General features: G+C 35.6%; 7 protein-coding genes and 1 long non-coding RNA gene across 38 annotated transcripts; 5 read left to right on the plus strand and 3 right to left on the minus strand.

Moving 5' to 3' along the window:
* Positions 1-31,755: 31,755 nt before the first annotated feature.
* On the minus strand, positions 31,756-34,755 carry LOC130955992 (uncharacterized). The gene is made up of 3 exons (XR_009076958.1): positions 34,617-34,755; positions 33,800-34,001; positions 31,756-31,907 (listed from the first exon to the last, which is right to left on the minus strand). It is a non-coding gene; the product is annotated as an uncharacterized LOC130955992 (long non-coding RNA).
* Positions 34,756-35,158: 403 nt separating this feature from the next.
* Positions 35,159-36,096, plus strand: LOC130956721 (uncharacterized GPI-anchored protein At4g28100-like). Its single transcript, XM_057883724.1, has 2 exons — positions 35,159-35,785; positions 35,968-36,096. Exons 1-2 carry the CDS (start codon positions 35,159-35,161, stop codon positions 36,094-36,096), a joined length of 756 nt encoding a protein of 251 aa, XP_057739707.1.
* Positions 36,097-42,943: 6,847 nt separating this feature from the next.
* On the plus strand, positions 42,944-50,200 carry LOC130955739 (mediator of RNA polymerase II transcription subunit 18). Of its 6 annotated transcripts, none has more exons than XM_057882687.1 (8): positions 42,944-43,267; positions 43,604-43,697; positions 43,787-43,919; positions 46,986-47,037; positions 47,801-47,900; positions 48,638-48,695; positions 48,785-49,141; positions 49,834-50,200. In XM_057882687.1, the coding sequence occupies exons 4-8, from the start codon at positions 47,002-47,004 to the stop codon at positions 49,934-49,936; spliced, it is 654 nt and encodes a 217-aa protein (XP_057738670.1). In that variant the 5' UTR covers positions 42,944-43,267; positions 43,604-43,697; positions 43,787-43,919; positions 46,986-47,001; the 3' UTR covers positions 49,937-50,200. The 6 variants fall into 6 exon arrangements, with proteins under 6 accessions (XP_057738670.1, XP_057738673.1, XP_057738672.1 ...); XM_057882690.1 differs by having other exon boundaries at positions 43,604-43,626; XM_057882689.1 differs by lacking the exon at positions 43,787-43,919 and having other exon boundaries at positions 43,604-43,626.
* A 12,014-nt stretch (positions 50,201-62,214) lies between these two features.
* On the plus strand, positions 62,215-62,685 carry LOC130956722 (uncharacterized). The gene has a single exon (XM_057883725.1). It carries the CDS (start codon positions 62,215-62,217, stop codon positions 62,683-62,685), a length of 471 nt encoding a protein of 156 aa, XP_057739708.1.
* Positions 62,686-73,626: 10,941 nt separating this feature from the next.
* Positions 73,627-76,988, plus strand: LOC130955599 (3-oxoacyl-[acyl-carrier-protein] reductase 4-like). The gene is made up of 11 exons (XM_057882491.1): positions 73,627-74,085; positions 74,158-74,300; positions 74,700-74,753; positions 75,237-75,317; positions 75,392-75,437; positions 75,512-75,606; positions 75,688-75,720; positions 75,894-76,028; positions 76,119-76,212; positions 76,289-76,371; positions 76,570-76,988. The coding sequence occupies exons 1-11, from the start codon at positions 73,911-73,913 to the stop codon at positions 76,600-76,602; spliced, it is 972 nt and encodes a 323-aa protein (XP_057738474.1). The 5' UTR covers positions 73,627-73,910; the 3' UTR covers positions 76,603-76,988.
* An 88-nt stretch (positions 76,989-77,076) lies between these two features.
* Positions 77,077-82,500, minus strand: LOC130955598 (uncharacterized). Of its 2 annotated transcripts, XM_057882490.1 has the most exons (17): positions 82,336-82,500; positions 82,118-82,193; positions 81,657-81,788; positions 80,840-81,197; positions 80,669-80,764; positions 80,366-80,445; positions 80,067-80,142; positions 79,795-79,971; positions 79,343-79,447; positions 79,151-79,246; positions 78,973-79,065; positions 78,821-78,859; positions 78,663-78,704; positions 78,254-78,384; positions 78,052-78,178; positions 77,748-77,928; positions 77,077-77,342 (listed from the first exon to the last, which is right to left on the minus strand). In XM_057882490.1, exons 1-16 carry the CDS (start codon positions 82,409-82,411, stop codon positions 77,776-77,778), a joined length of 1,857 nt encoding a protein of 618 aa, XP_057738473.1. In that variant the 5' UTR covers positions 82,412-82,500; the 3' UTR covers positions 77,077-77,342; positions 77,748-77,775. The 2 variants fall into 2 exon arrangements, with proteins under 2 accessions (XP_057738473.1, XP_057738472.1); XM_057882489.1 differs by having other exon boundaries at positions 77,077-77,928.
* Positions 82,501-83,112: 612 nt separating this feature from the next.
* Positions 83,113-91,847, minus strand: LOC130958200 (lysine histidine transporter 2-like). Of its 2 annotated transcripts, none has more exons than XM_057885174.1 (9): positions 91,556-91,847; positions 86,677-86,967; positions 85,804-86,190; positions 85,339-85,732; positions 85,153-85,258; positions 84,978-85,069; positions 84,484-84,552; positions 83,605-84,382; positions 83,113-83,405 (listed from the first exon to the last, which is right to left on the minus strand). In XM_057885174.1, the coding sequence occupies exons 2-8, from the start codon at positions 86,886-86,888 to the stop codon at positions 84,284-84,286; spliced, it is 1,359 nt and encodes a 452-aa protein (XP_057741157.1). In that variant the 5' UTR covers positions 86,889-86,967; positions 91,556-91,847; the 3' UTR covers positions 83,113-83,405; positions 83,605-84,283. The 2 variants fall into 2 exon arrangements, with proteins under 2 accessions (XP_057741157.1, XP_057741156.1); XM_057885173.1 differs by having other exon boundaries at positions 83,114-83,387.
* Positions 91,848-100,747: 8,900 nt separating this feature from the next.
* LOC130956429 (nodulation receptor kinase-like) lies at positions 100,748-104,242 on the plus strand. 24 transcript variants are annotated; one of them, XM_057883471.1, is made up of 9 exons: positions 100,748-101,149; positions 101,239-101,348; positions 101,498-101,549; positions 101,736-101,780; positions 102,023-102,212; positions 102,488-102,620; positions 102,845-102,957; positions 103,211-103,354; positions 103,669-104,242. In XM_057883471.1, exons 2-7 carry the CDS (start codon positions 101,346-101,348, stop codon positions 102,884-102,886), a joined length of 465 nt encoding a protein of 154 aa, XP_057739454.1. In that variant the 5' UTR covers positions 100,748-101,149; positions 101,239-101,345; the 3' UTR covers positions 102,887-102,957; positions 103,211-103,354; positions 103,669-104,242. The 24 variants fall into 24 exon arrangements, 7 of the variants coding, with proteins under 7 accessions (XP_057739454.1, XP_057739453.1, XP_057739455.1 ...); XM_057883469.1 differs by having other exon boundaries at positions 100,749-101,149; positions 102,845-102,975; XR_009077111.1 differs by adding an exon at positions 101,933-102,022 and having other exon boundaries at positions 101,239-101,549; positions 102,105-102,212; positions 102,845-102,975; positions 103,211-104,242.
* Positions 104,243-144,179: the final 39,937 nt, after the last annotated feature.

A 144,179-nucleotide genomic window follows, 5' to 3' on the forward strand; every position in this document is an offset into this window, starting at 1 on the left:
CTTGGTGTTGTTGGCATCCATAACCCATGTGGCATCTGGTATCCCAATAACAGTCTTGAGTGCCTCATAATCAAAAGTCATGCTGTGTATGGCTAACTCAGCCTGCTGATGGGCACACAGCTCATCGGGGACATGGCGGCACTGTAGCGCCTCCTCAATCGCAGTCTCAGTAATCATAATCTCCCTACCCCTCACCTGAACCGAATCCAAAGTTGGGCGGAAGAAGTTGCAGTAGAATTCCTTCACCCAAGATATGTTGATATCACCCAATTCCCGGTCAACAAAGTCAATGCCCAAATCAAGGATCCGACTGGTAATGGATCGTCTCACATCATTAGGTAGAAGTAACTTCTTCTCAATGTTTAGCTTTGTGGTTCGATATCTAGAAAACCGGAGCTCACAGTATAGGTTGGGGAATTTGTCCGGGTTGGTGGAAGGCAATAACTGGTTTTCCTTTTCCTCATCATTCAATGGGTTCTTAGCATAATGCTTGTAGATGGAAGGAATGGAGGGGGTAGAGTGTTTTCTCTTCTTAGAGGCAGTGGCTATGTCTTTGCCTTTATCCGACATCCTGAAAAAAATATGATAGAATATATAAGACATTTAGCATGTAACAAAGAAGGCATGTTCAGGATACAATTATCAAAGGACAATCATGATGTTGCAATGAATATGCAAAAGTGAACAAGTAAACCATAGGTGAACAAATGAACCAAAAAACTGTAATCCTCATTAGGACAACATTACTTATTTAAAAGGCAATAATGTCATCAAAGTGTAAAAGAATGGTTAAAGAATGTTAAAGAGGGGTGGAAGATAATTGGTGAAAGAAGTTAGTGTGTTAGAAAAGTAGGTTAGGAAGATGATGACATGTTTGCGCAATTTAAAAAAAAGAAAAGATTGTGGTTCATGTTCACAAAGGTTGTGCAAATCCGGGAGGTCGAAAGGAAATAGAAAGTTGCCCAAATTTGAAATAAAGATAAAAATGAAACTAATTTCCTTGAAAATCGGGCAGCATTCCGGCTTAAAATTGGACGTTCCCGGATAGAAAATTATCACAATTAGCATAGAAAACAACATCAAGTAAGTACAGCAACAGAGGTATAGTGTTCAGGCAACAAGAAGTGCATAAAAACAGTCCAAAATCAGCATACAACATCCAAATAGAAGACAGCAAATTAAGCACAAACGGAGCACTTATCAGGCCTAGAATCCTCTATCCAGCCCTAGCTACCTAACAGCAAGTATATCTATCTAACCTAACATACAAAATCTGCATTCAAACTAAGTAACATGCAATTATAGTAATTAATCAAAACGAACAGTAAAAAAAGAAAAAAACAGAAAAATAACAGACTGGAATAGGAACCTGGGAGCAGAGAGGAACGAAAAAAGAAAAGGAAACTGGGGGGGTAGTGCCAGGAACTGCACCGCCGTGGACGGTGGCGGGGAGTGGCAGAAAAGAGTGGCGGTGGGGGCTGCTGCGGTGGCTGCGGCGGACAGACAGAGATAGGGAATGACTTCAAGAGAAAGAATGGTGAGTGGGTTGGTTGAGAGTCGCCGGCGGTAATGGTGGAACGGCGGCGGTAAAGGTCGCGGACCACGGTGAGGCTGAGAGACGGAAGGGAGAGAGAAAGAGAGTGAGTGGAGGAGAGAGAGAGAACGAGGATGAGTGGGGGAAGTGAATGATGGTGGTGATCGGCGGCCGCTAGTGGTGGTCGCCGGAGTAGCAGGGGCGGTTATGAGGGAAAGAAGAGGGAGAAGAAAATGAAATGAGGGGAAGAAGAAAGAAGTGTGCTGCGGCGCAACGTTCTTCGCGTCTTAGGGTTCCCATTTTTTTGAATCGGCGCGAGCGCGCACCTTGCGCGTCCGCGTCCATTGAGGATACTTGGGATCTACGCGTGCGCGTATAGCACGCCTGAGCGTGGATGAGCAAAATGGGAAAGGACGCGTGCGCGTACAGTGCGCGCACGCGTGCATGGGGCTGGGCTAGGGGCTTAGAGTTGGCCCAACTCAGGCCTAACTCTCTGGAGAATGGCCTAAAAGTCTCGCCACCAGATCTGCGCGCACGCGGCATGTACGCGTCCGCGCGCATCGAGAGGAATGGAGATCCACGCGTGAGCGTGCAGTGCGCTCTAGCGTGGGATGGCAGAAGAGGTAAGGGCGCGTGCGCGTACAGCGCGCGCACGCGTACAATAGATTGGGCCTGAGGCTTAGAGTGGGCTTGAGGCACGCCCAACTCTCGGGTCCGTGGCCTAGATTGGTGGCAGCACGCAAGGGACGCGCGCGCGGCAAGTGCGCGTACGCGTAAGTTGATGATTTATGACAAGATGGCGCGCACGCAACAAGTGCGCGTCCGCGCGAAGCAAGTTGGGCCAGGGGCTTAAGGTTGGCCCAGAACTGGCTCAACTCTCTGTGGATTGGCTCAATCGTTGCAGCAGCGAATCGGCGCGGGCGCGGCAAGTACGCGTCCGCGCGAACGTCCATGTTCCTAAATTCGGCGCGCACGCACGTTGTGCGCGTCCGCGTGGATCATGTTGGGCCCAAGGCATAATGTTTGCTCAAGGGAGGCCCAACTCTCGGGTGTGTGGCTCATGGTGCGTCCACGCAGGGACGCGTTCGCGTACTTGGTGCGCGCGCGTCCACCCCTTTTTTTTTCCTTCTCTTTTTTTTTTTTCAGAAAACAAATTGCTGGGTGCTCCCTTTAGTGTTCACAACTCTTATTCACTCAACCATCATACAATTCACAAAAATACAATTTTTTTGATATTATTCATCTACTACTAAACACAACATGCATGTGACTAAGCTGACAATTAAGTTGTACAAACAAATTTATATGAAACATCTACCTACAATGGCAACTCAAATCACTTATTAAGTAAATTCAGAAGATTGGAAAGAGTTTACCATGGTGGGGTGTCTCCCACCTAGCACTTTTGGTTTAAGTCCTTAAGTTGGACATTTTGAGAAGCTCCTTGTCATGGTGGCTTATGCTTGTACTCATCCTTGAATCTCCAAGGATCTTTGCTTCTCAATTGGTTGACAGAATTTCCAACCATTTTTATTAAATTTGGGCAGAGTTCTAACCAAGATATGAGTTCCTCTAGTTGGTCTTCACATAGTGAGCCAGGATCCCATATCTTATTTTCGCATCCATCCGTTAGTTGAGTTTCATGATTTTGTCGGATGAGCGGTTGACATAAAGGTGATTGACACAAAGAATTCTCTTTATTCCACCAATGCTTCCTTCTAGATCCATACAAGGTGATCCTTGTCCCAACATCATCCCTATACCTTGAGGCCTTGACCTTGATGAGCTTAACACCTACTTTCCAACCACTACACAACTCATTCTTACTTTTAATTCCACAAAGAGTTCTAAGTTGACCATCATTTTCAATCAAACCATATTCAAGTGAGAAATTAAAGCTTAGGGATAGAGATTTTACCCACTTAAATGTTGTATTGGATGGCAACTTGGGAAGGGAGGCTTCCCCACACTTAGACAATGCAAGGTCCACTTCCTTGTGCTCTTCTTTAGTTGTTTCCACCTCTTCATAATTTTCTTCAATTTCAACCTCATCGTCTTTGTTACGTAGCTTGGTGTTATCTTCAAGAACTTCATCTTGTCTAATGAGGGGCGATTCAATTTTGGATAGAAATTCATTGATAAATGAGTTCATCTCTTGATCATCCTCTTCATATTCTTTAATTTCAATATACACCATGCCATTTCCGTCTTCCTTGGGAGGTTGTGCACACTCTTCTACAATTTGAGCTTCATGTCCAATGGGTGAGGATTCCATTGTAGAGAGAAATTCATCCATGATTGAATCCATCTCTTGATAAACCTCTTCTAAGTCTTCAATAATGGTATGCCTTGGAGGTCGCGCACCCTCCTCAACATCAATATCAAGCTTCTTGGAAGAGTGCTCCATGATGCTACATTCCCATGGACTTTCAATATCTCCTAAATCTTCAACCACTTCTTCCCTTTCTTCAATGATCATAGGCTTCTCCAATTGTTCCAACACAAAACTTGATTCTCCCTTCTTTTCCACCGAATTTTCCAATTTCTCCCTCATGCTTTGCTCTTCTTTTGACTTTTCACATGTGGTCACGGAAGTACCTTGAGTATTCAAGCATTGGTGGGCTAAAGTGTGCACCACCTTGGTCAAATTGGTCACAAACTCAAGTGTATCCCGCTTCATAGCTTCTTGTCCTTGGAGTAACAAAGTGAGAGGATCGTCTATTGGGGCTTGGGGTGGGTAGGAAGGTTCATCATTTTGGAGAGAGAGTTCATAATAGGAAGGTGGTTCTTCTTGGTAAGGTTGTGGAGATTGTGTGTATTGAGGTGGTTTTTGGTAGTAGTAATCTTGGAATTGTGGTGGTTCTAAAGGTTCTTGCTCATAATGGTCATAAGAGTATGGTATGGGGGTTTGGTCATATGATGGATATGGATCATAGGGCGGTGTTTGGTAATGAAAGGCTTGTGAGAATGGTTGAGGTTCATGTTGAGGATAGGATTCATAGGCATATGATGGTGGTTGTTGAGTGTCACAAAAAGAATCATCATAGCCGTTAAATTGGCATGCATTAGGATGGGAATTATACCTATAAGTATCCGGAGGTTGTTGCCAATAGGAGTGATCAATTCCTTGAGGCTCCTCCCATCTTTGATGGTTCCATCCTTGGTACATGTTGCCATTAAAGTTCACATTTCCTACAACACAATTAGAACCAAACTCAAAACCAAAGTGAGAATTCATAGTGAGAGAACAAAATAAAACTAACGAGAAATTAAGAAACAAACAAAAGATAAACCTATTCACAATATTCACATATGTACAATAACCAATAACACAACACCATTGCAAATCCCCAGCAACGGCGCCATTTTTGACGATTGGATTTTTGACGGTTTAGAATTTTACAAATGAAATCTCGTTGCAAATATAGTCTCTAAACCAACAATAATCCTCTCATACAAAAATTTGTTTGTCACAAGTACAAACCCCTAAAATCTATAAACCGAAGTATTTAAACCTCGGGTCGTTCTCCCTAGGATTTACAATAAAGTGTTTTGTTATTGGTTGTGAGTTATATTTGGGGTTTTAGAGGAGAAACATGAATAGTAAATGGTAAGAAAACTTTATTAACAAAATGGTCTTGGCAAGATTTGGTTGTCAAGGGTCTTCATCATTATCACTAGCCACAAGTATGGTAGTTGCAAGGATTAATCCCACTTAGTCATCCTTAAATCAATTAACAAAGGAAAGTCAAGTGAGTTATATCAATCCTAGTCCATAAGTCCTAGCTTTCCACTAATTGGATTAATGAAGGCTAGAGTTAATGGCTATCAACTAGCAATCAATTGGACACTAGTGACTCAAGAAATCCTAAGTTACCTTCTCAAGCCAAGAACATAAAATCCTACTCTAACATCCTCTCAAGCATTTCATCAAACACTTGGAGGGTAATGAAAGAAAGCATTTTTATTTGTAAGAATAAAAGGAATCAACAACCAACAATTACAAGGAATTAACAAAACAACAGTCAACAACATCACAATCACATGAATTATCTCAAATTGCGTTATTAAAAGAAAACAAAAGAACAAGAATATCTCAATTACAAAACCTAGAAACAAAATAAGAGAAATTACAACAAGAGGATAGGGATAGAAAGAAGAACCAAAGTGTAGCAATCACCACTTGAAGGTAGAAGTAGAAGGAGACTTGAATTAAACCTAGAATTATGAGATCCTAATCTAACCCTAATTCCTAATCCTAGAGAGAAGTGAGAGCTTCTCTCTCTAAAACTCTAAAACTAAAACTATCTAACTAATGATCTAGAATTAGTCTATGATGTGAATGTGTGAATGTCATGTCAATCCCCTTCAATCCTTGGCTCTTATATGCATTTTGGCGCCAAAGTTGGTTGCTGAAACCTCCCCAAAATCGCCAGGCACGTGTAGCATTAGTGAGGTCATGTGCCATCATCGGCAAAATGAAATCCCCGGCAACAGTGCCATTTTGACGAATGGATTTTTGATGGTTTAGAATTTCACAAATGAATTCTCGTTGCAAGTATAGTTTCTAAACCAATCACTAATCCTTTCATACAAAAAGTTGTTTGTCACTAAAACAAACCCCTAAATTTATAAACCGAAGTATTGAACCTCGGGTCGTTCTCCCTAGGAATTACAATAAAGTGTATTGTTATTGGTTTGAGTTGTTTTGGGGTTTTGGATAAGAGATATGAAAGTAAATGGCAATGAAAATAAACTAACAACTATAAAAGGCTCTTGGCAAGGTATGAGAACTAGAAGTTCTATCCTAGTTATCCTTCTCAATTGTGATGAGAATTGTTCATTGCTACCACTTAGTTAACCCTTACTAAATAAAGGAAAGTCAAGTGGATGAATTGACTTGAGCCACAAGTTCTAGCCAACTCCCAAGGAAAGACTAGCTTTAGTGCACTCCAAACCAATTAGCAATCTCTCCAATTATCAATCAACAAAGGAATTAGACAACTCAAGTGTCACTAATTACTCTACCTAGGCCAAGAGGAACAAAATCTAACTAATAGCTATAAGAGACATTTCATCAAACACATGGAGTGCGATAGAAGTAATCATTATTAAATGCAAGAATTAAAGAGAGATCTAACTACAAAGACAAGAGATCAACAATGGAAAAGCAAAGAAGAACAATTATTATGAATTACCTCTTATTGAATTGAAAGAATGTAGAAGGAACAATACTAGATCTACAACAAAATGTAAGAACAACATAAAAGAAATTACAACAAAAGAGTAGAAGAAGAATGAATCTAACAACAAAGAATTGAAAGGTAGAAGTAGAAGAAAGCAAAGATTAAAACCTAGATCTAAGAACTAACCCTAATCCTAATCCTAATTCTAGAGAGAAGTGAGAGCTTCTCTCTCTAGAAACTAACTTCTAGAACTAAACTAAACTAATTGGTAACTAACATGTAAAGTATGAAAAGTATGTTGATTCCCCTTCAATCCTTGGCTTAAATAGCATCAGAAATGAGTTGGATTGGGCCCACAAGGCTTCTAAAATCGCTGGCCATATGTTGCTTTAAGTGAACTAGGTGGCAGCAACGGCGCGTGCGCGTACTTTGCGCGTGCGCGCCACCATACGTGTAGCAACTATGGCAAATCTTATATCGTTTCGAAGCCCCGGATGTTAGCTTTCTAACCCAACTGAAACCGCATCATTTGGACCTCTGTAGCTCAAGTTATGGTCATTTAAGTGCGAAGAGATTGGCTTGACAGCTTTCCGGTTCTTTCATTTCTTCATGAGTTCTCCAACTTTTCATGCTTCTTTCCTCATTCCCTTGATCCAATCTTTGCCTTCTAAATCTGAAATCACTTAGCAAACATATCAAGACATCTAATGGAATCAAGGAGAATTGAATTTAGCTATTTTAAGACCTAAAAAGCATGTTTTCACTCTTAAGCACAATTAAAGGAGAATATATCATTAGTTAGATAGTTTTAGTTTTAGAGTTTTAGAGAGAGAAGCTCTCACTTCTCTCTAGAATTAGGATTAGGATTAGGTTTAGTTCTTAGATTTAGATTTAGATTCATCTTCTTCTACTTCCACATCTCAATTTCCTTGTAGTTACATTGATGATGATATTCGCTTGCTATGTCCTACCCACCACACACTTTTCTGAGATCCCTATGGAGATGCTCCTGCTGATTGGGTGTGTTATGGAGGGGAAGGAGGTCTCTTTCCCTAGGCTTATCCGACAGTGTATGTGGCGGGCGCATATTCGTGGCCTACTTCCATTTCCTACATTGGTCACGAGTATGGCGGCCCTAGCTGAGGTCCCGTGGTTGGACGATGATGTGCGACCACCACCCCCTGATGCTGATGACAGGGAGGTTACTATCCCCTGTGGTGGTTGGGTGCACGAGCGACCACCTGCGAGACGCCGCTCTCAGGCTAGAGCTGTCATGGGGACATCTTCACCATCAGCCCCTACAGCTGCCCCATCATCCTCTACAGCTGCAGCTCCTTCATCATCTACTGATCCACCAGCAGCCCCTGAGCCTACTTATCTCCTGGTCCAGCGTCTTTTCCGATTCTTAGAGCGTGAGAGACGCCATGTCAGACGCCGTTTGGATCGGATGGACCAGGCACTGATTTCCTTGGGTGCTGAGCTACCTCCACTTCCCGACTCTCCGGCCTCCGATGAGCAGGATCATCAGGAGGAGGATGCGGAGGCACCGGTTCAGCAGGATGCCCCTGACACTACAGAGCAGCCACAGACTCAGGAGGAGCCGGTCCCACAGCCACAGTCAGAGCCGGCACCTATCGTTGTACCTCCCACTGATCCTCCGGTTTAGCATCGAGGACGATGCTTGGTTTTAAGTGTGGGGAGAACACCGGTAGTATTATTTGGGAACCGGTGAATTTTTTAGCCTAGTTATCTTATTTTGCACATTTTGTATATATTTTGATGCATTTCTAGTTTGCTTTGGATACTTTTATTGCTTATTTTGGATTTTAGATATTTTGATGATGATTTTGGATGATAGATTCCATACTTTTAGTTAGATTTTTCTTTATACATTTTGTTTATCTTTATTTTTAGTTGTAGTTGTGATTAGAAATCATACTTTGAATTGCAAATACTTAGTCACCCTTTTTGCATAAGAAATTGATTTTGAGTGAAAAAGGGAAGGGTGAACTAATAAAATTTTTTGAACTTTTCAATCACAACAATGCTTAGTCAAACATTGAGATTTTTTTCAAGAAAAAGTTTAAATATAGAGCATTGACCCAATTGATTGAAAGAGAATTTTTGAAAACTTGCTTGAATTTCATACCTTGTGAAGCATGTATTGAATTGAGAACACAAGCTTGTGAGACTTGAGCCAATTGATGTGGTTACATTTTATAACCACTTATTTTCCATTCTTGTGTGAAAATTACTCTCTTTCTATGATTATAATCCTTAATTTGCTTGATTCTATATATCCATTTGTTTCTTGTGTTTGCGCATTTATATGATTGAGGCCATCACTTCATTAGCCACTTACCCAAATAGCCAACCCTTTTATATTCCTTTGATTAGCCAATTTTGAGCCTATGCTTAGCCAACTTATTCTCAATTTAGCTCATTGCAAGCCCAAGGCGGAAAACCAATGAAAAGTCCTTGTTTGGATCTTTGATTAGCCTAGGCTAGTGAGAGTGTTTATTATTCAAGTTGGTGAGGCTTGGGAACATTGGATGGGATAAAAGGGGTAGTACACCTTTATGTTTAGGAATTGGGCACATATTCATGTATAAATTGAATATAGAGACCTTATGCATTGATGTTCTTGTATTTAGTTTGAAAAAAAAAAGAAAAGAAAATATAAAGAAAAAAAATGATGCAAAAGAAAAAAAATGGAAAAATGATGATGGAAAAGAAAAAAAAAATAACACAATAAAGAAGGGACAAAATGCCCTAAGGTGAATTCAATAAAAAGGAATCAATGCATAAGTGTTATGAACCAAATAAGAATGCATGAGTATGTAAGAAAAGTGAAGAATGGGTAGTTAGATTAGTGCTTGATTGTATAGGTCATTAAATAGGTTAGGTGGGAAAGTCTATGTTAATCAAAGATTCAATCCTAGTCCACTTAACCATAAATGATCCTACCTTGACCCTAACCCCATTACAACCTAAATGAAAGACCTCATGATGAATGTATGCATGCATCGAATAAGTGTTGATTGTTAGAAGAAAATCAAATTTTGGAAAACATGATTAGAAGAGAATTGAGTGAATTAACCCTTAAACACCGAGTGACTAGAGCGGATACACATCCGGTGAGGGTTCAAAAGTTCAATCACATGTGTTCACCCGTATTATCTATATTCTTGCAAGTTTGAACTCTTTTTGATAATTCAATACAATTGTGGTTTGGACTTAATTCCTATTGCCTAGCTCTTGTGCTTACACATGCTCTCTTGAAAAATTGATTTGTTTGAACTAAACATTTCCAATTGCTTTAGATAATTGCACTTAGATAGGATTCATGTAGTTTAGTTGCATTCAATGTCATGACCCTTAGTTCCTTCTTATTTTAGCATGAGGACATGCTAAGGCTTAAGTGTGGGGAGGTTGACAAACCCCAATTTGACGGTTTGTTTTGTATTGAATTTAGAGCATCTTGATAGCCTTTTGTCACATTTAGCCTAGGAATTAGCATGATTTCGTTATCTCTCCCGTATTTGTGCTTAAGTGTAAAAACATGCTTTTTAAGCCTTATTTTGATGAATTCTATTTCCTCTTTGATTCCATAAGATGCCTTGATATGTTTGTTAGTAATCTCAGGATGAAATAGGCTAGACATGGATCAAAGGAAGCAAGGAAGGAAGCATACAAGTGGAGAGAAGCATAAAAAGTCAAAGAAGCAAAGTCAGCCATGCACGGGCACGCGCACAAGGCGCTCGCGCGCACATTGCGAGACAGGCCAAGGACGCGCACGCGTACCATGCGCGCACGCGCCGATGATGGCACATGACCTCACTAATGCTACACGTGCCTGGCGATTTTGGGAAGGTTTCAGCAACCAACTTTGGCGCCAAAATGCATATAAGAGCCAAGGATTGAAGGGGATTGACATGACATTCACACATTCACATCATAGACTAATTCTAGATCATTAGTTAGATAGTTTTAGAGTTTTAGAGTTTTAGAGAGAGAAGCTCTCACTTCTCTCTAGAATTAGGATTAGGATTAGGTTTAGTTCTTAGATTTAGATTTAGATTCATCTTCTTCTACTTCCACATCTCAATTTCCTTGTAGTTACATTGATTCTTCTTCCATTCTTTTGTTATAATCTCTCTTATGTTGTTCTTGTATTTTGTTATAGATCTAGTATTGTTTCTTTTTACTCTCTTCCAATTCAATAAAGGTAATTCATAATAAAAGTGTTCCTTTTGATTGTTGTTGTTAATTTCTTTCAATAATTGTTAGACTTCATTCTTGTTGTTGATTTACTATGTTTCCCTTTTATGCCTACCAAGTGTTTGATAAAATGCTTGTTTGGATTTTAGTGTAGGTTTTGTTTCTCTTGGCCTAGGTAGAGTAATTAGTGACTCTTGAGTTATCTAATTCCTTTGTTGATTGATAATTAGAAGTTGCTAATTGATTTGAATGCCTCTAAAGCTAGTCATTCCTTTGGGAGTTGATTAGGACTTGAGAAATCAAATTGATTCATCCACTTGACTTTCCTCCATGGTTAGAGGTTGACTAAGTGGTAGCAATGAACAATTCTCATCACAATTGAGAAGGATAACTAGGATAGGACCTCTAATTTTCATACCTTGCCAAGAGCCTTTTATAGTTAGTTTACTTTCATTGCCATTTACTCTCATGCTTCTAATCCAAAACCCCAAAATAACTCACAACCAATAACAAAACACTTTATTGTAAATCCTAGGGAGAACAACCCGAGGTTTGAATACTTCGGTTTATAAATTTAGGGGTTTGTTACTTGTGACAAACAATCTTTTGTATGAAAGGATTATTGTTGGTTTAGAAACTATACTTGCAACGAGAATTCATTTGTGAAATTCTATACCATCAAAAATTCATTCGTCAAAATGGCGCCATTGCCGGGGATTTGCAATGGTGTTATGTTATTGGTTATTGTACATATGTGAATATTGTGAATATGTTTGTCTTTTGCTTGTTTGTTAGTTTTTGTAAGGTTTAGGACTTCGTTGCTTATCTTTGTTAATTTTTGTTTTCTTTGCTATTATGAATTCTCATCCTCACTTTGGCTATGAGTTTGGCTCAAATTATGTTGTAAGAAATGGGAACTACAATGGTAATATGCATCAAGGATTTGGGCACAACCAAAGATGGGAAGAGCCTCAAGGGATTGATCAACCTTCTTGGCAACAACCTCCAACTCCTTATGGGTATAACTCTTATCCTAATGCATATCAATCTAATGGATGTGGTAACCCTTATTGTGATTGTCAACAACCACTACCACATGCCTATGAACTACCCACTCAACATGATTTTGAACCACCTTGCTCACAAGCCCCATATCACCAAAACCCTCCATATGACCCCAATCCTTATCCACCATACCCACCACCTTATGAGCCATATGAACCATACATGGAACCACCACCATTCCAACACAATTACTCTCAAGAACCACCTCAATGCACACCATCTCCATACCCTTACCAAGAAGAACCACCTTCCTACTATAAACCCTCTCTCCAAAATAATGAACCCTCTTATCCACCCCAAGTCCCAATAGATGACTCTCTCACATTGCTACTTCAAGGACAAGCGGATATGCAAAGGAACACCCTAGAGTTCGTGACTAACTTGACCAAGGTAATGTCTACCTTAGCCTACAAATTTTTGAACACTCAAGGTGCTTCCGTGGCCACATGTGAAGAATCCATTGAAGATCATAGCATGAAGGAGAGATTGGAAAACCCGGTGGAAAATGAGGGAGGCTATTTTGTATTAGAGCAATTGGAGGAGCCTATGATTATTGAAGAAAAGGAAGAAGTGGTTGAAGATTTAGGAGACACTGAGAGTCCATGGGAATGTACCATCATGGAAAACTCTTCCAAGAAGCTTGACATTGATGTTGAGGAGGGTGCGCAACCTCCAAAGCACATCATGGTTGAAGACTTTGAAGAGGTTGATCAAGAGATGGATTCAATTATTGATGAGTTCCTATCCACAATTGAATCCTCTCCCATTGAGCTTGACACAAAGGGTAAGGAAGAAGATACCTCACCTCCCATACCCTTGGTAAGCCACGAAGAAAATATTAAATTGGAAGGAAGCTACCAAGAGGGAGAGGTTGAAGTTGATATAAGTTGTCAAGAGGTGGAAGTTACAAGGGAAGAGTACAAGAGCGTAGACATCGCAATAGCTAAGTGTGGGGAGGTCCCCCTTCCCAAGCCACCATCACCTAACATAACATTCAAGTGGGTAAAATTTCTATCCCTAAGCTTCACTTTCTCACTTGAATATGGGTTGATTGAAAATGATGGTCAACTTAGAGCTCTTTGTGGAGTGAAGAGTAAGAGGGAGTGGTGTAATGGTTGGAAAGAGAATGTTAGGCTCATTAAGGTTAAACCCTCAAGGCATAAATACTATGGTTGGAGGAATGCTAAATTGTATGGGTCTAGAAGGAGAATTTGGTGCATAAAGGAGAATTCTATATGCCTACCACCCAAGTTGAATCATGATGATCAACTAGAAGATGGGTGTGAAAATAAGATATGGGATCCCGGATCACAACATGAAGACCAATTTTGGGAGCTCATATCTTGGGGAGAACCTCACCCAGGTTTGGTGAAGATGGTTGGAAATTTTGTCAACCAATTGAGAAGCAAAGATCCTTGGAGATTCAAGGATGAGTACAAACATAAGCCACCATGACAATAAGCTCCTCAAATGTCCAACTTAAGGACTTAAACTAAAAGTGCTAGGTGGGAGACACCCCACCATGGTAACATCTTTTCATTTTCTTTCTTTGTACATATTGGTAGAATTAGTTTAATTTCATGTTTTTATTGGTTTGTTAAGTTTAGTTAGAAGTATAATATGATAAATAAGGTTTTAGGGTGTTTTGGTAGCTGTTTGGAGGATTGCAAGGCTTGGATTGGTGCAAAAACATAGCAAAAAAATTTTTTGAAAAACAGAACACCATCTACGCGTGCGCGCACCTAACGCGTACGCGCACCTGAGCATTTTTTACCATCCACGCGGACGCGCACTGTACGCGTACGCGTGGATGCAAAATTTCACCTCCAGCCAAAAACCCGAGAGTTAGGCCTGCACTGTGCGAACATTGGGCCTAAGGCACAAGTCTATGCACGCGTGCGCGCACCTGGCGCGTACGCGCACATGATCTTAAATTGGCATGCACGCGCACGCGCACTGTGCGCGCGCGTCGATTGCACAATCTGCACTCTCGGTACTTTTACCCGAGAGTTGTACCAGACTTGGGCCGACATTATGCCTCCGGCCTAACTCGATGCACGCATGCGCGCACCTGGCGCGTACGCGTCCTTCAACCAATATGCACATCGACGCGTAAGCACCCATGACGCGCACGCGTCGGTAAAAAAAAAAAAAGAGTTTTTTTTCTCCCCTTCCATTTTCTTTTGCTTATCACATTCGTATACTTCTACTCTTCCCATTTTCATTTAGTTTTTGTAGCATGTTTTCGTTTTTTTTTAGTCATTTTAATACTGGTGTTGCATCTTCCTACTCAATTGTTGAGGATTCATTGCATTACTTTGGTGCTTCTTGACTTGTTTCATATTGTTGGGTGATATTTCTCTTCAAATCAATGCTCAATCTTTTATGCACTTGTGTTCTTTATGCATTGATATGACCTTATATTGTCTTTCACGGCCCACTCTCTCTTGTTCGAACTTGATGCTCATCATGCTCTTCATGCTTTGACCTTACTCTTGCATCAAGTATCATTGATATGCCATTTTCTCTTACTGTTTCCTCCTCTACATGTTGTAGCTACCATGTAGTGTGAGAACCATACCTTTATTTGGCATTAGCCCCCGCCTATATTCTATTTGCTTTAATATCTTTGTTATAGGCTTAACTTTCTTTCTTTTACTCTCCTTTTAGGTTGGCCACCAAGGAGGGAGAAAGGAAAAGCTTTCAAAGGGGGCAACAAACAAGTCATCCGCACAACCTTTTGAAGGAGCTCATCAATTGTAGCAACCCGTCCACCTTGCTCTTCCTTGCATGCACCGAGGACGGTGCAATCTTCAAGTGTGGGGAGGTCGTTCGACCGATCTCCATGGGTAACAATTTCCTTTTCTACACCAATTCTTAGTTTTCTTTGTTAGATTAGTTATTGCATTGCATGATAGGTTGCATGTTAGTTAGAATTTGTACATATTTTTACCACTTCTTTTTATTAGGACTACTTGGTTAGAGTGATGATTTCTTTTCCAAGAAACCATTTTAGGGCAACTTACCAATTTGAAAAATTTTTGTTGAACTTGCTTGAAAGAATGTATTTTGGAACATGGTTTTTGAGCTAAGAACACAAGCAAGTGAGATTTGAGCCTAATGATGTGGTTACATCTTATAACCACTTATTTTTCCTTCTTGTGTGCATTATTCTCTTCCTATGATTGTAATCTTCGATTTGTTTGATTCTTTATGTCCATTATTTTGTGTATTCATGCATTTATATGATTGAGGCCATCATTTCATTAGCTCACTTACCCAAATGGCCTTACCTTTTATCTTCCTTGTTAGCCAAATTTGAGCCTATGCTTAACCCACTTTGTTCTTAATTTAGCACATTACAAGCCTTAAAGTGGAAAACAATGAATGTCCTTTATTTGGATCTTTGATTGGCTTAGGCTAGTGAGTGTGAGTATCATCCAAGAGTGGGAAGACTTTGGGACATTGGTTGGGATAAAAGGGTGTTTGTGTTTTGTATTTTTATATTGGGAAATTGGGTACATGCTCATGTATTGATTAAATGTATAGACCTTATGCATTGATGTTCTTGTATATAGTTTGAAAAAAAAAGAAATAAAAGTTAAAAAGAAAAAAAAAAGAAAAAGAAAAGAAAAGAAAATGTATAAAGAAAAAAAAAGAAGAAAAAGAAAGAAATAAAAAAAAGGGGACAAAATGCCCCAAAGTAATGCTCAAATAAAAGTCAATGCATAAGTATTGTGAAATGAAAAGAGAATGCATGAGTATGTGAAAAAGTGAGGAATGGGTCGTTAGATTAGTACTTAATTGTATTAGGTCATTATATAGGTTATGTGGGAAGGTCTAGGTTAATCAAAGATTCAAATCCTAAGTCTACTAGCCATATATGATCCTACCTTGATCCTAGCCCCATTACAACCTAAAGAAAAGACCTCATGATAATTGTATGCATGCATGAAATAATTGTTGATTGTTAGATGAAAAAACAAATCTTGGAAAGCATGATTAGGGGAGAATTGAGAGAATCAACCCCAAACACCGAGTGACTAGAGTGCAAACACTCCCGGTGAGGGTTCGATGCTCAAATCCTTGATTCCCGGCTTTCATGAGCGTTCTTCTCGCAAGTCTATTTGAACTTCATTTCCACACTTGAATTGGTAGGATTCATGAATCGTCATATGACCTTAGCCCTACCCGTTTATACATGCACTTGGAGGATTGATTTATTTTTAACCAAGTAGGTAAAACCATTTTGCATTTAGTTGCATATAGTTTAGGTTGCATATAGCTCATTTACATAGAATAAATGTTGATGCCCTTTGCTTTCTCTTGGCTTAAGCATGAGGACATGCTTGGTTTAAGTGTGGGGAGGTTGACAAACCCCAATTTGACGGTTTATCTTGTATTGAATTTAGGGGATTTTATCACCTTTTACCCACATTTATTCAATGAAATAACATGGTTTTGTATATTCTCCTTTAATTGTGCTTAAGAGTGAAAACATGCTTTTTAGGTCTTAAAATAGATAAATATAATTTACCTTGATTCCATTAGATGCCTTGATGTGTTTGTTAAGTGATTTCAGATTTAGGAGGCAAAGATTGGATTAAAGAAATGAAGAAAAAGCATGTAAAGTTGGAGAACTCATGAAGAAATGAAAGAACCGGAAAGCTGTCAAGCCGACCTCTTTGCACTTAAATGACCATAACTTGAGCTACAGAGGTCCAAATGATGCGGTTCCAGTTGGGTTGGAAAGCTAACATCCAGGGCTTCGAAATGATATAAATTTTGCCATATGTTGCTTCGCGTTCAGGGGCGCGCACGCGCCGATTCTGTCCGTGGCCCACTTTAATGAAATCGTCCCCAGCGGTTTTAGGAGCCTTGTGGGCCCAATTCAACTCATTTCTGATGCTATTTAAGTCAAGTATTGAAGGAAAATCAAGATACTTTAGATACTTTTGATCATTAGCTTAGTTTTTAGGAGTTAGAGTTAGTTTAGAGAGAGAAGCTCTCACTTCTCTCTAAGATTAGGAATTAGGGTTAGATTAGGATCTCATAATTCTAGGTTTAATTCAAGTCTCCTTCTACTTCTACCTTCAAGTGGTGATTGCTACACTTTGGTTCTTCTTTCTATCCCTATCCTCTTGTTGTAATTTTTCTTATTTTGTTTCTAGGTTTTGTAATTGAGATATTCTTGTTCTTTTGTTTTCTTTTAATAATGCAATTTGAGATAATTCATGTGATTGTGATGTTGTTGACTGTTGTTTTGTTAATTCTTTGTAATTGTTGGTTGTTGATTCCTTTTATTCTTACAAATAAAAATGCTTTCTTTCATTACCCTCCAAGTGTTTGATGAAATGCTTGAGAGGATGTTAGAGTAGGATTTTATGTTCTTGGCTTGAGAAGGTAACTTAGGATTTCTTGAGTCACTAGTGTCCAATTGATTGCTAGTTGATAGCCATTAACTCTAGCCTTCATTAATCCAATTAGTGGAAAGCTAGGACTTATGGACTAGGATTGATATAACTCACTTGACTTTCCTTTGTTAATTGATTTAAGGATGACTAAGTGGGATTAATCCTTGCAACTACCATACTTGTGGCTAGTGATAATGATGAAGACCCTTGATAACCAAATCTTGCCAAGACCATTTTGTTAATAAAGTTTTCTTACCATTTACTATTCATGTTTCTCCTCTAAAACCCCAAATATAACTCACAACCAATAACAAAACACTTCATTGTAAATCCTAGGGAGAACGACCCGAGGTTTAAATACTTCGGTTTATAGATTTTAGGGGTTTGTACTTGTGACAAACAAATTTTTGTATGAGAGGATTATTGTTGGTTTAGAGACTATACTTGCAACGAGATTTCATTTGTAAAATTCTAAACCGTCAAAAATCCAATCATCAAAATTTTTCAAGAGAGCATGTGTAAGCACAAGAGCTAGGCAATAGGAATTAAGTCCAAACCACAATTGTATTGAATTATCAAAAAGAGTTCAAACTTGCAAGAATATAGATAATACGGGTGAACACATGTGATTGAACTTTTGAACCCTCACCGGATGTGTATCTGCTCTAGTCACTCGGTGTTTAAGGGTTAATTCACTCAATTCTCTTCTAATCATGTTTTCCAAAATTTGATTTTCTTCTAACAATTAACACTTATTCGATGCATGCATACATTCATCATGAGGTCTTTCATTTAGGTTGTAATGGGGTTAGGGTCAAGGTAGGATCATTTATGGTTAAGTGGACTAGGATTGAATCTTTGATTAACATAGACTTTCCCACCTAACCTATTTAATGACCTATACAATCAAGCACTAATCTAACCACCCATTCTTCACTTTTCTTATATACTCATGCATTCTTATTTGGTTCATAACACTTATGCATTGATTCCTTTTTATTGAATTCACCTTAGGGCATTTTGTCCCTTCTTTATTGTGTTATATTTTTTTTTTCTTTTCCATCATCATTTTTCCATTTTTTTTTCTTTTACATCATTTTTTTTTCTTTATATATTTTCCTCTCTTTTTTTTTTCAAACTAAATACAAGAACATCAATGCATAAGGTCTCTATATTCAATTTATACATGAATATGTGCCCAATTCCTAAACATAAAGGTGTACTACCCCTTTTTATCCCATCCAATGTTCCCAAGCCTCACCAACTTGAATAATAAACACTCTCACTAGCCTAGGCTAATCAAAGATCCAAACAAGGACTTTTCATTGGTTTTCCGCCTTGGGCTTGCAATGAGCTAAATTGAGAATAAGTTGGCTAAGCATAGGCTCAAAATTGGCTAATCAAAGGAATATAAAAGGGTTGGCTATTTGGGTAAGTGGCTAATGAAGTGATGGCCTCAATCATATAAATGCGCAAACACAAGAAACAAATGGATATATAGAATCAAGCAAATTAAGGATTATAATCATAGAAAGAGAGTAATTTTCACACAAGAATGGAAAATAAGTGGTTATAAAATGTAACCACATCAATTGGCTCAAGTCTCACAAGCTTGTGTTCTCAATTCAATACATGCTTCACAAGGTATGAAATTCAAGCAAGTTTTCAAAAATTCTCTTTCAATCAATTGGGTCAATGCTCTATATTTAAACTTTTTCTTGAAAAAAAAAATCAATGTTTGACTAAGCATTGTTGTGATTGAAAAGTTCAAAAATTTTTCTTAGTTCACCCTTCCCTTTTTCACTCAAAATCAATTTCTTATGCAAAAAGGGTGACTAAGTATTTGCAATTCAAAGTATGATTTCTAATCACAACTACAACTAAAAATAAAGATAAACAAAATGTATAAAGAAAAATCCAACTAAAAGTACGGAATCTATCATCCAAAACATCTAAAAATATCCAAAAGCATCAAAATATCTAAAATCCAAAATAAGCAATAAAAGTATCCAAAGCAAACTAGAAATGCATCAAAATATATACAAAATGTGCAAAATAATCTGGAGAATGGCCTAAAAGTCTCGCCACCAAATCTGCGCGCACGCGGCATGTACGCGTCCGCGCGCATCGAGAGGAATGGAGATCCACGCGTGAGCGTGCAGTGCGCTCTAGCGTGGGATGGCAGAAGAGGTAAGGGCGCGTGCGCGTACAGCGCGCGCACGCGTACAATAGATTGGGCCTGAGGCTTAGAGTGGGCTTGAGGCACGCCCAACTCTCAGGTCTGTGGCCTAGATTGGTGGCAGCACGCAAGGGACGCGCGCGCGGCAAGTGCGCGTACGCGTAAGTTGATGATTTATGACAAGATGGCGCGCACGCGGCAAGTGCGCGTCCGCGCGAAGCAAGTTGGGCCAGGGGCTTAAGGTTGGCCCAGAACTGGCTCAACTCTCTGTGGATTGGCTCAATCGTTGCAGCAGCGAATCGGCGCGGGCGCGGCAAGTACGCGTCCGCGTGAACGTCCATGTTCCTAAACTCTTGGATTTTTTTTTTTCAGAAAACAAATTGCTGGGTGCTCCCCTTAGTGTTCACAACTCTTATTCACTCAACCATCATACAATTCACAAAAATACAATTTTTTTGATATTATTCATCTACTACTAAACACAACATGCATGTGACTAAGCTGACAATTAAGTTGTACAAACAAATTTATATGAAACATCTACCTACAATGGCAACTCAAATCACTTATTAAGTAAATTCAGAAGATTGGAAAGAGTTTACCATGGTGGGGTGTCTCCCACCTAGCACTTTTGGTTTAAGTCCTTAAGTTGGACATTTTGAGAAGCTCCTTGTCATGGTGGCTTATGCTTGTACTCATCCTTGAATCTCCAAGGATCTTTGCTTCTCAATTGATTGACAGAATTTCCAACCATTTTTATTAAATTTGGGCAGAGTTCTAACCAAGATATGAGTTCCTCTAGTTGGTCTTCACATAGTGAGCCGGGATCCCATATCTTATTTTCGCATCCATCCGTTAGTTGAGTTTCATGATTTTGTCGGATGAGCGGTTGACATAAAGGTGATTGACACAAAGAATTCTCTTTATTCCACCAATGCTTCCTTCTAGATCCATACAAGGTGATCCTTGTCCCAACATCATCCCTATACCTTGAGGCCTTGACCTTGATGAGCTTAACACCTACTTTCCAACCACTACACAACTCATTCTTACTTTTAATTCCACAAAGAGTTCTAAGTTGACCATCATTTTCAATCAAACCATATTCAAGTGAGAAATTAAAGCTTAGGGATAGAGATTTTACCCACTTAAATGTTGTATTGGATGGCAACTTGGGAAGGGAGGCTTCCCCACACTTAGACAATGCAAGGTCCACTTCCTTGTGCTCTTCTTTAGTTGTTTCCACCTCTTCATAATTTTCTTCAATTTCAACCTCATCGTCTTTGTTACGTAGCTTGGTGTTATCTTCAAGAACTTCATCTTGTCTAATGAGGGGCGATTCAATTTTGGATAGAAATTCATTGATAAATGAGTTCATCTCTTGATCATCCTCTTCATATTCTTTAATTTCAATATACACCATGCCATTTCCGTCTTCCTTGGGAGGTTGTGCACACTCTTCTACAATTTGAGCTTCATGTCCAATGGGTGAGGATTCCATTGTAGAGAGAAATTCATCCATGATTGAATCCATCTCTTGATAAACCTCTTCTAAGTCTTCAATAATGGTATGCCTTGGAGGTCGCGCACCCTCCTCAACATCAATATCAAGCTTCTTGGAAGAGTGCTCCATGATGCTACATTCCCATGGACTTTCAATATCTCCTAAATCTTCAACCACTTCTTCCCTTTCTTCAATGATCATAGGCTTCTCCAATTGTTCCAACACAAAACTTGATTCTCCCTTCTTTTCCACCGAATTTTCCAATTTCTCCCTCATGCTTTGCTCTTCTTTTGACTTTTCACATGTGGTCACGGAAGTACCTTGAGTATTCAAGCATTGGTGGGCTAAAGTGTGCACCACCTTGGTCAAATTGGTCACAAACTCAAGTGTATCCCGCTTCATAGCTTCTTGTCCTTGGAGTAACAAAGTGAGAGGATCGTCTATTGGGGCTTGGGGTGGGTAGGAAGGTTCATCATTTTGGAGAGAGAGTTCATAATAGGAAGGTGGTTCTTCTTGGTAAGGTTGTGGAGATTGTGTGTATTGAGGTGGTTTTTGGTAGTAGTAATCTTGGAATTGTGGTGGTTCTAAAGGTTCTTGCTCATAATGGTCATAAGAGTATGGTATGGGGGTTTGGTCATATGATGGATATGGATCATAGGGCGGTGTTTGGTAATGAAAGGCTTGTGAGAATGGTTGAGGTTCATGTTGAGGATAGGATTCATAGGCATATGATGGTGGTTGTTGAGTGTCACAAAAAGAATCATCATAGCCGTTAAATTGGCATGCATTAGGATGGAAATTATACCTATAAGTATCCGGAGGTTGTTGCCAATAGGAGTGATCAATTCCTTGAGGCTTCTCCCATCTTTGTTGGTTCCATCCATGGTACATGTTGCCATTAAAGTTCACATTTCCTACAACACAATTAGAACCAAACTCAAAACCAAAGTGAGAATTCATAGTGAGAGAACAAAATAAAACTAACGAGAAATTAAGAAACAAACAAAAGATACACCTATTCACAATATTCACATATGTACAATAACCAATAACACAACACCATTGCAAATCCCCGGCAACGGCGCCATTTTGACGATTTGGATTTTTGACGGTTTAGAATTTCTCAAATAAAATCTCGTCGAAGTATAGTTTCTAAACCAAGCAATAATCCTTTCATACAAAAATTTGTTTGTCACAAGTACAAACCCCTAAAATCTATAAACCGAAGTATTTAAACCTCGGGTCGTTCTCCCTAGGATTTACAATAAAGTGTCTTGTTATTGGTTGTGAGTTATTTTGGGGTTTTGGATTAGAAGCATGAGAGTAAATGGCAATGAAAGTAAACTAACTATAAAAGACTCTTGGCAAGGTATGAAAATTAGAGGTCCTATCCTAGTTATCCTTTGCATTTCATTCTAGGATTTTAGGATTTTTACTTGCATTATCTTAATTTTTGCATATATATACACAATAAGCTTAGTCAAAATAATGAAATTTTTCAAGAATTCTATCTATAGGGCACCAATTGATTTGAGTGAAAACTTTTCATAGAACTTGCTTGAATTATATATCTTGTGGATCATGTTTTTGAGCTAAGAACACAAGCAAGTGAGACTTGAGCCTAATGGTGTGGTTACATTTTATAATCACTTATTTTCCATTCTTGTGTGAAATTGTTCTCTTTCTATGATTGTAATCTTTGATTTGTTTGATTCTTTATGTCCATTATTTTGTGTATACATGCATTTATATGATTGAGGCCATCATTTCATTAGCTCACTTATCCAAATAGCCAACCCTTTTATATTCCTTTGTTAGCCAATTTGAGCCTACGATTAACCCACTTGTTCTTTAATTTAGCACATTACAAGCCTTAAAGCGAAAAACAATAAATGTCCTTATTTGGATCTTTGATTAGCTTAGGCTAGTGTGTGTGAGTATCATTCAAGTGTGGAAACCTTGGGACATTGGGCGAATAAAAGGGTAGTTTTGTATTATTAGTATAAATATTGGGAATTTGGTACATACTCATGTATTGATCAAATGTAAAACCTTATGCATTAAGGTTCTTGTATATAGAAAGAAAAAAAAATGAGAAAAACAAAAGAAAGAAAGAAAAAAAATAGAAAAAGAAAGAAAAAGAAGAAAAGAAAGAAATAAAAAGGGACAAAATGCCCCAAAGCAACGTGAAGCTCAATAAAGATCAATGCATAAGTGTTGTGAAATGAAAAGGAAATGCATGAGTATGTGAAAAAGTGAGAAATGGGTAGTTAGGTTAGCTTTGAATTTGTATAGGATGTCATAGGTTAGGTGGGAAGTTTAAGCTTATCAAAGATTCAAATTCCAAGCTCACTTAACCAAATATGCATCCTACCTTGACCCTAACCCCATTACAACCTAAGGAAAAGACCTCATGATAGATGTATGCATGCATGAAATATTTGTTGATTGTGAGAAGAAAAACAAATCTTAGAAAGCATGAAATAGAGGAGAATTGAGAGAGTCAACCCTAAACACATGAGCGAATAGAGTGCAAACACATCCGGTGAGGGTTTGATGCTCAATTACATGTTTCCACCTACAATCATCACTTTTCATGCAAGTTTGTAAAAATATTTAATGACTCAATTCAATTGCGGATTAGACTTGCCAGTCCTTAGCCCTTGTGCATATATGCTTCTTGGGAATTGATTTATTTTGACCAAGCAATTGCATTCATTTAGATAATTGCATATAGGTAGATTGCATTTAGTTAGTTCCATTGAATAAATGCCATACCCTTACTTCATTCTTGGTTTAAGCATGAGGACATGCTTGGTTTAAGTGTGGGGAGGTTGACAAACCCCGTTTTGACGGTTTATCTTGTATTGATTTTAGGGGATTTTATAACCTTTTACCCACATTTATCCATTGAAATAGCATTGTTTTATAACTTCTCCTTTAATTGTGCTTAAGAGTGAAAACATGCTTTTTAGGTCTTAAAATAGCTAAATCTAATTCTCCTTGATTCCATTAGATGCCTTGATATGTTTGTTAAGTGATTCAAGGTTTAGGAGGCAAAGATTGGATCAAGGGAATGAAGAAAGAAGCATGAAAAGTTGGAGAACTCATGAAGAAATGAAAGAACCGGAAAGCTGTCAAGCCGACCTCTTCGCACTTAAACGACCATAACTTGAGCTACAGAGGTCCAAATGATGCGGTTCCAGTTGGGTTAGAAAGCTAACATCCGGGGCTTCGAAACGATATAAGATTTGCCATAGTTGCCACACGAATGGTGGCGCTCACGCGCATAGTACGTGCACGCGCCGTTGCTGCCACCTAGTCCACTTAAAGCAAAACGTGGCCAGCGATTTTAGAAGCCTTATGGGCCCAATCCAACTCATTTCTGATGCTATTTAAGCCAAGGATTGAAGGGGAATCAACATACTTTTCATACTTTAGGAACTTTTAACCATTAGTCATAGTTTAGTTTTAGAAGTAGTTAGAACTAGTTTCTAGAGAGAGAAGCTCTCACTTCTCTCTAGGATTAGGATTAGGATTATGTTTAGTTCTTAGATCTAGATTTTAATTCATCTTCTTCTACTTCTATCTTCTCAATTCCTTGTAGTTACATTCATTCTTCTTCTATTCTTTTGGTGTAATCTCTTTTATGTTGTTCTTATGTTTTGTTGTAGATCTACTATTGTTTCTTCCATTTTCTTTCAATTCAATAAGAGGTAATTCATGTAGATCTTGTTTCCTTTAATTGTTGTTGCTAATTCTTTACATTTGATTGTTGTTAGAATTAATTCTTGTTGTCAATTTACTATGCTTTTCTTTTGTGCCTTCCAAGTGTTTGATGAAATGCTTGGTTGGATTTTAGAGTAGAATTTTATACTCTTGGCTTGGAAAGGTAACTTAGGACCTCTTGAGTTACTAATGTCCAAGTGATTGATGATTGGGAGCCATTGACTCTAGTTCTCACTAATTGGATTAGTGGAGAGTTAGGACTTATGGACTAGGATTGATATAGCTCATTTGACTTTCCTTTACTACTAGTTAGAGGATGATTTAATGAGATTAATCCTTGCCAATTCTCATATTGTGGTTAGTGATTAGGATAGAGCTCCTTGACCACCAACCCTTGCCAAGACCTTTTTAGCCATTAGTTTACTTTCTAGCATTTATCTTTCATGTTTCTTATCAAAACCCCAAAAATAACTCATAACCAATAACAAGACACTTTATTGTAATTCCTAGGGAGAACGACCCGAGGTTTGAATACTTCGGTTTATAAATTTAGGGGTTTGTTTTAGTGACAAACAACTTTTTGTATGAAAGGATTATTGCTTGTTTTAGAAACTATACTTCGACGAGATTTTATTTGAGAAATTCTAAACCGTCAAAAATCCAATCGTCAGTGATATCCTCCGAGAGAGTTTTTGACTGCATCACCTGCACAAAGGAATTAGTTGAAAAAATACATTCCTTGTCAAACTTCTAAACAACTCTGTCTTACTTATCATATGCTAGCTTTACAAGTCTTAAAGTCTCATGCAATTGATCCACTAATTCCAACTCCCATTGGTATAAATCTCACCTCCACCGGAAGTTCCAAATCCACTCTAACCTATCCCAAAACCCACAATCCCCTATGACAAATTTTTTTTGGTTTGAAACAGAGAAAGCCTCAAAAAACTCATCTTTAACAAACCACTTTGTAGCCAGACATCTTCCCAGAATCAAGTCCTTCCGTCACCTACCTTCATAGACAACCCCATAATCATCTTATTTCTCACATTACTATTCTTGAACTGCAGCTGACAGATATCCTTCCATGGACACCCTCTAGTAGGTAATGTCTGAGCTGACAAGATCACATTGGGGTCCAAGTCATAGCAAGAGCATACAACCTTCTTACATAATGGACACTCCTCTTTTGAAAAACGCCACCACCACTTGAAAAGAAGTGTAGTGTTTCTAACCACTGCATCACCTACCCCCAACTCACCCACCTTTTTAGGGGCGTGAACCACTTTCCACTTAACTAGTGCCAAACCATTTCTACCTTTATCCTTGCTCCATAGGAATTTAGCCAATTTTATCTTACATCTATCCCTCTTATATACAAATTGATTCCAATGACTTCTGTTTCCACCATTCGATTGCCAACTACGCTTGATAACCTCTTTGCATTCCTCATGATCCACCCAAAATACCTCAAACTTGAATTCTTTTTTTATCCTAGTAGCGACTTTGTTTCCAAGATTAAAGCGCGGTGATATGAACTTCCTGCCTTTGAGGCTCTCAAAATTGCATTCTAAAATATTTGCATCCATTTCTAATTTACGAGTATTCTATTCAGTTTTTCTCTAATACTAAAGTTATTTTTTGGATTATTAAACTATGTAAGTTTGTTGTCTTTAAGACCAACATCGATAAGTCTATTATCATCTACGAACTTTCTGAAAGTATCTAAATAAAGCTTTAACTATGGATGCATGCTTACCTCTTCATCCTAGTTTAAAATATCATTAAAATCACCTAAATAAATCTGAGGCTCTTCCTGATTTATGTTACTTACGATAAGCTCCTGCCAAAATTTTCTCCTCTTTTATAAAATTAGATTTTCATACATAATAATTGCCTTTTAAACTTGTCCATTAGTAATGTTAATACTAGTTTTAATATAATTATCACCCCACGAATAAATATTAACATTTGCATTAAATTTTCACATCAAACATAGCCCACAGGACATACTCCGGAGTTCTACTAAAAACATATTATCAAAACAAAGTCTTCTTTTAATTCTAAACACCTTTTCTTATCTAGCCCTAGTTTCCATGAGGAACACTATGAACGACTTTACTTGTTTACATAATTTATATAATTCAAAAATTGTCGGAGCAATTGTTATTTTTCAATAATTCCAACTAATAATACTCATAACTAAGGATTGGGTATGTTAAGGCCCGCCTTCTCAGTTATTTGCATTCCTCTAAACTGATCATAATTATATTGAGATAAGTCACACTTCCTTGTGACCATTTCATTGTTGTTGTTTTTTTATTTTCTTAGCGACGGTGCCTTCAAAGTCTTCTTGTTCCTCCTTCCATTCCTCATTAGCCAACATCAGTTCCTCCTTATTCTCTCTTTTCCTCTTGAGATTCAGCTCCATTTCCATTTTCTTGGCTAATTGCTCTTCCCATTCAAAAGTTTCCCTTCTTTTGTCATCTTCATCTTCGTCGCTAGCAAGTTCAATATAATAAGCATTCTCTTCCATCATTTTCCCGCCTGTACTTGCTTGGACAGCTCAATTATTCCTTTTCTCTTCTTTGAATCTTTTTCTATCAACAATTTCTTGTTTATCCTTGTTCTTCACCGTCATCTATCTTTTGAGCTCTTGTGCTATAGTTTCCTTTTCTGCTCCTATATCTTGGGCAAACTTCCACACCTCTTCTTTGTAACTATTTACTTCCACCTCTTCCAAAGAATACAAGTTCGAGAAAATTTAGGGGACCAGCACTTTTATTAAAATCTGGCCAGTACTTAACCAGCAAAAGAAAAGTGAGTAATCCCACATCATTAGATGAAATCTCACACCATTAAAAATACCAATGATAACTAATTAAAGGCTACAAATCACAAAATTTGCTGTCTCCCTAACACTCCTCTACAAGTTCAGCCCACCTCCATTTAAGTGTTTAGTGTTTTTTTCGGCCCTCCTATCCATTATGGGTCTACCTTCATTTACTTTGTTAACTTGGGCTGCATTTGGTTGAAGTATGAATTGAGACAGAGACACAAGAACATAGACACTAAAGACATAGACACAGTGACACACAATTTTTTCAATTTGTTTGGCAACAACATACAAGACAGAGCAATAAATTATAATGCCAATATGAAGTACTATCCTTATCCCAGAAAAACCATCACTATCACCACTACTTTTTCTCTACCACCACCGCCACCATTTCTCTATCACTATTTATAACTCTTAACTAATCAATAAATTCTATATTGTCCATGTTGCAGTTGCTAATCCTTTGTTTTATGTTGATTTCAGATTGTACAATGGCTTTTGATGGTATGAGCGGTGTGAGCCATATGGGTTGTGAGATTTGCATTTTGCAAGACAAAAAATTCCATATTTGGAGAAGAACCAAGTGTTCTAGTGCACTCTCCTGATGAAAGAAAATGGGAGTGGATCCTCTCCAGTGAGAAAAAAACTGGATGGTATCCAGTGTTCAATCTAACCATTCATTGCGCTCTCTCTTTTATTTATTTCTGGTCCCACTCATAGAATCAAAGGTGATAGATCACACTGGATTCTATCAATTGTTAAAAAAACTGGAGAGGATCTTTTTCCAAAGAAAATAGCTCCCTAAGTGGAGTATTGTTATCATTTTTGTTAGTTGACCAGCTACTACAAAAAAAGCCATGCATCTGTCCTGTGAGCTTTTTTTTCCCGAAAGTTAGGAGTAAAATTTGAACCCGCAATCTCTAAGTGGGTATGGAGAGATTATGTCATTTGAACCATAATTTATTTTTTTTGTGTCTGTAACAAAAACTAAAACAAACAGGAACACAAACCCAAAAAGCTACACAGCAGAATCCTTCAACAAAATCTGCTTGAGGTCATCACTTGGCTGAATCCACACCGAATGAGAATAAACACTCTTAACCCCTATCTTAGCTAGACAATCCGCAGCAACATTAGCTTCTCTTCTAACCCAAGTGAAGAACACCTCCCAGTTTTTACTTAACAACTCCATGATCTTCTCTATAATATCCATATTATCACCTACAGCATAGTTGGTAATATTGTTCAGCAAAAGATACACTTCCATAGAATCAGTTTCACAAATAAGAGAATCACAACCAACTTTCCATGAAATCATAAGACCATTTCAGACTGCCAATAACTCATTTCTAAAAACTGAATCAAAGGGCAGACGCCTGGAGCTACCTAGAACCCAAGTTCCATAAGGATTACGAATAACGCACCCAAAGCCTGCAACAAGAGAGTCCAGAAGAACTCTAGCATCACAATTGACCTTAAGAACATTCTGGGGGGTGGCTGCCACAAAAAATTCTAGACTGCATAATCCCAAAAGTTTCTATCCTTCTTCACCCTTTTCAACTCATTCACCAAAGCTCTCGCAAGGCAAGAGATTTTTCTCCTAGGCCAAGGTTCATTTGGGTTGAATAAATCATTACATCTATTTCGCCAAATCCACCAAATTCCAGCAGTCACTATTTCCTCTTTACCATTAATAATGCTAGTAATCCAAGATCGAAAATCAGAAGCATTAGCATGTTCAACAATAGAAGAATCTAAAAAATTCCATACATGACGAGCAGTGGAACAATCCCAAAGACAATATAACACATATTCAGGCTCGTGACCACATTTATTACAAAGGTCACTTACCGCTAAACCCCTTTTATGACGGAAGACATTAGTGGGAATGGCATAATGCAATGCAAGCTAAAAGAGAAATCTGACCTTTTCCGGAATGGAAAGTTTCCATAGACACTTCCAATTCCCGTCACCTCTCCATTGAAATTTCATATGCGCAAGCCAAATGTACCCGCTTTTGGTAGTATAACCCTTCGAAGAAACTAGTTTTCAAATCCAACCTGATTTATTCACACTCCTTTCAAGAGGAAGAATAACCCCCAAAAAGGATTTAATATCCTCGGAAATTAGGGTGAACAAGTTTTCAAAATTCCAAGTCCCATCATAGTAAACCTCATCCAACTTAAGCAATAAATCAGAGACATGAACAAACGGAAGAAAATCTGCAAGAACACCTAAAGTATTCCAAGGATCATACCACAAGGACTGAAAAAAACTCCTTGTCTGCCACCCAAGGCCCTCTTTGATGGTCATATAGACTTTGGAGATGCTTTTCCACACAAAGGACCCATGTTTAGTCGATCCCCAATCTTTATTTTGCTTCAAATATTTATGAGAAAGAAGTTTCACCCACAACCTTTATCCTTCAACATTTGCCAAACCAATTTACCAATAAGCGCCACATTAACACATTGCGAGTCTCTAACTGCAAGTCCTTCTAGATTTTTGGGAGCCACAACTTTCTCCCACTTAACTAAAGGAAGGCCTCTGTCGTTCGCATTACCTTTCTACAAGAATTAGCACATCATGGAGTCAATCTTATCATGAGCATAGGAGGGGAAAAAGGAAGTTTACATTTGATAGACTAGAATTGAAGATAGAACTGATTTTACCAAACACAATCTCCCCGCCTTGTTTAGCATACGCTCTTTCCAACTGGCCAATCTAACACGAATTTTCGTGTATGGATCCTCTTCATTTTTTTAAACACTTGAGAGAATAAAGTGTGATCTCTCACCTTTAATTATACAAGTGGGGCCAAAATTAAATAGGAGAGAGAGTCATGAATGGTGAGATTGAACACTGGACACCATCCAATTTTTTTCTCACTGGAGATGATCCATTCCCCGAATTTTCTCAATCACCTCTTGAACCATCTTTCACGCAGCTCTATTATGATCAATATTCACTCCCAAATATCTTCCAAATGTTGAACTATAAGTTATTGGCCATAATATTATAATATTGAAACTATAAATAAAAAAATAAAATAAAATAGGAACTTATTATTAGATTTGCATCTCACATATTTAATTATTTGACGTAGCCTCTAGTCCTCTAACTTAACACTCACTCACCTATCACTATTAAATTGTGTTAGAAGTGTTCCAAAAAAAAAAAAACTAAACTAAAATTCCAACTCAATTTCAGTATTATTCTCTTAGGTCAATCATTCTTGGGTTTTATTTTTATTTTTCTTTTGGACGGAGTCAATTTTGATTGTTTATAGAGATGCTCAATTTTAATTCTCCTTTCGGGTAATTGCCCATGTATACGGCATTAGATTCAGATTTGTTTTCCAATTGTTTGATATCAACATCATCGAAGTTATTATGACCAAAATGTAACTAACATTTAATTTTCACACACTAACCGTGTTAAAATTTTTTACACAAATATCTAATTGGTCAAATCATAAAAATTAACTAATCGATCTTATTATTCAAAAAGTCATCTAAAAATATAAATTTATATTAATAATATAAAACTCTTTACATTATTAATGTGTCAAAATTAAACTTAGACTATCAAAGTTACGGGGGAAAAAAATCAAAACAATCAAAAAAAACAAATGGCTCTTTTTGAAATTTAAGAATAATTTGACTTTCTTTTGGTGGTTAAACTCGCGGTATATTTCTTAACAAAAATATTGTGTATACACCAAAATCAACTCTCATGTATTTATGTATAAATACATATATTACTTAACTTATTTTTAATGTTACATTTAATATTTCAACTCATATTTTATACTAATAATAAATTATAATGACTAATTTTGATGTACACCTAATATGGTTTATATGGTTTATTCTTTAATCGTTATCTCAACTCCATATTTGGAGGAGGTTCAATTTGGTTTGGTGCTTCCAAAACCCTAATCTCATGAGATATATATCGTAAACCATAAACCCTAAACGATAACGATTTATAAAAAAAAAAAAAAAAGATATCAACGATAATAAATGGGGCTACACCTACATGCGTTGCAGCTAAGCTTCAAGCATGCTCAAGAAACAACGGATTTAGCTGCACAAGATCCATAGATCAAACGAAACTAAATTGTCTCACCAAAAGTTACGTTGCAAAAAATTCTAAACCATTTTGCATCCGTTTTATTACAAAACATTGTTCACTGAAGGACTCACATTTGATAGGACAAGCAACCCAAACACCCTGTTTCAGCCGAAAAATTCAAAATGTTAGTACATTAAAGAGTGATTATATAAGATCTAGTTAGATAAGCCAGACTTCAGTGTACAATCATATATACATGTTTGATTATATGCACACTAATTTTGGAATGAAATTTGAAGTTAGTTGTTGTTAATAAATGAATGCAGGATATTACATGGATTTGTTCATAAAAGTTACCATCACAAGACTTCAAGCTTAGTCTTTTTATTTTCTTCACTTTTTGAAAATAAATATTGAAGGGATCATCATTTACTGTTAGGACTTCGGTCCTATAATCTAAGACCAAAATAACCATACAAATCTCAATTGACAGAAAAGACTTTCAGATATTCAAGTAGATGTTGACCAACATCTAAATGGCCATTTTTCTTAAATTAACTATCTCTATTTCATAAAATGATATACCTTTGCTTGTCAGTCAACAACCCACGGCAAAACATAAGAGGGGGAGAGGATTGGGGGGAGGAAGGATATTTTAATATGATGTGATGTACATGAAAATATCAGAGGATGTACTAATTTAACACTTAAGAATTTGCAATCGTACTTATTGACACGAATTCACATGACAAGCAAGATCAAAAAGGACCCAGTAAGAAATGTTGAGAAAAGTTTAATAAAAAGGACCCATAAGAATCATCTGCATGGTTTAGAAATATAAACGTGTCGGTTTGAATCATCTGACCCATGTAGCTGAACCAAGTAAACCTAGATTTCATTGTAATTGCTCTATTGACACCTGTATCATGAGGAACCCTAATGATTTTTCCTAGTCTTTCTTTGCATAGATAACCCAAAACATTATTTATAGGCCCTTGTTGCACAATGTCTTTGATGAACTGTGACTAGCTCAGCTTCAAAATGCTATTATTTTCTTTCCTTGGTCAAGAATTCCCAACATTTTCCCATGTACAATCACATGCTTCATTGTTGACAACTTTAATATCCCTTAAAGATATTGAATGAGACAACAAAACAGACACAAATGATAGAAACACCTAAAAATATGTCACTCCCAAAATTTTCCAAAACTATGAAACACTAAACCTAAGTACCCAACAATGAAATGCAACTTGCAAGAAATGGGTTCGGCAAGAGGGTGAGTCAGTGAATGAAAAAGTAAATAACAACAAACAACCACAGCTCACTGATTAAGAGTTGACTGGTCGGGTAAACAACCATACCAGTCCACTACTCAACCATGGAAACTTAATTAACAGATGATAGACAATAAATCTAATTTAGAACAAATGCAACATCCATTGCAAATCAAGATTAAACTTTACAGCAATTCAGTACTGCAGTTTCACATTTTAAACATAGACATGATTTGTGTAACCAATCTCAAGTAACAAGACAAGGATTGTCGTTGCTATTCAGTAAAGCAGTTTAAATTCACTTATCAAGATATAAACAAGTATAAATAGATAAAGGGTAAACCACCAATTTAGTCCCTGAAAGATCATGACATTGACAATTTAGCCCCCAAACGAAATAAGCATGCCTGTGGCCCTTCAAGGATAATTAATGCTTGACGAAGTATCACAAAACATAAGGAAAAGGCGTATTTTGGAGCATTTTGTCAAAAGTTCATATTTGGAGGACCATGCATGCATTTCTTTCTTTTGGGCTAAATTTTCAACGCCATAATCTTTTGGGACTAAAATTGGTGGCTCACTCATAAAAAAAGAAATAAAACTAACAATAAACCAGAGACAAACTACGTAAAATCACTAACATAACAACAAATTGCACATATGCCAGTCAACCAAGTAACATTTCTTAAAGTTAAAAACAAATCTAGCATCTAGCATGCATGCATCATAATAATAATAATAATTGAAAAACAACAGTAAAAGAAGGTAATGTACCTTTAATTGGAAGAGGTAGGTGGTTTGTTTTGGGAAGAGTTAGGAGGAGAGTAGACGAGTGCGAAAACCATTACTCCTGGGAGCAACCCATACTTTGCCAACGCTGCCACTTTCGTAACGACTGGCTTACCCTTCAAAAAGGCCATTTTTACCAACTTCCCCTTCTCAACAACCTGTTCTTCTTTCTCTGTGTTTTTCTTAACTACATAAACAACAAAATCAAAATCATTAAACAAAATAAATAACTGATTAGAATAACTACGTAGAGAAATAGCCTATAAATATGCAGCAAACCCTTTCACACAGAGCACATATTACAAGTTGTTAGGCATTTGAAATGTCGTATGTCCAAGATCCAAAAAGGATTCAAAGATAAATCAAGAACATTACATTGTGTTTAATGAAGATGGATCAGTGAACCTAAAAGGCATGAGAAAACAGAAGCAAACTGAGGCCTTCTTCCTTCCATCTGTCTTTTAATTACACTCAAATGTCGAGCAAAGCGGAAACAAATTAACGCACCAGAATGTTAATTAGTTCATTCTTAGCAACAAGGTTTAATCACATACGAGCAAATTAAGGTTCTATTTGGGAAGAACAGAGCACAAAGATTAAGGAATTACCGTTGAATTTAATCAATTTAATCACCTACTGTACTTTCATCTCATAAAGAGGAAAAACCAGAACTAATCTAATAAAATAGATCGGCGAACAAAGAAATTTAAAAAATTGAACTAATCCATATTGATAATAGATCAAGTCATGAATGTTCAATAATCAATTAATCAGAAATTAAGATGAAGAGAGAGGTAGCTACCGAGACTGGGTGAATAGAGAGAGATTCGAATGAGTAGAGGGAGGGAGTGGTGGTGGGAGAACACTGAGCAGCACGAAGACGAATACGAGGAGGAATTGGGGAAATAGGGAAATGTTGTCCGAATGCGCTAATTCCACTACCTGTGATTTTTGGCATGGGTTTTTTTGTGTGTAATATTTAAATAATATTATGAAGGTACTTAAATTTTGAGTAAAAGACAAATACGTCCTGACCTTTTAATACGCGGATATTTTTGTCCCTCAAGATTGAAAAATACATTTCGATCCCCCATGTTTTAAAAAGGCCGACAATTATACCCTTCTGTCCGTTTTGGGCCAAAAACGACAACAGAGCTAGCTGACATAGAGGGGCAGTAAATGACGTGGCGGTTACAGTTGTTGAGGTGGATTAGAACAAAATTTTAGTGGACAACTATACCCTTTCTTTCTTTTTCTCTCATAAACATTTCATCAAACACCATGTCAGCTCCACTACCACTAACCCTTTTCCTCTTCTGCATTATCATCTTCTTCCATTATTGCATGTGCAATGACGCATCATCAACAACAACCCTTCAAACCCTTAAACCCATCCTCCCAAACACAAGCCCAGGCCCAGGCCCATCTCATCCATCAACAGCAACAATCCCTGCATTCCCTGAACAATCTGATGTCAAAGGTTGCCCCTTGACACTCTCAGATGAACTCTTTGACGGTATAAAGAATGCTTGTGGAGGCGGTGGTGGTGGTAGTTCTGACATGGAGCTCCCTCGCACACGGTGCTGCCCTGTTCTTGCATCATGGTTATACTCTGCATATTCTTCCACTGCATTAACCCATAGCCATACCCACACATCATCATCATCATATGAGATGCCATTGTTACCAGATGACTCAGAAATATGTGTGAATGACTTAGAGAATGCACTGAAAGTGAGAGGGATTCAGCTGAAAAGACCCAATGAGACATGTGATGTTGTGTTCTGCTTCTGTGGGATAAAGCTTCACCCTCTGAGTTGTCCAGATGCATTTTCAGTTAATGAAAATGGTGAACTTGTTGGGGATAAAACTGTGAGAAGGTTAGAGAATAATTGCATCAGTAGAACCAACAATGTTAATGGCTTCCCTGGTCTTGGTGGCTGCTCCAAGTGCTTGAACACACTCTACAGGGTCAGTTTTCTATTAATCTTTTTCCAAAATAGATAAAAAAAAAAAAGAAGTTTTTGTTTTGATTTGGGGTTGTTTGATTCGTTATTTTGACTTAGAATTTGATGGATCTTTGTTGAATATGATGAATTTGAGTTCATTTTATTGATGTTGATCTTCTTCATGGTTTGTTGATGTTGACTTAGAACCCCCCTCAGTCGTCATGGATGATCGCACAAGCACCGACCATGACTTTCACCTTGCGTTTGGATGAAATAGGGTTCACTGGTGGAAACGGCATCGTTTGGCACTTTAGGGACGAATTTGTCCACTAAAATTTTGTCCCAATCCACCTCAACAACTGTAACGGCTACGTCATTCACTGTCCTTCCATGTCAGCTGGCTCCGTTGCTGTTTTTGGCCCAAAACGGACGGAATAGTATAATTGTCGACCGTTTTAAAACGTGGGGAATCAAAATGTATTTTTCAATCTTAAAGGACGAAAATGTCCGCGTTTTAAAAGGTCAAGGACCTATTTATCTTTTACTCTTAAATTTTTGACAAAAAAAAAATATGAGCTAATTATCAGATGTCAAAATTTGATTTTTCTGTTGCGGTAACAAGTGTCTCCGTTATAATATTTTTTAATTTTGATATGTATAGCAAGATAATTGGGATGCAGGGTAATTTACGTTGCCGGTAACGCAAGTGTCAAACAAATCCAACGGTCCAATAGGAAAAAAAAAATAAAAAATAATCACACGATTCAATTACACAAATGAAAGCGTCCGATTTATATACAGACGACAGGTGGCTTGCATGAGTACTCTCCAACTTTGGCTCATTTCTTAACCTTTGTTAATCTCTAGAGGACTGATTTGATACTCTAAAATTGTTTGGAGTTTTAGTGTTCTTTAATTAAGAAGAGAGAAAAAAATTATTATTTAATTATTAAAAAAAGAAAAGAATCGACATTAAATTTTATTTGGGTTTAATTTTTATTTTAATTTAAATTTATTTTATTTTTAAATTGATATTAAATTATTATAAAATTATGATAAAAATAAAAATTTAAAAGAATTAAAAGGACATAATACTCTTATTATTCTAAAATTTTTTTATTTAAACAAACATATTTGTATTATTTTAAATTAATATGAATCAATTTATTTAAAATTTTTAAATTTTAAATAAATATATTCATCTTATTTTAAATAAACATTATTGTATTATTTTTTTCAAGCGGTTAAACATGGTTTTTAAATATCTCAACAAAAGAAATAGATATATGTAATCTTTTAAATTAATAATATTAGAGTGTATATATAAGTACATAATATCTGTAAAGATTAATAAATCTTATCTAAAAAATATAGTTAGAGATATTTTTTGCTTGAGATAATAAAAATAATAAGAATAGAAAATGACAAATAGAAAATAATTAGTGTGTTGGCAACGTTTTTATTAAATTATTAATTTATAAAAATAATTTTAAAGCAATGTTTTTTTTAATTGGTGTTTTATTAAGAAACGTATCCTATTAATATTTTATGGTTTTTATTTAAAAGTATAATTTTATGTTAGTGTTAATTTTTTAAATATTAATTTTAAAAAAAAAATATAATTTGTTGGCATTAATTGTTTGATGATGTTATCAATATAATAAAAGTTCTATTAATAGAATACCTGTTAGAAAATTGTACCAACACACATTACAATATTGATAATGTAAAGGAGTTTCAAAACTCCAAACGTACTCCCCTAATATTTGGAGTTTTGAAACTTATTTAGATTATTAACATTGTAATGTACGTTGGTGCAATATTTTAAGGAATTTCATTAATGAAGTTTTTAATGTATATTGATAAAATTGTTATAAAATAACTAAATAAATAAATTAGGAAGAGATAACAAATATAAAATATGGAAATATAATTAGATAACTCTCGTAGTAATTTTTACTAGAATTACTATAATAGATATAATCATGTATTTAATAATAAAGTATATAAGAGAGAGAATAGTGCAAAAGAGAGAGAGTGAAGAATGTTATATTCTTATTGTTGTTATCATATGCTTCGTATCATACTTCTATTTATGGGCACATAAAAGCTGTGCTTTCAAAAGTAATTAAAAAGGTCTTCTCTTGATAAAATCAAATTCTATAATGAAAAGGTTGGTCGCCCAGGATTGTGAAGGAAGTCACAATTCATTAAATGGGCATTCACCATGCTTATCACAACACTTCCCCTTGGATGACCATTTAAAATTATTGCCTCGTTAAAACCTTACTAAAGGAAAATCATGTGGAAAAAACCTTAGTGAAGGAAAAAGAGTACAATATCCTTTATGATGGGGACTGTCTCATTAAAAACATTGTCAAGAAAAACTCAATAGAAAAAAACCTGACCAAGAGAAAAAAAGTACAGTCTCTCCCTCTTACCGACATAATTTTATGTCTCGAAATCAGCACATCCCAATTTGATGTACCAATTTTTCAAAAGAGGATTTTGGGAGTGACTTTGTGAATAAATCTGCTAGATTGTCACTTGAGCGGATCTGTTGGATATCAATTGTCCCTTGATTTTGAAGATCATGAGTGAAGAAAAATTTGGGAGAAATATGCTTTGTTCTATCACCTTTGATGTATCCACCCTTAAGTTAAGCAATGCATGCTGTATTATCTTCAAACAGGACAGTTGGAGTTATCTTATGATCAATCAGTACACATGATGATAGAATATATTCAATCAGACTCCTCAGCCAAAAACACTCGCGACTAGCTTCATGTATCGCTAGTATTTCGGCATGATTAGAGGATGTTGCCGCAATCGTCTGTTTCGTGGACCTCCATGATATAGCTGTACCACCATATGTGAATAGGTATCCTGTTTGAGATCTCCCTTTATGTGGATCAGACAAGTATCCAGCATTTGCGTAGCCAACTAATTGTGACTTGGATTCATATGGATAAAATAATCCCATATCAACCGTTCCATGAAAATATCAAAATATTTGTTTGATTCCACTCCAATGTCTCCTGGTTGGAGAGAAACTATACCTTACTAGTAAATTTATCGTGAATGAAATGTCAGGTCGCGTATTATTAGCAAGATACATTAGCGCTCCAATGGCACTAAGATATGGTACTTCAAAACTAAGGATATCTTTGTTCTCTTCTTTAAGACAGAATTGATCCTTTTCCACATCCAAAGACTTTACAATCATTGGGGTACTCAAGGGATGTGACTTATCCATATAAAATCTCTTCAAGATCTTTTTGTGTATGTTGTTTGATGAATAAATATCTCATTTTTTGTATGCTCGATCTGCAAGCTGAGACAAAATTTAGTCTCTCCAAGATCTTTCATCTCAAACTCTTTTTTAGAGCTTTTATAATTGTTGGAATCTCTTCAGGAGTCCCAATGATATTTAAATCATCAACGTACACAGCAATGAATCCAGATGCAAATTTCTTTATGAAAACACACGGGAAGATATCATCATTCTTGAATCAATTTTTGGCCAGATACTCAGTAAGACGATTATACCACATTCGTTCAGATTGCTTCAGACCATATAAAGATCTTTGCAATTTGACTGAGTATAACCCTTGCGAATATTCATTGGATGGTTTAAATATCTTTAGTCCTTCAGGGACTTTCATATAGATATCCCGATCTAATGAGCCATATAAATAGACTATTACCACATCCATTAAATTCATACGCAGTTTATGATATGCAGACAAACTGACCAAATAACGCAATGTTATCGCATCCACTACAAGGGAATACATTTCTTCATAATCTATACCGGGCCTTTGTGAAAAACCTTGTGCCACAAGTCGGGCTTTGTAGAGCACAACTTCATTTTTCTCATTTCGTTTTCTCACAAAAACCCATCGGTATCCAACAGGTTTTACATCTTCAGGTATACGGACTACAATTCTAAAGACTTCACGTTTTGCAAGTGAGTCTAATTCATCCTTCATGGCTTCTTTCCATTTTGGCCAATCATTCCTTTGTCGATATTTTTTGACTAATCTTGGCTCAAGATCCTTACTTTCATGCATGATATTCAATGCCACATTATATGCAAATATTTCATTGACAATTGTCTTATTTCGGTTCCATTTCTCTCTTGTAAAGACATAATTTATCGAGATCTCGTCATTTTCACAATTTTCATGTACCTGAACGTCTTCTGGCGTTAACACTATATTAGAATTTTGGACAACTGCAGGTGTCTCTACTATGTCTTTTTCAACAGGAATAGTATTTACCTCTTTTCTCTTCCGAGGATTTTTGTCTTTATAACCGACAGGCCTGCCACGCTTCTGGCGTGAATTTGCTTCAGTGGCTACTTATCCTACTGGGACATCAATTTGAATTGGGCATTTTCTGCTGGTATATACGACTTGGTTATCCTCTTTGTATCAGAAAATGCATCAGACAATTCATTTGCTATTCTTTGCAAATGTATAATCTTTTGAACTTCTAGTTTGCATTGCCTTGAGCGAGGATCTAAATGCATCAAGGATGATGCATTCCAATTAAGTTCCTTTTCAGGAAGCTTATTCTCTCCTCCTAATATTGAAAATTTTGATTAATCAAAATGACAATCTGCAAATCGAGTTTTAAATACATCTCCAGTTTGTATCTCAAGATACCTCACTATAAAGGAAGAATCATTTCCAACATATATCCCCAATTTTTTTTTGGGGTTCCATTTTGGTGCGATTAGGTGGTGCAATGGGAACATATATCGCACACCCAAATATTCTTAAATGGGAAACATTTGGCTGCTGGCCAAAAGCTAATTGCATAGGAGAGAATTGATGGTAACTCGTTAGCCTCAAACGAATAAGTGCTGCGGCATGTAAAATAGCATGCCCCCAAACCGAGGTTGGGAGATTTGTTCTCATAAGCAAGGGTCTAGCAATTAATTTGAGGCGTTTAATAAGTGATTCTGCTAACTCATTTTTTTGTGAACATAAGCTACTGGATGTTCAACACTTATTCCATTAGCCATACAATAAGCATCAAATGCTTGGGAAGTAAATTCACCAGTATTATCAAGACGAATTGCTTTGATTATATTTTCTGGAAATTGTGCTTTTAATCGAATAATTTGAGTCAGTAATCTCGCAAACGTTAGGTTGCGAGAAGATAATAAGCACACATGTGACCATCTCGAAGATGCGTCTATTAGGACCATAAAATATCTAAAAAATCCACATGGTGGATGAATAGGTCCACATATATCACCTTGAATCCTTTCTAGGAATTCAGGGGACTCAAATCCAATCTTTACTGGTGATGACCTTAAAATTAACTTTTCTTGAGAACATGCAGAACAACAAAATTCACTAGATTTAAGAATCTTCTGGTTCTTTAGTGAATGTCTATGGGAGTTTTCAATAATTCTCCTCATTATGGTTGTTCCCGGATGACCCAATCTATCATGCCAAGTTATGAATTCATTTGGGCTATTAAACTTCTGATTTACAATGGCATGTGATTCAATTGCACTAATCTTGGTATAATACAACCCAGATGAAAGTGAAGGTAATTTTTCTAATATAACTTTCTTATTTAAATCATGAGTTGTGATACATAAATACTCATGATTTTCCTCATTCATTGTCTCAACATGATATCCATTTCGGCGAATATCTTTAAAACTCAACAAGTTTCTCAGGGACTTGGTAGATAATAGTGTATTATTTATTATAAATTTTGTTCCTCCAGGAAACAAAATTATAGTTCTTCCGGAGTCTTCTATCACATTGTCTGAACCAATAATAATATTAACATATTTCTCTTTTGGCACAAGATGGGTAAAATATATATCACTTTTGAAAATGATGTGCGAACTTGCACTATCCGCAAGGCATATATCTTCACTATATGTCCTTGCCATTCTCTTCAAAGACAAATAATAATAATAATAAAATGAGTAGAAGTACATGCACACTAAAATTAATATTCATTTCAAGAGGTCTCTTTTAAAAATATTTTTTTGGATTTAAATTTTGTAATTTTTATAATGAATTTTATTTACTAATATTAGAAATTCAAAATTTAAATTTAATTATAAAAGGCTAATATATGAAAAAATTATTTAAATGAATTAAAATAATTTTTTAATTTTCAAAACAAATAAAAAATCTTTAATTACATGAATCTATTTTTCTTTTGTGAGGAGACAGATCATTCAAAATTTTGGTGATTTGTTAGACTTTTTTTTTAATTTTTTTATTTTACACTATATTTATTTTTACTCTTTTCTTATACCATATTTAAATGTTACTATAAAAAATATTAATGAGTATAATAAAATAATTACTCAATAATATTTTTTTATAGTACTTACTAATATATTTTATTGTATTTATTAATAACTTTTATAGTATAATAAAAATATGATATAAAATAGAAGAATAAAATATTATATATGTTAAAATTATAATAAAAGTATTAACAAATTCTATAAAAGAATATTAATAAGTAATTATTTTATTATACTGTTTAATATTTGTTATAGTATAATAAATATTTAAATATAAATTTGTAATTAAGTATTTATAGTTTAAATATAAATATTTTGTTTGTAGTTTTACAAGAATAATACATTAATTGTTTAATGATTTTATCAATATGCATTAAAAGTTTCATTAATGTAATGTCTTCTAAGATACCGTGTTAATACATATTATAATATTAATAAGGTAAAGGAGTTTCAAAACTCCAAATAATACGTCCCCTACTATGGAGTGCAAGTTCGAGAACGAAATTGGACCACGAACAAAATTGGACCACTTTTAAAGTTCGAGTGCAACTTTAGGATTACTTTGAGGCTTAACTTTCTAAAGTCTAAACTGCTTTGTTTTTATAATTTTAAGAGAGAAAAAAAAGGTGAATGCTATAGTGCCTAAAAAGCAATGTTCTAAAAACCGGACTGGATCGGTCGATCAAACCGGTTCAACCGAGAACCTGTGTAGAAAATGGTTTGATTCTCTTATTAAAACCGCTAATGACAAAACCAGGAAGAAACCGTTGAACCGGATGGTAACCGGCCGGTTGGATCGGACCGGGAACCGACCGGTTCGTATGAAACGCTGTCGTTTTAATTGTTAAGGGAAAAAAAAAAAAACAAAAAAACCCACCCACCCCCAGTCCCCACGCGAGTTCAGTCCCTCACCCCACCAAACACCCAGCTCATTCCAGCTTCCTGGACGAAACACACAGCAAGCCCTAGCTCCTTCCCAACCCAAAAATCCAGCTTCCTGGACGGAACTGCCGCCGCTGTTCGTCTGTGTTAGTGTCTCCGCGGCCTCTTCCTTCTCCTTCTCCGTGGCGTCTCCCCTTTCTAGCTCGGCACGTCTTCCATTCCCAGGTGAAATCGCTGCTCGAGGCCTCCAGCTGGTGCGTCGTGGTGTCGCCGTCGTCTGGCCGTCGTGTCTTCGTCGTCCCGCCGTCGTCTTCCTGCTGCCAGTGGAAGGTAAGTGAAACTGTGATTTACTGATTTGAGGTTAGTGGAAAGTTGAGTCTGTTATTCTGTTTCAGGGATTTGAGGTTGAATTTGTAATTTGTGATTTCTTGGGTCTTTTGTAATGCTGCTGATTTGAGTTTGGAATTTGTGATTACTAATTTACTGATTTGAGGTTAGTGGAAAGTTGAGTCTGTGTTACTCTATTTCAGGGATTTGAGGTTGAATTTGTGATTTGTGATTTCTTGGATCTTTTGTAATGCTGCTGATTTGAATTTGGAATTTGTGATTACTGATTTACTGATTTGAGGTTAGTGGAAAGTTGAGTCTGTGTTTCTCTGTTTTCAGGCATTTGAGGTTGAATTTTTGAGGTTAGTGAAAATGGAAGCTCTGACATTTTTGTCAAGCTGAATATGCAACCCTCTGCCTCTAGTTTAACAATGTATGGTTTGGGATAATAATATATTCTGTGTATATATATATATATATAAGTGGGAGACATTAATGGGCAAGTGGGGTTGCGGCTTTCAGTTAAGGGGGCTATGCCATTGGATGAAGGGTTGGCAATTGGATTCAATACATCTAATGTGATCAAGTGGAAGGAAGCAAAACTGCAAAACAAAACAAGGGGTTGCAAAATACAAAAATAAATTGAAGTTAGCTGGTATAAATTTAGTTTGCTCAATGCTGCTGATTTGAGTTTGGAATTTGTGATTACTGATTTACTGATTTGAGGTTAGTGGAAAGTTGAGTCTGTGTTACTCTGTTTCAGGGATTTGAGGTTGAATTTGTGATTTGTGATTTCTTGGGTCTTTTGTAATGCTGTTGATTTGAGTTTGGAATTTGTGATTACTGATTAGTGACTTGTTAAGCTGATGTTGTTAACTTGTTGTGCAATTATGCTGCTGTTTTGTTATGGATTTATGACACTGAGTGTTTTGAATTTTGAATTTGTGATAAGTGATTTGTGATTAGTGATTTTGTTATGCTGCTGTTTTGAATTAATTTAGGGGTGATTATTTGTTATGCTACTGTTTTGAATTAATTTAGGAGTGATTAATGATTATTTCTAGTTGTACTGTTGCTGTTTGCACCATTGCTCTTTTCATTATTTAACTTTGTATTTTGAGAAGATCATATGGATTTGGTTGATATTTCATATAATGTTTTAAATTTGGAAGATATTTAAGATTTATATTAGACTATAATATTTTATGATGTTTATTTATAATTTATTTATTATTTTATTCTGAAACGGTTCTTCCGGTTGAACCGGTTAGACCAGTAAACCAGTGAACCAGTAAGTAGAGAGGTTTGATGACCGGTCCGGTTTTCCGAACCTTGCTAAAAAGTGGTGCCTACTTATTAAAAAAGGTTAAAAATTAATATTTAATTTAAAAAATATAAAAATAAATAATTTTTAAAAAATCAAAACTTATTACAAAAAGTAAGTTAGGCAAAATTTAGACACCAACTTATAAGCTACGTAGAATTGGCAAAAAAAAATAAAAATAGTTGAGCTCGAGGCACTAACCGAATCCAGTGAGTCTCACGCATAGGCATAGCCCCCATACATCAGAGAAGAGAGACATTGCCCCTAGGCCCTAGCAGCCTCTCATCCCACACCTTCTCCATCGCCGAACAGCTCTCCATCGCCCAGAGGGTGCCATCGCCGCCGGCGTTGCCACAACCCTCAAGTCGCCGCTGGACTAGCCTCCCACTTCTCCCGTCGACGTCGCTCACCTTCACAAAACCCTGCTCACGTTCGTTCTCTTCTCTCCGGCGCGCCTTAGCTCTGTCGCGGTCCTCTTCTTGGTGTTGCTTTCGTTCTCTCCTCGGCGTCTCTCTCTCTCTGTGTTCAAGCTAGCTCTCTCTCTCTCCGATTTCACTGTATCTCACCGTGGGTAAGCCTCCACTGCTTCTTCAGTTTCATTTAGGTGTAAATATAGGATTACTGGCCCTAAGTTTCATTTTGGTTTTGATAAATCCAATTTTATTCTTCAATCTCACTTAACACCTTATTCTATTTTCTAGATTCAAACTTCAGTTCGTAGCATTTAGAGAAACACATCACATAAATTTTTTCGGTCATAATTAATGTCTATGTCACTTGCACTCTACCCTATAATTTCTAGACTTGTATGATTCATAGATTCAATTTTGAAGAATTCAAATTCATTTCATTATAGACATTCAATATTATTTAACGACTGAACTATGTTGCAAATTGGATAAGCAAGAAATTTCTGTACTAAAGTTTTCACCAACTAAAAATTTAATTGCTTGGAGAGATTTTGAAGTTGTGATCAGAAGGAACCACAAACTAAGTGAGCGATTCATTAACAACATCGTCATTAGTTTTTTTTCTCTTTGGACATCTGAGTATATTTGTACTAATCTCCATTTGTCTGTTCTCTGTTTTGGTATTTTTGGCTTTTTCCTTTTTGATAGATGAGACTTGCATCATCTTCTTTTATCATCTGAGTATATGACTTGATCGGTTCACTAGCCAGTTCGGCGCTCCCAATCTTGTATTTTATAGTGATACAAGCATGTGATGCAGTTGTATTAACTAACTGTGCCAGCTAACTAGCTAAGGCTCATTGTGCCAGCTCAGCCTAACTCCTTAACGGAAAGTTTTCAAGTATATTAAGATCAACGGTTAAAATTTATTGAAACACCAGTACACTTGAAAATTTTCCCTCCTTAACTGGTATTAACTAATTGTTAAGGCTAGCTAGTGAAGTGACTCATGCAATCTACGTATCTATTCTCTTTCAACAGATTTCATAGAGAAACTTGTTCGTACTAGGTTTGTAGAGAAAACAATTTCACCTGCTATTTTAATTTCTTACAGTTTGAATGTTAGTTTAGAATCAAGCTTCGTAGGAAGGCTAATAAAACGAGAAAATAAGTGTTTAATTACTTTTAAATTAAGACAGCAGATTTTCATATGATAATACTTACAAATTCAATAAAAACTAATATCTCACTAGCTCACTTTATCCTTTTTTCAATCTTCTCATTTTAGAGAATTAATCCCTAATTTTACAATTCGAACTCAATTCTTAACTTATCCAATAAAAAAATGGATAAGATTGTGTTAACATATTATGTTGAAAATTATATATACCAAATTAATAAAATGTTAAACTTAAATATTAAAGTATATAAATATCATATTATGTTTATATCAAAATAAATGATTATGAAATAAAAATAACATTAATAATATAAAAATATTACTAAAGTATAAAATATAACATTTCTTTATTAATTTTATTAGAAATATATTTTTAGTTATCAAATATAATCGGACCTCATCAAATCTACTCAAATCTAACCAAAAATAATATTAAATCAAAAGATAAATCCAAACCGTTAAAATATGATTAACCGAATTTAGGATTGGATCGATCATGTGCATCTGTAGTTCACAACACTACTTGAGAGAATAGAATTTAAGGACCACAGTGCACCTTAAATAGTGTAGGTCCTGCTAAGCCCCTCTTTCTTTTTCTTCTTTCGTGATTCGTCTTCCAGAGTTCGCACACTCTGTACTTCTTGTTAGAGCATCTCAACCACCGTCCGCCACCACCGTGCACTCTCTCTCTGCTGTGACTCTCTTTCCTCTTCTACCTTCTTCTTTCACATTTTTTGTATTGCATGAAATAGGGAAATATTTGACGAGTTGCATAAACAGCTTTGTAACACTTGGTGTCTAATGCAGTGGAACAAAGGTGAATATGGAATGCGTGGTTCAGGGTATTATAGAGACACAGGTGATTTTATGCATTTTCTTTTGATTTTTAAATTTATTTGCTTTTCCCTAGAGTTTGAGATGTTTCAGTTGCTTCAAATTATAGCTATCTAGGGTGTGAATTGTTCCCTTGAAAGGTAGCATAGGATTTCGGTACTCGTATAATTTCAAAAACATAGTACCTTATTGAATGTATCATATTCTTAATTCTTAATTTCCTGTAGTGTGGGTTTTGCATTGAGAAGCTTTCATAAAGAAGCAAAACTTTGACTACCACAATTATCTAAATATATGCTATTGTAATATTCAAACATTACACGCTGATATTTGAACAGAACCTTCTAATATTATAAAAATACTGAATTTTCCTCACAAAGGACTTCAAGATTGTCACCCATATTGGCCGTTATCACTTCCGCAATACTTTTCAAGTAAATTGCTTTAAACCTCTTTGAATATTTATGTTGACACTGTTCTCATTATCTTTCTTGTTGGACTGAGGTATTCTACTATTTTGAATGAGTATACAGGGTGGTTTATCATAGTGGAGTTTATTTTGTTCAGAATCTCTATGTGCAAGAAAAGTAGAAAACAAGTTTATTTCCGAATCTAACGCCCATCAATGCGTGCATTTCTCTGGTTCCACCTTCTAAATAAGAATTAAGTGAACATTTCTTTTAGCTCGATAATTCTATCTTATTGTATTATTTTAAATTTTTATAAGGAAAGGAAAGCATTGTGTTCAAGTTGACCTTGGCATCTGATATTTTGTAATCTTTTTGCAGCATGTTGAGGCCCTTGAGATTCTTCTTCAAGGGCTATGTGGCGTCCAAAGAGAACGATTAAGGATTCATGAAATTTGCCTCAAGAGTGGTCCAAATCTTGGTTAGTGTTTTCTTGTGATAATATGTGATGTTGTAGCCAGCAAGGCAAATGCATTATCTGTCAGTGTTCCTTTATTCCAAGGTGAAAGAAGTTTTATTGCTAAAGAATAAGGAAATAGTATTATTTATCATTTTGTAAACAAACAGTGAATAACTCACCTTAGGAATGAGGGAAACATACTTCAATCCAACAAAGCCTCCAATCCCACTGCATGTCTATCAAAGCATACTTACTAACTTTTCATGTTATAAACACCATAGGAAAGAGTGATAAACTATTCCATTTCATAACAATGGCAAAGATAAATGCTTGTTTTTAAGCATTCAAGCACCATTTCTGTCTAACTTGGTGGAAGCAAATCAGCAAAACAGAATTACATCTCTAAACCAAGCCTCTGTAGGCTGAAGTGTCATGTACTCTTTTTTTTTCTCTGAAGTTCAGCTTGCCATGATTTGTTGATTTATCATTTCTATGCTGTTACTTGGTAGCTATTGTGCTCTTCTATTGATTTTTCAATTAATGCATGAATCACCAAAGAATTATACTTATCCCAGTATATGATGTGTTTACTGTTCTGGATTTTTCCTACATTGATGTGAGATGTTTCCACACCTTTAGTGATTCTCTTAACATTATTATTCTAGTGTTACTTAATCACTTGAAAACAACATCGAGTATATGACATAAGAATTTGGAGTTTTTCAAGTTGGACATGATTTTATTGGCTTTCTTTCCAGGCCCTGTAGCATCTGAGGTTCGACTTTTATGTGATCTTGAGCAGGCTGAACCATCATGGTAAACCATGCAGTATTGTCGCCATTCACTTATTAGAACTTTTCTCATGTCCATATAAAAATCTGTTAAATGCTTGGTGACTTGTTCAGGACTGTAAGACATATTGGGGGTGCAATGAGGGGTGCCGGTGCTGAACAAATTTCAGTTCTGGTTAGGACAATGGTTGAAAGCAAAGCAAGCAAGAATGTGCTTCGTATGTTTTATTTACTTGGGTACAAGTTAGACCATGAACTGCTTAGAGTGGGATTTTCTTTCCATTTTAACAGGGGTGCACAAATCACTGTAACGGTGTCATCAATCAATAAAATGCTAAAGGTGCATGCAACGGACGAGGCTGTACCGGTAACGCCTGGTATACAGTTGGTGGAAGTAACTGCACCTGCAACTGGTGAAACCTATGCTGAAGTTGCTTCTGCAGTTTCATCCTTTTGTGAATATCTTGCACCGTAAGAAACTTCTATTGTCTTCCTTCTGCAAATTTTCTATATTGTATGTTTTCAACTTTTCCGGGGCTGAAGTGGTAGCTTTTGTATACCTGGTGGCGGCTAATTGTCGGATATAGTCTGTTGCCAACTTACAGGTTGAATTGGTGCAATGGAAAAGTTGTTGCCTTGCTACTTGGGGCTTACAAATTTAAATTCTGGAAACAATCTTTCTATTTGTACAAGGCTGCATACACCTACTCTTTTTATACTGTATGAGGCTAAATTTTGAACAAATTACACTAACCCCCGAAGATTTGGCGATATTACATATAAGATTTCACCATTTGTAAAAAATATATGCTAATCTCCCATGAGAATAATACATACTCTCTATCCCATCATTTTATAAAATGTGACGGAGAATTCAGTGTAGGTATGACAAATCAAGGGGATTTTGTGTGATATAATCTAAGTTGGGAGGTTAAAATAATATCCCCTAGAATTTTAATCTGGAATGTTTTGTCACATTGCCATGCATGCTCTTGTAAAGTCTAACTATCCTATTCGAATAAGTCACGAGGTAGATTATCATTTTTGAACCCTTCTGTCATATCATATTACTAACATATCCTTCTGTCATGAAGATTATCATACTTTGTATTGTTCATTCATATTTCTAACACGTACAACTGTTTGACTTCAATTTTTATCAGGCTTTTGCATCTGTCAAAACCAGGCATTTCAACTGGAGTTGTTCCTACGGCTGCTGCAGCTGCAGCATCCCTTATGTCTGACGGTGGTGGTACAACTTTGTAGTGTGCTTGTAATGTATAGATACAAAATTCTTGTACACTATTAAACTTTCATGTTACACATGATTAGTTGTTAATTGAAACAAGGAATGGAACTCCATTGACACAAGTTGCTTTGGAGTGGCATAAGTTTTATAACGGAAAAGAAGAGAAATGCGTGAAAACTGTTATTGCTCATCAACTTCCAAACTTACAGTGCATTTTTTAATATTTGTTTGGGTAAAGTATATTTCGAAAAATATTAATAATACCGGTAGCTTTTAATTAATTTTATTTTATTCTTAACACTTGAAATAAAATTTAATTGTCTTTAATTTTAATATTTTGACGATGAACATATGGTTTATTTGTTTTTCCCTTTATATTATCGTTCCACACTTTTGTTGGAAATAGATCTTCTCAATTGTTAAAAAAAATTGAGGGAGTAAAGTGTGATCTATAATCCTTCAATGCTATCTCTTTCTCATTTTTTTTGTCTTATTTATAAAAATTAATAGTGAGAGATTACATTTTACTCTCTTAATTGTTAAAAAAAATTGAGAAGATTTATTTTCTTTTTGTCTCCTGCCATTATCTCATTGTCATTTTATCCTTATTGTAATTATTCTTTTTTTTTTGTTACTTTATTTTTGTTGACAAATTATCATTTTCAACATGTGAGAAGATCTGAATCCAATTATAGCTATACACACAATTGGAATGTAAAATCATGCATAGTAGAGAAACCTACGTATCAGAAAAATGGAACCGATTTCTATTGATATACTTCCATTATTCTAAGGAATGGTGAGTTTCTTGGTCAAGAGAGAGAACTAGAAATGTAAGCTGAATACATCATATCAAATCATAGGGGAAACTGAAGACATACAAATAGGGGTATTGTTAAAAATGCAACCCCAGAGATTGAACTAGGAACCCACTTCAAATATTTGTAATTTGTTATGAAGAAGGTACTACTAAATGCTAAGATCATGCTTATGATTGAGATAAATAATGCCACTAGGCCAGATATCAACTTGAGCGGTAGTGACTTGAGAAAGTCCTCTTCAGAAAAACGTGAGAGGCTAGTCTCTTGGAATCGTTTTGACTTCCTTTATTGTCATCATTATTGTTACCAGTTAACCAGCTGTAGCAAGCAGAGAAAATTAGGGTCGAAACAATAATGCAAGCCTTTGCGGTTTTGTTCATCCAAGATACTCCTTTCTTGAGGAATGGTTCATGCTCCATGGTAAATAGTTGGCGTGGAGTAAGACCTGCATTGCTAGCTTACTCATAACTAGCAGCAGGTACATCAAGATTTGGCATAGAACCACCAAATACATTGGAATTCTCATCTATCTCAAGAAATCAACACCATACACTGCATTGCCTCCTGCTAGTGTTATCAAATTCCTTGACAATGGTAGTAAAGTGTCCAACATCTTCTTCTTCAATTGCAGAAGAAATATCCGTCAAAAATCTATATTCACGTGTTCCTGAAAATGTTGGATCCAGCTCCTGATATCTCTCTACTGCATTGTTTATAGCAATGAGATCCCCTTTACAGTGTTCGCAAATGCCAGCATTAAGTAGATGTCCTTTAACTCCATACTTCATCAAGTTATTGTTGAGAGACTGGCGAGCTATGGCTTCATAAATGTCACTTGATTTTTGATATTGTTCTAGCTGGGCCCATTGCTGAGTCTGATTTCTATAAGTCACTGCCCTTGAAGCTCATATTTGGATTACTGGCGTTGTTATGTATTAAACCACTTTTCCACCTTAACCCATGACAACAATAATAAAGACATCTCACGGTCCACAAATTCAGTTCAACAGAATACACAAATTCAACACAAATTCAATTATTGAATTTGTGTATTCTGTTGGGCTGAATTTGTGGGCCGTGAAATGTCTTTATTGTTGTCATGGGCTAAGGTAGAAGAGTGGTTTAATATTATAATTGAATTTGTGTATTCTGTTGGGCTGAATTTGTGGGCGGTGAGATGTCTTTATTGTTATCATGGGTTAAGGTGGAAGAATGATTTAATATTCTGCTCGATAACAAGCATGATGGTAGCAGAAGTGCCTTCTTCATTACTTACTATTATGACTCAAATTGGGTTCCTGGTTTTATTTCTGCGTTTGCGTGTCTACTAATACTTCTTTTCATATTTTTGCAGTTTAAATTATGGTATGTGATAATGTATTCAACGTTTTATTGTAAGAATCTTTTTAAGCCAGACAAAAAAATGCTTTATGTATTGAAAGATTAGAGATGTAAATTGAGGTGTATTCTATTTCGTCAAATCTATGGTATTCTAATTTATTTTTTTTAAAAGTCATTTAGCAAGAATTTAAAAGTTCGAGTAATTGTGAGGATTTTTTATTTTTATAAATTAAATAAATATAATAATTACTAAAATAAATAATTTTAAAAATATTTACTGAAATAAATACTCATCTCTTATCTCGTTTATATTGTAAAAGGGTCATTTTAATTAAAAATTTAAAAATTCTAAAAGAGTCATTTTTAATTAAAAGTTTAAAAATTTTAAAACAATCATTTTAATTAAAATAATCAAATTGAAGAAAGAATGTATTGTCTTTGTGTATTTTAAAACTTAAAATATTAAAATGTTTAATATTAAAAACTTCGAAAAAGTTTTTGAATAATTATACATATCCCGATTCAAGATAAATTCATGAGGAAGTGAAATCTCTTTTGGATCCACTCCAGCATTTAAAAATTGGTTAATTGGTAAAGATACATGTACTTGATGTCCGGCCCAAGAAAGAGATCCAAATCCTAGTAATCCTGCCAAATGGTGATTCAACATAGATTCTACATCTTGGAACCAAGCCAATTTTGGAGCAGCTTTGTGATAATGAAACCAACCAGCAAAAAGCATTAAGGCTGCAAATACTAATGCACCAATTGCGGTGCAATAAAGTTGTAATTCACTAGTTATTCCAAATGCTCGCCAAAAACAGGGAATGGCCGGTTATGGAAGGAAAACCCCTTTACCCCCAGCTTCCAGGGCCATCAGGGCGGGAAGGAATGCCAGAAGCAAACGATTCCGCCGCACTGTGTAAGCAAGCAGACAGGCAGGGCAAGAAAGCTAGATCCACAAAGGGCCAGTTCTCCCAAGATGCGGTCAAGCACCCTCTTTCAGTTACATGCCATTTTTCATGTAAAAAAGGCCAAGAACAGAGGAGAAGATACCCTCGCTGGACCAGGACGAGGCTGCTACTCTATCGACGCCTGTATGCGGACACAACTAAAAGGGGGTGAGCCTTTCCCGTAATCCGACATTGACCTAGAACTCGCCCTTTCGGTACCTGTCTAGCAAGCTTTTTCTCTGCCGGTAGCTGGTCAAGAGTAAAGGCGAAGCTTGGATCCGCCTTAGAAGAAAGGTTCGCACTGAACACTTTCCCAATCCCAAAAAAAAAACACACGAAACAAGACACACATGGGCAGGCCCAGCAAACACTTCTCTCTCTTATGTAAAGACAGAAATAAGCAAATATCATAAGAGAAGTGAGGATCATGTCAATCACTGTCAAATCGAATGGAGAATGACACAAAGGCTTCTGTGCATATCCCGGAAAAGAAGTGAAAAGCCCCTAGTCCCCAGGCATTTTCGGTCAACTGGGGGACAAAAAATTCCTCTACAACATCGAATTCCGCGGCAGGAGCGATATCAGATACTGAGTAGGTGGCATAAATAAGTGGTATCATATCAGCAATCCAGTTAAGCAGCATTATACTAGACTCTAACAGAATAAAAGTAAGCGATAGAGAACTTTTAAAATTTTAAAATCCAAAATTTTTTTATACTTTTGAGTTAATGTTATACTATTTAAATTAAACGTCTATAATTTATAAAAAATGTTACTGTTTATGAATACTAATAGAGATAATAGAGTTTTGTATAAAAAAAAAAACAAAACATTAGAGTGAGGAAAGAGTTTCAGATAGGGAAGAATTGTCATGGAGAGTGTTTTTCCCTTTTTTTTATACTTTTCCTCTTCTTCCTTGTAAATTAAATTTTTTTTTTAAATCATGTATTGTAAATTTGATTATCTACAATCTTTGTCCAAAAAAAAAAAAATTCAGAAATCACACAAGACCATTTTTCCTAGTTTTTTTTTTTACCAATTTTTGTTCGTATTAGTGTGATATTATTTTTTCATGTTTTTGTTGGCTTAGTTCACAGTCCATACCTTTAGACTCAATTTTTGATATCGAATTTTTCATTTTTTCATTTTGTTAACATTTTATGAGTTACAGTACCTTTATCATTTTCAGTCTCAGCTAAAATTCTAAAAATTAGACCGGTTATTAAATTATTTTAGTCATTAATTTATTAATTTATTGGTCTAACCGATTCAATCGAAATTCAACTGAAAAAATCGTTTGATAATAAAAATAAATAAAAAGTTATAAATAAATACACCATACAATATAAATATAATCTAATATAAACTTTAATCTATAATATAAACTTTAAACTATCTTCTAAATGTAAAATATTACATGTAAAAATAATAATCAAATTATTATTCACATATGCATTATTATAACCAAGTTGATTATTTTAAATTATAAAATGTATTAAAAATTTTTAAGCTCATCAATTTAAATAGAAACTCATTAAATTAAAAGATTGATGAATTTAATTGAGCAAATTCAATTCATATATTTTTTCATTGAACTAAAAGGCTGGTCATGATCAATTTCACTTCTTTCTTAACAAAAGTTGATTATAATTTTAATAAAATTTTAACATAATTTACTTCTTTCCTAACAAACTTTTAACAAAATTTCAGCATAATTTTAATAAAAATTAACAAAATTTTAGCACAATTTTAACTAATATTGACCAAGTAAACTAAAATCAACTAATCATTCAAATCAATGATTCAATCCAAAGTAGAGAACAATATAGCACAGGAGCATAGTTAATCATTCCATGAGACAAATTTTAAGTTGAGTAGCACATTAGCACTAGTAATCCCTGAAAGGATAATGACAGCAATACTAAAGAAAAAAGTTATGTGACAGAAAAATAGAAGAGATGAGTATTGTACAGAGGAATAATATCATGGCTCTTGAAAATAAACCCTAAATTGTTATTAGAAAATTACTCCTTTAAACCACACTTGGCTAAAACCTTATATATTCTCCTTAATTTAAGAATCTAACCGAAAACACTAAATAAGCTAAAGATTACACAAGACCAACTAATATAACTAATTACATTTCTTTTAATCTTGTTCTTAATCATCTTGATTCTTTAAAACAAAAGAGTTATTCTCCTTTACAATCCAAAAAAAAATGTTCTAAAAAAATGAAGAACAGAGAGCGAAAAAAAAATATAAAGCCATTAACAAAATTTTTAGTACAATTTTAACAAACATTCACCAGAAAACTAAAATCTCCTAATCATTCAGATCAATGATTCAATTCAAAGTAAAGAACAATACAGCATTTGGTAAGAGGGAGCAGGGTTTGGAGAACAAAAATTGTTTTGAGCAAAAAAATTGTTCTGATCAACAAAAAAATAAAGAATAGAGAATGAAAATTTAAAAAATTAAGACATTGCCTTCGAGAAAAAAGCTGCGCGCCTGCGATTGGTGAGAGGGAACAGGGTTTGGAGACATGGAGAACGCCAAAAGGACGAAGAGAGAAGCCTGAGTGCGATGGGCAGCGGCTGTGGCCCACTTCTTGCGGCGGTGGTGGAGGCTAGTGTTGAGGGCAGTTTTGCTTTCTGAAGGAAGGAGATTGGCGAAGGGGCTGGGAGGCACAAGGCACAACGGAGGAAGAAACGGTGGCCTCTGAGTGCGACGGACAGCGGCGATAAGGTTCTCCTTGCAGCGGTAGGCGAGACTGTAACCTAGGGTAGAGAGTTGAGAGAGGAGAGAGTTTAAGGAATGGGGCTAGAGGGAGAGTGGGTGACTGAACAGGAAAATAGAGGAATTAAAGGACGACTTCTCTTCAAAACCGACCAGGTCCCAGTTCGGTCCAACTGATAAGTTTTTGGCCGGTTCAACAGTTTAAATGCAGTTTTTAATTTAAGCGGTTTTTATCGTTAATCGAATCGTATTAGTTTTCAGTTCGCAGTTAGACTGGTCCAATCGATCGGTCCGGTTTAATTTTCAAAACATTGATCTCAACACTAATTAACCAAGCTTCTCTTCATAATTCTTTCACTGTGTCACAGATCTACTGGTAAATCAACAATTAACCACCATTTTTTGTGCCACTATAAAACTTCCCGATATTAACTATAGATCCTCTAAGTATATACTCCCCAAAGCCTAAGATGGATACACTTGGTGGCATGGTGCACACGAAAAATATCTCTCCATCCACATTTTGATAAACTAAGAGTCTATCAATTTGTACTATATATCTAGTTCTTGGAAAATCTATATATTTGCATGGAAAATTCTTCAGTAATTTGAATGTCTCTGTATTTTCACCTCTCACTAGATTCTATGATCTGTCTCTGCAGCTGCTACCTCAATTAATGCATGCATGCTCGGGGATTCTTCTTCTTCTTTCTTCCTTAGTATTTCAGAACAACCACTGATGTCAAGGACGTTGGATCTGTAGAGGTGGTTCGGCAAGTTCAAAATGTGTTGTTTACTTCCATTCGGTAAAGAAGTTGATAAAGTACAAAATAAATCCTCTTAAATTACAGCAATGAAATTAACACAAGTTTAAAACGGTAATTAAATTTTTATTTTATTATAGTAATATTATAGAATTAATTTTTTTCGGTCAATTTTATTAAAATTATTTTATTTATTTTAAATTATAAATACTAAAACATAAGCCATTAATCATAAATATAAATAATTATAAAATTTAATTTTAAATTGACTAACTAAAAATTAATTTCACATTATTTTTCTTCTATTATTTTACCTTTTTTGTATTTTAAAAGATCTTTTTCAATTTCTTCTATTTAAACATATAATTTGTTGGTAAATTATTGGCTGGTAAATTTTTTAATTCTGAATTTTGGACTTTTAATTTTTAGCAATTTAGATAAGTAATGTTAAGTAATCAATTTTTTTTAGTCAATATCAATTAATTTTTTAAAATTATTTTAGTTATCTTAAATTATAGATCCTAAATTCTAAATCTTTAATATTAAATTTTAAATTATAAACATAAACCATAAATTTAGTTAACTAAAAGTTGGTTCTTTATACTTTATTACATGGGATATAGAATTTTTTGAATTTTTTAAGAATACATTTGTTGTATGTGAAAAAATAAAAATGGTTAGCTCTTTAATCCACTAAATAACATATTCAGTTATAGAATCCTATTCTCTTTAAAATAATATATAAGTTATTTTTTTTGATGTGTTATATTTTAATGAGTGTTTATTTATTTTAATTTTTTAATAGAATTTGTTAGATGACTAATTTATCTAATAAAATAAAAAATAAAAAATTGATTTCGGATCATTAAAATTTGTTAAAAATTTAACAAAATATTTGAAAAAAATATTATATATTACTCTTTTATTTTTCACACAAAATCTCTTATTTCTAACAAAAATTAAATAAAAATTTAGACCTTAATAAAAAATAATTGCAAATTAGTTACATTAATTTTTAAAAAATAAGATATAAAGTGTTTCAATTTTTTTTCGTATAATTCAAAATCAAATTGTATAGAATAAATTTTTAAATTTAAAGATCTACTTGACACGATAAACTTTTCAAATTAAAAATTTTAAAGATCTATTTTTAATTTGTCACATCAATATTTTAGTTTAGAATTAAGTTTATATAAGAAAAATTTTAAATTAATATTTTAATAAATATATAACAAATATATTAAAATAAATATCGAATTAGAATGTGACATATGAGAGAGGAAGTAACTTAGATGTTACTTTAAAAAGGGTAGGATACATTCACCTTCACAATTACGGATTTTTTATTTTTATAAATTAAATAAATATAATAATTACCAAAATAAATAATTTTGAAAATGTTTACCAAAATAAATATCATTCTCTTATCTCTTTTACATTGTAAACTAGATAAGAGAGGGGTATGCGACACGTATTTATCTCGTTTATACTGTAAACGAGATATATGTATTTTTTTCAAAAAATACTTGAAAATAATAAAAAATATTAATAATATCAATAATCCAAACTTTTGGCATGCAATTTGTATATAAAAAAGTTGATAGAAGAGATTAAAATGGATATGTTTGATTAATTTTAGTCCATTTTAAATTAATAGGGATTAACACGTTTACTTGAAAACCATTTGTAACTACCTATTATTATTTATTTAATGGGGAGTAATTACTCATTACTAGTTACCATTTACACGTGATTTATTTAATGAGCAGTAACTACCGTTACTAGTTATCCGTTACTATTTACACGTGATTTATTTAATTCACCTACTTTTTTTGTTTGTTGTACAAGAGTACATATAAATTTTATTTGTTGTATGGAAATACATAAAAATTTAAAATATAATTTAAGTAAAAAAATTCATATTATATATCAATAGAGTAGTAACATGCATTAATTGGGTCATTAAATAAATTACTTGTATTTAAATTATATTTTAAATTTTTAAAATACGTAATGGGTAATGGGTAGTTACTGTCCATTAAATAATGGGTAGTTACTTTTTTAAAATTATTATAATAAAAGGCTGAATATTGTATCATTTTTAAAGCATACCTAGTTAAATCATAACAAAAGTATATTAATATATTTTATGCTTAAATTTTTTTCGAAATAAGATGAATTAGATATCAATGAGGGAGTATAATAGTCAGAGACGGATCCAAGGGAGCCTAAGGGAGCCTAAGGTAGCCATGGTCCCCCATTTTTTTTTTTAAAGAAAGTAGTATTATTAGTTTATTAATATTATATAATTAATATATATATATATTAATTATAGATTAAATATATTTTAATATATTACACACTAAAAAAATTACATGTTAGTAACTTAATATGTATAAATTATAATGTGTATTATAATATATTAGTAGCAAATAAAAAAAAGTTTAAAAAATAATAAAAGTTTATAAATATATAAATAATTGAAAAGTTATTGAAAGATATAGGTTTGGATTAATGTAAAAAATCAATAACTATAAAAAAAAATTATTTTGACCTTTTTTATGACAACAATAACAATTGAATAGATTTTTTAAATAATAAAAATTATTAAAACAAGATAAAAAATAATTTTTTAGCAGATTATATGATTGTATATTATGAAAAAGAAAATGTTTCAAAATTTATTTCAGATAGTAAATGGATAATTTTAGCTATATGAAATATTGCAGAACAAATTTAAAAATACCAAAACTTAGTATATAGTTGAATGTTGATTTTTATATAATATAATTATTAATTTTGACCTATATACTATAAATTATATTTTGTTGACTTTTTATTATATTATATTTTAATTTATTTTATTTTTAATTTGGTCTCCCTCTTATAAAATTTTTTAATCGGCCACTGATAATAATGAAAAAAGTTTTCTCCTTAGATATATGTATTAACACTAATATTGATCTTTGTTGTCAATTCTTTGACTAATAAACTTAACTGTAAAACTTCTTGCAACTCTTTGTATGTGAAGGTAAAGAAAAAATTATTATGTTTTTTTTATCATAGACATACATATATAAGTATGAGATTGGTAATAATTTTAAATTTGAATCTCATTTTAAATTTAAATTTTATTTTTTTAAAGTAAGATCTTATGAGTTAAATTACAATTCAATTTAAAACATAATCAATTAGGATCTTATCCATATTTAAAATTTATCATAGAATAAATAATTAATTATTTAATATTTTCAATTATCATATTATATTATATTTGTGGTGCTAGCAAAAAAATCATAATATTCTATTTGAATTAACATAATTATTTATGTGATCAAATAACAACAATAAATAAATAATTTTTTACCAAGGATTAGAACACTCATAGTGTATGATTTATAGGTTCAATACTAAGCGAGTAGTGAATTAATCATACTAAATTTACTAATCAAGGTTGGCATCTAACAACGCTCCTCGACTACCCAATAATATGAAGTAATAATATTTTTACTAAGAACTCAAAAAGAACAAAAATATAATTTTTTCCATCTTTTTAACTCTTAGGCTACATTTATTTACAGACACGGGAACACTGAGACATGGGCATTGAGATACAAAATCGTGTTTGGCGGATAAGACATGAACATAGACATTGTGTCTAGAGACACTGAATTAATGTATTTGGTGTCTATTCTGACAGGAAGGACACAGAAATACTAACAAGAGACACAACTTATTTTATATTTTTTTATTATTCTTGATAATTTTTCATAATTATAATTTTTTATTATTATATTTTTCTTCCCAATTTTTTTTAATAAAAAAAAGAGAATAAATTGGATTTTCATAATTTGTTCTAGTTTATTACTAAATAAAAATACAAAAATACTAATTTTTGTGTCTTTGATAGTATCTTATCTTATCCTATTCTCAGAACCAAATGTTACTTTAGTTAATCTTTAGAGTACGGTTTGATTGTCAAATTTTAATTTATTATCATTATTATAATAAATTATGGATGATCTAAGAAATTTATTTTTTTATTAATTCAAATCCTTGGTCAAGACTTTGTTTAATTCATTATAATCGTAGAGCTCAAATTCATTACCATAATCGATAGCTTTGTTACTCAATATCCATTTAACAAATGCTTTGTTAATTATTATGATAATCACATGTGAAAGAAAAATTATAATATTATATTTATCTATATCTCATTGACAAATATACAATAACTATAATTATTATAAATTTTCAAAATGAATCAATTCAATCATCGTATCTCTATATTCACCATTTATATATATAATTCAATAAACTAAATCTATTAATCTTCATCTAGTGATATATATATATATATATATATATATATATATATATATATATATATATATATATATCAAATCACTAATATTTTAATTTTAATGATTCTACGATTAAAAATAATTTAAATTAAAAATATTTAAAAAATATATGTTTTATTATTACGATTTCTATCGTAATTATTTGTTTTTAATTTTAATTAAAGACACTATCATAAATTATAATAACTTATTCTTTTATTAATAATAATAATAATAATAATAATAATAATAATAATAATTATATTATTATTATTATTATTATTATTATTATTATTATTATTATTATTATTATTATTATTATTATTATTATTATTGTTCATACCTTGGCCCAACACTAAAAGCCCGGGATTCAATAAGGCAAAAAGGCCCAATCCAAAGATTGGCTCCCTCTCGCGACCGACTTTCACCAAAGAGGTCGGTTTCTACACAAACTCCACTAAAAGGAAGTTGGGAGTCAGATTAGCTGGCAGATAGCACGTATTCAAATAAGTAACTGCCCCTAAAATCTCTCAATCCACTTCCAGGAGTCAAATCCTAACCTCTCTAAGATAAAGAGATGGTTATCCTCCTTAAAAGGTGGAATCATTCCAACGGTGGTTATATGCTCACCACTATAAGTACACTGACAACTCTCAGGTATTCCTAAGTTCCCATACTCTCTAAACCTACTGAGACCCTTGCTAACTTAGGCATCAGAGTGTCTTTGCAGGTACCACCCCCTTCTCCTTCCTTCACACACAAGTCGGATGGAGGCCTCACGCGCGGGATCAAACTTGCAGGCTTTCTTACCAGGACGATTGGGCCAACTGTGCGAGCCCGGTCCATCAACCTCTGGTTACCCAATGTAACGTTGGCGCCATTGTCAGGGACCTGAGAGATCATCAGTTGATGGCGAACAACTAACCCGAAGATGGTCATGCCACAACCGATTCAGAAAAAGAAAATCTGAACACAGGAAACAATGAGGCGGACATGAATTTTCACCAGGAAGCAAATGACCAACACAAAGAGGGTACCTCTGGGGTAAAAACACAAAGGTAAATTCCTCTGAAGGGCGTGAATCAAGAAAGGAAGGACCGCCCCATGCAGCTGAACTAATGGGATTGGTCTATGACCACCAAGGACATTTAGAGCAGCTAGAACAGGAATTAGAACGACAACGAGAGGCGGAGAGGAACCTAAGGAAAGAGATAGAGCGATGAAAAGAGTTAGAAGAAAAATTCTTGAAGCTAGAATCTTCCCTTAAATGCCGGAATTCTCGCAGTGACTGAGAATATTCATCCTTGGGGAAAGACGATCCGTTTAGTGAGGATATAATGAGGGCAAAAGTTCCCAGGAACTTCAAGAGCCCTGATACGGACCTCTATGATGGGACCACAGATCCAAAGCATCATCTAAGTAACTTTAAGAGTCGGATGTACCTGGCCGACGCTTCTGATGCCACTCACTGCAAAGCTTTTTCGACCACCTTGACGAAAGCAGCGATGAAGTGGTTCGACAGCCTCCCTCTAAGGTCGGTCACGAGCTTCGACAACCTCTCGCGGAAATTCCTGATGCGGTTCTCCATCCAAAAAGACAAGGTAAAACACGCACTGAGCCTCCTGGGTGTGAAACAGGAGGTCGGAAAGCCTTTGAGAAACTACATGGAAAGGTTCAACAAAGCGTGTTTGAAAATTCAAGACCTGCCCACGGAGGCAGTAATCATGGGCCTCGTAAATGGACTCAGGGAAGGCTCCTTCTCTCAATCCATATCAAATAGGCACCCTACCTCCCTGAACGATGTATAGGAAAGAGCTGAAATGTACATCAACATGGAGAAAAATGCTAGACTACGAGAACCGAATTGGCGGCCTGGACACTCTCACCTGTCGAGAGAAAAAGATAAAGAATCCAAGAAGAAATAGGAGATTGGCGTGGAAAAGCCGAGGAGATATCACTCTTACACTTATCTAAAAGTTTTCCTAGTTGATGTGTATAGGAAAATTTGCCACACTGAAAGGCTTCCACCCCCTAGGCCCATCAAGAACAAAAAGGGGGGAAGTCGTAGCGATTATTGCGAATACCACAAGATGTATGGCCATCCTACCAATGACTGTTACGACCTCAAAAATGTGATAGAAAAGCTGGCCAGAGAAGGTCAGCTCGACAGATATCTCGTAGAAAGATCGGACAATCATGGAAAAAGGAAGCGAGATGACAGTGATCAAAGAGACCCACCACCACAGACCCCAAAGAGACATGTACACATGATCTCAGGAGGATTTGGAGGAGGAGGGCTCACCAAGTCATCTCGCAAGAGACATTTAAAGCGGGTCTACCATGTCGGGAACGAGACTCCCGATCTCCCAACCATCTCATTCACCAAAGAGGATGGGCAAGGGATCATTCCCGGGCATGACGACTGACGTGAGCGGAAATTGGCAGATTAAGAATTATTTAGAAAAATGGCATTGCGAGTACAGTTCTTAACCGGTAAAAATCCACTTATCAATTTAGAAAAGAGTTGTCACAATTTTTAGAAATAAAATACTGGGAGTATGAGTCCCAGGTCGTCTCCCAACGAGTTGCAAGAAGATGTGCTATTTTATCAATCAGAGGTTTTCCAAATGGATTTTGAGTTTGATGAACAGAAAATTAAATTAGAGAATTTATATGATTTAAATAAAATCTTGACCGGGAAAAGATTAATTGGAAGTTCTATCCTTGTTGGAATTTTGTCAAGATCAATTAATAATTAGTCATTATTTTCATTTAGTTAACCATCAACGAATGAAGGAAAGTCAAATTAAAAGTCAACTTCTATTCACAAGTCCTAATCCTCTCCCTTGGGAAGAATTAGAGTTAGTGACTAACAAGCCAACCAACAATGAACCAATTACAATTGAACTCTTGAGTATTCCAACTCAAGGTTCTCCTTTTAATCAACTCCCAATCAAGTTGGGGAACTACTCCATCATCATAAATGTAGACTTCACAAAATCAATGGGGGAAATAAAAAGAGACATAATAAACAATAATGAAAGAGATTAATTAAAAGTGAAAATAGTTTTGTATTAATAAACTCTAAAAATAATCCAATATCAACTCTGGACAAATTATGAATATGGAAGAGTAAATGAAAAGTAAATAACAAACTATAATGACCAGTTCCGGAGGTAGACTCTTCTCAAAAGCCAAAGCCAAAAAATCTTCAAATCCTAATTTATGAATGTCAAAAGAGAAAACCTAGGGGAGGAGTAAAATCAGATCTAAAAAACTAGAAATTATGCGGAATGACTTGTTCTCTTGTCTTGGCATGTTCCCTGGCTCTAATTTGTGCTTCTGGGCCGAAAACTGGATTGAAACGCGGCCCAGAATCTATACCAGCGACTTCTGTAATTCTGCAGATCGCGCACATCACGCGACCACGTCGTTCACGCGTTCGCGTCACTCAGCATTTCCCGTGCCACGCGTGCGCGTCGTCCACGCATTCGCGTCACTCGTGCAGCTTCCAATCCTCGCGGTCGCATCAGGCACGCGAGCGCGTCACTGTGATTTCTTCCATTTCGCGCGGTCGCGTGAGCCATGCGTCCGCGTCACTTCTCGCTGTTCATCTCCTCAATTCTTTGTGTTCCTTCCATTTTTTGCAAGCTTCCTCTCCATTCCTTACGCCATTCCTATCCTATGAATCCTGAAACACTTAACACACAGATCACGGCATCGAATAGTACGAAGGAAAATAAAAATATACAATTAAAAGGTTTTTAGGAAGCAAGTTTTCAATCATGGAACATTTTCAGAAAGGAATTGTAAATGCATGCAAATTATATGAATAAGTGGGTGAAGACTTGATAAAACCACTCAATTAAACACAATACAAATCATAAAATAATGGTTTATCAATGACCTGGTGGTGATAACCATGATCTTGGCAAATGCCAATATCCACATAACCTTGGTGGACCAAGGGAGCTCGGCGGACATCCTCTTCAAACCCGCATTTGACAAGTTAGGGTTGGATGAAAGGGAGCTAAAAGCTTACCCGGACACCCTGTATGGACTAGGAGACATACCAATAAAGCCAATAGGATACATCCCCCTCCACACGACCTTTGGAAAGGGGGAAAATTCCAAAACTCTGAGCATCGACTTTATAGTCGTCGATATCGGGTCAGCGTTTAATGCCTTAATCAGCAGGACAACCCTAAATCATCTCGGAGCAGTTGTGTCAACCCCTCACCTTTGAATGAAATTCCCAATGCCTACGGGAACAGCAACGGTGCGCGGAGACCAAAAATTGGCAAGAAAGTGCTACAATGAAAGCTTGAACCTCCGAAGAAAGGGCAACAAAGTTCACACCATAGAGGTCGAAGGGGTAAAAGCTAAAGAAGAGTTGCGGCCTCAACCGGGGGAAAAATTGAAGAGGTTCAAATCGGAAAAGAAGAAGGGAAAAATACCAACATAGGAGCCAGTCTAGATGAAGATTTAAGACAGAGGCTGATAAAGCTCCTGCGAGACAATTCCGACCTCTTCGCCTGGAAAGCTTCCGACATGCCAGGGATAGACCCTCAACTCGTGTCCCACAAGCTTTCAGTACACTCCGGATCACAACCAGTACAACAGCGCTGGCGTAAGCCTGGACCAGAATGAGCTCAAGTGGTGGAAGAGCAAGTACAAGCTCTCTTGGAAGCCGACTTCATCAGAGATGTCAAGTATCCGGCATGGCTAGCAAATGTAGTGCTAGTCAAAAAGCAAAACGGCAAGTGGAGGATGTGCGTCGATTACACCGACCTGAACAAGGCATGCCCCAAAGTCCCATATCTACTTCCCAGTATTGACACCTTAGTAGATGCGAGCTCAAGGTATCAATACTTGTCGTTTATGGATGCTTATTCGGGATACAACCAAATTCTTATGTATAAGCCAGATGAAAAAAAAACCTCATTCATCACACCTAGAGCAAACTACTGCTATGTGGTAATGTCTTTTGGATTAAAAAATACTAGGGCCACATACCAAAGGTTGATGAATAAAGTGTTCGCTCCCCCACCTCGGGAACTTAATGGAGGTCTACGTTGATGACATGCTGGTGAAAACCAAGGAGGAGACTGACCTCTTGACAGATCTCTCGCAAGTTTTCAACACCGTAAGGTTACATGGGATGAGACTAAATCCCACAAAATGTACCTTCGCGGTGGAGGTTGGAAAATTTCTAGGGTTCATGCTAACACAAATGGGGATCGAAGCAAATCCCAACAAGTGTAAAGCTATTCTAGAAATGAAAAGCCCGATTTGCCTAAGAGAGGTTCAACAATTGAACGGCCGACTCGCTGCCCTTTCCAGGTTCCTGGCGGGATCAGCACTAAGATCCTTTTCACTATTCTCTCTACTAAGAAAAGGATGCCAGTTCGAATGGACTCCGGAATGCGAAGAAGCATTCCAGGAGTTCAAAAGGTTTTTGAGCCAGCTTCCAATTTTGACTCGACCCATAGTCGGGGAAGAACTCGTCCTGTATCTGTCAGTAGCAGACAAAGCTGTAGCATCAGCTCTAATGCGAGAAGATGAGGTCGGGCAACATCCTGTGTACTTCACCAGCAAAGTTTTGCAAGGCCCTGAACTAAAGTATCAAAAACTTGAAAAGTTTGCATACTCCTTAGTAGTAGCCTCACGCCGATTACGGCCTTATTTCCAAGCACACACAATAAAGGTGCGAACGAACCAGCCCATGAAGCAGATCCTTCAGAAGATGGACATTGCGGGCAGAATGGTTCAATAGGCAATAGAGCTCTTCGAGTTCGACCTGAAATACGAAATTCAGACGGCAATAAAAGCCCAATGCCTCACCGACTTCATAGCAGAATATGCAGGAGATCAAGAAGAAAAATTCACTACATGGGAGTTATATGTAGATGGATCTTCCAACAAGGTTGGAAGCGGTGCAGGCATAATACTGGTCAGCGAAGGGGGAACGCAAATAGAAGTCTTCCTCAAGTTCAAGTTTCCAGCTTCCAACAATCAGGCAGAATATGAAGCCTTGATTGCAGGGTTAAAGCTGGCAGAAGAAGTTGGTGCAACCAAAGTAATGGTATTCAGCGATTCTCAGGTGGTGACTTTCCAAATAAACGGAGAGTATCAGGCCAAAGATCCCAACATGAAAAGGTACTTGGACAAAACCTTGGAGCATCTTATGCACTTTGAAGAGACTGAGGTCAAGCATATAACTCGGGACCTCAACAGCAGGGCAGACGCCCTCTCCAAGCTTGCAAGTACCAAATCAGGAGGGAACAACAGAAGCCTAATCCAAGAAACTCTCCCCGAACCCTCTGTGGTCAAAACAGAGGCTGTTCAAGATGTCCTTGAATTCACCGGGTTAGACCTCGGGTGGATGAAGCCCTTAGTCGAATACCTGAAATTCGACATCCTCCCCAAAGAGGAAAAAGAGACCAAAAAGATCTGGAGGGAAGTACAAAACTACACACTGGTAAAAAATATCCTCTATAAAAGGGGAATATCAACACCACTACTAAAGTGCGTCCCAACCTCAAGGACAACTGAAGTGCTAGAGGAGGTTCACAATGGAATCTGTGGGAGCCATCTTGGGGCTAGGTCGTTAGCCAAAAAAGTAATCCGAGTTGGGTTCTACTGGCTGACCTTACAAAAAGATTCCACAGAATTTGTGAAGAAGTGCCAACCATGCCAAATGCATGCAAACTTCCATATAGCTCCCCCCGAGGAGCTCATTAGTATAACTTCCCCATGGCCTTTCGTAAAATAGGGGTTGGACTTGCTAGGACCATCCCCCCAAGCACCGGGGCAAGTAAAGTATCTAATAGTGGGAGTGGATTATTTCACAAAGTGATAGAAGCATAACCATTGGCCACCATCACCGCTCAGAGAAGTTGAAAGTTCCTCTACAAGAACGTTATCACCAGGTATGGAGTACCTCACTCCATCACTACCGATAATGGAACTCAGTTCACCGACTCAACCTTCAAAAACCTGGTAGCCAGCATAAAGATCAAACATCAGTTTACATCGGTGGAACATCCACAAGCAAATGGACAAGCCGAGGCGGCAAACAATGTCATACTTGCAGGGTTGAAGAAAAGTTTGCAGGACGCAAAGGGAGCCTGGGCTGAGAAGCTCCAACAAGTACTTTGGACTTATCGGACCACACCTCAGTCTGCCATAAGGGAAACACCCTTCCGACTTGCTTATGGCATAGAAGCCATGATACCAGTCAAAATCAACGAGCAAAGTCCAAGGGTGAGCTTCTACGACGAGGTTGGAAATATACAGGGGCACAAAGAAGAACTTGAGCTACTCCCCGAAGTCCGAGAACAAGCCCAAATTAGAGAAGCAGCATTGAAACAAAGGATGACAAACAGATATAACAAAAAGGTCATTCGAAGAAGCTTCGCCCCAGACAATTTGGTTTTGATCAGAAACGACATAAGAGTCAACAAGTCTGGGGAAGGAAAGCTTGTCGCCAATTGGAAAGGACCATACAAAATTAAAGAGGTCTTAGGAAAAGGCTACTATAAAGTGACCGACTTAAACGGCACTGAACTACCTAGGTCATGGCATGCTTGTAACATGAAAAGGTACTATAGTTAAAAGCGAACTCCACTCCCTGATGTACTCTTTTTCCAACTACATGATTTTTTCCCAAAGAAAGGGTTTTCCTGAAGGGGGAGTTTTTAACGAGGCATCAAAATGGAGACTAAGGGGCAACAAAATTGTCAAAACCCTTAGTAGCAAAAAAGTACCTTTACAAATAAATAAAGATATTTTTCCATATCTCTTTGCAAATTCCTTTTAATATTTTCACTCTCTCCACGAAACACGTCGACTTAAACTCGACAAAACGTGAAAATTCCATGAACCGGTCATTAGGATAAAACGACGAGGTACAAGTCGGTGTAAATATGTTATAAAAGCTGATCATGTAATAACTCGGAGGCCAGCCGACTTATGAGTCGGAGAACCCGAGAAGAAACGAAATGCGTCGCAAGAATAACCTAAGTTACGAAAACTCAATAAAAAAGAATTGAGTACGAGGAATATCAAAAAGAGATAAGAAAATCTATCAAAAAACCAAAGGCAGAAACTGTCCCCAAGTCTTAAGAAAAACTTAGACAAAGGACAGCCGGCCAAAGTAAAAGTTTTTCCAAAAAACAAAGGGTTTTTTTTTCAACGAAAAGAAAAAGATCAAAACAAGGTTTTTCAAAACCTAAAGAGAAAGCATGCAGGTCAACATAAATATAACCTAAAACCCTTATCCAAAAAAGGATATTTTTAATTTTGTTTACGGCCACAAAGGGCCAAGAAGTGTTAGAAAACAACCACCACAATAAAACATAAAAATTGTTTAAAAACGAGGGACCCATAGGTCGGGCCCCCATAGAGCCATCATAAATTAATTGGAAGAAGGAAGGTTACCACCATCAAGAGGAAGATCATCGCCAGAGCTAGGAAGAGCAATCGGAGCGCCATTAGGACCGGGGGGAGAAGTCAGAGCAGCACCAACAGAGGACGGGGCAGGAGGATCGGAAGCCTTCGAGGAACTCGGGACATCTCCTGGTCGGGGAGGGGACTCTATTATCCTCTGACCCCGAATTTTTAGCTCGGATTCAGACACAGGTCGGGGAGGAGAAACAATAGCCCCATCAACCACGACTTTATCAGGATCCAAAGGAGAGAGATCCAGGTCGGGAGCAATAACCCCGACCTGTTCCTTAAAGATCCTCCACGCCTCCTTGACTCCCTCAGCGACGGAGTCCTCCAGCTCCACATAGGCATCCCGAGCTCTCACCAAATCCTTTTTCACCTCTTTAAGGTCCTGGAACAAGCTCGAATAGCTCTGCTCCGCTTTCTCCTTCAGACCCTCTGCCATGGCACACCGGCCCATCAATTTATTCTCCTCCTCCCGAAGACTATCCCTCTCCTCCTTCAACCTGGCAACCTCCTCCTTCAATCTCTTCTCAGCTTCTTGATATAAAAGAATCCTCCCCTCTAGCTCTTCAACCCTCAGGGATGAGCCCAAAGAGTTGAGGGGAGTCTTCTCAAAAATATCCAAAAGCTTAGTGCACACCCACGCCGCCCTAACACTCCCCTGAACCAGAAGATTAAGGTGGCTTCAAACGGAAGCATCATCCATACTTATACGAGTATGAGGATAGATGTAATTCCGAACAAACTGAGGCACATCAGACTTTGCTTCACCTTTAAAAGAAGAGCTAGACCCTGAAGTCTTGCGCTTCTTCAGCTCTGGCTCAGGGGAAGATCGAGGAGGATGGGAAGGAAGAGAAGAGGTGAAAGAGGATATGACAATAGGTCGGGAGGGGGTCCCCAGGTTGTGAGGAGGAGGGCCAGCTGCCCTGGCACCACCAACCCTGGCGCGGGACCTCGCCTTGGCCTCCTGGACTCTTTGGTAAGATTCTCTGAAATTTTTCTTCGCCATCTCTGCAAGAACCATTAGATAATAAAGTCAATAAACAAGTCGGAGATAAACAACTCGGACAATTACTCGACAAAAAACATAAACAAATAAGACGCTACCTAATTGGGCCTGGACAAAGGTCGGAGACTCCTGGAGAAATTTTTTCGTATCCAGATAGGGGGCCTTCCCCCATACTTCTCGGAGGAACCCCATAATGGCCATCTCCACCTCGTCCAAATCATCCAAATTATATTTTTCACAAGGAAAAGCCTCCAGCCAATATAAGGGAAAGCGGGGAGAAGAATTTTGGTCCAGAAAAAAAGGTTGGTGAGCCTCAACAGATCGCACTTTAAAAAAGAAATTTTTGAAATCATGAAAAGATTCATCAAAGAGGGTGAAAACTCTCCGGCCTTGTATAGCTCGGAAAGACACCTATTGTTTTTTGTTATTTTGTCCACTAAAGGGCTTGGTCATGTGAAAGAGGAAAAAGAAAATCCTCAAAGAAGTCAGAAAATTCAGTGCATGGCTGAGAAATTGATAAATTTTCAAAAAACTCCAAGAGTTGGGATGAAGTTGGGTAGGGGCTATCCGGCAATGAGATAGAACGGCTATCTCAAAGTCAGAAAAAGGAAGAAGAACGCCCAAACGGGTGAAAAAACTCTCATACATAAAAATAAAATGAGGGTCTTCCTCAGAAGCTCTTCCAAAATAAACCCAGTCTTCCGGACCCGGGGCTATCAGTTCATATCTTGACTCATCATCATCAGAAGCACAAATCCTATGGTGCGTACGAAGATCGGTAATGTAGTCAGTATCCACAAGGGGTTCTTCCCCAAGAACAGTAACATCAACCTATTGAGCGAGGGACTCTACAGAAGACATCTTTTGTTAAAAAGAAAAGGATCCCGAAACATACAAAGGGGAAAGGAAAAAGGATCAAAAACAGGGTCTCTAAGGGACCTGGGGTTAGATCCTTAACAAAATAGAATCACTAAGCCTACGACCAACACTCCTCTCAAAACAAAAAAAAAAACATGCAAATAAAAGCATTTGTAAAAGAGGATAGGAGAAAAAACTGACCTTTACTTTCAAAGGATCAGATGTACAATAGCAGTTGAACGAAGAGAAAAGAAGCCTTCTTTCAGTGCAGAGTGCGTAAGTAAGTTTTCAGAAACGAAACAAGGGAAGAGGAGGATAAGTATTTATAAGCACGTTAGGGGCATAAAGGTAAAATGACACAACCATTTAAGAGTTGCACCGTTACCAATGTAACCGCCTCCGCGCATAAATGCTCAAAACTCTAAGAGACGCAACGTTTGATTAGACGCGACGGTTAAGGAAATTTGAATCACGTCGGCTCCTGAAAATCACGTCGGTTCTTCAACAAGTCGGCTACGACCCCGAGTTGTATACTCGAACCCAACTCATGAAATAGCTTGGACTCGAGTATGAGCACTATTCATACCCTGTCCCAACACTAAAGGCTCAGGATCCAATAAGGCAAAAAGGCTCGATCCAAAGATTGGCCCCTCTCGCGACCGACTTCCACCAAAGAGGTCGGTTTCTACACAAACTCCACTAAAAGGAAGTCGGGAGTCAGATTAGCTGGCAGATAGCACTTATTCAAATAAGTAACAACCCCTAAAATCTCTCAACCCACTTCCAGGAGTCAAATCCTAACCTCTTTAAGATAAAGGAACGGTTATCCTCCTTAAAAGGTAGAACCACTCCAACGGTGGTTATGAGTTCACCACTATAAGTACACTGACAACTCTCAAGTATTCCTAAGTTCCCATACTCTCTAAACCTGCTGAGATCCTTGCTAACTTAGGCATCGGAGTGTCTTTGCAGATACGACGGAGGCCTCACGCGCAGGATCAAGCTTATAGACCTTCTTATCAAGACGATTGGGCCAACTGTGCGAGTCCGATCCATCAACCTCCGATTACCCAACACAACAACAACAACAACAACAACAACAACAACAACAACAATAATAATAATAATAATTTATGATAATATTTTATCAGACACACTTATTTTTAACAAAAAGTCTTAATTAATTTCTCCGCATCACATTTCCATTGAAAAGGCACTCTGATCCACGTCCAAAATTAAGAGTCAACAACCAAGAAAAAAGCTTTAGTCAAATTGTGAAATTTATTAGAGATGAATTTTTCAAAGATAACTTAAATAATGTGTTATACGTTATCGTGGATTTTTATAATAATAATATTTTTTTAAATATCAATAACGTTTTATATTATTACTATAATGGTATAAAATATTAAAATAATTAAATATTTTTGTGTTTCACACTAAAATTATTCATATATAAAAATTAAACTCTGTTAAATAACTAATACCCAACCAACCAAATGAACCAATTACTAACTAACTTATTAATAATTAATAATTTTAAATTTTTAAATTATCATTAATTAATAATTATTTAAATTATTTTTTAAAAATATAAAATTAATAAATATTTATTATAATTATTTAAAATTGACTAATTAAAAATTATTTTAACTATACTTTTTCATAAAAAGTTTTAGCCTAAAATTGTAGATTGTAAAATTGAATCACCACTAAATAATGAAACGATCCTAAGTATCACAACTCATGTTTTAACAGATTCTTCTTTTTTTTCATCTCTACTCACAATTAGGATTGGCAACATGCATCTTATCCATGGATATTCAACCCGTTCCTATCAGATGGAATAAGATTGTCAATTTCATCTACAATAGATAAAATAAAGTGCGAATAAGGTTTTCATGTGAGTCGAATAGAGTGGGGATTAAACCTCAACCCTATCCGACTAATCCACACTATATATATATATATATATTAAGTAGGTGATGAATTAAAGATTTTTCACTAAATATAAAAGATCCTTAACATTAAATTTCTTTTTACATAAAAATCAATTCTATTTTAAATTATCATCAAATTTATAACAATATTATATTTTTTCATAACTCGCGAATAAAATTGAGTACTCACAGATTAAAAAAATAAAACAAAAATTAAAATATTCTCAATTTACAAATAAAATAAAATTAAATTTATATAAAAATTTCAACTACTAATAAAATTAAAATTGGCCTCAAACCTTACTTTACCTTTCCTATTGTCGCCCCTATTCACCATGGCAGTAGATCAGACACGGAGCTTAGGTAGGCGGATGTAACAACTTTTATTCAATTTTCCTTCTCCGTAATTATTCCATCCCAACCAACATGAGGAAAAGAGCAATACGAGTTCCCTGAAACCAACAACACTGGATTTACATTTTTATCCATGCTAGCCTTGAGCATGATATAATAGAGCATTTAACCAGGACCCAATGGTAATTAACATCCTTCCGCAGACTCCTAAACACGAAAAACACGTCACGGAGACAGAGTCACACTTCGTTTGCATCGACAGCTCTCACTCTCTCCGGAGCTCCCAAAGCTCACACACACTGCCAACACTGCTAACTAACACCCAACTGAATCCCCCCTCTTTAGAAACCAATCTCTCTCTCTCTCTCTGGCTTCTTCTCTCATTTCCCATTCTCGCGTCCTTCTCGGAAGAACAGTTATGGCTTCTCTCTCCGCTTCCAACTGCGTGGCCTTCCGAACTGCCAACTTCTCCTCCTCCACCACCGCCGATAACTGCAAAATCGGTCATCTCCGCCAATGGTCTCCGATTCCGACTAAGCTCTATCGCCCGCAAGGCCTCCGCTGCGGATCCAATGCTCCGTTTCGCTTATCCGGTACCGATCTGTGTGTGTGTGTGTGTGTGTTTCGATTTGTGTTTTTGAGTTTTGGTTTGATTTGAGCTGCAGGTGTGAGAGCGCAGGTTGCTACGCTTGAGGAGGCAGGAACAGTTGCGTCTCAGAAAGTGGAAGCACCGGTTGTGGTGGTCACCGGAGCCTCCAGAGGTATCGGCCGTTCAATCGCGCTGGCATTGGGAAAAGCAGGTTGCAAGGTTAGTCCTTGCAAACTCAAGACTATTTTTCGCGACTTTTATGTGTTGTGCCTGTAACTTTCAAATGTTGCTTAAACTTGGTGTGTATTTGGATTAACATATTTTAAGTTAAACGTAGGTTATAATAGAAGCTTCCTAGACGTCTCTAGAAATAAATTAAAACAGCAAATCATGCTCTTACTCGTGCTTCTTCAAGTAGGCAATTACATTTCTCTTTTAACTTTAATCAAGCAAAACTAAAAGGAAGACAAATCTGTTGTGTCGATAACAGTGTAGTGTGTGTTCGATGATGTGGTTCTTTGGTTAAAACTTGTTTACTTTTCAATTAATTTACTTTTGTGCTAACGTGATTTACTTTTGATCCTGATGCTCAGTTATTATTTGGGCTTTGTATTGCAGGTGCTTGTTAACTACGCAAGGTCATCTAAGGAAGCTGAGGAGGTTTCCAAGGAGGTACCAGACCTCTCATTTTATAGCATTTTGTCAATATTATTCTGTGCAGTGTTGCTGTTTTGTTATATAGTTTTTGACCGTTGATTTCATGTTAACTGTGATTAAGCATACTTTTTTAACAAGCATAATTCAAAACCTTATGCAGTTACTTTCATTTCATACATGTTCTTCATAATTCTTTGGCAATAATGCACAAAACTCGATAATGTATAAGATTAGATAGCTTAATTCTCAATCTACTTGTTAGTGTTAATGTGTTATCAGTAAATTTCTAATGTGAAAATTCGTCTTTCTATTCCATTTTTGTTTGATGTGTGTCATTTTCCTTTCCACTAGAACAAAATGTTTAATTGTCCCATGCTTGAAATTTGCTTCTTATTTTATTTGTGAAGTCAGCTCTTTTTTGTTTGTATTATTTATAGATGTTGTTCACTATGTTATATCAATTGATTTGGCTGCATTTATTTGACTATTACCTTTTAGATCGAGGCATCTGGTGGACAAGCTCTTACATTTGGGGGAGATGTTTCCAATGAAGCTCACGTGGAATCCATGATTAAAGCTGTAAGCTTCTATTCTCAAATTATTATGCTGAGATTTTTCTGTCTTGGCTGCTTTCATGACTTCCGTTTATGCAGGCAACCGATGCTTGGGGAACTGTTGATGTATTGATAAACAATGCAGGTACCTTAAGCTCTTCTGCTATCATTTTTCTTTTGGTATTCAAATATCATACTCATAAGATATTATGGATTCAGGAATTACTAGAGATGGTTTGTTAATGAGAATGAAGAAATCTCAATGGCAGGAGGTTATTGATCTAAATCTCACAGGGGTTTTTCTTTGCACACAGGTAAGTCAGTTAATAATTTGAATGGAGTTAAAATATATTTAGCTTTCTTTATGGATTGGATCTGACATTTTTTTTGGGCAGGCTGCAGCTAAGATTATGATGAAGAAGAAGAAGGTAACATCCACGTAATAAACCAATTGATTCCATCTCTGGCATTCTTCCAGCATCATTAACCAATTAAGTGATTGTTGTTCCTAGACTGGAAATAATTAGCATTCAGTCTTTTGCTGTCTAATGGTCACTAATCTCTTTATTTTCATATATATCAATCCACCTGTGTTTCGCAGGGAAGGATAATCAATATTGCATCAGTTGTTGGTCTGGTTGGCAATGTTGGACAAGCCAATTATAGTGCTGCAAAAGCCGGAGTAATTGGCTTAACAAAAACTGTTGCAAAGGAGTATTCTAGCAGAAGCATCACTGTATTTCTTTAAATCTATGCATTTCTTCCTGATATCAAAGAGCAAATAGACAGTTGATGGAATGAACTAAAACCGGATTTTACTTGCCAGGTTAATGCAGTTGCCCCAGGGTTTATTGCATCTGATATGACTGCAAAGCTAGGAGAAGACATTGAGAAAAAGATTTTGGAGACAATCCCATTAGGTGAACACTGGAACTATGTTGATGGATGCTTTAATTAGTTGGTGTTATTAACTTACAATTTCTACCATGGATTCAGGGCGATATGGTCAACCAGAAGAAGTTGCTGGGCTGGTGGAATTTTTGGCTCTTAATCCTGCTGCTAGTTACATCACTGGGCAGGTAGTTTATTCTATTTCCCTATTGCTTTCTAATGCAGAATTACTTTATTACACTAGACACCCTCTCAGTGCAATACATATAATTCAAGACTCTAATAACGTGTCATGTCATTTGAAGGTTCTGTAACTTGTGCTATTTAGCCTCATTTCTTTTCTAGCCAATTAGGCACTTACAGTTAAGCTATTAAATGTGTTGCAGGTGTTCACCATTGATGGAGGTATGGTGATGTAAATCAGCAACCAGAGCTACTGAAGTGCAGAGTTCAAATAAAGGGCTTTCAACTTCTGTTGTACGGTTATAGTTAATTCTAATGCTGATTTTTCTCTAGTCCTGCTCTACCTGATGACTTTTATTAAAATCTCATTTTAGCTTTTCGACAACCAAAGGTGTAGTACAGGCAAGCTTCGAAACATTGTATTTTGGGTGTGGTTGCATTTTGGTCATTTTAACAAAATAGGTTTAATTTAACTTTTATATTTTAAGCAACTCATGCTTGGAGCAGTAGCTCTTCCTTTTGGACGTGCTTTCAAGGGAGCCAGTTTAGTTATGCATTTTACACAATTAGTTCACGTAATTAATACGTGAAGTGATAAATAAAACAAGATGTTTCGTGGCTATAGCTAGGCAACTATTTGGCATATGCTGTTCTCTTCATAACTTAATTTACAACTGCACAAGTGCTCCTGTGAAGCTTAAAGGCACATACATTACTATGTCATTTCCTGATTTCCAAGAGTATACTTACAGAGGAAGGCACGTAGTATAATAAAATTGTTTTATATAAAACAATGAATACCAATAACGTCACAAATTCTGAGTTACTTTCAATATAACAATGCACAGCAAAATTATGTACAACTCATGATACATAAAGGAACACTTCCCCGTGATGAAGTGAGTCACCATTTGAATCAATTCAAATTCTGACTGAGCCAAAAATAAGATTGCTTCTACTAGTGGATACAGGATACCTGTAGAAAATTAAACTAATGTATATTGTTAATCACAACAGCAATGCTACATATTAACAATGTTTCAGAGTGGGTTCTAATTTTTACTCGAGAAACATGAGGGCCTGTGTGAGTTGAGAGAACGGGAAGAAGAGGCTGGCTGAGGATGAGAATTACAGATCCGAAGTAATCTCCCCCATCCTTTTTTTAAAATCACTTTTACACTCTTTCATGGGCTAAACATGCATGAGACTCGGATTACATATTCTGCATTCTAACTTTTTCTAAATATTTAAGTCCTAGCCAAAAAACAAAAACAATATCTATAAATTTCACATGTTACTCCAAAACACAGGCTAAGATGCATCACTGAAAGCAATTTTCCAGAGCATGAACGACAGTTCAAGGGCTGTTACGAATGCGCACCTCCTGACTACAGATGCTCCGAAACTATTCATATGCCAATAACTGATGCATTAATTTTGTCGGAACCACCACGATAATCAAGCTCTACAAAAGTACCCCCTCCTTCTCCCTTTGCTAGTCTTCCTGGATTCACAGCAATGCATTTCTTGCAGTTTGTCTCTTCACTTCCCACATTAAGCACCTATGCAGTAATGAATAAACTCTATTTCATCAGAAATTAGTATCCACCACCTAATTCTCAAAAATTCAATCACCATCAAGGATTGAGAAAAAGTAACAAGCACAAGGTAAAGAACATGTGTACCTTGACAAAGTACTTGATATCCGAAGGTAAGATAAGAAGATCTGGAACCAACGGGAGGTGAAGGGCTTCTGGTGCAAGAGAAAAATCCAAAGGAACACCTTCTGCCGGCGGATAAAGTGGATAAAAGCTAATCCAAAAATCAAAGGGTGTCAACTGTTTGTGATGATTTCTGAGCAAAAAATCACAGGAGATCAGACCTCACCTTTGCTGGCTAAGAATATGGTTTGCAAGCCTACTCAAGCGATCAGTAGGTTGTCCATCTGGTGCAGTTCGTGATATCTCTTCCCCACTGATCTGCTTGAGAATATCTACACTGCAGCAACCAACTTTGACCTGAAAAGCATTAACAAATGGTAACTCTTACATGCTCCTCTCTAGACACAGCAATTAACTAAACCTTGTAACATTTTTTCTTCCACTATTTGGCCAAGAGAATCAGTAAGTGGATAATAAAACCTAAAAGAAATTTAGTAAAGCATACTATGTGGTACAGCAGATGTATTTGCAAAATATGCATCTTGTGTCAGTCAATTTTTATTTTTAAATCCCAGAGGTATAACATGGGAAGTGGAACACAATAAATTACCAAGATGAGATCACCAATGCAATACCTCGTTTGCCTCAAAAATTCCAGGATTAGTGAGACTGATTATCTGCATAATAGAACAGAATAATTACGTAAGCATCAATGTTAATAGTGAATGATATTTTTGTAAGTACATGCAACAGTTCCAAGATTATTTTGTCAAATGCTTCGACATAATTTTACCTGAGATTTGAGATCAGGAAGATTGATATCCAGTTCAGGCTGCATAAAGAAATAGTTAATATCAATATTTGGATTTGGGATTGAAGGAAACAAATATACTAGCATCTTGAACAAAAATCATCATATCTTAGTTGATTCAATTCTATCTGTACCTGAGGGAAAACAAAATCATGGTTCGCATCTCGTATAGATGGAACAAGAAGAACACGCGCAGCAGAACCCATACATTCTACATAATCTTGTAACTGGATACCAAAAGTGATACAAGGGGGTTAGAAAAGAACTAAATAAAAATTCCCAAAAACAATGTCTACTGTTAAGAATTATTACCTTGCTCAGGATGTCGTTATGAAATATTTCATCAAAGGTTCTGTCAACAGTTCCTTTCTTAATGTTGGAGTGTTCAGAATCAACAAATGGTCCCAACTGAGATAGTCCAGTAGGCAGGATCGAATAATCAAGGTTTGCATATTATCTAGGACCTAAACTAAAAAGATACAGATTATGCATAGGTGGTATTACCAATATAAGTAACTGTGGCTGTCTTCGCTTTGCATATGCTAACAATTCTACAAGGGGCTCAAAAAATAAATTGTCTGTTGTTGTAAAAGGGCCTGCTGCAATAATCTGTTAAGCACCAAGAGCATGTGTATAATACAAATTATTAACAGAAATATTCTTCATATTATCACAATTATTTTTAAAAAGAACATGAGATCTTTTAAAATCTATAATATGCGTCAAAATGCAATTAAATAAACAGCTACAAGGTTTTGCTTCACATGACTGCCTTATAACCATACTTTGGATTGGCTAATTAAGATGTTAGTAATTTGTCATTGTTAAAAAATAAACTATAGTAAAAAAAAAACTAAAAATCTGTAAAATTTTACCAAAATACTAAAAATGGAACCTAGTGCATAATATAATTTTATAACAGAGCTCAATGACTAAGAAACGAGTAGAGTAAATACCATGGACAACTCTGTCTTTTTAGAAGTAATATCAATTGGTTGACTTTTATCAATAGCTAGCTTCTTTGCTGGATTCAAATCCTTATCATCAGCACCAGAGGTAGGTGGTATAGAATCTACCAATTTAGATGCAACTAAGCAATGCCCACTAGGATTATGCCCTTCAATACCAACAACCTATCAAAAGATGAGATCCTTGTTTCATAACCCATAATTCCAGCACAATTTTTTACTTTCAAAGCCTGAATTTAACCTGCCATGCCATTACTCACCTGACCAGGGAAAATTGAAAAATGGCTTAAGCATTGCAAGTCCAGACGAACACATTCTCCTCCAGAATGTTCAACACTGTCAACATATCAGAAAATAGACCATATATGATGGTAGATAAGTTTGTAGAGCTAAAAGGTAGTGAACATAAACTCTTGGTCAAGCTGAATTGATCAGTTGACTGACTTTCGTTTCTCCATTTTGTTCGTTAACAGATCCAACAACTAGTATATAGATATATCAAGGTTACAATATACTTGTATAAATACTATCTATATGGAGATATATAGTGCCAATTTACCTGCCCTGCAGCATGACAGACTTGTCATTTAGACGGCCTTCTGCATCACAGCAAACCATACCGACAGCAAAAATGCTTCTCTGATAAAGTATATTAGTTTAAACTATCAGACCCATGCAAGGAGGATTTAATGTAGATACAGAGGTTAAGTAAACAAGATAGCAAATAATCTCATTAGCCAACAGACAATCATACAATTAAGTAACAGCTTCCGAATGATTGTAAAGGCCTACTACAATGAACAATTTGTCTTGAAATATTCTGCAAATGCATCAGTAAAGTAGGTAGATGCATTAAATTTACCTGTGAAGCAATTGTAGGGTCTGTTGGTTCTCCATAAAGCCCAGAAGCAACAAGGGCCCTTGTATGTTTGCGAATTCGATTTTCTATTGCATTCATCTAAACAACCAAAATCAGAGTTCAATAAACCAATGAACAAGGCCAAATATCTAAGAGATAGACCATATATCATACCCTATCCTCTGTCCTATCATGCATGAATCTGCAACCAGGTTTAGGCCCTGAGCTATGAACCACCAATGAACACCTTTTACAAGGCATAACTTTCCTAATAACATCGTCCTCATCGATCTCATGATTCGGCACTTGTATTTCATTCTCTATATCAGGCACTGTGTTGATGCTAAATTTCACAGCAAACCTATCAGTTCGCTTTGAAAAGGGTGTCACCAGCTCAGTTGGTTTTCCAGAAGATAAAATATTCCCATTTGTTAGAGACATTGCTTCGTGTGCAGGTGAACGAAGATGTTCATCATTATTTGTTGGAGTCCCAGGAGTACTAAACTTAGCATCATCATCATTATTTAAGACCCTACAAAGAAGGATTGTTATGAAAATATCTGTAGCTTAGCGGAAATTCTGAAATACAATTCAAACAGTTTTGTCCACTTTATAACCTATTAGGCTATTACACAACCCAACAGGAGATAACGATAAATAAAAACAAACAAGAATCAGTGTAAGCGGCAGACAAGACCAAACACAATTCTAATGAATACATAAAGGGAAGGGACCTGACCAATAACAGATGTTGTAAGAATGCAGCAGCCACAATACTTGCACTTAAAATTTAAATTATGCACAAGGTTGGGTTTAAATAAAACAATAAGCTCTTACCCCCCCCCCCCCCTTTTCTTAAATAAATAAAACTGAAATCCCACCCTCTCCTCACCCCGCATAAATTTTTACGGTTAAAGCAAGTCAATCATTAAGCAAAACACATAAGAAAACCACACACGGATTTATTGTAAATTTAGTAAGATGTACTTACATTTCTACATCTCTGATAGAGTAACTATGCAAATTAGATTCCTCCTTTATAACTTCTTCTTTCTTGTTAGTCTGCAGGTGCATCAAAAAGCCATCCATTTCAGCATTTTGCACTGTTGGCTCATTCAGTTGTCTGTCGGATTGAGAGAGATAGAGAGAAAGAGAAGAATTAGGCCATAAAGTAGAATTGCCACAATTTTCATTTCAGATATTTTATAAAACAATGCACTTTTTTTTTTTCTCTGGAACCATTAGCAACGCAGCAGAGTGTATCCTTCATAAACTCAGAAATTCAAAAAAGTGCAGAGAATAATTCAAAAATTGAAACAAGTTTTGACAATTAAAATTAAAAAATTATATATGTATTGAAAGATCATCCTAAAATTAATCTAATTCCCAAACACACAGCTTTAGCTTCAAATATAAAAGTAGAGTGTCAGAGTAGAGAGAGAGCGCAAAAACCTGTTGAGGTAATAAACCTCCCAGTTTGAGACGAGATCTGCAGGGCTGAGGCTGTAGTTGATGCAGAAAGTCATACCTGCAAGCATATGCTACACACATTAACACATTCAACGCTTTTTCTTTCTTCTTCTTCTTCTTCTTCTTCGTTTTTGTTTTTTCCTACTCTTCAATAATCGAGAGAAAGGAATTGGAACAAACGACAAAGAAGAACTACTTACACATGTTCAGTATTTCTTCTTCTTCCTCAAGGTTGAACCCGGCTTTTCTGAATTCTGACTTGATTTCCTCTTCCATGGCTTCTCTCTCTCTCTCTCTCTCTCTCTCTCTCTCTAGAGTCTAGGGTTTGGTTTCTTTCTCTGATTTGACGAAGTGCCGAAACAAATTGGCGGGAAATTTGCCAGTTGAGTTTATATATAATATCCGAACACTGAAAATTTCCCTTTTTTGGACATGGAACACTGAAGATTTAAGACTGAAGCCGAGAGATGTAATGGGCTTGGGTTATTGTTGGCTACTTGACTTAATTTTTTGAAATTAATCAAGTCCAAATTTTGGGCACAAACTTGCTTCATCCTTTTTGTTGGTCTAATCTGACGAGAAGCCTTACTTATCTAAACAAAAAATATTCAGGACCAAAAGGTATTTTATTTCCTAACAACATTAGTGATAAATTGCTGATTTGCTATGCTTTTTTCGTGTATTGTAAAGAACCTTTTTCTGTGATACACTATCACAATGTTGATGTTAATTTTAGATAACTGTTGATACTTTGACTCAATAAGTAAAGTCAGACTTAATAAGAATAAAAGGCTCATTTAAAAAAAAGAGATTTTTAACTCTTACTTTTTTAAAGAGATCACCCTGAAGGAGTCCAATTTTACTTGTCTAAGCAAGTAATTGTCTCCAGAAAACTTTTGTATCATTTTTATGATAAATCTCAACAGAATCCCAAAATAAAAAGAACAATTATCCATCAATAAAGATGAAATTATTCCAACAAAAATAATTATCAACTCTATTATAAATAAATACTCTCACACTCTTCAAATGTAATTTACTTTTAAACTTATCAAATCGGTCTAAAATCCTTATCAACCTATATATTTCGTATGTATTACACTTCATGTCATGGGGTGACGGAGCTGACGTGGCCATTTTGCATGTGCCATGAATCCTCTACCTGCAACTCCTCCAATTCACATGCTACGAAGTTAAGTTGGGTACCCACACCCACTTTGTATGATGCTTTTGACTTGGTCCTGACTTGCATCTTCATCAATAATTTCATCTATTTTAGAAATTAATAATTTTTATATATTTATTTAAATAAAAAAGCCCAAAAACTGTTTTCAAAGTTATTTAAATTCTATCAATGTTTCGAAAAGATTTTTAACAAAATCGTTATCTCAAAATCTGGTTTAAAGAACTTTGAACAAAGCCTTCCAAATGTTAACGCTAATATACTTTACTACATACAATGATCCTACCTTTCTTCTCCATCTCTTCACTTCCTCTTGGGCTAGATGGTAATTCTTAGCAAGAAAGAAAGCAATCTTCACGCAGCGATGCGGTTGGTTCAAAAATAAATTTGTTGCATCGAAACCAAAGAGTGCTTAACATACTCACCAAAAGCTTCATCTGTCACAAGCCACACAAAATAACCCTAATTTAAACATCTCTCTACTCGAGAGATTCAGACTGGGTAGTTGATTTTTTATTTAAACAAAGTACACACTAAATTCATAAATGTTCAAGAAGAATTGATTTATCACATTCTCTTTTTCTTCCAAATTTTAGAAGAAATAAATATTTGCGTACACCAATATTAATAAATTCATTAAAGCACTTGACTGTCTAATAAACTCTTTGTAATATATGTGCACTTGATTATAAGGCAAAATAAAATCCTACTAAATTAAAGCTAGACCTTAAATTTATAAAGACATCTTTTTACAAGGCTAGGCAAAACAATGCAATGTCTTGTATATATATATATATATATATATATATATATATATATATATATATATATATATATATATATATATATATATATATATATATATATCAAGTGCCTCAAAAGTGCTTAATTTAATTCTTTTTCTTTTTTGCGTTCTCCCATCAACCAACTTTGAACCCAATAACAGAATAATGATTCCTTAAAGCTCATGAGAAAAATTTGTAATCCTTAGCTGATAGAATGATATTCCTCATTGCACCAATAGGAGATAGTGTCATTATCAATATTCCAATAATAATGCATATCTGAAATTCAATGATAAAAGAACAAAATTAGCTAATGTCTTTACGAATAATTTTCCAAATTGAAGATGAACTTATTAATAGTTAAATACAAATAAATTTACCCAATTAATCGTCCATGACAAGCCATATTTTTTAGGTTTCTTGAGCTTAAGCCATATGATGCATGGAAGCTGCAAGTAGCCATAAAATTAAATAAGACCAATAATAGCTAAACATGTATATGCATAGTAGGTTGGATAAAATATAAATATTTATTATTATTTATTATTCATATTTTTTCACATTCTCCATCAGTGTTTTTGTAGATTAGACTGTTAAGAAATGAAGAAAAAAATTTTATTTTTTTAAAATTCCTTTTTTTATCTCTCTCCAAAATTATATTTCACAAATTCTTTTAAAAATACAACCATATTACATATATACAAAAAAAATTAGTTATTCGTACAAAATATATATTAAAAGAATAAATATAAATTAAAAACAAATTAAATAATACATATATTTAATAAATAAAAAATAATTTATTGATTAATTTTTTATATGCATTTAATATTTTTATTTAAAATATCAAATAATAATAACATATCCTACTTACATAGTAAGAGGTGGGAGCAAATGCGAATCCACCAAGAAATCCAAGAAGAGACCCAAAAAATGGGACACAAATTCCTATGAACATTGTAATTCCTGCACAGTATATATAGAATTAGAAAAGTTGGAGTTTTGTGGTTAGAAGCCATTCCAAATCAAGTGATAAATGAAGAACATACCAACATATAGAAAGCGAGTTGTGAATCGCAGGGTAGTAGAAGGTGAGAAATTCAACCGTGTAACCAAGAAGGTTTCAATCATATCAAACACTGGCATTGCAAATACCTGTTTTACAAAAATTAGTTATAAAAATGAAGTAATAAAAGGAGTAGGTGTGACCCTAAAAGTTGAAAGTGAAAAGTGACCTGGTAGCCTCCAACAACATGGATGACAACAAACAAATTAGCAATGCCAATAAGCCAAGCAGGGCGTTGGAGTGTGATGAGGATGTTATCATCCACAGAATTTCCAAACATGTAGTAGCCAATAAAGGCAACAGGGAAGTAGCATAATGCAACTCCAATGTATGCCAAAACACATCCTCTCCACATTGGTATCTTAGAAGGTTTCTCCGCAGTTGAAGGCATTGTCGCTTGGATTTCAAGGACCACATTGTGGCCTGCGTATGCAAAAGCCACATCTCCCAAAGCAGAGAAGAAATTGAACACACCATCGCTCGTGCTTTTCATTTTTACAGTATAGTCTATGTCTTTTGAAATCCCTTTCTTGATAGACGCAGCCCAAGCAATTGTTGAGTAACTGCTCCAAAAACAACATTAAGTGAAATTCTTATAACATATTTTATATGTTGTGGCGAAATTCATGCTTACCTGAGAGACATAACGGCTGCACCAGCAGAGATAGCGGAAATAGAGTTAAAGTTAGGAATTTGTGCAAGCACAAAGTTTACAGAAGCAAACACCATGATCCAATAAGTGGTTCTGATTTGTTTGCAATCGGGACAAAAGGTTTCATGAACCTTTTTCAAAGACTTGCCTCCGGTAACCATGTATACAATACATGTACCAACTTCAACAAGCAGTTGTTGAGGAACCACAATCCACAGACCAAGTTTTTCTCCGAAAGCTTCTTGTCCCAATTGATGATACCTGTCATTTCTCTTTCCCCCAGGTACCATTTCGTGCATCTCAACCATTTGCCATAGCGTGTATAACGTGATTATCCATGACAGGATCATCACTGTAACACCAGCACCCCTGTGTTTTTTTTTTTTTTTTTATATTTAAAGACAAATCTCGATCAATTTCATTTCAAACGAATAACATAACAACAACATTATAGATATATATATATATATAACATATCATGTTTAGAAATATTTTATATAATTGGAGAAAACCTTTTAGTATTCAAATAAATTAAACAAAGCCATTTTACAATATTCTTATCTTTATCTTCTTCAATTCAATGCATATGGATCGTCATGTTGGAAAACAGGAAGCTAAATATTCAGAGGCCGGAGTGATTTTTTATTTTTTTATAAATTGTAAAAACAAAAATATTAAAAAATAAAAATAAAAAATCTGAATAAACAATCATCTACTAGTCATCCATATTATGTCAACCACAGTAATTAATCCATTTTAGTGATAAGAAAACATATCATATATATATAATAATAAATTGTGAAGATAAGTAGCATAATTAGAACTTGAAGAAGAAACACAACTACTATTACGCACCAACCCATATGTGACATGGCATAAGGAAGGCTAAGAATTCCAGCTCCAACCATGGCGGTAAGATTGTGAAAAGCAGAATACCACCATTTCGCATTTCTTGAAGCAGTTATGGGAAGCCAATCATCAAGGTTCTTTTGCTTTGAACCTCTTGTTGTTGTTGTTATTGGTGCAGATGCCAAACCGTCACCACTTACTTCCTTCTCAGAACCCATGTATCTCTTTTTCTTTTGGTTCTTTTTAGCAATTAGAAGTCAAGCCTTAGTTTCTTCTGCTTTAGTTTTCCCTCTCCCGCTTCAACAGAAAAAAAAAATGTGACCAAACAAACTATAAACAGACCATATATAATTTGTAGAATAAATATTTAAATTGGTCAATATCAAATTTTAGTTTTTAGATTGAATAATTTAATTTTTTTAATAATTTTTATTTTATAAAAATCCTCAAAAATTACTAGTATTAGATAGATTGATCCTTCTCTCACTTTTTAATCAAATTTTTAATTGTACATTAAAGATAAATCGCTAAAAATTTTATTATAAATTAATTAAAACTATCAAGAAATCAATATCTCTTATTTTTAATGAATATTTAGATAATAATAATTTGTTTCAGAATGAATTATTCAATTTTAAACTTTTTGAGGATCAATGTAAGTATCTACTATAATTAGGGAACTTAATTAAATTAACCCTTTCTTTTATTACTTCTTATAGAACGTTTTGGATAGGAATGGCTTGAGGTACTTTTAGTGGCGGGAAATTTGCTATAATTACTGTTGCATTTTTTGGACAGAAAATTAAATAAATAAATAGGAAGTTAGAAAGTTGTAGTTGAAAAGTCGTATTTGAGAACCACAAAAGTAAACACTAGTTTGTCAAAGTCTTCTATTTTTGTACCTTTGCTCCATAAATAGTTATTAATAATTGGGGAGGGATGGTAAATCCTATCCCTATTTCCGATGTATTTTAATTTATGGGAGTCAGCGAGAGTGATGTTAACCACACATAATAAGTAAACATATTAAGGAAATATGCCCATATGAAAATGAAAGAATTTGAAAATAAATATCGTTTGTCACCTTGTCAAGACAAGTCTGTTGACTAATAATATTTTAAAATGAAGTAGTAGTGAAAAGAAATGAAGAATATGGAAAAGTCAGAAGTATAACTCATGCTTGGATTATTAAAGAGGTAGCTGGTATATAGGACCATGGTTCACGGTTCACCTACTTCGTATTACAAAGTTGATTTTATGAAAATTCAATTAGAACAAACATAATTTATGTTTTGAAACTTTTAATCTAGAAAAAATTTTCCTACTTTGGCTAAGTTAATAAGAAAAAATAAATTAAACCTCACTTTGGATGTATAATTATTAAAATTGACCATTTTAACACTATATTATACTTTTAGTATTGTGTTTTTGAGAAAAAAAATTTCGCCTTCAACTTTTTTTTTCATACAAAATCGTTTCTAAAGTTTAAAACCAAATTTTAAATTCGTACAATTTTGGACAAAATAATCCATAACAAAAATAATTATAAAATAAAAAATTAAAAAAATAAGAGAAAAATAAGAGAAAAAAAAGAAAGACAAAAAAAAGTTGTTTATGATCCATTTCTACTTTTGTTTATACTTCTGTCACCACCTTTCTATAATTTTGATCCTTAAGGTATTTTGGTTTGAAAGACAATTTTAAAATTAAGTTAAACTTTATAAACAATTTTGTATGTAAACAAAAAATTAAAACAAAAATATTTTTAACTTATACCTTAAAAACTAAAACCGTACTTAATTTTTTTTATTTGTAAACTATGTGAATAAGCTATATACTAGTATTACTATAAACAAACTACATAAACTTTCAAGTGTGTTATATAAATATTATATTTTAAGAGGTTATAAATAAATATTATTTATCCTATTATAAAATTCGAAAAATAAAAGACATCCAAAATATTAAAAACGAAGTTAAATGTGATATATCATCCTATAATCTCCTCTGTTACACTTTTTGTTTTGGTCTTTTTGGGATTGTATGATTACTGATCACATATGAAAAACGAAATTCAGAGAATCATAGTATGAAGTCTCCAACCGAAAAATCCAACAAAGAAGCAACATTTTCTTGCTTGAGTTTCACATGCATGGCTCGAAAATAGAAAGCCGTTTAAATTGAATAAGAATTTTATTAATATTTAAAAGTATATTATTAAATTATTAGACTAAAAATTTTTTTATTAAAACAATTGAATTAATAATTAAATAATAATAAAAATAATAAATTTAAATAGTTATTTAATATTTTTTATTGAATAATAGTAAAGGATTAAAAAAATCCAATCATAATTTGCTAATTACAGTCAAATTAGTGGCCACCACTGTTTTGTGGATTTATATATATAGGAAGCAATTTTGGTACGATTAATGTGACATTAAGTTTCTGCTTATTGGGATTGATCGACTTAAAAATACTCAACTTCTAAGATTTGATTTGGTAAACGTTTTTAAAGAAATGTTTATCTTCTTAAAAAGAATTTAATTTTGAATTTTGATGCATTGTTAGTGTAAAATTGTTTTACACATACATTTAATTATATAATATTATATTAAAAAAAATAATTACTTTATATATTGATAGCGTGAATGGTTATTTAAGAGAACAATTGTAAATGCATAAGTGTGTAAAATATTTTATACTGTTAATGTATTAAATTAAACTCTTTTAAAAAATACAAACTTTTTATTTTATATTTGGTAAACTAAAAAAATTATGTACTTGTATTTGCAGATTTTGAAAAATAAAAATACTTTTAAAAACATTTAGACATAATTTGATAAAGTTTTTTGAAGAGGTGCAAGACACTTGTAATTATCAAAATTAAAAAATCTAATTAACCTCGTACATTAACTAATATCTAAATTTAATTCTTATATTAATATCTATTAAAAAAATTTAAATTTTAAAAGTTATTTTACTAAATATAATTGTTGTTGCATATACTTATTAAAAGTTATTTTTAATTTAATTTATCAAATACAGACAATACAATTTTTAAAAATTATATTTTAAAAACTAGTTTTTATAAGTTATTTTTGAAAATTAAAAGCTTTGTCAAACCAAGTTTTAAATTTAGTTTGGTAAAACTTTTACTTTTTAAAAGTTGAAATATTTGTTTATAGACATTAATATAAGAATTAAATTTGGATATTAATTAATGTACACAGCTATATTATACTTTTTAATATTGATATGTACAATCAAATTTCAAAAAGCACCTCTTAGGTACTTTTAAAAGTACCCAAAACTTTTAAAAGGCATAAACACTAGTACATAAACTTTTTTATTTACTAAAAACAAAACGAGGAGCTTGTGGTTTTAAAAAGTATAAACACCTCTTTAAAAAATTTTACCAAACCAAATCTTATTGTATAGCTTTTTAAACATAACTTGTACTTATTGAAATTAAAAATTTTAATATAATATTATATATTAATTTATTTTTAAATTTAATTCTTATATCTATATCTATTATAATATTTTTAAATTTTAAAAATTAGTTTATCAAAAATATGTTATAATTTTTAAAAAATTACTTTTAAAAAATTAATTTTTATAAATTATTTTTGAAAGATGAAAATTTTGTCAACCTACGCTTTAAGTATTTTCTCACCAATGAACGTTCATTCTATTTTTTTCAGTAGATGACTATAGTAACCCCATACCAAAAATACAAAAATGTTTGAAAGAAATTGTATTCACTCCCTATTTTAAAGTAATATAATGAAAACATAAAAGAGATAAATTTAAAAAAATACTATATATGCATTAAAAAATAAAATTAAATTACTTAGAGTGTATTTATGTATTAATAAATATATATCATTTAATTCATATTCTTTAAAATAATTAGTATCCTAGACTTAGGTTTAGTTTAGTAAAAGTTTTATTTTTTAAAAATAACTTATAAAAGTTAATTTTTAAAAAATAATTTTTTAAAAATGATAGTATTTAGGTTTGATAAATTAAATTAAAATTAGTTTTCAATAAGTACAAAAATAACAAATATATTTGATAAAATAATTTTTAAAATTTAAAAATATATTAATAAACATTAATATAAGAATTAAATTTAAATATTAATTAATATACGAGGTTATATTAGACATTTTAATTTTAATAAGCATAAGTAAAAAATTCTATTTTAGGTGCTTTAAAAAATATTCTTATTTTTTAAAGTTACAAGTACAAGTACATATTATTTTTTTTTTATTTACCAAATATAAAATGAGAAGTTTGTACTTTTAAAAGCTTGTGCAGAAATATCTCTTCAAAAAATTTTAAGCATATTCTTAAATATATGAAATTTGAAAAAATAAAATAAAATAAATAGACAATAATACCCTTAGTCAAATATACTTCTCAATATATTTTTCATAAAAACGATGCAAAAAATCCGATTGATCTTTGTCCTATGTATTTCTTTTTATTCTCAGAGACTCTTTCATGACAAAAATACATTGTGTTTTTGATGTGTTGAAGAAATAAAAATTTTTGCTCAAATAGATCTCATTATCACAGTGGCACAAAATTTATCAGCAAAACGGAAGGATTTCATATGTAAATTCAGTTGGCTCTCATCAAATTCAATAATTTGAGACATATAAATCAAGATCACCAAAAACCAGATAACTAGCTTTTGACTTTTTGTTTCATATTTTTTCTTCCGTTTATTAATGAAGACAAAACCCACTACAATGACAATACATGTGTTAACGTTGGAAGGGACTATGATGATAAAAGTGCAAATTGTATAAATCTTGTGGAACAGTTGAGACATCTTTTAATATATAAAATTCTTAATTTCAAAAATCTTTACCTGAAAAATAGTTTGGAAGATTCCCAAATAAGGTAGCACGAAACTCCAAGAGCAGCAGCAGCAACAACAACACATGAGTAGTGAAGATAGATCAGAATATAGTTTGTGAAATGCACTCTGAAACTGAAACACAAAAACTCAGCTTCAATTCTCGTGTCACTATTAAAGTCTTTGCCCCTGCTTTCACGGTTACACACTTTGAGGTACATGTATGTTCCTTTCTCATTCAGAAAAGGAAAATCATCTCAACTCTTATTCGTTCTTAAAACGTATTTAAACGTATATATTTAATGTTTATTTGGATAACAACTTGACTATTATTGCTATATATAAATAAATACGCGTCATGATTTATCATAACATAGCATATAATAATTTAGGTGTTATTTTTGAAAAGTTTTTCTTAAATGTGAATATGCAAGTTGGAGAAATTATTATTATTTGAGCGAGAGAATCAAGAGTAATAAAGGAGTCGATGAATTGAATGTAGTGTATAAACAAGTGTTTGAGTTAGCATGAATTCCGTGATTATGGGATCAGATCAGATCAGATCTCATTCATAAATGTGAGGGAATGGGCTTCCCACTTGTTCCGGAATTCGGACTTGGGCTACTCCCATTAGGAGGAGACTTTAAGATTTTTTTTTTCCATAAAACTTTTGCAATGCTGCGTGATTTGGTCATTTGCATTGTTGATAAAGTTTAGGGCGTCAGTTCACCAAAAAAAAAAAAAGTTTAGGGCGTCATGTACCAAACAAAAAAAGTTTAGGGCGTCATGTACCAAACAAAAAAAGTTTGGGCGTCAAAATTCGTCGTTTCAACTCGTTTATTATTATTAATTTTTTTAAATAAGTGGACTTTTACTTTCAAAATCAAATCCGTTTAAACCTGGTCTAAACAGCTAAGTCCAATTAATCAGATAAAATAACCGATTAATTTATCGGTAATACTCGAGAAATAAATAAAAAATTAAAATTTATTTTATTTAATTTTTATTAATTGTTATTAAAATTAATAAAATATTAAATGAGATACATTCTTGCTATTTTTAGCATTCATAAAAAAAAGCAAGATTCAAGAAATAAGTCATTGCAAGAAGGTTTTTTTTTTTAATGTTTGTCCAATCTTAAGTTGATTATCTATATGTAAAGTTAATATATAGTCTTATTTTTTTTGAATATTTTTTTGATTACATCTTCTATTCTCATCATACTTTCATAGACATATTCTAATAATAATTTGTCATCAGTATCTACAATCCTCAGCAATTTGATCAACGAATTTACAAATTTATATGCAGTAAAACAATTATTCTATTTTTTTTGTTCAGGATAATTGCACTAATAGCTCTACCATTAGCACTTCTTTTTAATTTATAACCAATAAAGTGTGCATCCACAACCAATGCTAGCAAATCCGATTTGTGCTCAAAGATTAGGGGTAGTAACATGCACCCTACTCCCGGGTACCACCAACCCGGTCGGGTAGGGTTGTTAACCTGATCCGCAACGGATAAGATAGGGTGCGGGTAGGGTTCTCATGCGGGTCGGTTATGGTGCGGGTTGAGTCTCAACCATATCCGACCAACCCGCACCTTATATATGTATATGTTATACACTTATATAAAAATATGTTTCAAGTAGATGTTGAATCAAAGACATTTCCCTAAATACAAAAGATCCTTAGCCACTAAGAGAAGATCATTAATTGATAATTTAGTACGTTTTATTTTACATAAAACTCAGTTCTATTTTAAATCATCATCAAGTTATATAATAATGTTGTATCTTTTTGGTAACTCGCGGATAGGATCGGATACCAGCGGATTAAGAATGGGTAGGGTTAGAGATGGGATATTCTTAACCCGCGGGTAAGGTTAGGATTGGATCCAAACCCTACCCTACCCTACCTATTGCCACTCCTATCAAAGACACTCTTTAATGTAATGAAGATAGTGGCAAAACGAGTTGTACTTGGACGAACAATCTCCATTCAAGTAGGTCTTTGTGTAAGACAGGACAAGAACACCATATGATTACACACACGCACGCACGCATGCACACACTTACTTAAAGCATGTGATCCAATGTTAGAAATATTCGCCATACTGCTAATATCTTTTAAAATAAGATTCAAGCAATGAGCAGCACAAAGTGACTAATAGATATTCTCAAATTTCTGATTAATAAGCTTACCAGCTACAACATAATTGGCCGTATTGTCAGTCACTATATACACAATATTATCAGACCTAATCTATTCAATCACTGCAGAAAACAAGTAATAGAAGCTTGAAGCATTTTCTACCACATTTGAAGCATCTACAGACTTCACAAAGTACAACCTTTTCGATCAATAAACTAAAAAGTTAATCAGTGATCTTTGTTTTTATTCTGTCCAACCATCAGCAATGAGAGTACATCCAGTTTTTCTTCAGGCACTCTTATAGCTATCAACAATTATTTGACACTTTTTTTTTTGAGATCGGCTAACAAGTGAACCCTCAACTTAATTATCATAGGAATGACCTCTATAACCAGGCCCAATGCCAACAACACCATCTAACATATCTTTAAAAAATAGATATATAACTGCATTGAAAGAAATTATACAATCCAAAAGCTATATAGCAAATCACTTATCAACTTCATGTATCGCCTCTTTTGACACACTTTTCAGACTTGGTTGAGCTCTTAGAGTTGATCTTGGTGCAAACACAAGAGGAGTAATGACTTTTGCTTTCTTTTTTGGATCACTTCTAACCACTTGCTTGTTAAATAGTAGCTGACTCAGAGTTTGTTGTTCGTCTTATGCTATCGCATCATTAGTTGCATCCTTAATCTCATCACCATCGTCTTCACTAATACTTAGTTTTCTTCTATTAGTTTTATTTTTTTGAATTTCTTTCAATAAATCTTTCATTTGATTTTCTACATCATAAGGAACCTTCTGACACTTTTTAATGTCTCTGCCTATTTTTGTCAAATATTTTTTTATTCTCTTAATTCTGCCTCCTCCAAAAGTATGCAAATAAAATAAATATTAGTAATGTGACTTTTCGTTCACTATTTATAAAACAACATATCTCCAAACTCTATCTATATTTCTCCGAATATTAGAAATTTGTGATTAACTATCATTAGAATCAGGAAGATGAGAAATATCATTGAAACCAAGAGGATCATAAGCCATATTATTTTCTACAAATGCATTATTATCCCAGTTTCAAGAGTGATTGTAGACCTTTAATACACATTAATGGATGCTTTTCAAAAGGCTACTTTGGAATACAATTATTTTCTGCCGTGGGATAAGACGCAAATAACTATTTCTACGTCATTGGCTATGTGACTGTATGCTCAAATACTAAGGAGTCATGAAAATAGTTCTTGAATTTACTTGAAGAAGACTTAGGAAATGCATCACTTGATGGATGGAATGTTATAAGTGATCAACAAAAAATAACTTACTATAATTGTGTATTTATTGATTAGTTAAACAAATTTTCATATTTTAGTTTTTGGATATCAATGTATATACACTTGTTGCAGGGACTAAGAGAAGTACTAAAGGATCTCATGCTAAATGCACTCCACCGCAATTGTATCACGTATATATAGAAAAATTTCATCAATCGATTCAAGGACTTGCAAGTGAGGTAGAGTATATGGGAGTCTGCAAATTGTACAACTCTCTTATAGTTTGTAGAAATGATGAAAAAAACTAAAAATGAACAATGAAGATGTTTGGACTTATCTAACTAGGTTTAATCTAAGGGCATTAAAAAGCTGAACATTAATATTTTTTTTTGTTTATCTAAAGAGTTTAATTTTGATATACAAATTTTTATACCGTATAATTACATCTATTTTTTTATATGACTATTTACGCGATTAATGTGAAAAGTAGCTACTTTTATCAATGTAACATTACGTAATTAAATACACGTATAAAATTATTTTACACCAACAATGAATTAAAATTAATTTCTTATTTAAAATGTCAAGAATATTAATTGGTTTAATATTTTTCAGCTACGTACTTAATTTTTAACTTTTTCTGATAAAAAAATATGATTTCTTTTTCTAATCAATGAATTGTGGAATATTCTCAATACAAAATCTCTTAAATTTTTACTTTTTTTTTCATTGGAATAATAACTATTTTGATCATAACTACAAATTTAAATCTAATATATTACTCGTTACAATCATCGACACATACATACATATATAAGGATCTAACGTATTTCCAATTAGTTAAACTTTGAACCAAAAGAATATTTTAAATAATATATAATTGTATCTGATACGTACTCTATACCTCAGCCACCAAAATTATCTCCAGAATTCGGAATAGAACGAAAAGGTCGAACGAAAAATCTAAACAGTCAAAATCTTGTCAGCGAAACAAACTCACCAAGAACGACACTCACCATCCAACTAAGAATCCCGGACTTATCTCCACATTCGGTAAATTAATCATTTATAAAACCGAAAATGCAACCTCGGCAGGAGGTAGGTTCTAATTTAAAGTTTTATGCTAAGTGATAATATTCTCTAAAAAGGCCTTTTACTGACTTGAGCATTAGAGTATCTTTTGCAGGTATTTCCTCTGTGGTGTTCAAGCTGAGCCGACCTATAACTCTTCAGAACGAGTAACATATTGCTCGGAAGAGATCGTCATAGTTCGGCGACTGCTCATAGGATGAAACATTTGGCAACCACCGTGGGGCCGGAGTAATAAAAACCCCACTAAAATTTAATTCTCTTTTTTAGCTTTGTACTCCCTTCTTTTTTCCATATTTGCTAAATCTCGAAGATGGATGATAACGGGACCCATCAACCCACACAAGCAGAGCACTTAGCACAGATTGCCGAACTTCAGACGGAAGTTCGAAGGATAGTTGAATTGTCATAAAAAAGCCAAGCTGAAAAACACGGCGAGGGAGACCCCAAAAGCTCAACCCAGAACAACACAAAATCCCAAAAGCTGACCCCGCCAAAAGAAAAGCTGACCATAAACAACCATTTCTCAAATGAGATCACCAAATTTCAAATGCCAAAAAATTTTATGTTGCGTGCTCATTGCCCTTGAACCATATGAGGTTCGGTGATCCTCATGCCCATATTAAGAAATTTCAATCAATGATGTTCTTTAATGGTGCATCTGAACCTATACTTTACCAAGCTTTTCCTACTTATCTAGATGGTGCTGCATTACTCTAGTTTTCTAAGTTGTCTGCAGGATCCATCTCTTCTTTCAAAGAACTGGCAAGGTCCTTCATTGATTACTTCGCTGCGTCAAGAATATATGTACACGGGCCAGACTACCTAAGCACCATCAAGCAGGGGCAGCATGAGACTTAAAAGACTACATGACGTAACTCGCAGAGGCGACCATGGAAATTCCAGATTTAAGCCCAGAGGTCCACTACCTTTAGATCACTGAATAATAAAGAACCGAAGAAACCTTCCGAACTCACCCCAAAGTTAGATACCTACACTAGATTCAACACCAAGAGGGAGAACATAATCAAGGAGATCCTGCACGCCAAAATAATCAAACCCCCTGCCCGAGCAGGAAGCTATCAGGACTAGAAATATCTAGACAAAAACAAATACTGCACTTTCCACCAGAGGTTCGGACACACAACTGATGAGTATGTGATAGCAAAGGACTTGTTGGAGATATTAGCTCGACAAGGTCACCTGGACAAGTACATTGAAGGACGAAAGAACAAAGAGAGCAATTCAAATCGAAAGGAGCGTCCACAAACGTCAACTAGGCATGGCAAAAATTCCCGGCGAGGCGGGTACCCGCGGGAATTTACCCTTCGGGGAGCAGGTATGGGGGGTAGGGGTAATTTTTACCCGCGGGACGGGGGACGGGGCCCCGTATAATAAACGGGGCGGGGGCAGGGGTAGAGGTCCCCGCCCCGTGGAGACCTGTTAAATCCCCATTTGTATGAAAAGACAAAAATGCCCTGATATATATATATATATATATATATATATATATATATATATGTGTGAGCCACTCTCATTTGAACATAACCTAACCCTAGCCGTCTTGCTTCAGAGAGAGACAGAGAGCAAGAACTGAGACCTGAGACTTTCGTCTCCACTCCTCCTCAAACCCTTAGCCCTTCCTGCCTCCTTTCCGTTGACCGCTGACCGCCGACCGTCGCCCGCCGCCTTCCACCCTCTGGTCTCTTAGCGCCGCCTCCCACCCCAAACTCCCTGAGTGGCTCGGTCGCTCACTGAAGGTGTCGAGGCAGTCAAGCTCACCGTCGCGGGCTCCGGCAACGTCGTCTTCATCTCCTGGTCGCAGCAGACTCAGCAACGTTATCGTCTTTTCCTGGTCGTAGTCGTCATCTTCTCCTGTTCGCGTTGTCGGTCTTCGCTGGACGCTGGTCTTCCTTCCCCTTTTTTCCATCAGGTTCAGGTAAGTCAGCCCTGGTCTTCGCTGGTCTTCCATCCCCTTTTCTGAATTTAGATTTCTAAATTAGGTTAACGAATTTGGGTGTTCTGAATTAACGAGATTCCTATTAATATGAATTTTTGTGTTTTGAATTTCTGAATTTTTGAGTTTTGAGTTGCTGAATTTCTGATTAGGTTACTGAATTTCTAAATTTCTGATTAGGTTAATGAATTTATGATTTGGTTAATGAATTTCTGAATTTCTGATTAGGTTAATGATTTTCTGACTATAAATTTCTGGATTCTGGTTGTGTAATTTATATTTTTGGTTCAAAACTATGCCTCATAGTTTATCGGTGCCATGTTTGTTTTTGCATAAACGGTTATTATGTTAAGTCCAAATGGTTTCATTCTTTTTAAAAGTCATTGCAAAATAATTTGATAAACAATATTTGCATATATAAAGCTTAGAAGAAGGATAGAAACAGAATATAAGTATATAACCCAATTGGTTAACGACTTAGACTCTAATTTACTACCCTGCTTCCGGTTCTTTTATTCTTTGATCTGTTTCACTAGAACAAACAGTTTTAACTAATATCGTGTTCATATCTAAGTAGTGTTATTTGAATAGTTTGGAGAGCTCAATTTTAATTTATAATTTATAATTTATATTTTTGACTTATTGAGTTATTATATGATTTTAACTTTAAATTGTTTTTATGTCAATGTAGGATTCAAGTAAGTCAGAATTTACCATCACTACCATTATAGGATGAAAGGAAGATTGAGATGGTGGAATTCTGTTTTTATGATGTTATGAACTTTATTTTGTTGTTTATGAATATGGTTGGTTGTTTATGTAATATTTGGTTGTTTATGGATATGTTTAGATGTTTATGCTTGTTGTTATTGCTATTTAAGTCTTTAAAGACTATGGATATTATGTTTGTAATGATAATTGAAGATTATCTTTGATTTTCTCTAATTTTTTTCATTTTTTTTAATTTTTACTAATTTTTACAAAAATCCGCGGATATCCGCGGAGACCCAGGTCCCCGGCGGATACGGGGTCCCCGTTATCCGTCATAGGGACGGGGCAGGAACGGGGGCAGATATTGGGGGCAGAGGGCATGTCCCCGCCCCCATGGGGACCCGTTGCCATCCCTAACATCAACAGAAAAAGACAAAGGGAAGTGGACAACTCTTGACCCACCAAGACGTATAATAAACTGCGTATAGGAGAATACGCAGGGGGCGGCAAAATAATCTCGGCAAGAAAACGAAGTTACCGAGAAATGCTAGCAATTGAAGGTACGATGTATCCAAAAAAGGGAAACACAATAAGCCCGGCGATAACATTCACCCAGTCAGACCTCAACTCAACAAGCCCAAACCTCGACGACTCGATAGTAATCTCCATCCAAATTGGAGAACTATTGGTAAGAAAAATCTTAATGGACCCAAGCAGCAGTGCCGACATCTTATTTTACTCTACTTTTAAAAAATAAAATTATGTAAAAAAACCATACAACCCTCCTCTAGAGAGTTAGTTGGGTTCTCTGGAGAAAGGGTCTACATTTTGGGGCACATTTGACTAAAGACGATAATAGGAGAGAGCCCTTTGTCAAGAACAGTTGATATTCAATCCCTAATAGTAGACTGCTCCAGTTCGTATAATATCATTCTTGGAAGACCTGCTCTGAATGCTTTCAGGGCAGTAGTATCTACCTTACATTTGTGTTAAGTTTTCTATGCAGGAGAACAAAGTAGCCACTGTACACGCCGACCACCAGGAAGCTCGGCAGTTACAATGCAAGCCTGAAGCAAAGCTCGGAAAAAATGAATTCACCATTACAGGTCCAGGCAGTATACAACACAAATAAACTACCTTCCTTGTCCGAGCTCCCCAGAGAAGATTTCAAGGAAAGACCTTAGCCGATGGACGACCTCGAGAAAGTCAGACTGACTGATTCTGAGGACCAATTCACTTATATGGGAGGGGCCCTAACAGGCAAAGAAAAATTGAAGCTAATAACCATACTCTGGAGTAATGCAGACCTATTCGCATGGACCCTAACTGACATGCCCAGAATAGACTTTGATGTTATATGCCACAAATTGGCTATTGACAGAACAGTTCGGCCAATAGCTCAGAAGAAAAGAAATCTCAAAACAGAGAAGATGAAGGCATCGCTTGAAGAAACCAACAAATTACTCACGGCCGATTTTATAAAAGAAATCAGATTCACAACATAGCTATCCAATGTGGTAATGGTAAGAAAAAGTTTAGGTAAATGGCGCATGTGCGTCGACTTTATGAACCTTAACAAAACCTGCCCTAAAAATGCTTATCAACTTCCCTCTATTGATCAATTGGTTGGTTGATAGTGCTTCTGGATTCAATAGTTTGAGCTTCATGGATGCATACTCTGGTTATAACCAAATTTTAATGCATCCAGAAGATTAAAGCAAAACGGCTTTTATAACGAAACATGGTAATTTTTGTTATAGAATAATGCCTTTTCACTACAAAAAAAATTAGTTTTAGGGACAAATATTTAGCGACAATAATATAATAGCCACTATTTCTCTTGTTTAAGCTATGTTATTGTGGTAATTATATAATTGCCGTTATTATATATATAATTGCCGTTATTATATATATTATACTGGCAATTACCACTATTGCCATTAAATTATTAGTTTTTATACTTTTAATCATATTCTCTCTAAATTAATAGTGGCCATTATCAATATTGCCATTAATTTTTTATTATATTTTTTTTGTCTCATCATCCTAATTCAGTTGGCTCAGAAATTGTCCCAAATAACCAAACGAGAGAAACTCCTCAACCTCTTCTCTCCATCGCCGATCACTGCCGTAGGCCTTACCATTGCTGACGACCGTCCATCATCCTTCAATCATTCACACTCATTCAAATTGATCATTCTTCGTATTTTCATCTTCCCCCTACAGCACTTTCATCTTCTAAACCATCGTTAATGGTGGCAGGGGAGTCCGACGCGGAGGTTGGGGAGGTTATTGATCAGATTCTCACTTTTGCCACATGCACTGTCGCTAATCTCACGGTCTTGCGCGCTCATACAATCTTCAGATCTCGATTTCGGTCTCAATGTCACTTTAACCGCTCTGATTGTTTTTTATTTAGGTTTTTATCTTCAATTTCTCCGATTATGAGATCTCTAATTTTGATTACTACGGAACGGAGTAACTTAATTTTTGTTCATATTTTTGCAGGTGTGGCATTTTCGACAGTTGTTGCTGGAGTCGCTGAAAGTTGAATTGCATGATGAATTGGAATTTATTGAGTGTATAGCCGCCAATAACTCCAAAAACTATCAGATATGGTGAGTTTCAGCTTCTACTCTCCAATTTTCCATTTGCACTCGAGATGCTTGCATAAATGTGTGTGTGCTCCATGAGCATGAACAAAATCGAATTCTTCTAGGGTTCTAATAAATCCTCAATCCTCAATCATCATTGTGTATTGAATTAGTTTCTGGTGAACTCTGTGATCCATGAAGATGGATTTAAGATCCGGTTACAAGGTAATACTTTAGTTCAATTTCAATTTTGTGTTTGTATTTATAACCAAAAAAAAAGAAAAAAAATATAGTTTTTGAGAAGTTATATCTTTGCTTTTTTTATAGTCGATTAGCTCTGAATTTATGGTGAATTTGTTCTTGGTTAGAAATTAATTAGTTGTTTAATTCGATTAATTTGAATTGCTACAGGGGTTATTGGGCTTGTTTTCAGCAACGTTCTTCAGATGCAGATAGGTAAAATAGTTCTTAAATGTTATTAACATAATAAATGTAATTGCAATTGGAAGTCTTCTCCAAGTGTAGTAAGTTCCTATCCTTTTCTTTTTTCTTTTTTTGGTGACTATCCTTTTCTTTTTTCTGCTTTCATATGTCATAAACTTATAAAGTAATGGGACCTGAAGAATGTGGAGTGTTCTTGCTTTGCTATACAAGATGTTGGGACCACAGGAATATTTACTAGATTTCTGGTTGAACAGGTTTGGCATATTTGCACTCGTTCCTTGAGCAATCTATAATTCACAGGGATATGAAATCAAGTAATATACTTTTGGATCACAGCATGTGTGCTAAGGTTGCAGATTTTGGTTTTTCAAAATATGCTCCACAGGAAGGAGACAGTGCTGTTTCGCTTGAAGTAAAAGGAACTGCAGGATATCTTGACCCTGAGTACGTGCACTTCTAGGATTTTGCCTTAATTTATTATACTGATCTCTTAGTAACTTTGGGAGCAAAATATTTATTTCTGCTGCATTCTGTGTTATCACGGGTCATATCAGGCGTGAAAATTATTGTAATCTAGTTGTTAGGAGTTTTTCTTTAAATATGGAGAACTAGTTATTAAACTTAATCTAGTGGTTCACCCAAAATGTGATAAGAATGTGATGCACAATTTTTGCATTACATACAAGCAAGAGTCTGTAGCAAATATTTTAAATATGCAGGTACTACACAACCCAGCAATTATTTGCAAAGAGTGATGTCTTCAGCTTTAGTGTGGTTCTTCTTGAAATTGTGAGTGGCCGGGAGCCTCTCAATATCCACAGACCGCGAAATGAGTGGAGTTTGATTGAATGGGTACGGAACAACTCCAAAAACATGAGACTAGTTTCACCTTATTGCACCTACAAATGCATTCCATTTTTGCTTAGACTTTTTCAATTATGTGATTTTCTAATCATAGAACTTCGTATGTAGGCTAAACTGTTTCTGTGATCTCCAAATTATTACTTATTTTATTTTGACTAGTTTTTGGATCTCACATTGCTCCAAGAATTTACAAGAATTGATGTTGATGGCAGATGTTTGTAGGCATTATAGATGATGGGTTGCTGAGAAACTAGGGCCTGATGCTAGAAACATTGAACTTCAATTCACCAAGAAGTTACTTTCTATTGATGCCAAGCACTATCATGTATGGTCTCATCGCCAGGTTTTGCGTCCTTTTCCCTCACTCTGTCAACTGTGTTAATTTGAGAACTATATTTATTGTAATTCACTACTTAAATGTGAAATGAAAATTTAGTTTGTGTTTGTTTTGTGTGGACAGTGAGTTCTCTAGGCACTATTAATTGCCTTTGAGTTCAATGGAGCTGAAAAAAAAAAGATGTTGAATTTTTCTCAATATGCATTGCAACAAAACTAATTAAGAAAATGTTTTATTTCAGATCAAGCTTTTTGCCATCAGAGGCTGAGGATGGCAATAGCAAGATAATGCTGCATGAAAAGCTTAGGAGGATTGCTCAATGGTGCCAACTTCTTTCAAGTCAAGTCACTTTTAAATCCTTCCGGGAATTCAAACCATATGCAGGGTAACATGCTAACATACTAACATTTTTGTTGTTCTGTTTTGGTTGTGTTAGTGTGTGCTTGTCAAGTGTTACATAGAAATTGTGTTTTTGTTTCTGTCTCCAATGTGTATTACTTTCATGCATTGGGTAAAAATACTCATTTACTAGAAAGGGCAGAGCAAGTTTTCTAAAAACTCATTTACTACACTATATAAATCTCATATATCACTCAGTGATATAAAAATATATCAATTTAATATACGAGATAAAATAAATAGAAATAACATAGCTTGATTAGTGATTACTAAATTAAATATCTTGGTGTGAAAAAACAGAACAAAGTTCAATAGAGCCATAATGAAGAAGCTCCTCAATCATTTGGTCAATGTGATCTTCTTCAAGTGGCTTGAACTGCAGACAATTTTATCCATAACCTTAACTTTTTTGACAATCCAATTTGGCTCCGAATCTTGTTTCACCTCTTTCTCATCATGTGTTCTCTTTTATTATGACAATTAAATCACCTTTATCACTAATTTGCACTTTGGAGTAGTTACTATTAGTGCTATTATTATTATTATGATTATCATTATTATTGGGCACTACTACCCTTTGAGGATCTTGTTGTGAAGAAGATTGTCGAGTTAATTGCAAAGAAGCCATGTAGCATCTGTGCAATTTTGCGGTCAAAGTTGCTGAGGGAAGCTTTAAAGAAGATTGAGAGACATTGTTGTTGTTGGTATTTGTAATGCCATTAGGATCTGCATTTCTAGTACTTATCATGATCATGATATAAAATACTCATTTATTTTTTTATCATTAGCTATGTACTAATAATTGATGTAATATAGACATATAATATTTATGTTGGTTAAATTTGTATTATATTTTATTATTTTTTAAGAAAAATTTGTGTATAAATATTTTAAATTTATTTTATTTTATAATAATTAATTTTAGTATATTTATATTATGTACAATAATAATAATTGTTAATAAAAATAATTTAAAATTAAAAAAAGATAGGTTTTTATTTTTAAAAGAGTGGGTATAATTAAAAAAGTTTTAAGATTTTAGTGCAATAATAATGGCAACTAAAAGTGAACATTACAATTTTAGAATTATTTTTAGTGGCCATATAAATTGCCGGTAAAATGAGTTTTGGTGGCAATAGTAATAGCCACTAAAAGTGAATAATATTGCAATCTTAGAATTACTTTTGGTGGTCATATAAATTGCCAAGAAAATGGCCGCTATAAGTTATATATTTCTTGCGGCCATTAAAAAGGTATTTACCGACAAATGTTATAATTACCGCTAAAGTCTTTTAGCGACGAAGCATAAGACGGCTAATGTCTAATTGCCGGTAAATGTATTAACAGCTATTTTTATTGTCGCTAAAAGTAAAATAAATGGCCGCTAAAAGTGATTTTTTTTTGTAGTGTTTGGCCTAAAGAATGCAGGTGCCACTTACCAGCGGCTAATGGACAAAATCTTCCAACAACAAATAGGTCAGAACATTGAGGTTTATGTAGATGACATGGTCGCAAAGACGTCAGCACAAGATTCACATTGCACCGACCTACTAGAGATATTCGGCCAAATCTAAGCATATAACATGCGACTAAATCCAGAAAAATGTGCTTTCGGGGTGCAAGGAGGAAAGTTCCTCGACTTTATGCTAACTTCAAGAGGAATTGAAGCCAACCCCGAGAAATGTTAAGCCATACTTAATATGACAAGCCCAAGGACAGTCAATGAGGTCCAACAGTTAGCAGGAAGAGTTGCTGCCCTATCACGTTTCCTGCCTACTGTGGCTGACCGATCATATCACTTCTTCCAAACAATATAAAAAAACAAAAGGTTTGAATGGAACGAGGATTGTGAGAAATCCTTTTCTGAGTTAAAGGTCATCCTAGCATCACCACCAATATTGCAAAGGCCAGAAATCGGTAAACCTTTATATTTATTGATATGGTCGTCATTATATGAGCTATAACTCGGCCTCATAATCGTTATCGATATGAGCTATAACTCATTATCACCCGTTACAACTCGGATTTTATGAGCCATAACTTGGTAAGATCATAACCGACGTACAAAACGGCTCAGTAATCAATGACATTATTGACTGTTCCAAAATCGACGTTACGACAAAGGATGCAACGGACAATGAGAACCCACTATATAAAGAAAGGTAAAATATTTCTCGGATAAGTTCGAACAAGACAATATACTGACTTAAACTTTGGAGTGCCTTTGCAGGTACACTCCCCCCTCCTCTTCATTGCTCGTGCTTTCACACCACAACACGAAGAAAAAGCTCAGACTCAAGCGTTGGACGTTCAGCCTCCGAGGATATAGCTCGGTTGATACCAGATAGTTGGAGCCGATCTATTTTGCAGGCAAGATCAATTGGCGCCCACCGTGGGGCCGAGGAAATCGATTCTTTCTTTTTGGTCCCGTTACCTTCGCTTACACCCAAGTCTGACGTACCACCTCTTTTCACTATCCGAACTTATGCGGATGGTAACCGAGCTACAGCAAGCCAATCAACGAATGGCTGACGAAAATCAAATAATGGCTGCTCAAATCGCTGAACTGAACCATGCTCAGATAGAAAATAACGACACTCATCAACAGCGATCAGAAGATAATGAGCATCATTCCCAGCCCTCTCATGTCTCGGAGACTATCCGAGTTGAGGAAGTTCAACCTGAAGATGAAAAGGGAGAGTCCGACGAACTTGTAGGACCCTTCACAGAAGAAGTGATGAACTTCGAACTGCCAAAGAGATTCACCCTGCCACTAACCCTCACACCTTATGATGGGCTCGGAGACCCGAAGAAATTTCTGAAAAAGTTCCGATCAATAATGATCGTCAATGGTGCATCAGATACTGTTTTATGTCACTGTTTTCCAAATTATTTAGATGGTCCTGCACTTGATTGGTTGTGTGCTTTGCCTGCAGGTTCTATCTCGCGATTTCAGCAGTTGGCGAAGCTATTTGAAGAACACTTCGCTGGATCCGCGATTTACCTGCACGACTCCGATTATCTGAATACGATCAAACAGGGACCGAATGAAAGCTTAAAGGACTATATGACCCGCTTAACCAAAGTCGCCATCAGTATACCTAACCTCCACCCCGAGGTTCACTTACACGCAATCAAAAGCAAACTTTGACCTGAAAAGTTCCAGGAGACTATCGCAGTAGCCAAGCCCAAGACCCTTGCAGAGTTTTACGAGAAAGCAAAAGGCCAAATTGATATCGAAGAACTCAGACAAGCTCGGAAATCTGAGAAGACAAACTACCGAGATGAAGATAAGGCCCCAAGCACTAAGAAAAATTTTAAACTAACCCCTCGATTTGATTCCTATACGCAGTTCAACACTAAGCGATAAGACATAATTAAAGAGATCTTAAATTCAAAGCTAATCAAGCCACCAAGAAAGGCCGGTACCTATCAAGATACAAAGAACGTGGACAAGTCTAAATATTGTGCTTTCCACCAGAAACACGGCCACAACACCGACGACTGTGTGGTGGCCAAAGACCTCCTAGAACGCCTAGCCAGGCAGGGGCACCTTGACAAATACATTGGGGGTCACATCCAAAAACGCAACACACCTTCCACAATCAACGATTCGTCCGACCAATAAAACCGAGGAAAAGAGAAGGTACATTCAAACCAATACGTAAAACCACGAGGTATAATTAATTGTATTTCAGAAGGATACGCAAGTGGATGATCCTCAAATTCGGCCAGAAAAAGATCATTCCGAGCAATATACTCGGTGAATGGACTACAACAGGAGGCTGAAACGACAAATCAACCACCACAAGTAACTTTTACACACGTCGATTTCGATTCCAGCATACAAAACTTAGATGATCAAGTGGTCATGACTCTTCAACTGGGAGATTTGTTGGTTAGAAAAGTACTCCTAGATCCCGGGAGCAGCGCCGACGTTTTGTTCTACTCTACATTCCAAAAAATGAAGCTCAGTGACAACATACTCTAGTCAACAGGAGGAGACCTGGTCGGATTCTCAGGAGAGCGAGTTCTAATATTGGGTTCAGTGTGGTTACAAACCACACTGGGTGAGCATCCTCTTTCAAAAACATATGACATTCAATATTTAGTAGTTGATTGTTTTATCCCGTATAATCTTATACTTGACCGACCTTTTTTAAATAAGTTTGGTGCAATTGTCTGTACAGTTCATCTGTGTGTTAAGTTTCCTCTGCAAGACGATCAAGTTGTAACAATCCACGGAGACCATAAAGAGGCACGCCAGTGTTACAACATCAGCATGAAACTCCAAAACCATTCAAGGAAACAAGTCAACAATGTTGACCTTACCACCAATAGCCACACACTAGCCGACCTTAATCCAAGAGCTGACTTTCTTGAACGCCCAAAACCATCGGACGACTTACAGAAAGTGTATTTTAATAATGATCCTAATAAATTTACTTATGTAGGTACGTCAATCAGCCTATCAGAACTAAAGGCCATCACTACCTTCCTACAAGAGCAATCCGACCTATTTGCATGGACACCTTCAGACCTGCTCGGCATCGACCCCCAAATCATCAGCCACAAACTAGCTATAAACCCGTCCGCCCGACTAGTACAGCAGAAGAAAAGAAAGCTCGGTGAAGAAAAGAAAAGGGTGTCCTTAGAAGAAACCCAAAAGCTCATCAACACAGAATTCATCAAAGAAATCAGATTTACTACCTGGCTGGCCAATGTGGTAATGGTAAGAAAACAAAACGGTAAGTGGCGCATGTGCGTCGACTTTACTGACTTAAACAAAGCATGCCCAATGGATTCTTATCCTTTACCATCGATAGACTCTTTGGTAGATAACACCTCAGGTTATGCTACCTTAAGTTTTATGGATGCGTATTCGGGGTATAATCAAATCCTCATGCACCACTCCGATCAAAGTAAAACGGCATTTATTACTGATTTTGGTAACTACTGTTATAAAGTTATGCCATTTGGATTAAAGAATGCAGGTGCAACTTATCAACGTCTTATGGACAAGGTCTTCGCCAAACAGATCGGCAGAAACATTGAGGTATATGTTGATGACATGATCGCTAAGACACAGATCGGAAAGAACCATATTGATGACTTAGCAGAAATATTCGGCGAAATACGCCTCTACAACATGCGCCTCAACCCCGAGAAATGCGCATTCGCCGTTCAAGGGGGTAAGTTTCTAGGATTTTTACTAACACGCAGGGGAATTGAGGCAAATCCAGACAAATGCCGAGCAGTTCTGGATATGGCAAGCCCAACGACAGTCAAAGAAGTACAACGCCTTACAGGAAGACTTGCCGCCCTTTCAAGATTTGTTCCATGCCTAGCTTCAACATCTATTCCTTTTTTTCAAACGATAAAAAAGAAAACCAAATTTCAATAGAACGACGACTGTGAGAGAACTTTTACCAAAATCAAAACAACTCTCTCACAACCGCCGATTCTGCAAAAACCCCTCCAAGGGGAGGATTTGTTTTTATATTTATCAGTTACTGATTAGGCGATAAGCTTGGCTCTTGTTACAGAAAGGAACAAAATTCAGCATCCGATATATTTTTTCAGTAAACTCTCCAACACGCTGAGCTCAACTATCCGAGGATAGAAAAGCTTGCCTTAGCTCTAATATTTTCGGCGCGACGACTCCGACCTTATTTCCAAAGTCATGTAATCTACATCAGAACAGATCATCCCTTAAGACAGGTATTACACAAACCAGAAATTGCAGGCAGTCTTATAAAGTGGGCAATCGAATTGTCTGAGTTCGATATTAGGCATCAATCAAGAGGACCAATTAAGTCTCAATTCTTGGCCGATTTTATTGTCAAGCTTACAATACCATAGAAGAGGACCATACAAAGCAATGGACTTTATACGTGGACGGGTCCTCCAATAATGGGGGCTGTGGAGCTGGAATCCGTCTAGAGGCCGAAGATGGCTTTATACTGGAACATTCCTTACACTTAGCTTTCAAAGCAAGAAACAACCAATCCGAATATGAAGCACTACTCGCCGGACTCCGACTTTGTTTGGATCTCCACATATTGGCAATAAAGGTATATTGTGACTCTTTACTAATAGTACAGTAGGTAAATGACCTTTTTCAGGTAAAGGACCCTCTTCTATCTAAATATCTACTATTAGTGAAAAAATTAAGTTCAAAATTCTCCAAATTTGAAATACAACACATACCACGAGAACAAAATCAAAGGACTGACATTTTATCTAAGCTCAGCAGCACACAATCTGACTTATCTACATTACATCAATTCACCATTACATCTCCAAGTGTTACTCTAACAAATGTGTTAAGTGTTACACAGGAAAAGGATTAGAGGAACGACTTCATACAATATTTACAAACAGGTCATATACCAGCAGAGGTCAAAAATACCAAAAAATTCTGAAGACAAGCATCTTCCTTCACATTACTCAATGGAGCCCTGTATAGACGAGGATACACTCGCCCATTGCTAAAATGCCTTAACAAGCCCGAAGCCGATATAGCATTATCTGAGGCACATGAGGGAATCTGCGAAACACACACTGGTGCTCGGAGCTTAACATCAAAAGTCCTTCGCGCCGGTTTCTTCTGGCCGACTTTAAAGCAAGATAGCCAACACAAAATTCGGACCTGCAACAATTGCCAGAAACATGCACCACTGGTACACATTCTTGCCGAGCAGCTGCATCACTCTGATATCAGTTGGCCTTTCAACCGATGGGGGTTAGATATACTCGGTCCGATCCCCACGACACCAGGTCAGGTAAAATTTCTCATAGTAGGAATCGATTATTTCTCAAAATGGGTGGAAGCCCAACCTTTAGCAAGAATTACATCCCACCAAATGATTTCTTTCGTTTGGAAAAATATCATTTGCCATTTTGGAATACCTCACCATATCATAACTGACAATGGTCGCCAGTTCGCAGATCAGAAATTTCAATCTTTTTTGCAGAACCTTAAAATCAGGCAACATTTCACCTCATTTGAACACCCTCAAACGAATGGACTAGCAGAGGCCGCAAATAAGGTCATCTTACATGCACCGAAGAAGAAGCTAGATGACGCCAAAGGCCTCTGGGCCGAGCTAATACCTGAAGTCCTTTGGGGATACAATACAACCCCACAGTCATCAACAAAAGAAACACCGTTCAGACTAGTATATGGGTCTGAAGCTATGATACCACTGGAGATTTCTCAGAGCTCAATCAGAACCCAGCTCGGCAATCAAGACGAAGCTCGGAGATCCGAACTAGATATCATTGAAGAAATAAGAGACATCGCCACATTACGACAACGTGCGGCACAGCACGCACTAGCTTGCCAATACAACAAAACGGTAAAAAGCAGATTATTTGGGAAAGGTGACTTAATACTTCGCAAGATAGACACTGCTTGGAAACCACCATCCCATGGGAAGCTCACCGCAAATTAGGACGGTCCATACCGAATAGCAGAAGTACTCGGCAATGGAGCGTACAAACTAGAATCAATAGATGGTAAAATCCTACCTAATACCTGGAATGTTTCATCTCGAAAGAAATTTTATAGTTAAAAGTCAAGGACAGGTTTGTACTCTTTTTTCTACTACCAAGATTTTGTCCCAAAGGGTTTTGCTTGGAGAGGTTTTAACGAGGCTAGCCTACCTGTACCTATGTATTAAAAGGTTCACCAATTTACCATACATGATAAATAAAAATTATCTCATTCTATTTAACAAACAACTATGCGAATTATATTCTATCATCCATATAGCTCGGACGACAATACTCGTCTAGTTACAACCTGCCAATACTTGACAGTAATATCAGACAAAACAAAAATATTCTCAAATTAATTTCCGATCAATCAAGTACAGCTTTCTCTTAAACAAAAAGCAATACCATTAAACGCAAACAAACCGGCACCACAACCAACAAAATCCAAGTTCAAAAGCATCACAAACTACTATCTATTACATATGCAACAGCAAAATATTCAAAATGCATATGAAATTCTCTATAACAAAATAACACAGCATATTAAACATTATCAACCTCATCTTCCGCGTCACCATCATCCTTGATCATCTGGCCATCACGGATGACTTTTCCAGGGTCCATCTCGAACAGATCAACTTCTGGTGCCAAAAACTTCACCTGTAAGCATGCTCTCTCAAACCCCTCGACGAAATAGTCCAGAATTTCATCAGCTTTCTTTTTCTCAAAATCTTTAAATTGAGCAGTGACCTCAATCAGGCGAGATTCCATGCTCGCCAAATCACTTTCCTTTTTCTTCAAATCCTCCACATCTTTAGCATAACACTCTTTTGTCTCCGTCAATAACTTCTCAGTATCAGTTAATCGAGCCTGTAGCTCGGCAGCAACACTTTTGCTCTTACTCAATTCTTCTTTTAACAGAGAAAGCTCTCCTTTTTCCACTGAAACTTTTCTATTCTTCAACTCTTGACTACGCCCAAGACTGGCAAGACGCAGGCCAACAACCTACAAAAATAGTAAGAGAAGTTTATACATTTCCCCAAAACAACAACAGTATAAACAAGGTCGGCTAGTACCTGCATGTACTATCCGATGGCCATATCCCCAACCTCATTTGCAAGAGAAACATCAGCCGAGGATTGGCAGTACTGGTCCACCACAGCCATATAAGGATACTCCTTTCCCCACACAGAAAAGCACTCATTGTGTTCCGAAATTTCATGCAGCTTCTTATGATTACCCATAAAAGCCTGTATTTCTTCTAAAGGGACTCCTAGTTCCTTTTCACCAGAATCCTCGGACACCTCAACCACGTCCGACTTCCTCTTTTTCAAAATCAGTTTTGTCCGACCCCGAGGAGGTTGAGTAACTTCTCCAGTCACAACCCCTTTTCCAGCGTTAGAAGATGACACCTCCTTTTCCAAATTTTTATTCTTAAAATGGGACCTCAACGATGCAGCTGAAATGTCAGGTCATTTATCACCTGCAAAACACACAGGATGTTAGACATTCATAGAGGAAAAATACAGACATCAGAGAAAACCCAAAACTCACCCAAATACTGTAAAACAACATCTTTATCTTCTTCCCACTTCAGCAACTCATACATCGAAATTAGATCTTTACGATCAATATTTTTGACCAGGAACTCAATCAAACATACATTCCTCGGAGATATAACCTCGGGTCCGAGTATATTTTGAGGTTTCGAGTACCAAAATAAGGGAAACTTCTCAGCCAGATTTTCATCAATGAAAAAAGAGAAATCTTTTTCTAAGCCTCTAACCTTGAAATACATTTCCTTAAAATCCTTAAAAGAAGATTTATAGAACCTGAATATACCAAACCCTGGGGTGCTATTGAAATTTATCCAACCACCCTTCCACACCCCCTTTGCTTGAAATAAACAAAAGAACAGCTCAACAGATGGCACTTCTTCAAGAAATTCCATCAGAATTTCAAAAGAACGAAGGAAAGCCCATCCATTCGGATGCAGCTTTGATGGAGCACAATTTAACTATTTTAAAACCTGACATTCAAACTCTGTGAATGGCAACCTTACTCTCAGCTCTTCGAGCACACAGCTGTGCATGTAGAAAAACTCGAACCCCCTTCCCCGGTGATAAACCCTATCATCAACACTACAGGGCAACAACTCAACTTGAACTCCAGAGCCAGCCCTTACTACCTTTGCTGCATCCACTTATTTCATAGCAGCTTCGTCACAGAACAAAGAAACTCGAGACTTCACATCTTTCCCAACCCAGTCATAGGACCAGTCTATCTTATCCTTTCTCTCCTTTTCAAACCCCATCAAACAACAAAAAATATAATGCAAACAGAAAGAGGAGAAGAATGAAGAAGGAAATCAGAAACAGAGAGACAAAAATATACATCTCTTAGTCATTTTTCACAAAGATGCAGAAAATCAAGCGTAAAAAAATAACCAGATATGACTCCAAGTAGCAGAATTAATACAATCAACTCCAAAAATGAAAAACATTCCAGATGATAAAACCACTGCCTCAGTCACATCAAACGACGAAAGGCACATTGGAAACCACCAAACCTTTAATGCAATCACTAATATTTCTCTCTCCTCAATAAAAAAGGGACACAACTCCCCACGTCACAAATAATAAACTTCTTTTAATGAAGTACGTTGAACTGGGGGCTCACTCAGTAACCTACTCAACCGAGTTATAACTCATCACAAAGCTCAACATGCTTCATTAAAAAACTCTCCTCCGACTAAGTTTGGGGGCTATGATATGGTCGTCATTATACGAGCTATAACTCGGCCTCATAACCATTATCGATATGAGCTATAACTCATTATCACCCGTTACAACTCGGATTTTATGAGCCATAACTCGGTAAGATCATAACCGACGTACAAAACGGCTCAATAATCAATGACATTATTGACCGTTCCAAAACCGACGTTACGACAAAGGACGCAACGGACGACGAGAACCCACTATATAAAGAAAGGTAAAATATTTCTCGGATAAGTTCGAACAAGACAATATACTGACTTAAGCTTTAGAGTGCCTTTGCAGGTACACTCCCTCTCCTCTTCATTGCTCGTGCTTTCACACCACAACACGAAGAAAAAGCTCGGACTCAAGCGTTGGACGTTCAGCCTCCGAGGATATAGCTCGGTTGATACCAGATAGTTGGAGCCGATCCATTTCACAGGCAAGATCATTTATATTTATCTGTTTCCAATCATGCAATAAGTTCCGTTCTTGTTGTAGAGACCAGGAAGGTACAAAGGCCATTATATTTTGTTACCAGAGTACTACAACCAGCTGAAACAAGATATCCCAAGATAGAGCAACTAGCTCTAGCGCTGATAACCACAGCAAAAAGACTAAGACATTACTTCTAGAGCCACACCATAATAGTCAGAAACAGATCAACCTCTACGACAAATACTAACAAAGCCCGAGCTGGCTGGACACCTGATAAAATGGTCTATTGAACTCTCCGAGTTTGACATTTAATACCAAACAAGGCCAACTCTGAAATCACAAATATTAGCGGATTTTGTCTCTGAGTTCGCCACTGACAAAACGACAGGAGGAGAGGAATGGACGTTACATGTTGATGGCGCATCAAACCGGGAAGGTAGCGGAGCTGGGGTGATATTAAAAGAGGGTGGCAAAATAATAATAGAACAATCACTACAATTCTGTTTCGCAACAAGCAACAACCAGACAGAGTACGAAGCTCTGCTAGAAGGATTAAAGCTCGCCCTCAGTCTCCAGATATCCTAAGTAATGGCCTACTGCGATTCCCTATTGGTTGTTCAGCAAATTAAGGGTGACTTCCAGGTAAAAGATCCTCTGCTAGAGCAATATTGGCTCATAGCTAAGGATCTTATTTCAAATTTCAATAAATTCAATATTATACATGTGCATCGAAAGAAAAATACTAGGGCGGATATCTTATATAAATTGTCTGCCACAAGAACAAATACACACACCAACACTGTCACAACTCATATTAGAAAAACCTAGCACTGAGTTAACATGCATGCTAAGCATCACATAGGTAAAGGACTAGAGGACCCATTTTCTTGATTTCATCAACAATGGAAGTATGGAACTTTCCCAAAAGAGGAAACAAATCCACAACTTTTCCGACGTAGAGCAAATTTCTACACAATCATTACAAATAAGCTATACATAAGAGGATTTTCGCAGCGATTACTAAAGCGTCTCAACAAAGAAGAAGCCGAAGCAGTCATGGCAGAAACCCACGAGGAAGTTTGCAAAAATCACATTGGTGGCCGAGCTTTAGCCGCCAAAATCCTTCGAACAGGATACTATTAGCCGACAATGAAAAAAGACTGCCTCAACAAATTAAGAACATGCGACAATTGCCTGAGGCACGCGACGATAACAACAACACCCGCCGAAAAATTACACTCAATCGAGGTAAGCTGGCCATTCCACAGGTGGGGGCTGGATACCCTAGGTCCCTTCCCAAAAGCGCCAAGACAGGTGAAGTTTCTTTTGGTTTCAATAGACTACTTTTCAAAATGGATAGAAGCACAGCCACTGGCACAAATAACAACTGAAAAGGTGAGATCTTTCTAATGAAAAAATATCATTTGTAGGTATGGTATACCAAAGGAGATAATATCCGACAATGGTAGACAATTCACTGATCATAAACTCGTTTCATTTTTACAAAATTTTAATATTAAACACCATTTTAGTTCGGTGGAGCACCCACAAACAAATGGTCAATTGGAAGTAGCTAACTGAGTTATTCCGCAGGCAATAAAGAAGAAATTCAATGATGCAAAGGGAGAATGGGCCAACCTTTTCCAAAAATTTTGTGGAGTTATAACACAACAATTGAATCATCCACAGGTGAAACCCCCTTCAAACTGATCTACAGAGCCAAGGCAATGATTCCTGTTGAAATCGGCACCCCAACCTTAAGGGCCGAACTATATGATCACAATCACAACATCCACACAAGGACTGCCGATCTAGACCTTGTAGAAGAGAAAAGAGACGTTGCAGCTATAAAGCAGCGTGCAATGAAGTAACTCATAGAAAAAAGGCACAACAGAAAGATCATCTCCCGATCTTTTCAAGAAGACACACGAAGACCTCCAACCCATGACAAACTCGCAGCAAATTGGGAAGGCCCATTCCGAGTTTTCAAAGGCCTCGGAATAGGGGCTTACAAGTTAGAATCATTGAAAGGTAATCCCATTTCAGGGACTTAGAATATTTCTTCTTTAAGGTTGTATCAGTCATGAAACATTATCCCATAGCGGATGAAGGCACTCTTTTTCCCACTTTGAAGGTTTTTCCTAAAAAAGGGGTTTTTACTCAAAGAGGGTTTTAATGAGGCCGGATGCCATAAATTCCATACAATTAAACGCAATATATTTCATTCCAATACAAGTTATCTATCTACTATTCATATCATGCAAAAAAACAGTCAAAATACAAACTAAAAAACCACTAGTCAACAGAAAACTGAACTTCATACTTGGCAGCAATCAACAACAAACTTATCAAAAACTGTCTTCTAACATTATTAAGAATAAAATTCAAAACGTCGGATGTATTTTGCTTTGTCACCAATACTCGAGCTCTCGCTCTCTTTTTCCCCCATAGCTTCATCATCTACCAGCTCATTGTTTGCAACAACTTTAGTCACATCAAGTTTTGATACGTCGGCCTCTGGGAACAACACTTGACCTGAGACATAGCCGGTCAAAGCCTTGAGCAAAGGCCTCATAGTTCTCAGCCTCCAACTCCTTTACCTTAGCCGACAACTACTCGTTTTCATTCTTCATTGTTTCTGTCTGCTCGGCAAATGAAAGCTGAAGACGCCTTGTCTCGATAACGTCCACCTCTTTCTGCTTCAAAGAAGAAGAAAGCTCAGCAATTACTTTTTCATTCTTTTTCATAGTAGCAGACAGCTCGACAATGTCCAAGACCTCTTTTTTTCTTTCAAAAAAGAAAGCTCTCGTGACCTGCCGATAGCCACAATCCGAACACCAATCACCTAGAAAGGGAAATACTGTCAAAAGACAGATCAGAAATAAACAAAAATCCAAGAGCAATTATATATACCTGAAGAAATCGGCTCACTCCAACTCGACCAACCTCATCAATCATTTTCATATCCTCAGGAAATTGACAGAGCTCGTCAGCCAAAGTCGTGAACGGGAAAAGCTTCGCCCATAAGGACCTAGCATGCTCATCTTCGACATATCTATGCAGTCTCTTTTGTGATTCATAAGCAAATTCAACCATCTGCAAGTTGGCCGAAGACTCCCCTTTAACCTCGAGAACATCAGTAAGTTTTTCTTTCACTTGACTCCTTTTTTTCTTTGGTTTGGGATTCGGACCAGCCTGTACCACGACATCCCCATCATCTTTTTTAATATTCGTGGTCGAACCTTCCTTCTCATTCTTTTTTCGCTGACTGAAAAAAGATTTTAAACCAGCAGTAGTGATGGTCGGAGCTTTCTCAGCTGCACATAAAAAATAAAATAGAATCATACTAACACAGGAAACAAAATGACAAGCTTCAGCATCTCGAATTACCTATATAATCCATGACAGTCTGCCTATCAGTATCCCACTTTAACAACTCAGAAATAGACAACAGTCTTTTTGAACCCAATGTTTCAAAAAGAAACTCCATTATAAGATCATTGTCAAGAAGCCTATCATATACATCCAACACTTGATATGGTTCGGGACACCATGACAAGGGAAACCTCTCTACGAGGTGTTCGTTCAAGTAAAAAGGAAAGTCTTCCGACACACTCCTAACCTTAACAAACATGGACTTGAAATATTTGAAAGACGACTTATACAATCCAAAAATCGCACAACGAGGATGACTACTTAGGTTAATCTACAACCCACGCCAACCCCATTGGCCTGAAACAGGGAGAAGAATAACAAAGAGAAAGAGGGTGATCCAACACTTCCAGCAAGACTTCAAAGGCTCTGACAAATCCCCAAGAATTTGGATGAAGCTGAGTTGGAGCACAATTTAACCAGTACAAGACCTCACACTCAAAATCGGTAAAAGGAAGCCCAACACCTAATTCTGTAAACAAACAACTATACATATAAAAGAAAGACCAATCATGCAGACGATCACAAATGCGATCATCACTTTAGCACGACAGTATTTCTATTCTAACGTTACTAACCTCCCTAACCCATACATCCGAACCCAGCATTTTAACCGACTCCTTATCATCAAATTGAGAAACATAACCCCTAACTCTAGCGTCAACCCAGTTACAAGGATCATTCTCATCAAGCCCAACCCTCCTTTTCTCCATCAAACAACAAACCAAAAGAAAGAAAAGAAAGCAAGAAGTAGAAAGAAGAAGAGGTACTTAGCACTCACTTTTTTTACTCATTCTGTGAAAAGAAAAACAAAGTCCCAGGAAATCCAGCAATGCCCAAAAATCCAAAGGTTACAAACACAATTAATACTAGCAAAAGATAAACAGTTACATTTGAGGTGCTCTTAAAATCTAAGCCGTTCAAAAAAGAGCAGTAAATCACGTTGAAATCAAACGGACAGGGATTCCTGGGAAAGCGCAACACGTCTCACATCAATCAATCACGAGAGTGCGAAACGCGAGGCATCAATTAAATACAAAAACCATTTCATATTCCAAACAGAACCAAGCCGAGCTTGGGGGCTACGAGATATCAACAAAGCATAAAATCTAAGGCCGAGGTATACGTGACACCCACTAAAAGCTCGCCTTTGTTCTGTCCAAACCAAAGCAAACTTTATGATACGTACCCTATACCTCGGCCACCAAAACTATCCCTAGAACGCGGAACAGAACGAAAAGGTCGGACGAAAAGTCTAAACAGTCAAATCTTATCAGCGAAACAAACTCACCACAAACGGCACTCACCATCCAGCCAAGAATCCCGGATTTATCTCCACGTTCGGTAAATTAATCATCTATAAAATCGATAATGCAACTTCGGCAGGAGGCAGATTTTACTTTAAAGTTTTATGCTAAGTGATAGTATATTCTCTAAAAAAGCCTTTTATTAATTTGAGCGTCAGAGTATCTTTTGCAGATATTTTTGTCGCGGTGTTCAAGTTGAACCAACCTATAACTCTTCAGAACAAGCAATATATTGCTCGGAAGAGATCGTCATAGCCCGGTGACTCCTCATAGGACGAAACAGTATCCATATTGAAATATATATTTAGGGTTTGAAAATTGTATTATAATATAACCATCACCTTAATATTAATAACATTAATGCTCGTTTTCCCTTTTTTTTATCCACGCTTTTTATCATTATATCTCACTTTTGTTTGGTCCATAGAATCATCCTTTTAGGAGATCTTTATAACTTTTTTTAACATTTCTTTTGTATAACTTTTACAATATCATTCTTTTATTTTTTTATAAAAAAGTATAAACAATAAAACACACACACATATATAAAACCGAAATAAAAGCATTAGAAAGGACAATCCCAAATTGTTTCGCAGTCAACAAGAAAACTACTCCCTCGCCCCCAAAATATATTTAATTTGCCAACACATAAAGTTCCATAAAGTGAAAACAAAGACGAAGATTATATTCCTTATGGCACGTCCACCGAGTATATTTCCATCATTCCATGTATATCCTCCTCCCGAGGCCAACTAACTCAGTATTAGCATATTTCAAAAGTATGCATGCTGAACGATTATTTATCTTAGATAATTTTTTACTATATTAATTTATAAAACTGCGTCAAAGATTTAATTTGTATATAATTAAGCCACATTATTATATTCGGTTTGAATAATCTGTAAATGCTAAACTTATCGGTAACATCTTGGCCTCAAGAGATGGAATGCAATTTGTTTGGGAATAGTAAACTAAGCTAGTTTGGGTCTTTGGCATACGTTTCGTCTGTGTTTTCTTATTTTTTGGTATTTTCCATTTTTAATTTTTTTTTTAAAAAATAAATAATAAAAAATAATATATTTATTTTTACTCTTATTTTTCTAATAAAATTCTAAAATTAAAATACAAATACAAATCAACACGCAACTTTTATATTTAGGAGTTATATCGATAAAGACGCCTAAAACGTACTTTTTTTAAATATTTTTTAATAATTACAATTTAACACATATAATTGATTAAATTATGTTATTTTTATTAAAATTAAGCCAGATAAATTAATTTGACCGAAAAATAATGAATCAAATTTTAAATTAGTCTAAACTAATATTATTTTTTTATAAAAATTACTACAATACCTCTATTATAAAAAATGACTAAATACTCTTATTATTATATATATTAATCTTAAAAATCCTAAATTCTAACCCTTTCCTTCTTTATCGTCATAGGATTAAGATTTAAAATTTTTAAAATTAATATATATATATATATAATAAAAATATTTTAGTTATTTATTATAATAGAAATATCATAATTATTTTTTATAAAAAAATATTAATTTATACTGATTTAAAATTTAATTTATTAATTTTTTGGTTAAAATAATTTATTTAGTCTAATTTTAATAAAAATAATATAATTTAATTAATTATATATATTAAATTTTAATTTTTAAAAAATATCTTAAAAAAATTTATATTTTAGTGAAATTGTAGTGGGATTCATATCTAGTTCTTCTAGTATGGCCGCCATTTGAGTTTTCAGTCAATCGTGTGTGGTCCCAGTTAAATTGTTATGGTACAAATAAAAGATAAAAAATAAAAAATATTATTCGTACATTAAAATTAATTACTAAAATTAGTTATTAATATATTTATGTATAAATATATATATGATTTATTTTATTTTTAATATATATTTATATTTTGACATATATTTTATACTAATAATTAATTTTAATAATTAATTTTGATATATATATAGCATAATCAAATAAAATAAAATAATTATCTGTTTCCCACTAATAAAAAAAAACTAAATTGTTCTTGTCATCATGTCATGTGAAATAAAAAACAATGTTAACTTCCTTACAATATAGTTGCAAAAAAGCCAAAATTAAATATGTTTAATAGGCATTTGATTTGGATAAAAATAGAGAATAAATTATTTATACTGGCATTTTTTTCTTTCTGCAATTGAGTTTTTTTTTTTTCTTTTCCCACTTCAATAATACTCTAGCTTCGTCCCTGAATATTCTCATAAAGTTAATCAAACAAGCTTTATCTTGTACCTAACATTAACATTATTTCAAAAAATATATAACAAAATAAAAAACTTGGAAAATAATTTATTAACACATGGGTTTTTGATATAACATATCAAAGAGCATGAATTCTAAGAATTTCATTATTGTTTACAAAAACCATATATATAGTTTAATTTAAATTATGTTAGACAACGGAATAGAATCATAAAATCAGATTAACGTATTATAAATTTATTATAGAGAATGCTACTTGGTCAGTTGGTTGTAAAATAAAATCATCAGGGTAAGACAAGAGTGGGGTCGGCATCGCCAATTCGCCACTATGTCACGTGTTCCCTTGGCTTGCACTAAAAAGTTTTTAAAGTTGAAACTTGGAACACTACTAACAATGGCTTCAAAAATCAAAATGACCTTTTTACTTGCATTTTGTTCAATAAAAACTGATTAAGCATGCATGTTAGCATGTATCACAATTTTAATTTGATAAACAGATACAATTCTTCTATACGAGTTGCACAAAAAATATACAGTAATAAATCTTGAGTTTATTTTTTTTAACCCCCCCCCGGGGGGACGAATTAATGATTGGTGCATCATATTCAATAAAGCATAAAACTGAATTTTAATATAATTCAGCTATCATTCCGCCTTATGCAAATTAATTTGCGTCATCAGTAGGGCTAGCTTCCAATTCCCAATAAAGAAATAAATTATTTTATATATTATTATATTTTTCAGTGCCGGACCCCCTGGCGGAACTACAAATTAAAGTACAACCTAAGATTACGTACCACAGTCCCCCCAAATCATGGAAGCGCAAATAAGTCATATATTATTGGAAGCATTTCAAGTACACCCGGAGTATCGGTGTACCAGTTGTTTTAACCGTTGATCTGAATTATAAAAAATATATATAATATATATTAATTAAAATCAACGATTAAAACAACTGGTGTATCGGTGCTCCCTGGTGCACTTAAAATGTTTCCTATATTATTATTTTCAGTTATTGTACCAACTAACTCATAGAAGAAAAGGAAAAAAGTCAACAAAAAGCATAGACAACACGCAGCAATGTGAGCAGGCTATACATAGTTCAGTACTTCAATCCCAATAAACTTAAAATTCTTTAAAACTAAATATATTTTTAAAAAATTAAAATATAAATTTAACTAATCATACTATATATAAAGACACAAATTAAAATTATTAATTAAATTATAATTTTTATATTTTTAACTGTTAAGTCTGTTTATTATAATTTTTATAGGATAAATAAATTTTTTAATCAAAGTATTTATTAAATCAAAACATTTTAATAATAAATATTAATACAATATATTAATATATAAATAATATATTTTTTATCTTAAATAATTTTTTAAAAATCACTTATAAATAATAACTTAAGTTATATTTAATTAAAAAATTAAATTTTAATTTAATTAATATAATAAAATTAATTATCACTATTTTTTAAATTTATTTATTTTTTATTATTATACTAACTCAAATTTAATAATATAATTATATGTGGATCCGTCCTGTTACTCACGTACCTTTCATTTGTACTCACACACCTTCCCCCTCACTGCACACACTCACACATTCCCCTACTTACTACTCATGAGTCTAGAACTAGATCCAGACATAGTCATAGCTGGGACTTGAATGCTAAGCCTCCGCTGCAGGGTTCTTATTATTATTTGACGGCCATAGCCTCCTTCTACTCCTTCTGTTCATATGGATTTGCCGATTAACAGAAATAATCAGATCTTTACCATTTGCACCATTTGCATCCTGTGGAGTATTTTCAGTAGTGATACCCGCAAAGCATAAAACGGCATCATCATCAGTTCATCAATAATCAATAAATATAACTAAATAGAAAACAAAATAACTGAAATCGATAAGAGAGAGAAGGGAATAAGGATCTTTGTTAGGACCTCTGTTTCTTGTTGTTGTTGTTAGCGACGAGAGAGGGGATGACTAATGCGATGTTAGGTCGATGCAGTAGCAGTAAAAGGCACAGGTGGTTCCTTTCCGGGCCAAAAGAGAAGATATGAGTGCAAAAACGGCTACACTGTAGCAGGGGGAAGGTCGTTAAAGCCACCGTATCTGGTTCGAAGAAGGGATCTTCAGCCACAGCAACCACGGTGGAGCTAGGTTGGGGTCCGATTCTGTTGAAAACCATGGGTTTGATGAGGAGCGAGATAGAACGTGGAAGGAAAAAGGGCGAGAAAGTTAATGGAGAGTGCAGGTGAGGGGTAGTAACAGAGAGAGAAGGAGAGAGGAGACGTTGCGTAGCGCAAGGTAGGGATATGGCATGGGAAGAGAAAGAGTAGAGGAAAAGTAAACAAATCATGGGTGCTTTGGTGGTGGAGGAAGATAGTGATGTGGTGCTCCGGAATAGGAGAGAGGATGAGTTTTATAAGCTTTGGCGGTGGATTTGGATGGGGAGGAAGTGGCGACGGTGGAAGAAGAAGATGAAGTAGATGATGATGATGTAGGGTAGTATGTATAGTATCCGAGACCCAGATATTGACCCAGGTTAATAGGACTGGTTGGGATATTTGTGGTGGGGGTGGTAGTGGTAGTAGTAGTAGTAGTAGAAGGAGGAGGTGGAGGGTGGGGACGGTGAGAGACAGGATATGCAAGATCCTGGTTAGAAATACCCTTCTTATCGCCCCGACCCATATGGCTGGAAAGAAGAAAATGGCACGGCAGAAGGTGCTAATATCCCATCTATATATAATGTTACCTTGGCGGTGTATATATAAGATAATTAATATATCATATATTCTTCTAGTATTAGTGCTACATTAATTGAACTTTAACCTGTAGCGTCATATGTGGAAGGAAAAAGCTAAGTACGTAATGTTGGTAGTTGATACTTAATTAAAGTAACACAATCTGGAGTCCTCAAAATGTTTGTGATGCTAGGTTTTAAGTAATTATAAGTTTAATTAATAATTCATTCTATGCATAAGATAAGAATAAATTTTGTAATTTTAAATTTTTTCCAAACGTGTCAATTATATGAATTATAATTTCCCAAATGTAAGAGAAAAAAAAATATATAAAACACATATATAATAATTAATCAATAGAAAATAACACGATATATAACATAATATATAATTTTTTGAACATAATACACGATGTTTTTTTCATTAATCTACTAAGACTTAAAAATATTGATTTTAACATAATTATGAATTAAGGTAGCATTATTTAAATTTAAAATTGATATTTCAATATACATTTTCATTTTAATCTATTCACTTTGTTCGGAAAGTCATGCATAATATGTAGGCCAAGCCTTGCTAGCTATGCCTAATGGTGACCAGTAGTAACTATGAAATACACCTATAATAAAAAGATGCCTATGATGACTAGTAGTAATTATAAAATGTATCTCTAATAAAAAGATGATAAGTGTACTTTATCTTATTTTCATTAATTTATAATTTAGATATTAAATACGGTAATATTTTTTTTGTTAGTTTTATTTTTTTTAATAAATATATTATAAAATTTAAAAATTTAAACTCAGTCCTAATTGTGTTGTTTAATTTATCGTCTGACCTGGTGCTTCATTTCCCTATTCACTGACTCTAGTAACTAGGATTATTCGCGGTTCATACGTAGATTGATGGTTTCACTCATTTTATTATTTATTTTTTGAAATAATTTATTAAAAATAAGAAGTATGATCACTCACGGTTAGCTCTTTCTCATCTTTCTACAACCTTCTCAACAATTTTTCATTAATTTCCACTTTCTTTCTTTTTGGGGCGGGTCGCAAACATTATAATGTGAATGCCTGCTGTAATGAGTGGTCTTCCATCTCATTAGTCATAAATGATGCATTACCATTTATTTTCTCTTTATTTTTCTAACAAAAAAATTTATTTTTCCCAATTCACCGTTTAAGATGATTACCCCTATCATTAGCTTTTGTACCATGTTTAATACAAAGTAATTCAAAGTCAAAATTCCTTTAAAAATATCAGGTATTCATAATTAATTGATAAATTTTTTGTAGACACTATAACCACAGTAAAACACTAAAACAATAGTTATCACAGAACACACCTAGTATGTAATGTTAAATTAAAGGTTAAATTATACAGTTAGTTCCTACACTTTTAATAAAATTATAAATTGGTCTCTATAGTTTAAAAGTTTGTAATTGGGTCCTTGAAAAAAATTAAAATTTGTAATTAGGTCCCTACTATTTAAACACCATTTGATTTAACGGAATATTTCTCAGCATATTCGCTATTTTAAACATGTGAGTTGCACGTGTTTAACAGTAAGGACTAATTTGCAATTTTGGTAAAAGTATAGGACCAACACTATAATTTAACTATTTAAAAATGACCAAAAAATTCCTAACACACCCCACCCCAGCCCTCTCATTATCACTTCTCCACTTTTCAAAACAGAGAAAAAAGAGGAAAAAGCGTCATGAATTGGATTATGGAGGAGATGGTTGCCGTTGTTGTTGTTGTTACCATCTCAAGTACTGTTTGGTTTATTATTGTTGTTGTTGTTGTTGTTGTTGTTGTTGTTGTTGTTGTTGTTGTTGTTACCTTCGATGATGGAGGAGATGGCGGCTGCAATAGCGGCGGTGAACGAAGTTAGGATCGGTGGTAACATGTAGTTCCGGCACTATGAAAAACATATTCAAATATGTACCAACATTCCTCAAACGCTACCCTTCTCCTCACAAGCATTTCATCGAATACCAAGAATGCATCTTTCATTCATTGACATCCAAAAACATGAATCATCACATTATTATCTATAATTATGGTTATCTAGACAACCGGACTCGGTTAACTCAAAACCCACAAATTTTCTCAAGTATGAACATAATTTATTTGTCCAAACTTGTACAAGAAATAAAAAAAAACTATATTTATTACATGTTGAAGTAATCAGAGACAGTTTAGAAAGATTGGGCAGAGTCAAAGTTTGAGACTTTGTGTGCTACTACGATAAAAGAAAGCTGAATTTCCATAATGAATGAGTTTTGAATTCATTGTAATTCAACATTTCAAACCATATAATCAACATCATTGAACAATAGTAAAAATGCAAAAATGCAGCCCAGCAAATTATTATTTGCTTGAAGAGGAACTGAATTCGCAAAGAGGAAGAGAGGGAAAGAAGAAGGGAGCTGCTGTGGTGGTTGATGCCATGGCCATGGCTGCCAGTGAAGAAAGAAGGAAAGGAGGAAAAGAGAAAGGATAATAGAAGAAAAGGAAAAAGAAGTAGACTTATGGTAAATGTGTATTTTTTTTACGGTAAACATTATTGAGAACCTAATTACAAATTTTAATTTTCTTCCGAAACCTAATTATAAGCTTTTAAATTATAGAGACCAATTTACAATTTTATTGAAAGTGTAGAGATTAACTGTGTAATTTAACCTAAATTAAACAATTAAGTATAAATTTAAAGAAAATGATATTGCTATTCCTATTTTTTATAGAATATCACTCCATACATAATTTACATTGTATGTTTGTATGAATTTATTTAAGAAGGAATGTTAATATCAAAAATAGAAGTGACGATATTTATTTTCTAATTTTAACAAATAATTAAATATTTATATATTGTCTTATTTTAAAAAAGAAAAAGAATAAGATCAGTTCAAAACAAATAAACAATTTTTAATAGGATAATGAATGTTTGTTATTCTTAATGTTTGTAATTTTTTTTTAAAAAAAGTACTTTTTATATTTAGTTTTATTCAATTTTAATTCTTATGTTTTTGATTTATAGCAAAATTATCTTTTGACAACATTAGAGACAAAATTAATAAAAATAAATGTTAAAAAATTTTTTGTAAAAAATATAAATATTAAAGATAAAAAATATACTTTACTATTTTTTGTATGCTAATAAAATAATGGTTTTCTAAGTAACTAGGACAATAATTTAAAATTACTAGAGCAACTCGTCATAGCTATTTGGTATCTTTAAAATATGCACCTAAAATAAAAAATTATTAATAATTAAAAAATTATTTAGCTCACTTGAAATAAGAATAAATGGATAATTAATCAAAATAATAAAACAATATATATTTTCACGACAAATTTGATATTAGAGGGTGAATTTTCATATTTTTTACTCTAAAAATGGGCTTCATTGCATATGTGGCCGATATGTTGAACTACATTGATAAAATTATGAAAGAATAAGAAGAAATTATGAAAGGTGTTATACTTTGTATTTCTTGATTGATTGAATGGTAAATTATGAAGGTAAAACTAAATATATATAGAGCATTGGCCTATGAAAGATAAAAGCAAATAAAGATAAGATAAAAATAATAAAGGTTAAAATTGTAACTAAATTTATGTATTATGTTGGGCTGAATTTGTCGGCTGTGAAACTTCTTTATTGTTGTCATGGGATAAGGTAAAAGAGCGATTTAATATGCCCCACAAGCTGATGGATGGAAGATGTCAATAATAAGTTCCGATGAAATAGTTGAGGAAGACAAATGTGGCCGGTGATGCAGAAACATAGAAGGAAATATCGTGCTTAAGGGAGAGAGAGCAAGCAGCGATCTTCAGAAGGCGCGTAGAGAACGATAAGAGAGAGCGCAACAACAGAAGGCGCGTAGAGTGCGATAAGAAAGAGGGTTCGTAGAGCGCGATATGAAAGAGGGCGCGTAGAGCGCGATAAGAGAGAGGGCGCGTAGACCGCAGTTAGAAAGAGGGCCCGTAAAGCACGATAAGAAAGATGGTGCGTAGAGCGCAATAAGAGTGCAGATAGAACAGCTAAAATAGAATGCAAATGAACTGCCGGAAAGAAGGCACAGATGGAACTGTGGGGAGAAGGTGCAGATGGCGGGGAGAAGGCACAGACGGAACTACCGGATGTAAGCGCAGATAGAACTGTCAGAAGAAAGGAGGCGCAGACGGAATTGCTAGTAAAGAACAAGGGTAACCAAGACCGAGGTAGGATTTTCACTTGGATAGATGTAATAAGGATTGGATGGATCTTGAGCTAAATTGGAAGATTGATTATTCATTGTGGGAGGAGGTTGAAAAAGAAGCATGGTGATTTCTCATCACCGAAAAGTTGATAACTTATATATCCTCCTCAAGAAGGATACCATGACTCTGATACCATGATAAAACTATGAAAGAACGAGAACAGAAAATATGAAGAAAGGTAAAACTAAATATATATAGAGCATTGACCTATGAAAGATAAAAGCAAATAAAGATAAGATAAGAACAAATATAGATAAGATAAAAATAATAAAGGCTAAAATTATAATTAAATTTATGTATTCTATTTGACTGAATTTGTGAGCTGCAAGATTTCTTTATTGTTATCATGAACTAAGGTGTAAGAGTGGTTTAATATATATTAGAATGAATTGAAAAAATCACAAGGATAATGTTAAAAAAAACTAAAAATACCAATTATAAAAAAAACTGAAAAGGTAAGGTTTTGTATAAATAAATAAACAAGTGTTTACAGGACAATTACGAGGATAACGGACTAAAAACCCAAAGTGGTCCCTGAGATTGGGCGAGTTACCCATAATCGTCCTTGACTTTCAAAATTCCCTAAGAATATGCCTCCCATTTAGCTCCGGGACCCATAGTTTTCCCGCGACCCTTTCCGGCGCACATTCAGCAAACAGAGTAATGATCTGGCACCTCCCATGCCATGCTAGAGCCAAGTGAAATGACGCAGTATCGATTTGGCGCCCAATTAAAAAGTAAACGACGTCGTTCATGCGTTGGAGCCCTTGAAAACGGTTTGCCTTCACCATATTTATTTGAACACTCTTACACTTTGTCTCCTCTCCTTCACGTTCAGTCTTCGTCTTTCCATTCTCTCATCAATGGCGCCGAGTTAGCTTCGTCTTTTCCATCTCCTCCACTGTCACACTTCGTTTGAAGAGTTTGGTGTTCCTTTGGAGGCAAGTGGTTTTTCTGTTTTCTGCGTCGTTGAAGGTATGTGTTGGTTGAATTAATTTTTGAATTTATTTCCTGAATTAATATATGATGAAGGTGTATCATTGTGTTGTTAGTGTGTTGGGTTGTCCTAGAGTTTTATGGCTGCATTACCATAAAGGATTGTATTTAAGGATTTTTGTTAGGGCAAAGGGTTTGGTGTGTATATGCTCTGTTTTTTGGCAATGAAACATAGATTTTTTTAATATTGGGTTAATGCATGGTGGTGACTGTGATATTAATTTATAGGTTTTTAATATGATGAACTTGTTGAATAATGTTGAAGTCCTCTGTTACGATTGTGTGTGATTTAATTGTTTTGAGTTATTGGTACAGATGGATCTGTTATTGGATATAATGTTTTATCATGGGGAAAACTTTGAAAAAGATGATGAAGAAAAATTGAGGTATACCCCTGATAACTTAACTTACCTAGGTGATCTGGATGAGGATACCTTAGACGTTTTCTTCACAAAGAAATATTACAAGCAGTTAGGCTATGACAAGATGCTTCATTGTTGGTGGCTAGTCCCCGGAAGGACATTAGAAACTGGATTAAGGAATCTAAACAGTGACAACGAGCTAAGGAAGATGTGTTTTCTTGCTCACAAGAATAATGGATTGGTGGATATGTATTTTGAGCATGGGGTGTCATCTCCAGATTATTTACAAGGACAGGAGAAAAAGGTAGGCATGGAAAATACAGGAATGAATGTTGCAGAAGAAGGTGCTATGGTCACTTCTAATGACAAAACGAGGAACCCCAGCAATCAATCCCCCCAAAACAAGCCAACGCCTGTCAACACCATTGACATTTCGAACCCTCCTATTAATCCAATACCTCCTACTAATCCAACGCCTCCAACTAAGCCAGAATCTCTCACGAATCCAAAATCTCCAAGTCAGGAGAAGCCTCTTGCCAATCCAAATGATCAATCTCAAGGAAAGCCTCCTACTAATCAAAAGCCAAAACCTCCTACTAATTCCAAGCCGAAGCCTCCTACCAAGCCTATTCTCCCTAAAAGCGTGTCAACAACAATACCCAACTCCACATCCAAATCCACCCTCAAGAAGAAAATGACAACAACCACCCATAATTTTAGGCCTTGTACTAGGAGTGTTGCTAAGGGAAAGGCAATGATGCAAGCATGACAGGAGGGAGGTGATGCACTATCCTCTGATTCATATGATAGTGACGAAGATAGTTTGTATAAGCCAATGATCGAAGATAGTTCTTCTAATGATGATGATTATGATAATGATGTTTGTAAGGCTAAGACTGTTAGAAAAGACATCAGATTTAAACATGCTCCTGCTGCTGCATTTGCTAAAGATAAAGACCAAGTTACTATTGAGGATGATACATTTGTTGAGGAGGTCTCAGATAGGGATGTGAACCTATGCTTTGTGGGAGGAACAGGGGATTATGCATATAATGCATACGATCCAGGGGCTGACTCAGATGGGGCAAATTCATGGCATTCTGAAGAAATGAAGACTCTCCCGAATTTAGAGGATGAGGGGATAGATGAGGAGTCCGAAGATGTTTGTCTTGTGTTTAGAGAAGGTATAAGGTTTGGAGAACTGAAACTGGAAGTTGGCATGAAATTCAACACAAAATGGGACTTTAAGAAGGCTGTTAGGGAGTTCACAATCCCAGAGGGCAGACGAATTAGGTTCAGGAAGAATGACAATGTGAGGATGAGGACTACTTGTAAAGTGAAAGGATGTCCATGGGTGGTATATGCATCAAGGGATCATGAAGATACTTGTTGGCAAATAAAGACCTTCGTTAATGATCATACGTGCCCAAGAAAAGATAAGAACAGGGCAGCTAACAGAAATTGGGTGGCGAGAAAACTAGTCAAGAAGGTTAGAAAGTACCCAAATTTCAGGCATTGTGATGCTGCCACTTACTTCAAGTTAAGGTTTGACTTGTCCTTGAACAAGAACTCAATATCAAGGGCCTTCTTTGATGCAAGAAATGTGGTGTTCGGGGATGAAAAGGAATAATACAAAATATTGAGAAATTATGATCTTACACTTCTTAACAGTTAAAATTTGTTGCACTCCCCAACCAGAATCTGATCCAGTGTTTGAGAAAATGTATGTGTGCTTGAATGGATGCATGAATGGTTTCAAAGCCGGATGCCGATCATTGATTGGACTGGATGGTGCTTTCCTAAAAACTCAATTTGGTTGGCAAATTCTGTTGGCAGTGGGGCAGGATACTAATCACCATATCTACATCATAGCGTGGGCAATTGTTGGCGTAGAAAACAAGGAGAATTGGAAGTAGTTTCTTGAGTTGCTACACCAAGACCTTGGAGACTACAGGCAATATGAGTGGTGCTTTATTGCTGACATGCAGAAGGTAATTTGTTATTCATGAGTATGTATGAAAAAGGTGCATTGTTATCCATGAGTATGCATTGTTATCTCTTCCATGTGTTGATCTATGCTGTATATTCATTAGGGAATTGTATGCATTGTTATTCATATCTATGCTAAATTTTAATACTTAGGATAAGGAACGATTGATATGATGGACCTATATGAGTATCGTTTATTAAAATCAGGGACTATTATGTGTAAACTATCAAAATTATTACTTGGCTCCAGCATGGTATGGGAGGTGCCAGATTATTACTCTGTTTGCTGACTGTGCGCCGGAAAGAGTCGCAGGGCAACTATGGGTCCTAGAACTGAATGTGAGGGATACTCTTAGAGAATTTTGAAAGTAAAGGACGATTATGAGTAACTCGCACAATCTCAGGGACCACTTTAGAGTTTTAGTCATGCTACTTTTTATTTTTACAAATTCATAAAAACATACAATGTGAAAAAATCACTTGAGAAGTGATATTATTATTATCAAAAGTAGAAGTAACATTATTGTTTTTCTTATAAAAAATATTACTAATAAAATTCAAATAACACTACTTTTTAAGGACATTAGAAATATTAAATAATATTCTCATGTCACTTTTTAGCCAAATTCCGTTAAAAAAATGTATAAAGGGATATTGTTGTATTTTGAGTGTTTTATAAAAGGTATTTGTTTCGGTGCGATGATAAATTTATACGTATCGATACAATAAAAATATGGACAAATTAAAATACGACATATGAATTATGTTTCCACGTCAATAATTAATTTTTCTTTTTTTAATTACATATTATATCAATGATTTTACTAAATCATCCCTATACTTTAATAAAAATAAAAAATAAATTTTATTTAATTTTTACAACAAACTTAAATATCCTTTTCTTTTGTATTAGAAAAAAACAACTATAATCCTTTTAATTTAATCAAAATTCAATTAACTTTAGTTTTATAATTTTAAATCTGAATTAATTTACAATTCAAAACCAAAATACATTTCACTATTTATATATACTAAAAAATTGTTTTATTTCTTATGAACTCTTCTAATCTCTAATACCCCCATTCATACCAAAAAAATTGTTCTTCTTCTTTGTATACCAATCTACTGAACTGATAAAGAGCTAACCTCACTCCTAATCTCCTATCAGACAGCAGCAGTCTATCCTCACCCTCTCCTTTCCTCGTAGCCGCGCTCCCTCTCCGTCGGTCTTCACGCATAGCAGCACGCACTAGCAACCGCCTTGTTGTTCTCCGCCGTTCTCCTCTCCGTCTGGACAAAGAAGAAGAAGAACCCAGTTCCTCCAGCAAAGACTTTTTCTCACGGCATCGTCGGCTCCGTTGCCGCTGCAGTTCACGGCACCGCTCTCATCGTTTACTTGTATTTTTTTGCCAACATCATCTAAGTTTCTCAGCAAAGACTTTTTCTCTGTTAATTTATCAAATAATTTCTCATAATCTTCGTGCAACCTCTGCAAAATATTGAATTACAAAATAATTTCTCATTTTGTCATTATACTTTAATTATATCCATTTTGGTAATTCACTAATTCAGCTGGTTTGTTGGTAATACTCCAAGTTGTTCTCTTTGAAAATTAAGATCAAGTCTGGATGATTTGCTTAAGTTCATTTTGACTTTGATTAGAGTTTATTTAGGTCAAAATGACCTCCTAGTGTTCTTAATGCCCAAAGAGTCTCCTTAGTTACAACACGTACAGAAGCCTGGAGTGGTTTATTGCACCTGTAATGTCACATTTCAAGAAAAAAAAAGTAAAAAATTTTTTAGGTAAGAGACCTATGGTGTCAATGCAGAGTCATAGTCAATATAAAAAATAAGAAAAGACTTGAAAATAACTTTGGAAGATTTCCAAGAATAACAAAGAGAGACTAAAAAAATATAATATAACCTTATTACCTTTGGTTCTTCTAGAACAGCATTTGCAAGGATCTATGTAGAATCCAATCTTTAAGCTAATTCAGATTTTTTCAGCTGCAATATGAAATTAGGCTGCCTCAACATTTCTACTTCAGACTCAAGATTCTTCAGCTTTTGCAGCTTTAATTAAATATCATGATCACAGTTGGTGCACGAAATTGCAATCACACTTTTGCAATCCACACAACTAACCAGCAAGTGCACTGGGTCGTCCAAGTAATACCTTACGTGAGTAAGGGTCGATCCCACGGAGATTGTTGGCTTGAAGCAAGCTATGGTTATTTTATTATTCTTAGTCAGGATATCAATTATGATTATCAGTTTGAATTACTAAAAAAATAAAAGAGCGTGAAATAATTACTTGTTGTTCAATAATGGAGAATATGTTGGAGTTTTGGAGATGCTTTGTCTTCTAAATTCATGTAACATAATGTTTCCTCTCATGCAAAAGTGCAAAGTTCCTTCCATGGCAAGCTCTATGTAGGGTGTCACCGTTGTCAATGGCTACTTCCCATCCTTTCAGTAAAAATGATCCAAATGCTCTGTCACAGCATGGCTAATCAGCTGTTGGTTCTCGATTATGTCGGAATAGAATTCATTGATTCTTTTGCGTTTATCATCACGCCCAACACTCGCGAGTTTGAAGCTCGTCACAGTCATTCAATCCCAGAATCATGAATGCCACCATCAGTTATAGCTTATACCATGAAGATTCTGATTAAGGAATCTAAGAGATACTCATTCAATCTGATGTAGAACAGAGGTGGTTGTCAGACACACGTTCATGGATTGAGGAAGGTGATGAGTGTCACGGATCACCACCTTCTCCATAGTTAAGCGCGAATGAACATCTTAGATAGGAACACACATGTTTGAATGGAAAACAGAAATAATTGCATTAATTTATCGAGACGCTGTAGAGCTCCTCACCCCCAACAATGGAGTTTAGAGACTCATGCCGTCAAAGAGTATAAAATTCAGATCTAAAAATGTCATGAAGTACAAAATAAGTCTCTAAAAGTTGTTTAAATACTGAACTAATAACCTAGGTTTACAGAAAATGAGTAAACTAAGATAATTGGTGCAGAAATCCACTTTTGGGGCCCAATTGGTGTGTGCTGGGGCTGAGACTTAAGCTTGTCACGTGCCCTGGCTATTTCTGGAGTTGAACGCCAGGTTGTAACCTGTTTCTGGCATTGAACTCCAACTTGCAACCTGTTTCTGGCGCTGAACGCATGGAACTGGAGTTGCCAGTTTACATCATCTATCGTCATGCAAAGTATGGACTATTATATATTTCTAGAAAGCCCTGGATGTCTACTTTTCAACCCAATTGAGATCGCGCTAATTGGACTCTTATAGCTCCAAAAAATTTATTCCGAGTGCAGGGAGGTCAGAATCTAACAGCATCAGCAGTCCTTTTTCAGCCTAGATCAGATTTTTGCTAAGCTCCTTCAATTTCAGCCAGAAAATACCTAAAATCACAGAAAAATACACAAACTCATAGTAAAGTCTAGAAATATGATTTTTTCCTAAAAACTAATAAAAATCTATTAAAAACTAACTAAAACATACTAAAATCTACATGAAATTACCCCAAAAGCGTATAAAATATCCGCTCATCACAACACCAAACTTAAACTGTTGCTTGTCCTCAAGCAACTAGATAAATAAAAGAGGATAAAAAGAAATCAAGAAGCAATAATATCTCAGAGTTTCAAGTAAAGCTCAGATTCTAATTAGATGAGCGGGGCTAGTAGCTTTTTGCTTCCAAACAGTTTTAGCATCTCACTTTATCCTTTGAAATTCAAAATGATTGGCATCCATAGGAACTCAGAATTCAGATAGTATTATTGATTCTTCTATTTTAGTATGTTGATTCTTGAACACAGCTACTTTATGAGTCTTGGCCGTGGCCCTAAGCACTTTGTTTTCCAGTATTACCACCGGATACATAAATGCCACAGACACATAACTGGGTGAACCTTTTCAGATTGTGACTTAGCTTTGCTCAAGTTCCCAATTAGAGGTGTCCAGAGTTCTTAAGCACACTCTTTTGCTTTGGATCACGACTTTAACCACTCAGTCTCAAGTTTTTCACTTGGACCTGCATGCCACAAGCACATGGTTAGGGACAGCTTGATTTAGCCGCTTAGGCCTGGATTTATTTTCTTGGGCCCTCCTATCCATTGATGCTCAAAGCCTTGGATCCTTTTCACCCTTGCCTTTTGGTTTGAAGGGCTATTGGCTTTTTCTACCTCTTTTGCTTTTTTTTTGCAAACTTGTTTTTCACTGCTTTTTCTTGCTTCAAGAATCAATTTCATGATTTTTCATATCATTAATAACGTTTTTCTTGTTCATCATTCTTTCAGGAGCCAACAATTTTAACATTCATAAAATTCAATATAAAAAATATGAACTGTTCAGGCATTCATTCAGAAGACAAAAAGTTTTGCCACCACATATAACTAATTAGAATTTTCCTTATTGAGAACTTGAAAAAAATATTGCCTCTTTATTCTAAAAATCTACTATTTTATTCATGTTTGATGATGATGAGAAAAATAAATTATAGCTTAATTGGAGATAAAATCAAAATAGAGATGTTAATTACTAGTACTAATATATAACTTCTAAGGTAAATTCATAATAAGAACAGTTATCACAGAGTTAGGGAAAAGATTAGGACTCAACAACCTGGATTTTGGGAGGTGGATGCTCCTTTAATCTGTGGGGTGCTTGGCCCTTCAAGAGACAGCTTCTGACGCTTCAGTTCCCTCAAGTCACGCCTTTGCTCCTCTTGTTCTCCAAGCAATTTGCAGAGCATGCTATTTTGATTATTCTGTTCTTCCTTTATTTGGTCCACGGCTTCTTGCAACTTGGTAATAGATGCTTCAAGATGCTCCCAGTATTCAAATTGAGGAATTTCTGGGAGGAATTCCTGTGCTCTCCTTTTTATGGGATCATCCTGCACTTGTTGTTTTTCCATTGATATTTTGGTGATTGGCCGCTCAACTGAGATATACTCAGTTATTCCCATCTTCACTCCGGCATCTTTACATAGCATGGAGATTAAGCTTAGATAAGCCAATTTGGCATCTTTGAAGTTCTTGTTTGCAATTTTGTAAAATTCACACGAAATCAGCTGATGAACTTCCACTTCTCTTTCCAACATAATGTAGTGGATCATCACTGCTCTTTTAATGGTGACTTCAGAGCGGTTGCTAGTGGGCAATATAGAACGCCCAATGAAGTCCAGCCAGCCACTGGCTACTGGTTTGAGGTCTTCTCTCTTGAGTTGAATTGGGATGCCCGTGGTGCTGGTGGTCCACCTGGCTCTAAGGATGCATATATCCTCTAGAATCTTGTCCAGGCCCTTGTTTGTCCTCAACATTCTCTCATTAAAGGAGTCTGGGTCATCTTTCAGCTGAGGCAGCTTAAAGATCTCCCTGATTTTGTCAGGGTAGATGTGAACAATCTTTCCTCTGACCAAGATCCGATAGTCATAGAGGGCAGTTTCAGATATTCTCTGCCTGTCTGTTTGCCACAGATTAGCGTAGAACTCCTGAACCATATTCCTTCCCACTTTTGTTTCAGGATTAGCTAGGATTTCCCAGTTCCTGTTTCGAATTTGCTCTTGGATCTCCGGATATTCATCTTCTTTCAGATCAAATTTGACTTCCGGGATCACTGATCTTAGACCAATTATTTGTAGTAATGGTCTGAATGTTCTTTGGTTAAGAACTTCCCTTGATTCCAAAGTGGTTTTGAAATACTCTCTTTCTTGCCTCTTAGAGTGGGTTGTTTTCCTTTAGGAGCCATGATCTTAGTGGGTATGGTTTAGTGATCATGGATAAACACACCAAACTTAGAGGTTTACTTGTCCTCAAGCAAAAGAAAAGAAAGGAGAGGGTTAGAAGGAGAGCTAATGTCGACTGATGGATGAGAGGAGGGAGGCCGAATGGAGATTTAAAAGGGAGGGGGTGTTTTTTTCGAAAATTTTAAAAAGGATAAGATAGAAGATATGATTTATAAAAGATAAAATGATGAGAAAAAGATATAATTTAAAAATAAAAAGTTGTGAATGATATTGGAAAAGATAAATCTGAATTTTTTATTTTGAAAAAGATTTTAAAAGATAAATGAGTTTTGAAAAATTTGAAAAAGAGTTAGATTGGATTGGAAAAAAGATTTGTGTTTATGGATTAAGATACATTTGATATTTTCGAAAAAAGGTTTTTTTTTTTAGAAATTAGGATTAAAATTTTTGGAATTAAAGAATGAGAATTTGTAACATGTCTATGCAAGAAATCATGAATTGAAATGTAGAAAATTAAAAAAATGTGAAGTAAAAACGAATTTACCTCCTCCCCGCCATCCTGGCGTTAAACACCCAAACGCTGCATGTTTTGGGTGTTTAACGCCCATGTGCAGCTTCTTCTGGGCGTTTAACGCCCAACTGTTGCTTCTTTTTGGCGTTGAACGCCAGGAAGTCCTTTGTCACTGGGCGTTTTTCTGAACGCCCAGGACGCTGTAAATCTGGCGTTGAACGCCCAGAAGGTGCTTCTTTCTGGCGTTCAACGCCCAAAACAGTTTTTACTGACTTTTTCGCACTAGTGAGCTTCCTTTTTTGCTGTTTTATCCTCTGAATTCTTCTGTAACTCTGTGAACTTAAGCAGTTGCTATTTTACCTTGAAGATACTTGACATATACCTGTAAAAATCAATTAATTAACAAATAAACTTTGTAAATGGCTGGGTTGCCTCCCAGCAAGTGCTTCTTTATTGTCTTTAGCTGGACTATTACTGAGCTTTAATCAAGTCTCAGTTTTGAGCATTCTTGCTCAAAATTGCCTTCAAGATAATGTTTGATTCTCTGTCCATTAACAATGAACTTTTTGTTGGAATCATTATCCTGAAGCTCTACGTATCCATATGGTGACACACTTGTAATCACATATGGTCCTCTCCACCGGGATTTCAATTTTTCGGTGAATAATCTGAGCCTAGAATTAAATAGCAGAACTTTCTGTCTGTTAAACCCCATTTTGAGGGTTTATCTTGTATTGATTTCAGGGGTTTTATCAATGATTCCACACGCTTTCTATATGAAAATACAAGACTTTGTGTTCCTTTCCTAATTTTGCCTCATGGATGAAAACATGCTTATTTTGCACTAAATTAGATACATTTCTAATCTTCTCTTGGTGCCATTCGATGCCGTGACCTGTGTGTTAAGTGGTTTCAGAATATAGGGCAGGGATGGACCGGAAGAGAGAAGGAGAACGGGCGCAAAGGAAGGGAGCATGAGAATTGAGCTTTGGAAATCTCAGCATGGGCGCGTGCGCGCACTTGACGCGTCCGCGTGGATTGAGCAGTTAGAAGTCGAAGCCAAGAGCCAAGCCACGAGCCGGCTTGCGTAGCGGCTAGGCCATGATCTTCATGGGCGCGCACGCGTACATTACGCCTCCGCGCACATTACAAGATGCCTCAGTGGTGCGCACGCGTACATTGCGCGTGCGCGCCGATGTTTGAATGTGATTTTTTTTAAAGAGCCACGTGACTTGGGCGTGGAGGCAGTTGGGGATCCCATCTTGGGGAAGTGCCTTGGCGGGAAAAGCTTAAGAAGAACAAAGAAACAAGGGTTAAAGGACTTTTAGCTCATTTTTCTAGATTCTAGATATTTTGGAGATAGTTAGTTACACTCTTGGAGAAGGAGAGAGAGATTCCAAGCTCTCATTAGGGTTCATCTTCATCCAATTTCTGAATTTTCAATCACTCTTTGGTGAGATCCATTGCAATTCTCAATTCACTTTGTTCATGTCATAGATCTTCTTCTCCAATCTCAATTAGTGCTTGTAATTGCTCAATTCTCATAGATCTTAGATTCAATTTTGTAGTTTTGGATTTTGTCAATTCCCTTAGAATTTCATTTCCATTGTTGTTCTTTGTTAATTGTGGTTAGTTCCTTGTGTTGAAATACTTTTAATTCTACTTTCTTCTCATTTTTACTATGACTTTCACTCTTGCTCATCAAATGTTTGATAAAATGCCAACACTAGTTATGGAGTACAAGTTTCTTACTTGGCATAGGGTTTGGGCCATTAGAAGAAGTTGAATAGTTGTGTCAATTGTTGATTAGGAATTAGGGATTGCTAATTGACTTGGAGTGCACTAAAGCTAGATTTCCATAAGGTAAAGCTAGGACTTGTGACTCAAGTTAATTACTCTCATTTGACTTTCCTCTATGCCTAGGGGTTAACTAAATGAAGCAAGGCCTAATTGTTGTCATCATTGAAGGAACTATAAGGATAGAATTTCTAATGCCAACCCTAAGCCAAGTCTTTTAAGGATTGATTGTTTGTTTTCTATTTTGCTAAAACCTTCAAAGAATCATAACAAGGCTTCCTAATCAATAAGATGCATACTCTAGCAATTCCAAGGGAGGACGACTCGGGAGACTAGTACTCTCGGTTATAGATTGTAGGATTGTTTGATGCGAAGTTTAAGTGTCGATTAGACTATACTCACGATCATATTCATCATTGAATTCGAAATCGACATGCTAAATTTCATTTATCACTGTCCTGGCTCAAAGACTCTGGATGACAGTTTCTTATCATGCCATCTTTTTGCCTTCTCCTTGTAAATTTTTGCATTTTCGAAAGCATTGAGTCTGAATTCCTCTAGCTCATTTAACTGGAGCAAACGTTTTTCTCCAGCTAACTTGGCATCAAGGTTTAGGAACCTGGTTGCCCAGTAGGCCTTATGTTCTAGTTCCACTGGCAAGTGACAGGCTTTTCCATACACAAGCTGGTATGGAGAAGTTCCTATGGGAGTCTTGAATGCTGTTCTGTATGCCCACAGAGCATCATCCAAGCTTCTTGCCCAATCCCTTCTACGGTTAATTACAGTCCGTTCCAGGATTCTTTTAAGTTCTCTATTAGAGACTTCAGCTTGCCCATTTGTCTGTGGATGATATGGAGTGGCTACCCTGTGGCTAACTCCATAACGAACCAAAGCAGAGTAAAGCTGTTTATTGCAAAAATGAGTGCCCCCATCACTGATCAATGCTCTAGGGGTACCAAATCTACTGAAGATGTATTTCTGGAGGAATTTTAGCACTGTCTTAGTGTCATTAGTGGGTGTTGCAATAATTTCCACCCATTTGGATACATAATCTACTGCCACCAGAATATAAATGTTTGAGTATGATGGTGGGAAAGGCCCCATGAAGTCAATACCCCATACATCAAACAACTCAATCTCCAAGATCCCTTGTTGAGGCATGGCATAACTGTGAGGTAGATTGCCAGATCTTCGGCAACTGTCACAGTTAAGTACAAACACTCGGGAGTCTTTATAGAGAGTAGGCCAGTAGAAGCCGCATTGGAGGACTCTTGTGGCTGTTCGCTCACTTCCAAAATGTTCTCCATAATGTGATCCATGACAGTGCCAGAGGATCTTCTGTGCTTCTTCTTTAGGCACACATCTACGGATTACTCCATCTGCACATCTCTTGAAGAGATATGGTTCATCCCAATGATAGTACTTTGCATCTATGATCAATTTCTTTGATTGCTGCCTACTGTACTCTTTGGATATAAACCTCACTGCGTTGTATTTTGCAATGTCTGCAAACCATGGCACTTCCTGGATGGCAAAGAGTTGCTCATCCAGAAAGTTTTCAGAGATCTCAGTAAGTGGGAAGGGCGTCCCTTCTACTGGTTCTATTCGGGACAGGTGATCTGCTACTTGATTCTCTGTCCTTTTTCTGTCTCTTATTTCTATATCAAACTCTTGTAGAAGCAACACCCATCTGATGAGTCTGGGTTTTGAATCCTGCTTTGTGAGTATATATTTAAGAGCAGCATGGTCAGTGTACACAATCACTTTTGATCCTACTAAATAGGATCTAAACTTGTCAATGGCATAAACCACTGCAAATAGCTCTTTTTCTGTGGTTGTGTAGTTCTTCTATGCGTCATTTAAAACACGACTGGCATAGTAAATGACGTGCAGAAGCTTGTCATGCCTTTGTCCCAACACTGCACCAATGGCATGGTCACTGGCATCACACATCAGTTCAAAAGGTAATGTCCAGTTTGGTGCAGAGATGACTGGTGCTGTGACCAGCTTAGCTTTTAGAGTCTCAAATGCCTGCAGACACTCCTTATCAAAGATAAATGGCGTGTCAGTAGCTAGCAGATTACTTAGAGGTTTGGCGATTTTTGAAAAATCCTTTATAAACCTCCTGTAGAATCCTACATGCCCTAGAAAGCTTCTTATTGCCTTAATATTGGCTGGTGGTGGTAATTTTTCAATTACCTCTACCTTAGCTTGATCCACTTCTATTCCCTTGTTTAAAATTTTGTGCCCAAGGATAATTCCTTCAGTCACCATAAAGTGACATTTCTCCCAGTTTAAAACCAGGTTAGTCTCTTGGCACCTCTTTAGAACAAGTGCTAGATGGTCAAAACAAGAGCTGAATGAGTCTCCAAATACTGAAAAGTCATCCATGAAGACTTCCAGAAATTTTTTCACCATATCAGAGAAAATTGAGAGCATGCACCGTTGAAAGGTTACAGGTGCATTGCACAAACTAAATGGCATCCTTCTGTATGCAAATACTCCAGATGGACATGTGAATGCTGTTTTCTCTTGATCCTGGGGATCTACTGCAATTTGATTATAACCTGAATATCCATCCAGGAAGCAGTAGTATTCATGACCTGCTAGTCTTTCTAGCATCTGGTCTATGAATGGTAAAGGAAAATGATCCTTTCTGGTAGCTGTATTGAGCCTTCTATAATCAATACACATACGCCACCCTGTAACTGTTCTTGTAGGAACCAGTTTATTTTTTTTTATTATGAACCACTGTCATGCCACCCTTCTTAGGGATGACTTGGACAGAGCTTACCCAGGGACTATCAGAAATAGGATAAATAATCCCAGCCTCTAGTAATTTAGTGACCTTCTTCTGTATCACCTCCTTCATGGCTGGATTCAGCCGCCTTTGTGGTTGAACCACTGGCTTAGCGTCACCCTCCAATAAAATCTTGTGCATGCATCTGGCTGGGCTAATGCCCTTAAGATCACTTATGGACCACCTAAGAGCTGTCTTATGTGTCTTTAGCACTTGAATTAGTGCTTCCTCTTCCTGTGGCTCTAAGGTAGAGCTTATGATTACAGGAAAGGTATCACCTTCTCCCAGAAATACATATTTCAGGGATGGTGGTAATGGTTTGAGCTCGGGTTTAGGAGGTTTCTCCTCTTCCTGAGGGATTTTCAGAGGTTCTATTATTCTCTCTAATTCCTCCAGATCAGGCTGAACATCTTTAAAGATATCCTTCAGCTCTGATTTGAGACTCTCAGTCATATTGATCTCTTTTACCAAAGAGTCAATAATATCAATGCTCATGCAGTCATTTGGAGTGTCTGGATGCTGCATAGCTTTGACAACATTCAACTTGAACTCATCTTCATTGACTCTCAAGGTTACTTCCCCTTTTTAGACGTCAATAAGGGTTCGGCCAGTTGCTAGGAAAGGTCTTCCTAGAATGAGAGTTGCACTCTTGTGTTCCTCCATTTCCAGCACCACAAAGTCAGTAGGAAAGGCAAATGGCCCAACCTTGATAATCATATCTTCAATCACGCCTGATGGGTATTTAATGGAGCCATCAGCAAGTTAGAGACATATCCGGGTTGGTTTGACCTCATCAGTCAACCCAAGCTTTTTGATAGTAGATGCAGGTATTAGGTTGATACTTGCCCCAAGATCACATAGAGCTTGCTTGGTACAAGTACCTTCTAATGTGCATGGTATTATAAAGCTTCTCAGATCTTTAAGCTTCTCAGGTAAGCTTTTCAGAATGACTGCACTACATTCTTCAGTGAGGTAAACTTTCTCAGTTTCCCTCCAATCCTTCTTATGACTTAAGATCTCTTTCATGAACTTAGCATAAGAGGGTATTTGCTCGAGTGCCTCTGCAAACGGAATCTTTATTTCAAGAGTCCTGAGATAGTCTGCAAAGCGGGCAAATTGCTTATCCTGTTCCGCTTGGCGGAGTTTCTGAGGATAAGGCATTTTGGTTTTGTATTCCTCAACCTTAGTTGCTGCAGGTTTATTGCCTACAGATGTGGTTTGAGGAGCCTTTTTAGATGGGTTATTATCAGCACTTGTATGTGTCTGATCCCCCACTGGCATTTGAATGCCAGGGGTGGAAGCTGGAGTGGCGTTAGACGCCAACTCCTTACTTGTTTCTAGCGTCTGAACGCCAGAACTGTGCTCCCTTTGGGCGTTCAACACCAAATCCTTGCTTGTTTCTGGCGTTGAACGCCAGGACTGAGCATGGTTTGGGCGTTCAACGCCAGCTTTCCACCCATTCTCTGGCGTTTGAGCGCCAGAATTATTCCTCTCTGGGCTCTTACTGTCCTCAGAGGGATTTTGGTTAGTTTGCTCATTTCTTGGCTTCCTGCTATCTTGAAGTGAGGTATTTAATGTTTTTCCACTTCTTAATTGAACTGTTTGGCACTCTTCTGTTATTTGTTTTGATAACTGATGTTCTGTTTGCTTCAACTGTACTTCCATATTCATATTAGCCATTCTTGTTTTTTGTAGTATTTCCTTGAATTCGGCTAGCTGTTTTGTTAGAAAATCCAGTTGCTGATTGAATTCAGTAACTTGTTCTGTAGGACTTAATTCAGCAATTACTGTTTTAGCCTCTTCTTTCATGGAAGGTTCACAGCTTAGGTACAGATGCTAATTTCTGGCAACTG

The sequence above is a fragment of the Arachis stenosperma genome, chromosome 10 (genome assembly GCF_014773155.1).
Source record: "Arachis stenosperma cultivar V10309 chromosome 10, arast.V10309.gnm1.PFL2, whole genome shotgun sequence".
Taxonomy (NCBI): Eukaryota; Viridiplantae; Streptophyta; class Magnoliopsida; order Fabales; family Fabaceae; genus Arachis; species Arachis stenosperma.

Bases quoted from the DNA above. Each gene is read 5' to 3' on its own strand.
- LOC130958200 (XM_057885174.1), bottom strand. From the start codon at position 86,888: ATGGGTTCTGAGAAGGAAGTAAGTGGTGACGGTTTGGCATCTGCACCA. The intron at 85,733-85,803 runs GTAAGCATGAAT...TTTTTGGAGCAG, and splicing joins GCAGCCGTTATGTCTCTCAG to TTACTCAACAATTGCTTGGG. The intron at 85,259-85,338 runs GTCACTTTTCAC...TTTGTAAAACAG, and splicing joins ATGTTGTTGGAGGCTACCAG to GTATTTGCAATGCCAGTGTT.
- LOC130955739 (XM_057882687.1), top strand. From the start codon at position 47,002: ATGGAATGCGTGGTTCAGGGTATTATAGAGACACAG. The intron at 48,696-48,784 runs GTAAACCATGCA...TGACTTGTTCAG, and splicing joins GAGCAGGCTGAACCATCATG to GACTGTAAGACATATTGGGG. The intron at 49,142-49,833 runs GTAAGAAACTTC...AATTTTTATCAG, and splicing joins TTTTGTGAATATCTTGCACC to GCTTTTGCATCTGTCAAAAC.
- LOC130956721 (XM_057883724.1), top strand. From the start codon at position 35,159: ATGTGCAATGACGCATCATCAACAACAACCCTTCAAACCCTTAAACCC. The intron at 35,786-35,967 runs GTCAGTTTTCTA...ATGTTGACTTAG, and splicing joins GCTTGAACACACTCTACAGG to AACCCCCCTCAGTCGTCATG.
- LOC130956429 (XM_057883470.1), top strand. The intron at 101,781-102,022 runs GTAAAATAGTTC...CTGGTTGAACAG, and splicing joins CGTTCTTCAGATGCAGATAG to GTTTGGCATATTTGCACTCG. The intron at 102,213-102,487 runs GTACGTGCACTT...TTAAATATGCAG, and splicing joins GCAGGATATCTTGACCCTGA to GTACTACACAACCCAGCAAT.
- LOC130955598 (XM_057882490.1), bottom strand. From the start codon at position 82,411: ATGGAAGAGGAAATCAAGTCAGAATTCAGAAAAGCCGGGTTCAACCTT. The intron at 78,385-78,662 runs GTATTGCATTGG...AATGCTTTTCAG, and splicing joins GAATTTTTGAGGCAAACGAG to GTCAAAGTTGGTTGCTGCAG. The intron at 78,179-78,253 runs GTGAGGTCTGAT...TTTTTGGATTAG, and splicing joins CATATTCTTAGCCAGCAAAG to CTTTTATCCACTTTATCCGC.
- LOC130955599 (XM_057882491.1), top strand. From the start codon at position 73,911: ATGGCTTCTCTCTCCGCTTCCAACTGCGTGGCCTTCCGAACTGCCAAC. The intron at 74,754-75,236 runs GTACCAGACCTC...ATTACCTTTTAG, and splicing joins CTGAGGAGGTTTCCAAGGAG to ATCGAGGCATCTGGTGGACA. The intron at 76,372-76,569 runs GTAGTTTATTCT...AATGTGTTGCAG, and splicing joins CTAGTTACATCACTGGGCAG to GTGTTCACCATTGATGGAGG.
- LOC130956722 (XM_057883725.1), top strand. From the start codon at position 62,215: ATGAGGGCAAAAGTTCCCAGGAACTTCAAGAGCCCTGATACGGACCTC.